Below are 144,179 nucleotides of genomic sequence, written 5' to 3' on the forward strand. Positions count from 1 at the left end.
GTACACAGTACAATCTTATTTTCTTTCAAAAATATATTGTTTAATTGACCCTATAGGTCAAACTTATAAACGTCATAGAAAATCATTTAAATAACAAAGGAATAGTAAAAAGATAGTGTTATTGTAAATCACGTTGAGTAGTCAATTTGCAATGTTACGGCATACTGCTGAAATTTAGAGTATTAGTATATTGGGGATATAGGGATGATATAGGTCAATCTGTACACCTGTGACATAAAGTCGTTTTGTGTGTTTTCTTTACTTCTAATAGTCTTTTGCAAAATTGCATATGTAAGCGTTCTACAGCCTTGCCTTGATTAAAACCCCATACTTCACTTCCATGATTTAAAAAAGGTAATATCATTTTATCGAAAAGATCATATTTATGCCTGAAAGATATATCTGTGAATTTATACAAATATTTATCCATTTTGAAAATACCCTTAAGTGCTTGCCCAGCAATTGTATTTTGGGCTTCAGAAAAGGAACCACCTATTGTGAAAACAATACCAAGATAAACAAATTTACTGACAATTTCAACTATATTACTATTATAATAAAAAGTGATATTTGCGGCTAAACCTCCGCCTTTTCTTAACACCATTACTTTGGTTTTGGAATTATTAACTATCATTTTCGATTTCTTACAATAATCTAGTAATAGATCTAAACCATTTTGTAATTCTAAACTATTATTTGCAAATATAACAATATCATCAGTATACAGTATCAAAAACTTTTAAACATATTAACATCAATACCTTTTAGACCCTTTTCAATAACAACCAAATGTGATTAACCTTTGCCATCAGCGTAGTGCCAGGCCAGCCTGCATACCAGGCTCAAGTTTTGATTTGGCAATGAAAACCCCAAAAATTTAAAAATACTGTTCCAAAGTCCTACCATGGCAAGTCCATAACACCATAATTATAATAATATAAATTCGGAAGATAAAAGTCTTGCCTTTGCTTCTCCGAGTCATCAATTTTTTATGGCAGGTGTCAATGCCAGTAGTGACTTTATCTCTTATGAATAGACTAACAGGCTAAATAAAACCGAGTCTGCAATTGTTATTTGCATTGTTTTCAAAACTCTCGAGGGACTTCCCCCTGTGTGTCAAGTGTTGTGTGGCAGTCGTAAATAGTTTTCAAATACTTCATCATACTGATTCCATTTCTTTCAGTTTTGATGATTGAATTCCACTCAATTAAGGCGGTGCTAGGGAGTGCATTACATTATGATTATCTTTCATGCACATCTCTAAATAAAAACGAGTCTGCAATTATATCAACTATTTGCTTTATTTTCGTTTGACCTTAAGGACCTCTTTTTAAGATTCTTTTTATAGATTAACTGGATTAAGATCTTTATAGACAATATTTGTTTGTTTTGCATGTAAGATTGAAATATATTACGAGTGGCGTAGCCACAAGTGAAAATAGAATAGCTGTTGTTCATGAATGAAATATATTTCAATCTTATATGTAAAACAAATAGATCTATTTCATGCTTTTAAGTGATTTTAACTATTTTTACTGGATGCCACGTAGTGTCGCACATATATCCTCTGTGACGTCATCACATCATGATGTCACATCATCAATTTTGAAATATTGTTCTGTTAAATTTCTCTAATTGTGTTACATTTTAAACATGATGTATGATGACTTTTGTTCCTATAGAAGCAAAATTTTCGTATGAAGACATTTATTTCTGCATGTTATTCCATTTAGTTATGATAGTTATTAGTCCGGCTAAAGAGAAAATTATATCTTATAAATTTCACTAGTGGTTTATTAGCATATAATCATCGGAACACCGGAAAGCATGAAATAAAGAACTGTTATTACCTTAGCAAGTTTAAATGTTCATTATAAAAATATAATTATTATGAAGGTATTACAGAACATGTCTCGTTCTGTTTTGATTGTTTTTGTTGCATAGATGTGATAGCGTGATAGTGATTATTTTCATTGGATTTACCTATCCTCTTCGCCCCGAGCGGAGCATAAGGTCAATATATAGTCATTGGATTTATTAGCTGTTAAATGTAAGAACATTTCAAGATCTTATAAAATTGCAATATTGAGAATGTTATCATGGATGTTCCTTTTTTGTTGAATGACTTCTTCCACAACAAGTTGTTAAATGGCAATTACTCAGACTCACCAGGTCATAAAATAACAGCTTGTTCAGTTTTGTCAGCTAGGGGCTCTGTCCATAGACTCTCTAGAAAACTGTTTTGCATCTTATAAACAAACATTGTTTATTTAGACTTCCTTGCTTTGATTTTCACAAAAATTCAATGTCTGTTTATTTGGACTTGTTTGTTTTGCTGTTCATAAACTACATCTGTTTTATTTTGTATATTAAGGTATTAGGACCCTAATGGGCACTATCAGGAACTCATAGGTCAGATGTATACCTTAAAGTACACCTGTATGCAAAATTTAAACAAAGTTTACCGTACGGAAATCAAGTTATGGCCACTTTTCTGAATTCAAGCTAGGATGTTATGAGGGCCCTTTTTTAGAAATGAGGAACCTTTAAATAATCTGCAATAACATTCTAATGAAAAATGTTTTCCCATGAATTTTTGGCAAGAAACAAATAGTACCATTCAGATAACAATCCACATAAGCAAAATTATGGTTTCTACTTAAAATTTATGAAATCTGTATAAAAATGTTACCCTACCCCACCCATTTTTACCACATGTCTGACCATTTTTCTACTTAGGGAGGCTAATTAAAAAAATTCTTAAAATTTACCCAAATGAGTGCCTGTTTTAAAAGTTTCCCTAAATTTTTAAAAAAGTATATTGGTTGATCTTGTAAAATATGAAATACTTTTACCGTCTAGTTTTGATTATATTACACTTTGAAAATATCAGGTACCATATTTATTACTAGATTTAGCATAATTTAGCCAATAAATGCCTATATAAATTAAAAATTCAAAATTAAACACTTTTTTCTTTCCATATGGGACATGAGAGATACATAAATAATGTTAAAAGAAAAAAAGAAAGAAAAAGAAAGTTGACCCTTCTGGGGATTGAACCCATTGCCCTCATTTTCAATGTACTTAACAGTAATTCTAGCATTCGGAACTGCCTCGGCTATTATCAATAATATTAACCTCGGAAACAATACGGATTGAAAGTAGTTCTACCACGTGGTTTACAAATGTAAACAGAAACAGAGATAATGTAAAACAAATGTAAATATTTGACATCTGATGTCTGTTCCGGTACTCTAATGCTTGAAAATATGTCTGACAACAATTTGTACTTTAAATATGCCCACTGATGTTCAATTTAAAACAAATCCGACTAAATGTCAAAAGGTTGGTTTTTTGTACTTTCGGTTTCTGCAGTCATGTTAATAAATGTAGAAATAATGTTTTGTTTGCTTTTGTACCTATGAATTCACTTATTTTAGGTGGACTTTAACTACATATATATTGGAAATAAACTTGTCAACAACTCCCAGCATTAAATTACTATTTGTTTACATGTTTAGTTTCTTAGCGTAGGTTAGACCGGAATACCGCATCCGTTCTGTGTATTCATACTATTGTGTTCGAGGTCCTTATCCGAAGACTGACGGAAAGGGCCGAGTAGTTGCGATTGTAATTCTAGCCTATTAGAATACTCTTCAAAGCGGAGGTAATGCATTAGGGTGCTAATACCTTAATAAATGGAATATACACTTTTGATGCATGTTGTATATCTTTTATAAAACGTGATCCACTCAGTTTTTGTCACATTATTTGTCTTTCTTGATCAGATATTTCAATTTTTAAGTATTTAGAATTGAATATCACGTAAACTTGTCCTAGGGTCGTGAAAGATGTTGCCCTTCTCGATAAAGTAACTGAAACAAACGGAGACTGCGATAATCTGCCTGTTTAAGTTTTTGACTTCGTTGCTCTTTACGAATATCATATTCTCAGAATATGCGACAAATTCGTAAATCATTGTAATTCCGTTGAAAATGACGTTCATTTTTTTTAATTAATGACTGACATGAATAATAGTAAAATACATTGTAAATAAACATTTTTCTAACTTTATTTTCGACTTTGTTCGTTTGTTCGGATTTTTTCGTCGTTGTTGTTTTATCATTAGTACGAGGGTTGTTCAAAAAGTAATAGGACTAAGCGTCTTGCACTTTTATATTTAATTCAATTAATTATATTTTATATGTACAACGATCGAAAAATCTTTTCTTCAATTTAAGCATACAATTATTGAATTCTTGTGCTTAACGAGTTTTCCCTGTGTTATTGAATAACCATGGTAACACGCACCCGGCGCAGCACATAAAAAGTTACTGAAGCTTAGTTGAACTTTTATTTTATTCATAATTTATTATATTTTTTCCCCTATTTATTCCACCAACACAATTAATTGTATTTATTATATAATAAGTGACATCATGCCCAAATTTGACGTCATTCAGACATGAGATAGCTGAATTATCAAGTTTTGAACTGCAGTGGTCATAACTTTAAATTTAGAAATTTGACGTTCGTGAAAAAACTTAAAATGCCTGCGATCGTTAAACTTTGCCAACAAATTGGCGATACTCCTTCAGATACATATGAAAACATAAAATTAACATAGAACTAATCGGCTATCAGGATACTCGTTCTCAGTTTGCGCAAGCAATTCAAAAACTGCACAGACGAGATCACAAACCGGAAATGATGATAATGATAGCTGGAAATTGACGGGACGTAAGTGACGTCAAATGAAAAAGCGCTACAAAATGATCTACGGTCGACGAATTCTCCGGCATGTTTGATTTCTGCACTGCCTGTTCAGTTCTGCCCAAACAATTTGTTATAAACAAAATTCTATTTCATTTAATAGATTTATGTGTTATCAATACATTAATGTAATAATTATTAATGGTAATTATTAATATTTTTCCCCGATTTTCTTTTTAAAATGATACGCTGTTCCTAGTAGGAAAATATACTTTTCAGTTAATTACTATTTTTATTTTACTAACCTAATCATATTGTTTTAAGAACGTACGATGATATGTGTAAAATAATTGTATTAAGCGCTTTTTCATTAACATCATATGTTCATGCCTGTTTAATCTGTATTGATTCAAGAATACGAGAAAAAGCGGAGAGTGGCTGGCTATTCGGAGTTTTTTTTCGAAGAGTGGAACGAGAATTTGGTCGTTTTCTTTCTCGCTTCATCTCCTCACATGAGGTCTGGTCAAAGTTACATGATTTAGATACCTAGAACACTAGGGAGAATTCTTTCAGAAGGGATGACGCTTGATATTTTCTTTTTATTTGACGACGTCATAAACGTCATTTATTGTGTTGTTAGCGTGCGCCGGGTCGCGAACCCCTTGTCATTTAAAATTTTCACAGACTCGTTATTTTTATACATATTTTATTGATTTTTTCACTGTATATAGAGGAAATGTTCCGATATTATTATCTTGTAAAATTAAGCACGTAAATTAAAAAATGTGAACAGCAGAACTGCAGTCCTATTACTTTTTGAACAACCCTCGTAGTATGCATTCGCATTTGCACTTGCACTTGCATTTAGCCTATTTGCATGTCATTGCTGGCAGAAACTTAACAATGCGACAACATAAAAAGTGTCAAATCTAGTCATTTAATATACTCGCAATTCTCTGGGTGCTTACAAAGTGTCTTGCATATGCTTTAGTCCCATTCACTATCGTTTCTTGTTGTTGATTGTATTTGTTATATCAGTAGGAACTACTCTTTGGACAGACACTCACTGGCCCATACGGTATTTTCCGTTGTCTAGGGTACAGACATTCGTATTTTCTCTTGCATGTGGGTTTTCCAAAGATAGAAATGTATATCACTGGTCTTCAACTTAACCTCTTTTGGTTATATTTTCAAAACCTCGTGCATTTAATGTATATATACATTTAACATATAGATAAACACATCTGTGTATGATAGTGATAAAAAAATAAAAGTAACAAGTCAATTATGACAAGACAACGGCATTTTTACTACAATTTTATTTCTCCAAATGTAATAGTATAGCCCTCGAAATGTACAGAAGAAAGAAAAAAGAAACACCTACTAACACATGTCTATGCAGCACACGAAATCAAAAGAGCATACATTTAAGAACTTAAAGACAATACACAAAATTTGATATTTTCACTATTTGCCCTATAAACTCACTGTAGAGGTATTTCGTGGTGTTTCGTTTTAAAGATTGTTTTCGGTATTATGTGCTGCAATAGACGTATGTGGCATTTAACATCCAATTAATAATTAATTCCCAACAATAAATATAATGAATTATTTGATAAATGAGTGAATGCGTTGATTTGTGACATGATTTTTACCAATATGAATTAAAAACAGTCGATATAAATGTGTCAATGAAGTTTTCATGAATGCATACACATGAGAAATGTCGATTTTGAAAATAGTCATTTTCATTTCATATTATGTAAGCTAAAATGGAAATGTTACGTAATGGGTCGCAAAAAGCAAATTAAAAATTTGATCAAGCGAAAGTACGGGATGGGTAATTATACATCGCGCTGAAAAAAAATAAGATGAAACGAAGAATAAAGAATAACAATGACTTCATAAATGGATAAATAATGGTACAACATGAATAAAAAAATAATAGTGACACATTTATTAATGGTTGTGTTTAGAGAAGAGAGGTACTTTATATGTATATATAATTGACAAAAAATGAAAAGCAACATATATGTCAGTATAACAGAGAAAATTCAAGCTTGATGGTCACGAATAATTTTGAGACAGTTACCATAAACTTCAAAACAACCAAATCACTTAAGTCGGCTTATTTAGTTATGAAATTAATACAAATAGTGTTGAATTGATGTACAAATATTTAACTAGTTTTCCTATATACCGTCGTAAATAATGGAATGCTGAATGTGAATACACGATATGATGACATGTGTGTGAAAAATATACACTAACAAATGGTTATTCAGTAACCCAGTCTGTTGAAATATATAAAGATAAATGGTTTATAGAGTTTGTGAGATTTATACCTTATGAAACCCTTTTGCTTTCACTGACTTACACTGTGAAAAGCAAATTGTGCGTTGACTATGCAGCATTTTCACATTTGGGATATAAAACCAACGTGAATATCATGAAATAAAACTAAAATGTTTGATTTTTTACATTACAAGCATACACATGACAGAAGCGCGAAATACATGATAAAGAACGTTTTTACTATATGATAAGGTGACTCATGCTCTGACTTAGTTTGGTTTGGTATATATTGTAGGATATTCTGAAATAAAGAAGAAAATATGAATAATTATAAGCTATGAAAAACACATGCCATTGATTTAAAAAACAGCAAATACTCTTGCAGAATGTCATAAATATATATTTTTGTTGTCTATGATGTGAAATTTAAAAGTCTTTAAGAAACAAATAAAACCTATTTCTTATGTGTTATATGTTAGAAAATTATTCTTCATTTCTGAAGTAACAATTGATCCTAATTTTTACTTACATCTCATTTACCATGTGATTCTACCCATTTTCCATTTCACATAATCTCCGCAGCATAATGCAAGTTTAGGTGTATACACATATTCTCCGCAACAATAGCTTTCTTCTCCATATGTCTTTGGTTTAATAACGCCATTGCAACAAATTTGAAGTTCTGGGTCATAGCTCTCTTTATCACAACATTTCGTCCCGGCACCACCGCATTTACCTTTAATAAATAAGAAATAAATTTAAATATACAGTGAACACTGATAGCATGCTTTCTTTTTAATCGAATTTCATTGATCTCAAGATAATAATAATTGAGAGGAATATTTTATGTTAGTTGGCAGATATGTTATATTCTACTTATTTTTTAATGCACAAATAGGGTAAATATCAATGAAAAATTTCATTAAATAAAATGTTTACCGTTAACTTCACAATTGCAGCAAATTTGTTTAGCACTGAAGAACGTCTTTCCACAACAACAACAATCATCCCAAGGCAATGTTTTCTCAATCATAGTATTGTTGCAGCATAAACCTCTTTCTGGATTGTAACTTCTTTGTCCACAACAGCGTGTTCTGGTTCCGAGCCATGCGTGTTGTATAACACCTTCACAACATATATCCATTGAGGCATCGTAGCTTTCACCAGCGCAACAACGTGTATTTGAGCCTTTCAAAGGCGCTGATACATAGGATGGTTTGTTTGGACAACACACTTCAGTGCCAGGATTATACGTTCCCTGTCCACAACACCACATGTCCCCTGGTTTATCCTTCTTTCTTAGTTTACCGTCACAGCAAACCATTAGTGTAATATCGTAAGCAATATCTTTGCAGCAGCGCGTGTTTTTCACTCCTCCAATAGCAACCTGTAAAACGTCTCCTTCGCAACAAATAGATTTATCAACGCTGTAAGCTTTCTTTCCGCAACATTTAGTTTCCCTTACGTCCCTTGTTTGTGCAGCACTTGCAACACCATCACAACAAACCTCAGAAGCAGTATTGAAGGTCATATTTCCACAACAGCAGTTATCGTCTTTGCTTTTCTTCTTCAAAATTCTTAGATCATCGCAACATACTTCGCTGGCTGGATTAAACTCCTTGTCATCACAACACATGGACTCTGCACCGGCAGTTCTGTCTCTAACCTCGTTCTGACAGCAAATCTGTGAACTTGGATTTAGTGGTTTCTTACCACAACAAGCGTTGTCTGAATTTTTAGACTTTTTAACAACCTCGTCGTCACAGCAGATACTTTCATCCTCATCGTAACTCGTTTTAACACAACATTTTGTATTACCCTTATACAAAGGTTGTGGGTTTCCAAGACAACATACTTGTTTATTTGTATTAAATGTTGTTTTACCACATATCCAGTCATCATCTGGATTAGCCTTTGTAACAAGTGTGTTATCCTCTGAACAAATAGCCTTATCAGCATCATAGCTAACTGTATCACAACATTTAGTATTATCTCCCTTCCTTGGTTGAGGTTTGTCGTTACAGCAAATTTCAGTTTTAGTATTGAAAGTGGAATCGCCACAGCAACAGTTATCATCATTGCTTTGCTTCTTTCGCACATCATTCTTACAGCAAATTTCTTTTTCTGGATCAAAGCTCTTTTTCAAACAGCACATAGTCTTGTCACCAGCTGTTCTTGGTTGAGGCATGTCATCGCAGCATATTTCTTTCTCTGCATTAAAGGTAAACTTACCACAACAGCTATCGTCGTTTGCCTTGTCCTTCTTACGGACTTCTTCCCCGCAACATACTTCAAGTTCTGTATTAAAGCTGTTTGTTCCACAACATGAGCCAAATTTAATGTCACCTTTTGGTTTACTTGGAACACCATCACAGCACATTTCTGTCGCTGTATTATAAGTCGTTTCTCCGCATCTGCAGTCATCGTCCTTGTTTCTTTTATCGTATAGTTTATTATCGGAGCAAAGTTGTTTTCTTGTATCATAACTAACTACATCACAACAATCGGCAAAACTTCCACCTACAGCCGGCTGTGGTACACCATTACAACAAAGTTCATTGTCCGTATTGTATGTTGCGTCCTTCCCACAACACCAATTATCATCCATACTAGATTTTGTAAAGATCTTCATATCGCTGCAGCATACTTGAGTGTCTGTGGCATAACTATCTTTCCCACAACATAAAGTTGGTCCTTTTAGAATATTAGCAGGATTGTCATTGCAACATATTTGTTTATTTGTGTTAATAGTTGTCTTTCCACAGAACATATTATCTCCAGCACTAGCCATTTTTCTTAATTCGCCATCTTGACATAGGAATTTATTCGAGTCGTAGCTTTCACTACCACAACATTTTGTAAATTCATTACCAACAAGATCTCTTGCGTTTCCTTCGCAGCAAATTTGTTTTCTAGCATTTAAAGTTGAGCTTCCACAACAGCAATCATCATCATTATTACGCTTTTTGGTCACCTTCCCGTCGCAACAGTGAGACTTACGAGTATCAAAACTTACTTTGTTACAGCATGACGTGAATTCGAAATCACCAACAACTGGTTGTGGAGTATCTTCGCAACAAATTTGTGTCTTTGAATCGATTGATTTATTGCCACAACAACAGTCGTCGTTTTTATTTGCCTTTTCTATAAGCTTACCCTCACAACAAACATGCTTTGAAGGATCAAAACTCTTCCCATTACAGCATTCAGTGTCTTTTCCATATGATTGCTGTGGTACCATGCCATCACAACATACTTGTGAGCTTGAATCGAATGTTGTCTTTCCACAACACCAGTCATCGTTTTTATTTGCCTTATTTCTTATCTGGCCATCGCAACATACCTGTGATGACGTATCGAAAGATTTTCTTCCACAGCATTGAGTGTTCGATCCATATGACTTATCAATTGCGTCGCCAGCACAACATACCTCAGAGTTTGTATCATATGGTTTTGAGTCACAGCACCAGTTATCACTATCTTTCTTCTTCTTAACTATCTTTCCGTCGCAACAAATTTCTGTAACCGAGTCATAACTTTCAGAAAGGCAACATTTTGTTAATTCTTTATTTTTACCCTTAAGGGGTTGTGGAGTTCCCATACAGCAAATTTCTTTATTTGTATCATAGGACGTCTTACCGCAACAGCAATTGTCGGATTTATCTTTCTTTTTTCTTGGCTCATCGTCACAGCATAATGCTTCTCTAGTATCGAAGCTCTTATCCTTACAACATGTCATGTATTGACCTCCAGGCTGTGTTACCTCTAAACAGCAAATTTCTCTTGTAGAAGTTATCGTTTTCTTGCCACAACATGCATCATCATTGGGGTTTGTTTTGTCTCTTATTATTCCGTCACAGCATACTTGTGATTTAGAATTATAACTTTCTTTTCCACAGCATTTAGCATTTTCTCCGCCTTTCATTTCTTGAGGTTCGCCATCGCAACATATCTCAATATTAACATTCATCGTTGTTTTTCCGCAATACCAATTATCATCTGGCTTTCGTTTTTTCCTTAATGACCCATCTTGCATACAAAACATAACACTAGGGTCATAACTTTTATCAACACAACACATTGTTTCAGAACCTGCAACAGCATCTTGTGGGTTACCATCACAGCATATTTCCGTTCTTGAATCCATTGTTGTTCTTCCGCAGCATTTATTGCTGTTTCCTTTGCGTTTTTCTACGAGAGCACCATCGCAACAAACATATTTTCTTGTGTCATAGCTCACATTTCCGCAGCAATCAGTGAATTCATCGCCAACAAGAGGTTGTGGGGTACTATCACAACATATTTCAGATTGAGCGTCCATTGTTGTTTTACCACAACAACAATCATCCTTTTTAGATTTTTTATCCCTGACCTTTTTATCGCAGCATACTTGTGTGTCTGTATCAAAGCTTATATCACCACAACAAGAAGTTTTCTCGCCAAATGACTGTCTTGGGTTTCCATCACAGCAAATTTGATTTGCAAGGTTAATCGTTGTTTTCCCACAAACTCCGTCGTCAGCAGGGTTATTCTTATCCATTAATTTACCTTCATTACATAACTGTTTACGAGGATCATAGCTTTTAGGTCCACAACATTTTGTATTATCACCTGCTACTGCTGGTTGTGGGAATAAACCTTGACAACAGACTTCCGATTTAGTATTAAAAGTTTTATCCTTTCCGCAGCAACAGTTATCGTCATTATTAGATTTCTTCACAATTTTCATGTCGCAGCAGATTTCTGTTTTAGAGTTGAAACTTGACTCACCACAACATCTTGTTTCAGGGCCAAAAGATTTCTGAGGTTCACCATTACAACATACTTGAGATCGTGTATTCATTGTAACTTTGCCACAACAACAATCATCATCAGCATTCACTTTTGGTCTTAATTTTCCATCGCAACACATTTCTTTTCTTGGATCGTAGCTTACTTGTCCACAACATCTTGTAAATGGTCCTTTCTGATCTTGCGGCATGCCGTCACAACAAATTTCGGTGGCTGTATCAAATGTTGTTTTACCACAACACGAATCATCCTTCTTATTTCTCTTTTCCCTAATTTTTTTTTCGCAGCATACTTGTGTGTTTCTATTATAGCTCTTGTCTTCGCAGCAATCTGTTGTATCTCCGTATTTTGGTTGAGGTTTTCCTTGACAACATACCTCTGTATTTGTATTCATTGTTGTGTTTCCACAAGCACAGTCATCGTCTTTGCTTCTCTTCGTAATAAGGTGATCACCATCATCACAAAATTCACTATCTGGATTATAGCTTACAGTACCACAACATTTTGAGTTCTTTCCTCCTTTACGTTCTTGAGGTACACCATCACAACATATTTCTGATTTTGTATTGAAAGTTGACTTACCACAGCAGCAGTTATCACTAGGATCAGCTTTCTTTCTGAGACTGTCACCATCACAACATATTTCTTTCGATGGGTCAAAGCTTGCCTCACCACAGCACTGTGTCTCTTTGCCAGCTACAGCATCAGCAGGTTTTCCATTGCAGCATACCTCCTTCTTTGTATTAATTGTTGTATCACCACAACAACAATTATCTCCATTATCTCTCTTTTTCCTCATTTCTTTGTCACAGCACATTGTATTTCTGGTATCATAACTCTTGTCACCACAGCAATCAGAAAACTCTACACCCCCTACCATAGGTTGCGGTATCCCTTCACAGCATAGTTCAGATTTAGCATTGATAGTTGTTTTACCACAACACCCATCATCTTTTTCATTCTTTTTCTTTCTAATTTCGCCATTACAGCATACTTGTGTTTTTGTATCAAAGCTAACAGACCCACAGCAAGATGTAAACTCTTTACCGACAAGTTTCTGAACACTGTCCTTACAACAAATATCTTTGGCAGCATTCATTGAATGGTCGCCACAACAACAGTCATCATCTGGGTTGTCTTTCTTCATCAGTTTATTTTCACAGCAAAGCTGTTCTTTAGGATCAAAACTGTCGTCACCACAGCATAATGTTTGATCACCTCCTTTCCTTGGTCTTGGATACATGCCTATACAACAGACTTGAGTTTTTGAGTCCATCGTAGTATTTCCACAGCAAACGTTGTCATTTTTATCTTTCTTCTTTGTTATAACCATATCACAGCACATAAAATTTTGAGAATCATAGCTTTCCTTACCACAACATCTTGCTTTGTCACCTCCTTTCGCTTCTTGTGGCACGGAACCATCACAACATACCATGTTATTTGTATTAAACGTGGTATCACCACAACAACAGTTATCATCTTTATTCTTCAATTTTCGAACACCATCGTCACAGCAGATATGAGAGGATGGATCAAAGCTAATATCAGCACAACAACGTGTAGCAGCACCAGCAACGGCATCTTGTGGGTTTCTATCACAGCATACCTGTGTGTTTGTGTTCATTGTTGATTTTCCACAGAATGCATCGTCTCCTGGATTGTTCATTTTCCTTATTTCGTTATTGTAACAAACTTCTTCTTCGATTGAATAACTTTGATTTCCGCAGCAAGCAGTTAAAGAACCTCCTACAAGTTTTCTAGGGATTCCTTCGCAGCAAATTTCTGTTACAGTATTAAATGTAGTTTCACCACATACACAATTGTCATCCTTGCTCCTCTTCTTCATCAGATTTTTAAAATCACATAAAAATATATTTGGATCATATGGCTCTGTATGACAACAACGCGTTCTCTCACCGCCTACCTTTTCTTTGACTTCTCCTTCACAACAAATTTGTTTGTCTGAGTCCAGCGTTGCTTTACCACAACATAAATCATCCCGTCTTGTTGCCTTTTCCGTAATATCAGTTCCATTACAGCATTTAGCCTTCACTGGATCATAACTCTCTCTGACACAACACCTTGTACCTTGTCCAAAGGACGGTTGAGGTGTATCTATACAGCATACCATGGTATCTGTATTGTAAGTTGTATCACCACAAATCCAGTCGTCTCCTTCATTTGCCATTTCGACTATTCTGAAATCTCGTTGAGAACAAATGTGGGTCTTTGAGTTATAACTTTTCTTTCCACAACACTTTGAGAAACGACCTCCAAGCGCGGGCTGTGCATTTCCATCACAGCATATTTCATTTGCTGTGTCAAGAGTTGATTCACCACAACAGTAGTTGTCACCCTTGTCACGTTTGCGTCTAATGCTTCCATCACAACATACCTCATTTTCAAAACTGTAACTTGTATTCATACAACATCCATTATTGTCCATTGTACCAGGTTGGGGGGTTTCATCACAACAAATTTGTTTTTCTGAATTAATTGTTGTTTTTCCACAACAGCAATCATCATTTTTGGTGACTTTGTCAACAAGGTTTCCGTCACAGCATAACTGCTTGTCTGCATCATAACTTACTTTTCCACAACATTTTGAATTCGAGCCGTAACTTTTCTGTGGCATAACGCCATCACAGCACAACTCATTTTCAGTGTTAAATGTTGTTTTGCCGCAACACCAGTTATCATTTTTATCTTTCTTTTTTGTAATTTCCATATCGCAACAAAGCTCATTTTCGGAATCATAACTTTCTTTTCCGCAACATCGTGCATTTTTGCCACCCTTTGCTGGTTCAACATACAAACCATCACAGCAAATTTCAGTGTTTGTATTTAGTGATTTATTTCCACAGCATCCATTGTCTCCTTTATCAGACTTTTTAAATACAGCATTTCCGCAGCAAATAGATTTTTCTGGATCGTAGCTTTCCCGAACACAGCATTGTGTATCGTCTCCAAATGATGGCTGTGGTGTGTCTATGCAGCATACTTCTTTCCTGTTGTCAAATGTTGTCTTTCCACAGCAGCAATTATCAGTTTTGCCGCGTTTCTTTGTTATTGTCAAGTCACAACATAAAAAGTTTTCCTCGTCATAACTTGTTTTCCCACAACATTTCCACATATCACTTTTTGCTGGTTGAGGAACACCATCACAACAGATTTCGTTCTTAGCATTTACTGTCGTGTTTCCACAACATGTGTCATCTTGTGAATCTTTCTTTGGTCTGATCTTGCCATCACAACACACCTCATCCTTAAGCGAATAAGACTGATCTTCACAACAATCTGAAGTTGCTAAAGTTCCAGGCCTAGGTTTTCCAATGCAACATACTTCTTTCTGTGTATTTAATGTTGTAGACCCACATCTTCCATCGTCGTTTTTATCCCGTTTGTCATACAATTTTCCATCAGAGCATAACTGTTCATCCGGGTTATAACTTACAAGATCGCAGCATTGTGTATTTGGGCCTTTCTTTGGCTGTGGCATAATACCACCACAACAAACTTCAGTTTCAGTATTAAAAGTTGTATTTCCACAACAACAATTATCTTTATTTCCTGCTTTTGGTATAATGTTGTTATCACAGCACATCTCAGTTTCAGAATCGTAACTTTCTTTATCACAACATCTTGCATTCTTACCACCTTTAGCTGGCTGAACAAACTTACCATCGCAACATATCTCATTATTTGTGTTCATTGATGTTTTTCCACAACACCAATCATCACTGTCATCAGATTTGTCAATCACTTTGTTATCGCAGCAAACCTGTTTATTTGGATCAAAACTCACATCAAGACAGCAATCTGTTAATTCTCCGTAAGATTTTTGTGGAACACCAAGGCAGCAATACTCTTTTCTTGCATTAAGGGTGGTTTCCCCACAGCAAACATCATCTTCATTCTTTCTCTTTTGCCTTACTTCGCCATCACAACAAAGTTCTTTAGCCATATTAAAGCTTTCTTTTTTACAACAAGAAGTCATTTCTTCACCACCTACGAGATTTTGAGGCGTTTCATCGCAGCATATTTGTTTCCTTGCATTAATTGTTGAGTTTCCACAACACTCATCGTCCATTTTGGATTGTTTAGGGATTAGTGCCATCTGTCCATATGGACAGCAGAGGAATTTGTCAGAATCATAGCTCTGCTTATGGCAACATCTTGTACTTTCTCCAAAACTTGGCTGAGGTACACCCTCGCAACAAATTTCTGTTTCTGTATTCATTGTTGTTTTCCCACAACAGCAATTATCATTTTTGCTTCTTTTGCTTACAAGCTGATCTCCGTCACAACACATAAACACATCGGAGTCGTAACTAACCTCAAGGCAACATCTAGTCTTTTTGCCATATGATTTATTCGGAACACCACTGCAGCAAACTTCTTCTTTTGTGTTCATAGTCGTATCACCGCAGCACCAATCATCATTTTTGTCTTTTTTCTTATTGATTTCCATATCACAACAGACTTCCTCATCATTGTTGTAGGCCTTTGTTCCACAGCAATTCCAGTTTCCTTTCTTTGTTATTGGTTGAGGAACTCCATCACAGCAAATGTCTGTATTTGCATTCATCGTTGTATCTCCACAGCAGCAGTCATCATTTTCGTTCTTCTTTTTACGTATTTGTCCATCGCAACATATTTCGGATACTAAATCGAAACTCTTGTCCTCACAACAGTCGGATTGGTCTCCGCCCGTCCTTTTTCTTGGGTTACCTAAGCAACAAATATCTTCTGAATTTTCCATTGTAGTATTTCCACAAACAGAATCGTCTCCGGGTTTTCTTTTCTTAATTAATTTACCGTCAACACAAAGAAATTCAGCGGGGTCATAGCTTACAGTGTCACAACATTTAGTGTTGCTTCCCTTTAGAGGTTGTGGTGTTGTTCCTTCACAACAAATTTCTTTGTCGGGATTAAATGTCATATCCGTTCCACAACAGCATGTGTCGTCTTTAGACTTCTTCCCTCTGACGCCATTGTCACAACATAACTGTGTATCTGCGTCATAGCTATCTTTCTTGCAGCATCTTGTAATTTTACCTAGTATTGGTACAGGTGTATCAATACAGCATATTTCAGTATTTGTGTTCATAGTTGTTTTACCACAACTCCAATTGTCATTTGGATTTCGTTTTTCTAAAAGAACATCATTGTCTACACAAACCATTTTAGCTGGATCAAAACTAATATCACCACAGCATTTTGTATCAGCTCCGCCAAAACGTGGTTGCGGGTTTATCCCATTACAGCAAATGCTATTGACCGCGTCAACGGTTGTGCTTCCGCAGCAACAGTCATCACTTGGTTTAGCCTTTGGAATAACTTTACCGTTGCAACAAAGTTCTTTTATTGTATTGACGCTCTGTTTACCACAACACGTTGTGTATTGTGCACCTCCTGATAAAGGTTGCGGTGTTCCGTCACAGCATGTTTCCGATGAAGCATCCATGGTTGTTTTTCCGCAACAGCAATCATCAGATGGATTTCTTTTTTTAACAATTTGACCCTCGCAACAAATAAACTTATCACCATCATAGCTCTCTTCACCGCAACAAAGTGTGCTTGGGCCATAGTTTTTACCAGGTTTTCCATTGCAACAAAATTCCATAACTGTGTTATATGTTGTTTTTCCACAACAGCAATTGTCATCTTTGTTTCTTTTCTTTACCAGATTATCCCCATCGCAACAGACAAATTTACTGGGATCATACCCGTTTTGACCACAACAACGAGTGTCTTCACCCGCTACAGCATCTTGAGGATTTCCATTGCAGCATATCTCTTTTGTTGTATCCATAGTCGTTTCGCCACATACCCAATTATCATTTTTGTTTCTCTTCTTCCTAATTTCATTTTCATAGCATATTTCAGTAACTGAATCGTAGCTAACATTTCCGCAGCATTTAGTTAATCCACCATTTTTCAGCTTTTGTGGAACATCATTGCAGCATAATTCTGTTTTTGCTTGAATTGTTGTGTCACCACAACAACAGTCATCAGCTTCGTTCTTCTTTGCCCGTACACTTCCTCCGCAGCATATCTCCTTTTTGACATCAAAGCTTTCATTTCCACAGCAGTCGGAATTGGCTCCTCCGGGCTGTGGTTTTCCAGCGCAACATATTTCTTTTTGTGTGTTTATTGTTGTGTCACCACAACAGCAGTCATCTTTGGAATCGCGCTTCTTAACTATTTCGCCGTCACAGCAAAGTGCCTCGTCAGGATTGTAGCTTTCTAGGCCACAACACTTAGTATTTTCTCCGCGCATAGGTTGTGGTGTTGTGCCCTGGCAACATACTTCTTTAAAAGAATTGAATGTAGTTTCCCCGCAACACCAATTATCTTTATTGTCTCGTTTTTTCTGTGGTTTATCAGTTTCACAGCAAACAAAGTTATCTGGATTATAACTTGTCTTTCCACAGCATCTATGGAACGCACCTCCGGGTGCAGGCTGAGGTGTATCAAGACAACAAACTTCAGATGTGGAACTCATAGTTGTATTTCCACAACAGCAATCATCGGTTTTACCTTTCTTCTCCCTTATTTGTCCATCACAACAAATTTCATTGTCAGCATCGTATGACATATCATTGCAACATTTTGGCATTTTTCCTTTCTTATCACTTGGTTTTCCATCACAGCACATTTGTGTTACTGCATTAAACGTTGTTTTCCCGCAGCACGAATTGTCATCATTGTTAGCCTTGTCCCTTACGTTACCGTCACAACAAACAGATTTTCTTGTATCGAAGCTTTCATCGCCACAACACGCAGTGTATTTACTTCCACCAAATCGTTCTCTAGGCTTCCCTTCACAGCAAATTTCAGCGTTTACATTTAATGTTGTAGTGCCACAACATCCGTCGTCATTTCCATTTCTCTTTTTAACTATATTACTGTCACAGCATACACTTTTTGATTGGTCGTAACTGGCATTTCCACAGCATGCAGCGGAGTCTCCTCCCTTCTTTTCGTCTGGATTGCCCTCGCAACAGATTTCTTTTGTCATATCTATTGTGCTACTTCCGCAACACCAATTATCATTTTTGTTTCTCTTCTTAGTCAGCGTGGTTCCATCACAGCAAACAAAATCGTCAGGATTAAAACTTTTAGGACCACAACACTTTGTCTCAAGACCCTTTTCCAATGGCTGAGGTATACCATTACAGCACACCTGTTCTGCAGTATTTATTGTTAATTTGCCACAACAGCAGTTGTCTCCTTTACGTTCTTTCTTCCTGACAAGTCCGTCACAACATATAGATGTTTCAGAGTCATATGACTCTTTACCACAACACTGTGAAAAATCTCCATTTTTGATTGGCTGTGATACCCCTTCGCAACACATATCCTTCTTTGAGTTTCCAGTCATCTTTCCGCAACAGAAGTCGTCCCCATTGCTTGATTTCTTTCTAATTTCTTGGTTTTCGCAACAAACTTGTTCGTCTGTATTGTAGCTTTTGCTTCCGCAACAATCAGTGTTTTTGAAAAGTTGGCTTGGGTTCCCATCACAGCATATTTCTTTCTGTGAGTTAAATGTTGTTTCTCCGCAATATCTATCGTCATCGGCTGATCTTTTTTTAAAAAGTTTACCTTCTATACATAAAAACTTTGTTGTATCATAACTGACGTCGCCGCAGCAAAGTGTTGGTCCCTCATATAACTTTTGCGGAATTGCTCCTTGACAGCAAACTTCTTTTTCTGTATTAAATGATGTTTTGCCACAACAACAGTCATCATCATTGCTACCCTTCTTTGTGACTGCCCCATCGCAACACATTTCTGTTTCTGGATTATAACTTACCTTACCACAGCATTTTGTTTTCTGTGGTCCTGCTGGGGCAGGCTGGACAGTATTTTCGCAGCAGATTTCCTTTTCTGTATTCATTGGCTTATCATCACAACAACAGTTGTCGTTATTGTCTTTCTTCTTTATTATTTTTTCTCCATCACAACAAAGCTCTTTTGTTGGATCATAACTCTCTTTACCGCAGCAACGAGTAAGCGGACCATATGATTTCATTGGACCGCCCTCACAACAAATTTGATTCTGAGAATTCATAGTTGTATCACCACAACAGCTATCATCATTTTTGTTGTTTTTCTTTACAATCTTTCCATCACAGCATATATGCGTCGTGGTATCGTAGCTTGCATTTCCACAACAGGATGTCATATCTCCAAAGCTTTTGTTAGGAACGCCTTGGCAGCATATTTGTGATTTCGAGTTGATTGTCGTTTTACCGCAGCAAGTATCATCTCCTTTATTGTTCTTAGCAAATACAGTATTATCAGGACAACAGACCTGTTTTTCAGCATCATAACTTTCCTCACCACAGCATTTTGTTGTTTCTTTACCATAAAGTTTCTGTGGTTTACCCAGGCAACATATTTGAGTATTCGTATTAAAAGTGGTTTTTCCGCAACAACAGTTATCGTCTTTGTTTGCCTTCTTGACTAAAGTGTCTCCATCGCAGCAAACAAACTGAGAACCATCATAACTCTGATCCTTGCAGCATTTTGTGTCTGCACCCTTCTTATCCCTAGGCTGTCCCATACAACAAACTTCAGTTACTGTGTTCATTGTAGTATCACCGCAAATCCAGTTGTCATCCTTATTTCTCTTCTTTCTCAATTCGCCATAGACGCATAAGAATTTTGTAGAATCAAAACTGACAGGGCCACAACATAATGTGAATGCTCCAGCAACAAGTTTTTGAGGAATTCCTTCACAGCATATTTGTGTCTCTGTGTTCATAGTTGTATTTCCACAGCAACAGTTATCATCCTTATCAACTTTAGGTATTGGTTTCTTGTCACAACACATTTCTTTTCTCGAGTCATAACCTTGTTTACCACAGCATCTGCCGAATTTTGGATCGGGCACGGGTTGTGGAACACCCTCGCAACAAATTTCTGATTCGAGATCAAAAGATGTCTTTCCACAGCAGAAGTCATCCTTAGGATCTTTCTTGTCTTGGATTGTACCATCATCACAACAAACTTGTTTTGTGGTATCATAGCTTTTATCTTTACAACAGGCCGTTTCTCCTTTGTAAAGTGGTTCAGGGTTTCCAGAACAGCATATCATTTTATTTGTGTCCATTGTTGTTTTGCCACAACACCAGTTGTCACCTTCAGATGCTTTTTTAGATACTTTCCCGTTGCAACAGACACTTGTGTCTGGGTCATAGCTAGTCTGAGCACAACACTGTGTATTCTCTCCTGCTACACGTTTTTGGGCTTTACCGTCACAGCAGATCTCAGATACTGCGTTGAAAGTTCCTTTGTCTCCACAACAACAGTCATCTCCTGGTTTATTAAGTGATCTTACTTTGTTATCGCAACAAATTTCGGATTTTGAATCGAACGGAACATTGTCACAACATTTATCTACTCCTTTATTTCCTTCAGAGCTGTACACTTTTCCTCCACAGCAAATTGAAGTTTCCACGTCATAAGATTTCGTACCACAGAACCGAGTTCCGGAACCATATAACTTTCCTGGAACACCAAGGTAACACACTTCTGTTTTGGAATCAAATGTTGTATTACCACAACATGAATCATCTGCCCCGTTTCTTTTGTTTACAATTTTGCCATCACAACACATTTGTCCTTTTGCATCATAGCTTTTCTGACCACAGCATCTGGTCTCCAATTTTCCTACTATTTTTTGTACTGACCCTTCACAACAGATGAAATTTGAAGAATCAAAGCTGGTAGTACCACAACACTGACTACCTCTCTTGTATAAGGTATTTCTTTTACCTCCACAACAAATCATTTGTGAAGTTGTGTAACTTGTATTTCCACAGCAGCATGTATCTGTTGGCTTATCTCTGTTAACAACAGATTTATCGTCACAACATAGCTCTGCCTTTGGATCGTAACTCTTTCGTCCACAACAGCTTGTCGCTTTTCCAGCTTTCAGTGGTTGCACATTGTCATCACAGCACATGTCTTTTGATGGGTTGAAATTGTCAGACCCACAGCATGTCGCAATTTCGCCACCATTTCTGTCTTGTATTCTTCCTCCGCAGCAAATCTGTTTATCAGAGTTAAACGGTTTTTGCCCACAGCAGCATGTCAAGTTGCCGTTTACAGCAGGAAATAATTTACCACCGCAACAAACTTTCTTATCCTCGTCAAAATTTGGCACGGCGTACATATCTTTACAATCATAGCAGTCCGGGTGGTAATTTGGCGGGAAAAGAGTATCTGAATATTAGAACATGGGTGCTGCTATCAGAATTTAAACCATATAAATTCACAAATACAACATTATATTATCATGTGTTCTGTGATTATCTTATCAGTGTAAGATATAGTCAAACTCTTGGTGATTATATGCCAGTAACACTAAGAACTGATCTAAAAATATGGGATTTTCAGCCCCTATTAAAACATTTTAGGCAATTTATCAAAATATGTTTAAAATATATATAAATTTCTGAGACTATACTATTCTTTGAGGGGAATAGAGATGGGTATAGGGTAGAATTGCTTTGATTTTTGTAATTTATACCCTACAAACTAATCTTTCTTACCTGCACAGCAGAAACGTTCCTTCTGGTTATAACTTATGTTGCCACAGCATGCAGTGTCTTCCCCGGCAATTAATGGCTGTACCTTTATAATAGATATGTATTTATATAAAGAGTAGTAACAATAACAACTTTGCATTGAATGTACTAGATATTGTTTCGTTCTAAATAAGATACCATCGCTAATATTCTTGTTAAGCTTTTTATACATAAACTACAATAGATTTGATGTGACACTTTAGTACTCAGGCAGACCATTCATTCTGATAATACGTATATGGTAATTCAGTGTATTGTTTTGTATTTTCCAGTCAAAGAAAATAAGTGTAAACACGCATAAACGATTTAGTTTAAATTATGTATTTTGCTACTTTTTCTACAGATGTTAAAGATATATCTCATTTTCTGCTGAATACATAGGTATTTGATTAATGGGTTCTTTTTTTCCCTTCTTTACCAATTGTAAAGCGTTTTGAAATTATTACGGTGACGATAAAAGTTTACATACGAGAGTGTCACAACAGACAGAATCCCGGCTATCATATGATTCATAACAACAACATTCAGTAAATCTTCCAGCAAATCTTGGTTGAAGCTTTTCTTTGCAACAAATGAAGGAATTATCATCATACACATCATCACCACAACAACGGGTATTCTTTCCTCCAACAAGCGGGAAAATGTTCGTTCCGCAGCACAACTCTGTATCTGGATCGTATGTTTCTCTGCCGCAAAGGTTTTCTAAATATACAAATCAAAAATATAATTAATGATATGTCAAAGTAATTTGCGAATTTCATATAAAATAACATAGGCTTTCATATGGGAAATAAAATTTCGACATATAAAATTACAGTGCGCAGATTGATTTCTGAGCTTCCACATCATTATAATAACGACATAGGGGAATACAGAATCCGTAAAGAACGTCGAAAACAACAATATTGAAAATGTTGCAGGCTCGGTTTGATTAAACATGTTCATGGGCGGTACTCGTAGGTTGAAATTACCGTGCACACCCTCTAGCACCGGCTAAAGCAGATTTCAACATTTAAACACGAAAATTGTGAACTTTTGAATTTAGAAACATCCACATACGGCGTTTTCATGGAATCTTCAATGTGACACTTCCGTGCCATTCCATGAAAAGCGGTGTATGGTCCCCATGTAAAAAGTAATAACGGGTAAACAATGGGCGGAACTAAACAAAATGGAATTTTGAAAGGGGATCAGAGGCTAGAAGCCTGCGTATCACAGATATGACTTCAAAAGATTAATTTAAAAAGTAGGCAACATATTCTAAGGGTGATTATACATACAGTATTCAAGTTTGAATACTGGAACCATCTTGTTTGAAAATGTCAAATAGAAGAAACTAATAACACCAAAAGCATGTACACACAACAATAATGTTGTGCTGAACGAAATGTATGTGAAAAAATATAAATATATTTTACGGGAACAAAAACAAGTGAATAACTTATTGTTAATTAAAAGGTGAAAAGACAGCCGATACTAGATAGAGCTTTAAAGTATAATCCTAAGTCATTGATATTTGCTTAACATATAGAAAGAAATCTTACGTGGAGGTCCAATAGGTACGTCTGAAAAATAATATGATGAAATAAATAATTTATGCATATTACATAAAAGAAATATAACAATTTTCGTAAACTGTACTAAATACTTCGTACTTGAGATGTACTCTTCAAGATGCTAATATCAGAATGATAAAATATTTATTCATGCCATTTGTGCCCTTAAACTTAGATGTATGTACTAGTATTATCTTTTCTGGAACATAACCGAAGATCATTAAATGGTATGGATAAAATATTTCATTTATAAGAAGTTTTCTTTACAAACAGGCAGAAGATAATTACCTGTGCAGGTACTTGCAAAGAGGCTGGATTCGATATTCGAGAGAGCAACATCAAAGTTCTTTGCGAGGTAAACGTTCTGGTCAGTAGGTGGTGATGCCATTAGATTTAATTCTGTTTTATTAACATTTGCACCAATACCTATAACCACCACCCTAAAAAGTAAAATTAAATTTTGTTCAGCTTTGTTTATTCTTCAAATGGACACAAAAAACTTTTATAATGTTCATTTAAACAAACGAGATATAAGAACAAACTTGTTTGATGAAGTAATATTTGTTTCTTCGTAGCGAGAAAAACCTTTAATATCAGCTTCTTTCCCAAAAAGACCTCACATGTACACAGTTAAGAAATTATTAAACATTGTCTTAGATTTCACAAATGACTTATTAATAATACAAAAATAAATAATGGACTGTAACAAGTAAATGTAACGGGATTTTTATTACATGGACATTTATAAGATATAACTACATATACAATCTTCAAAATGTTTTATATGTTTTTTACCTTATTCCAGCATCTCTAGCAAGTTGAGCCTCTTTTGCTGTATCGGCTGGGCTGTCAGAAGCACCATCTGTCATCACAATCAAAATGTTAGCAACATCCGGTCTATCTCCCTTCTTTTGTACGAACACATCCTCTCTACAACGCTTGATTCCCGCAGCGGTATCTGTACTTCCACGACGGTAAGGAATCTTTGCAATGGCTTCAACGAGTCCCTTTGCCTATGAATAACAGAAGACTTGTATAGATTGAGGGACTAAAACACATTTTATGCGGAGGAACACAAAGGTCAGTTACAGAAAATAAAAGATAAAAATGTATGTTTTAATGATTGAGCAACAAATCTGCATCTCATTGAGAACTAAAGCTTATTGTCAACTCGAAAAGGGATTTTTTTAAAACTCAATGTTAAAAAGGACATATACCATTAGCATATGTCTTTTATACACATAACAAAATGTGTATTTAAAGTCAATGCCAGAAATATTCTGTTGATTCAACGTAATAAAAGTAATAATAACTGAACGTACCGTTTTAAACTGATCCAGGTAAAAATTGATGTAAGTAAAATGGTTGTAAGTCACGCTGCCAATGCGTACGGTGTCGCTGTCATCAACTGAACTTACAATGTCTGTCATGAATTTCATCATTTTTACAAAGTTTTCTTCGGACAGACTCTCTGATGCATCTGTGAGAAACACGATGTCTGCCTTGGAGAAACCGCAGGCTGAAGGAAAATTAAAACTTGGTATATAAGTATCAAATGCGTTTATATTATATGACTCGTTTAAAGTGTTTGCATGATTCACTTATATTATACTAATACATATGTTTTGCAATGTTGACTGGTGATTGAGTACAATCTCCGAAATATTAATCGTTAGCTTCCGTAATTTCTAGAGCCCACATACAAATGTATTTGTTTGTCGATTCTATTAAAAATAGTTCATACTTAATAGTTCATAGTAAGGCCTGATGCCTGATATTTTCGCTGTTTTTATATTCATGAAGTTTGAATTCAACGTTATTTTATTCAAATATCTGTTTAAATTCAAAACTCGTTTCAATTATCTTTTTCTCATTTGTCTGCATGTGATTTAAGCATTATTTCTTTAATTTTGCAAAACTTTGTTTCATGAATTCAACAATAATTCAGATTAAATATTTAATGTGTTTTTTACATGTACATCATTGACAACAGACTAGCTATGGTAAAGTTTCATGAAATAAGTATTAAAACATGCCTCTGACCTCATTCCTATTCGAATTAAAACTCTTCAACTTCGATTTCTAGAATTTCATTACTTAAGCTAGCATAAAGACAATATATTTTACTTCGGAAACCGAAATATTGTCACCGAAAATTCAAAATGGTACTAGTTAATATTGACAAACAACATGTATAAGTAAAGAAACAAAGTGACTTTTTCTATCAAGATATGACTCATTATCGCCGAACTATTATTAGCAAGCTATATTTTAATGACCAATACGTTTCTCTCTTTTTTCATTTTTATTATAAGTATAAAGTATGACGTACTACAACAGTCGACACCCATGAGCTCTGGTGGTCTGTCGACTATTTTCCCTTTACAGCAGTAAAGTTTCTCTGCAGGAAATGTCCCTTCTTTCCCGCAGCAGCACGTGGCGTTGCCAGCACGAGGGGCCGGTTTTCCATCACAGCATACTTCCGTCTTAGGGTTTTGACCGCAAACTAGAAATAAATCCAATGCTTTATGTATTATTTAATGGAACACGGAAGACCTATCGATAAAAGTTTATGATAACAAAGATATTGGTCAGATTATTCAAGATACCGACTAACTGATTAATTAATTTACGTTGGACGCTAAGGTACGAAAAATGATTACTCCGATATTTTGCGACAACACTTTGATTTGAAATATATTAAGATAATTTCAAGTTACTGTTCATGAAAATTCACGCCTTTCAACATTGTCTATATTTCATTTCTTTATCCTGTGTTTTAATTTTTTTATCAATCAATACCCAAATAGCTCAAGCGATATTAACAGCACATTCTGAGAGAATGCACAAATACAATTTAAATAAAATGAAGATCAATAGTATTCAAATAAAAATTAATATGGAAAAGAATTAATATATACCAAATTTTAAATTTTTTGACAGAAAAAAATACTCACACAAATTGTCATTACCACCACCTGCAAATGACAGTAATTAAAGATGTAAAGATATAATCATAAATAAATTACAAACTAAGAGAGTTTGATAAGCGCGTGTGCGATACATTAAAAAATGGCAACATGTCTATCCAAATTTAAAAGTACATTTAATCGTAGGAATGAATTTTCATCCAAATTCTAGTATTTTGTTTTACCTTTTTCAGATTTTAGAGCACAAAAGACATTTAAAAATACATAGACTGGTTTTTTAAATAATGATTGACTTAAATAGGAATTAACTTTTAAATATATGTTACAATGGCGGTGAATGAATTAAAAGCAATACTTACCCATTTGTGCCACCACGTCTCCTGCGAAAAGATAAAAAAAATGAATTAAATTAAATGGAAATCCTATCATTACAAGCTCATAACACTTATATCACAAATTTAGCTCAAGACAAGAAAATGTTGTATTAACATTTATGTCTTACCAGTCGTGACAAAAATGATGAGCAGTAACCCAAACAACGGGTTTAGTTGAAGAGCCATGGTGCCAAAAAGCAACCGGTAAAACTGTGTCTACCCGTTCAAAACTCTAACTGCCGCTGTCTATCTTAGTTTACCGGACCGAAAAAACAGGAACGGGTAAAAAAGAATATATTCACGTCCGGGGCGGCTCCTGCGTTCAGACCGTCTGGACTTCAAGTGAACACCACTTTAACAGTATACCTACCTACAAGCTTGGTTGTTTTTTATTTGTAAACTCGTTTCTGATTGGTCAGGAAAAGTGGATATAGGCTTAGAGATTAGCATAGTGTATGATTAAATGTCAACGTTTTAGGTACAGCTGCTGACAAAACATAATATATTTGTTGTTAAATGGTTAAGTCGGAAATCGTATTATCTCAATAATATATACTCTAATCGGATAATAATACCACATTGCCGAATGCCTACGTCTTAATAATATCTACTTTTTCATGAAAATTAAAAAAGCATTGAGAAGTGAACAATGTAATATCTGCAAATCAGTTAGAATGTTTTGCTTAGACAACATATGAATGCAAGTATTTTAAAGCATTATTTCTGCACATATTTGTTTGTAATGAGAATTGGAGGGGATGAAATAATATTATTTCCACTTAAACTTAAAGAATCAGTTTCCTTACTTAACTAATTTGATATAAGCCTATATAATGCGTTTCCGTTTTCATTATTCAAAGGAATAATTGTCAGTCTCCGAAAAACAACATTTATTACATTTGGAATCCCTGACAAGTTGGCCTTTGATGATGATCCAGAATTTATCATAAGACAATATATTAAAACATGATGTGTAAACAAACCATCGACTCTCTTCTCTTGCCTTCCCCAACAGATGTGGACGTAAAAACAATCAAGCGTCTAATCACTGAAAACAAAGAAGCAAATGGAAAACTAAACACAAAAAACCATTCAACGTGCTATCCTACTATACAGGAATACTCCTGGTAGATGTTACAAACTCCATGGAGGATGGCTAGACACCCTAGACACTTCCCTCTTAGGGAAAATGCTCGTCGTAACCAACATGTCATATGTACCATACGTAACTCAATACGCTCTTCACTTACTCCTGAACTGCTTCCCACAGCATACAAGATACAAGTCTTATCAGGAACAATCACCTACTCAGTTGGTGAAACAACAGTCTATACTGTCAACCCTTACCACACTGAGGCGTTCAACAAGACCTTCTGCTAAATTCAGCTGGTGACGTGAGTGTGCCTTATCTATATTGGGCAGAATAATCCCCAGGCTTGAGGGCAGTCTTACCCTGTGACGGTCATTTGTTTATAACAAATTACAATGTTCCTCTTTCATACCATTATTTCTACGAATATAATATGTTTGATTCTGTTTATGCTGTACTCGCACTTTATCATCAAGAAATGTTATAAAGAATGTTTAAATTATGATTTATCTATATCAGACGATCTAAATTCTTTAACAGAACTTTTTAATCACTTAGAAAGAGATAAAAGGAGTGTCTATATTCAGCCTACAGAAATGTGTCTTATTAATATTATGATTTTATAATACATCTTTTAATACAAAACTGAATTCTATTTGACGTGTTCAAAGCTATCAAAACTATATTGGACGACGCCCTAAACGATATGCATTTGGTATGTACTATTTGGACTATTGGAATAAAAACGAGGCTATCAGGGGTAAGATATTCATTTGATATGAACATTTTGACTCTGGAAATGAAAAAAAAAGGCAAAATCAATAAGATTAGATCAAATGAGCCGCGTCATGACAAAACCAACATAGTGCGTTTGCGACCAGCATGGATCCAGACCAGCCTGCGCATCCGCGCAGTCTGATCAGGACCCATGCTGTTCGCTTACCAACTCTATTACAAGTAAAGAAACTGATAGCGAACAGCATGGATCCTGATCAGACTGCGCGGATGTGCAGGCTGGTCTGGATCCATGCTGGTCGCAAACCCATTATGTTGGTTTTGTCATGACACGGCTCAAATGATGATTTCTATTGGATCATGACATGATGCACATGTTGAAGACGTATTGATTATATTTTATAAGATGTGAAATAAAAATGACTTACTTGTATTGTATTTTAGGATCTCTATAATTAGCATTGTAAAAATAAAGAAGACGTCGCCACAGTATTGTCATACTCATTTTAATAATGAGAGGTAATGCATACTTAATAATTATACAGGCGAATCCACATGAAATATGATAATTCTAGGCCAAGATAATGTTAACATGTATAGAAAAATTAAGAAAACTGTGTTACAAAATAAAGACAAGTGTTTTAGATTTAAAAGCATTGCATCTTATCATCATTAGCCTTTAATTATGATAAAGATTAAGGCGTATGCAAAGTATTTGAATTAAATTTCATATAAAAGTAAATTTATTGAATTTCATATATGAGCAAGTGAAACATATACAAGTATAGAGTAAAATTGAAATTCAAAACATTTGTGTAAGAATATCTTGATTAAAAAGCCTTTACAAAAAATGGAATTCTATGTTGAGGTTTATACTAACTTTCTAATAAACTTAAAACCTGGAACATTTATAAATAGTATGTCGTCTTGCGAAGATTCCCGGTTAAGTGTTGTTTTTTTCTGTTTTTGATTTTTTTCCAGTTTTTTTTTTCAAAATAATACACACGTTTAAGCATCACATACAAATACAAATGGTATTTGTCTTCCGTGTCATTTCCTTAGCACACTTGACAGTTTCGATAATCTCTTATAATGTAATACGCCTCCAATAATTAGATTTTGAGATAATATAAATGACTTCGTGGGAGCTTTACTGTGTTTATGTTTAAGGTCTCTAAGGTTAATAATTGTTGAGACAATTGAAAATTATAACGGGCAAGCTATTGATATGTTTGTGTTTGTCAATCTAACAACATTATGGTTGGATGAAAACATGTTGTGAATTTTGCGTAAAATTTTAAGGTCTGTTGTGGGAAATGAAATTAATGGAACGGGAATAATAACTACAATACTCATACTTCTGTCATGCATTAACAAAAAGAAAATATTTGTTGGGGGAAAAATGCAATTCGCTTTCTGCCACAAATGCACATATTTATGTATCATTATGTTTTCGCAGCATTCCATCACGTGTTCGCTTATGAAGGATTATAACACGTAAGACGACCCAGAGAAAATGTATTCAAGACTTTGCAAATTACGAGATTATGACAATACAATCTCAAGAAAAATGGTGTACAATGCAAATTACTAAATCAGATTAGGTTTACAAACAGACTTACAGTTATCTTCTTATACCACGAGCTGATTTTACTTCAAAAAATTTATATTCTTGGCAAATATACCATATGTGTAAAGTACATTTTTACTTCTGTTGACAGGATTCGTGTCAAAGTAGTTCTAATAAGGCATCAACGACAACTCGACTTGTAATCTGCAACTCGCAAGGGATTGGGTATTTGTGGTCTCCTACCAAGACAGAAAAAATACAATTTTAATGCTCAGATTTGGGAAATAACATTGCATATTGTTTATTATAACTGTAGAAAATTTCATTCCAATACTAGTAACTTGACAGAATATTTGGATGTTTCAAGACAGGCTTTTATATAGTAACATTTCAACGATGTTTTATAAATACGTGACAAAGCGTTATCACACAACTCAACTATAATCACGCAAGAGCAGTCGAGTTTCGGTTATATTATGCATGTTGTTATCAAAACCAGAAAAAGGTATGCCCGAAATCTCATTATAATGAATTTCACAATGTTATGTGAATTATTCAATACGACAACGAATAGGCCAAAGAACTAAGAAAAAGATCCGGATTGTGTGGACAAATTGTCACATTTATAAACGGCATTATTATAGAAGACCCAATTAATTCATTGCAATATACTAGTATCGTTAGAAGCACAATTTCTAGGCTCATTTGTGCGACATTTTAACGGTGTGAGAAAATTAATAACATTGTGCCTATTAATACATCTTACTTAAACAGGCAGGTAATAAACAATGTTATATCATTTTAAATAGTGTGAAAATTGTTTCCCTTCGTAATATATAAATAATTATAAAATGCAGAAGTTACATTACAGAAAACAAGACAGTCTTAACTGTCGACAGGAGGTCGAATCGGAGTAAAACCACAATTTTACGCCTAAAAAAGTTGAGTGTTTTTGTTGTTGTTGTTGTTGTTTTTTGGTGGAGGTGCTGCTATTGTTGTTGTTATCTTAATGAGCGCGTCATATGGATGGTTAATAAAGGTGGTTAAAATTCACCGGTCAAGATGTCCCTAATGTACTTATGCGTTTTCATACGCACACAACTTCTTTTTTAATATAACAATTGTTTAACCTTGCAAACGTGGGAAATAACAAATGTTTATTACACTACTTTTATGACATATATCGTTGTAGACTGAACAACGCAATGGTAATCGGATTTGCTGCAACTAAAAGTGCACGATCATAAACCGAAATCTTAGCTTCCGCGACATATTTGTTGTCTTAAACCAGCCAATAATGCGTTTTTATGCGCAGATTTGACGTACAATTCATGCTTTCAATTGTGCAATTAGGTAACAACAGTTTTCCGCCATTCCTATTCTATTTTCTTTGGACCTCTGTTTTCTTGTAGGATTTTTGACATTGTATGACCTTAGAATGTTGACATTTGACACCGAAACCCGTTTATCTGATAATTTATGGTGATATCAGGAATGGAATGATTATCATACTAATGAATGAGAAGTCTTATTTCCGATAATCTAAGTTGTACGTGAAAATACGTACTCGATGATAAAAATCTGCCTATACAATAAAAAATAATACCATATTATGATACTGTATCACCATTTACGACGATATTTTATGTCATTTTGCTGGTTTTACGATTTGGTGTCCTCATTCTACTTGCGTCACCCAACAACGTGTCTTTAGTAATGTGTATGCTTTCATACTTAAGGTGTATTTTATATATTTTCCCGAGAAATATGAAAATTAAATTACGCACGGACCATGACAACTCATTTTATAGGCTTCATAACTCTTGTATTGTAGGAGACTTATATAGATAATCAGACTGTGTGCAAACAGTGTTCGTTCAACAGATGTTGTAAAGACCATTTAAAATAATCACCTTCCTTCTCGAGCAGAGTGACAGTGCACACAAAAGAAATCAAACTGGATATGTAAGGATTCACATTTAACTTTTTAACTGTAAACGACACACAGAAAGTTCAGCTTTTCTCAAAATGAGGACAATGTTCTGTTCCGCAGTGCATTAGATTCACAAGTTTGCTCGAACTTGCTTGACAGCTGGTCATATGAAAAGTTTGCAATGTTCGAACCTGGATCAGTGATTATTTGATGCAATTTAAAAGATGATTTTGAAGATTTGACGTATTTTCAATAACAATTCGATTACTTTTCGGAGTTATATAAACAAATGTGTTAAACAAGAGCGATCAGTAATCACATGTGTCGCCTCATGATGGCCAATTTCATGTTGGGACAAATTTTGTGACAGACGGACAGACAGACGGACAGTGCACAACTAGACTTGGTACTGATCATTCCTGTAAAGTTTGGATGAAATTGCACAAGTAGTTTATGAGGAGTAGTCCAGACAAGCTTTTGCGTATCTGGCAACACACAGAAAAAAACACCTTTTTATCAAAGGGCCATAACTCGGCCAAAAATCATTCAACCAGAAAACCCGTGCAATATGCGCAAGGACTTGAGCTACAGATCAATCCTGTAAAGTTTCATTGAAATTGCATTAGTGGTATAAGAGAAGTAGTCCGGACAAACTTTAAAATTAAAAATTATTAAAGGGCCATAACTCTGACAAAAATCATTGAACCGGAAAATGCTGACAATATGCACAACTAGACTTGGTACTGATCATTCCTGTAAAGTTTGGATGAAATTGCACCAGTAGTTTATGAGGAGTAGTCCGGACAAGTTTTGTGACGGACGGACGGACAGACAGACGACGGAGAAGTGATCCCTATATGTCGCCACTACTCCGTAGAGGCGACACAAAAAATCCCCGTCAGCGTGAAAACTAGTTGTATTGGTGGTATCACAGAGGTATCCTCATTACATAAAAATTTAAAAAACATGTATTTCATAAGTCAATTGTAGCTACAGTCCCTCCCTAGCACCGTAGAATATTGAGAAATTTGACTTTTTATATTCAAACGCCTGGTTAAGGCCTCTACCTGAGGAGACAGTCAAATGGTGAAAATCTGCTAAAAACCCCGCGACTTAGATTTATACATGTCCCCAAACATTTTGCCGCTGTAACTACGTAAAACCACGGTACTGACCTGGAAGTGGAGAACAAACAAATATGTCAAAATTGAGGCTCGGCTCTTCTGCTATCACCTTCCTTTCCCCGAGGGTGGATGAGTTGTAAGGTGATACAAAATGAAGGAGATCTAGAATATTTTATCAATATTTTATTTCATGACTATCATCTGTAAACAAAGTAACAATCAAGAAGCGCACAACCTGAATTCACATATATACATATAAATATCTAATGTAGCTAATAATGTTTATAACCAGACAATAATTACATCACTGATGATTTCAAATGAGAACAAGTCAAGCAAGATATGTGCAAAATAAACTTCTCCAAAAACCGGATATCCGGTTATGTTTTGTCCATTAAAAAATAAGAAAATTTCATCTCCGTGTACAAAAATTAAGTAGGAAAGAACATAAAATTATGCTCGAACAGATCTTAACATGTAAAACACAAGTTCAGACTTACCATGTAACATGTAAAAATCTGAATTTAAGGTGAATTTAACATGTGAATACAAGAGCTCATACTGAACTTTACAATGGAAAAACAAAAACTCAGACAGAACTTAACGGCTGAACTATGGGATACCATATATCATCATATTGTAGTTAAAAGTTAAAGACAACTTTTCAAACTACACAATTAAGAATGTAAAAAATGTGTTCCAAAAACAAATAACTATATAATGATGGTAGACAGACGGCAGTCACCCTAACTATGGCATGTACAGAAAACATATCACAAAGCACAAAGAGACCATTTTGATCATTTGTTATATGACTATATAATCCTGCTTGACACGATTTTATGAAGACCAATATTAAAATATCCCAATCTATGGCCTAATTGAATAACGATACATGTATTATAAAACATGCCTAATGGAAAACTTGAAAACTTAAAAATCATTCTCTCAAAGTAAAAATGAACAAACATAAATGAAATTGGAAGATACATAAATCTTTGACCTAGTTTTTGCATCCAACAATTTTAAAAATCATGCCTGTCTATTTCTTACTAACTGTCGTCAACAGCATCTTTCAACCAATCATTAATTTAAACTGTGCATCTATTTGGCACACCTACAAAAAGTAGGTCAAAGACTAAGCTACTAGAACAAAATTAAACACTTTAAAACAGCTACAATCAGTCATTCTGCTCCTTTCTTTCAACTGTTTAAATTGTTTATTTTTTTCTGTTCAACTTAAAAAATTTGATGTAGGTACAAAAATAACAATACAAAGTGCATTATATGCTATAGAATAGAAAGCAACATAAAATTGGCAGCTTAAAAATAAATACAATGAAACAGACTCTAAAAAAATGAGACATCTAAATTTCATATATAATATGGGTGATATTAATATCGAGTGTCTAAATAAGGTATGGTAATTTCACTGTCAGTCATGATTATCACCTAAGTAGAAAGCTCAGCACAACACTCTTCAATTAGGCCGAAATAATCAGGTTTCCAAGTCACTCATATAAAAACAGCAAAAAATGGGGTTGGTAGTTGGCTATTTTATTTCATGTTATATGTGAAAAACACCTTTATTCTTGGTATTTTAGGCTTACTTTTACAATGCATGTCATGTACAATAAAGGTGTTTAAAATAAGAAACCAAATTTATATATTAATGAGAGATTTTTATACAAATTGATGTTAAAGTGTTGGTCAGACAAGATATCAAGATCACAGGTACATGTAAAATTAATGGAGAGTCACAAGAAGAAACAGTAACAGATTATAAAATTGTGTGTATCCAGAGTTGTTTTTTTTCCAAATACAATGGCATCTTAATTTTTAACACTGTGGTGTGACACTAAAAACAGTATCAAAGTTTTCGCTGGAAACAATTGCTGGAAACAGCATGCATTATATTTGGTTGTAGTGACCAACTGAATCAATATCAGCATTAAAACAAGCATTTTTATCTACCTTATGTTAAGCACAATAAAAAGAGAGAGAATGAGAAATGGCCATCATTTAATGCAATAATGTAGTTACTGTACTGACTAAAGGAACGAGTTGTGACAGTTGTGAAAGCTTTATCAGATAAAATATTGTGTAAAATCACAATGTTAGCTACAGTATTATAAATACATTCATTATAAATCTATCCAGCAATATGTAACAGTACTGCTGGATTTATCTACCTTTATAACACTACCAGAAATTTCCTGACCACATAAAAAAAGCAAGATTACTGCATATAACACCTTGATTTGAAAAGATTATAACAAACATGCATGGTTACAAATAACACACGTTATTCATTTTACCTTGATGTTACATATAATACCTTAAACTTTTACCTAGATTTGAACATGCTATAATGAACAGGCATGGTTACATATAATACCTGATATTTTGCCTTAATTTTAACAGTTTATGTTTTGTTTGTTTGTTTGATTTGGGTTTTACGTCACATCGACACAGTATAGGTCATTTGGTGATGTTCCAGCTTTACTGGTGGAGGAAGACCTCAGGTGCCCCTCCGTGCATTTTTTCAGGCACGAACAGACATCTGAGTAGAACCATCGACGTTAGCTGGATAGCTTCCTCACATGAAAGAATCCAAAGTCCCTGTCGGGATTCGAACCCACAGCAGTTAGGGGCAAGTGGTTTGAAGTCAACGACCTTAACCACTCGGCCACGGACGCCCCCGAACAGTTTATGATAAAAAGGTATGGTTACATATAACACCATAACATTTTGTTACCTTCTTAAAGGACAAGTAATACTAAACATACATCAAATCTGTGAATTAATACATAAACTTCTTGGTTATCATACAAGTGTCTACATGCTCTGTAAAAAACATGTAAATTTTATCTACTGGAGACAAATGAAGCGTCGACAAATTATAATAAGCTCACTGCATGATCTGTATTAATCTTGCCATGTTAAATATTTGTAATAACTTGTTTAAAAACTGTAAATGTGGTCAATGACAACTCTTTGGTGAATAAATACAACGAAAATGGAAAAAAGTTTAAAATAATGGTTTTGTTATTACGCAAATAAAAATATACTTAAATTTATAATTTATATAAAATTAGCATTATTAAATTTAAATATTAAAATAAATTTTGTGTGAATGTTTCTTTACTGTGATAAAATCTGTTTCACAGATAAATATGTATATACCTAATGTCTGGCCATAAATTTGACCTTCTTTGATGCCTCAACCTTAACTTTAAGCTGATAAATAAATTAAGCTTTAGTAAAAAAAAAATAAGAATTAAATCACTACCAAGTTTAAATTAATATTTTTACATAATAAAAAACCTTGTACAATAAAAATATTACAGCCTTACAGCAAAATATGTTTAACTTAATAAAGACTTTGTCAAAAAGTTTTTAAAAACAATTTATTGTAAAATAAAATATTTGCCATATAAATTATCACAACCAATAAAAAAAATACATCAGATCCTTAAAAACTCAGTATTATATTGTTCAAATATATATAAATCATTAACAACTTTTAAAATACTCAAAACAAATTAAAAAACAATTATTAAATCACAAACAATTGATCTTAATAAGTCATTTTAACTTCCTTTTGTCAACTTAACATTTTTTAAGATATAAAATTTTAATAAAATCAGAACAAACTAAGTACATTTGTATTGTTTTGTGTATACATGCAGGAACACAAATATTGGCAGCTTTGAATTATTGTTTTTCTGCCATTTAATGGCAGAAATAAAACCAGATACACCACATACATCAGTCAAATACTTCAATGACACACTAATTATTACAATACATTGCAGACTTACACTAATCTAACAATTGTCTGACAAAAGTTAATACTGACAAAGAATTCAATTTCAAAACTCTATTTCATCAATATTTTAAGTAACTCTTTTATATAATTTTTTACAAAAATTATCAAGTAAAACAATTACACCAATTCAACTTATTCAAAAGCATTTTTTCTAAATGATTATAAAAACAAATCTGGTTCAAGCTATTAGCATTAAATATGTTGTAATAAAAACATCACTGGAAGATGTACTATACTGTAACAATAATTTCAAAACAATTCCAAAATTAAAACAATGAAAGCCCTTGCAATAAACAATATGAATTCTATGGAAATATTGTACTGTGATGTAAACTTATTAATAATCAGCATTCTAGGCTTGTCACACGACATTAGATGTATGCAAACATTTTTTTATATATTTTATTACCAGTAATAAACCTTGACACTAGACGAAAATTGTGACAGTTTATCAATGCCTAACACTAGCACATGACAAAGACAACAATTTTATTTTTTACCTTGGTTTACACATCTTTACACATTACAACATCTTTCTTTTTTTTGTTGGTTTATGTATGTCTGGAAAACAAAAAAAAAAGCTCTTTCTTTGTCTATATGTTAACATATGACCTAGGATACAACACAATAACTCTATTTTGGCTTACAGAAAAGGTTCTATATAACAATGCGGCAAGATCTAACAACAAAAAAAGCATTACACAGTAATTACGCTCATGACAAACAACTATCCTCTAGCGAAACCCTGACAAAGCATTATCTTTTTTACTCCCCCATATTAGCACATTTTTGCATATACATTAACAATAAAAGAGAACATACATATCACATGATAAATTACATTATGAGGTAAACTATTGTTGAACGACGTGATAACAAGCAGGAATCGTTTGTATATGGCAAGATTAAACACGGTGAAAAGTCCTAATGTCATAGATATTTACGTACAACTAAGTTCTGTGATTTCCTGATATAGATATGACATGATAAACCCTATGTGAAAACCCTAACATGACATAAATGTTTCTACCACAATTATATAAGGTCATATATGACAACTTCCCAGCTTTACTGGTGGAGTAAACACTCAGGTAACTCTCCATGCATTACATGCGCTACCTAGTACCGGAGTAGAACCACTGACCCTCTGTCAAGCTACCTGGATACCTACCACACCATGAAAGATTTCAATGTCCCTGAAAGGATTCGAACCAACAATAATGAACGGCGAGACATTGGAGGTCAACAACTTCAATCACACAGCTACTGAGATAAACTCAACACTGTTACTATTTGTAAAATCAATCAAGTTAGCAACTTACGAAGATGTTTTCTTTATACACAAATAAGAAACTGATGGAATTAAATGCCTTAATTGGTTTGCTGCCATTGAATCTTAAACAATGAGAATTTCATAGTTCAGAAATTTGACATACACATATACACAAGATCATGCAAAGGCAATCTTATTAAAACATTCCAAAATATAACAGTAAAATCAGTAAAATGAACTTCACTCGCCAATCACTATTTAACATCATAGAAAAATTTAAAATACTAAATTCACATTTTTAAAACTCACAATATGCTCAAATACTAATTATCAAATTGCTGGATATTTTTAAGAACTTTTATCATGAAATTCACACAGTGAATGTCAAAAAAGACAAATACAAAGTTCACAAATGAGCTGGCCATGACAAAACCAAAATAATGGGTTTTGCGACCAGCATGGATCCAGACCAGCCTGCACATCCGCGCAGTCTGATCAGGATCCATGCTGTTTGCTTACAAACCCTATAACAAGTAGAGAAAGTGATAGCAAACAGCATGGATCCTGATCAGACTTTGGGAAGTGCAGGCTGGTCTGGATTCATGCTGATCGCAAACCCATTATGTCGGTTTTGTCATGGCGCGGCTCAAATGTTACCAAATGTTAACAATCAAACTGCTGAATTTTTTTAGAACTTTTATCATCGTAAAATTTAAATGAAAACAAAGACGGTGTAGGCGTAGCAAGAGAAAAAGAGAAAGGACTAGTAGGTCGGAACTGGTTATTTCCGTGTAACGTTGAAGCACTTAAGTTTTCCGATGATCTTGATCGTTTGGATGCTGGCTGAGGAATACGAGTGTGGTTATGCGAAGAAAAAGTCGATCTCCTATGACTAGCACCATGACTCCCAGAATTAACCGACAATGAACCAAGGGGGCTGGCTCGACTCGACGATGGTAAAGCACCATGTATAGGGATATTTAAGCCTAGAACTGGGGAGCGTATTTCTAGCTTTGGCACTTTGGCTTGTATGTCATTCGGTTGCTGGTTTCGAGTATCGTGTATTACGGGAATTTCTATCTGGTGTGTACGCATAAGAGAATCTTCCGAAAGACTGCGACGTTTATATGTATTGTTGTTGTTGTTATTATTGTTCACTACAGTGTTAGTAAACTGAAAATTGCCATCTGTAGAATTTCTGAGGAGAAAAACAATATATATAATCTTTTTTTACTCTACTTCAAGTTTAATTATTAGTTAACAAATCAGTAAGGCAAAGCATACCATAAATCAAGAGGCCCAACTTGAGTTACTACAGACTGTATTAAACAAACCATTACATTGAAATATTTCAGCTCATAGCTGATCACCATTGATTTAACTAGATACATTTTTATTATATATATATATCTATATATTTTAGCTTGTAATGTTTGAAAAGGTAATTTGATCACTCTTCTTATCTGTCATTAATTAAAGCATAACTATATACATAGCTAAATAGCTTGTAATTCTTGAAAATGAAATTAGATGGCTTGACCTAAAAACAACTGTAGTTTTTCAGTAATTACAACATTAAGTTAAATACAAACCTATGTTTTGACCTTGATGTATTTATGTCAAGGTTGTTTCTATGGTTACCATTATGTAGTGACCTTCTCTGACTGACAGTAGATGATGATACAGGACTTTGTTTATCAATTTTAAGTGGAACATCTAACTCATTGCTACCACAGAATGTAGCTAAATAATCATCTTTCTCTGAAAATAAATATACAGATGTTGTATAACAAGTTAGGCCTAACAAATTCCACATAACTCCGTAATAACTCAAAACATAAAAAAAAAATCTATATGCCAACAAGTTGTATTCATAAAGTGAATGCACACCATATGTTTCACTAGCTTGAAAATTTAAAATTCTGAGGTGAAAAAAAATCACTTCTTTGCAATGAAATACCATGATTACAAGCTAAAGAGAGATATATGATAAAAAAAAGGACCACACTGCAATTTACCAAGTAAGCCATCGACAATCTCACAATTTTAGTTTGTCTTTCCAAAGCTTTTTAATCGTATGTAAAGTTCTAATAATCATGTTTTCACTTTATGAAAGTTATCTGACTTACAAAAATGCTTAAGTATCAATGAGGGCTCCAATATATATACTATTCAATATAAAATATCCAATTTTCCTAATTACTCAAAAAAAAAACATGTTCTTACTAGAATAGGAACTCCTGTCTTGATGTGTGTTTTTATCTGATGTTGGATCCATGTTTAGAAAATAGTAGTAAAACAAACACCTTTTTGCAATAAGTTAAAGTTTAATGAAAGTACCTTGACCATTGAGTGGACATCCAGGCACTATAGCTCTCTGCATAAGTACATATAGTGCAGTGTTAGCCACTTTCTGCTGACCATCTTTAGCACCAGTACCCTTCAATACAGCACTCTTCACTGCTGGTGATATTGTCTCATTCCATAACTTCTGCATCCAACTGTATAAACAAATGAAAAATGTCTTTAAAATATAAAATACATATACTGACATGAAAACCGATACATATTATATAATGTACCTATGTATTTAACTTGGAGCAAATGTTGGTAAAATAACGTGTTGATATATTTTTTGACAGATTAAATATTATGAAAGAATAAAACATAATTATAACTAAATAAATTTAGGAACAAGTAAGTATACAATGTCTTCTAGCCCAATGTAGTCATATAACCTAGCAACTTTTACAGTCATAACCAAAGATTTCATAATATGTAACCATGTAGACAAGTAGTTTTACTCTGGTAGCAGTGACCTCCACTTACTTTTCTCCAGCTTCTTCTACTCGGGTGTCTGCTTGTGCTAGAATTAATGGGCAACTAAGGTGTTCCTCCACCAGTAAAGCTAAAAAGTCACTGTATGAGTTTTACCAATCGAACAAACAAACAAACAAAAAACCAAACTTACTCTAGTACAATTTTAGCATTTTGTGACTCAACTGGACAAGGCATAAACATATCGGGACCAAATACAACATCAGGAAGGCCAAGTTTGCTCACACCATCGTTTAATCTTTGCCACACACAAAGTAACCATTCCACTACCTGAAAATGTTTCATAAATTAATAAACCAGTCTGTTAAATCTATACTGCACACTGATGCACATGTTTGTTTTTTTGCTGGTTAAAGCACCTTTCTAACAATATTTTAATCACAAACTGGTGCCTGATAATGATCAAAAGAAACTGGATTCTGTACTATAACAAACCTGTTCACCCGAAGTAACTTTTCTGAAATACCACTGTTTGAATAATACGTTTTTACTTTAAACTTTGCATTTGTTTGGTGAGATTTTTTATTCTCGTTGTGTCCAAAGTTTATAACAAGAAATTAAATATGTATGCAGAGTAGCAGACCTGTGGAAAATATCATTTAGCCTGCAGTTAAAACTATGTGTGCATTAGTATAGGTAAAGTGGATTTTGTTGACAGGTTATCTTAGGATCATGTCATTTTCACTATAGTTAACAAAACAGAGGAAAACAAAGCAATGGCTGTCACAGCCTTGTTTTTTCTATTTATAGTCTTTAACTCTGCATACAATTTCATTTTATTTTTTAAGTTCATAAAATACTGAATTGAATTAAAATCAATGTCACTCAATGTTTAAAACCAACTACAAAAAAGAGCATAATAAAGATTTAGTATAATCACCTACTCTTGGCATGAGAATTTTCAAATTTTCATTCAAACACAAATCAACATTGCACAAGCATAGTACATATATGGAGTTTAGTTTACAAAAATGAAATGGTCAATTATTTATAATTTCAAAGATAAGATCTGAATATCTCCATACCTTGAATACACTATCATCAGCAGATGGCAAATTTCCGCCATATGTGTGCAACAATCGACGCAGCAAATGACGTCCTAGTAAATTTTTTATCGGTTCGACCTTCACACGAAAATGAACCCACCGAAATCTTTGCTGCAGTCCAAGGTCAAGTCCAGTGGATCTGTCATGAGTAAAATTAATGTAATGACTCTACACATAAACTAGAACTGCCACTGTCATGGCGTGAATACCCCCGCATACCACTTTGTCAGAATCAACAGTGGCCATTTAGTGCTTAAGGACAAGTCCCTGCCAAATCTGAGGTTACTAAGCCAGTGCTATTTATTCTACATGCTTCAAATGTGAAAATGTCAAAATCAATAAACTGCGGACAGGCATTCTTAAGCAATTGAGGGGAAAAGCTTTTTTTAGTCGACCTTTGACCCAGTGTCCCTCAAAATCAATAGGGGTCACCTTATAGTCATGATCAACCTCCATGCCAAATATGAAGACTGTTTTTAAGTTAATGGGTGGACAATCTTTTTGAAGTCAAAGTCCATGTGACCTTAATCTTTGACCCAGTGACCTTAAAATAAATAGGGGTCACCTACTAATCATGACTAACCTCCATGCCAAATATGAAGACTGTGGGTCAAAGGAATCTTAAGTTATTGAGCGGACAAGCTTTTTTAGTCAAGGCCCCTGTGACCTTGACCTTTGACCCAGTGTAATAAAAATAAATAGTGGTCATCTACTTATCATGACTAACCTCCATGCCATATATGAAGACTATGGGTCAAAGGTTTCTTAAGTTATTGGGCCGACAAACTATTTGAAATCAAGGCCCCTGTGACCTTGACCTTTGACCCAGTGACCTCAAAATCAAAAGGGGTCATCTACTAATCATGACTAACCTCCATGCCAAATATGAAGACTGTGGGTCAAAAGAATCTTAAGTTTTTGGGCAGACAAGCTTTTTATAGTCAAGGCCCCTGTGACCTTGACTTTTGACCCAGTCAACTTAAAATCAATAGGGGTAATCTACTAATCATGACTAACCTCCATGCCAAATATGAAGACTGTTGATCAAAGGTTTCTTAATTTATTGGGCGGACAAACTTTTTAAAGTCAAAGTCCCTGTGACCTTGACCATTCACCTGGTGACCTCAAAATCAATAGGGGTCATCTACTAATCAAGATAAACCTCTATGCAAAATATGAAGACTGTGGGTCCAAGGAATCTTAAGTTATTGGACGGACAAGCTTTTTGAAGTCAAGGCCCCTGTGACCTTGACCTTTGACCTGGTGGCCTCAAAATCAATAGGGGTCATTTACTAATCATGACTAACCTCCATGCCAAATATGAATAGTGTGGGTCAAAGGAATCTAAAGTTATTGGGCGGACAAGCTTTTTGAAGTCAAGGCCCCTGTGACCTTGACCTTTGACCTGGTGACCTCAAAATCAATAGGGGTCATCTACTCGTCATGACTAACCTCCATGCCAAATATGAAGACTGTTGGTCAAGGAATCTTAAGTTATTGGGCGGACAAACTTTTTGAAGTCAAGGCCCCTGTGACCTTGACCTTTGACCTGGCGACCTCAAAATCAATAGGGGTCATCTACTCGTCATGACTAACCTCCATGCCAAATATGAAGACTGTGGGTCAAAGGAATCTTAAGTTATTGGGTGGACAAGAAAAAACCGACGGACGCCCGACGGCCGGACAGACAAGCTGATTCCAGTATACCCCCCTTACAACTTTGTTGTGCAGGGGTATAAAAACATATTTCTTTCTTTACAGTAAAAATTTAATTAAAAACTTATTTTGAAAAAATGAAGAAACTGTTACTGATTAAAGCTGGTCTTCAATCTGATAACACTCCAAATGTTTAAATGGAAAATGTCACTGGCTTCTATTTCTAAGCTTTTATCCTTGAAAAGGATTTACCTCTGTCTAAGAGATAACTGTCGTGCGCCCCTTTTGATTTTCAGTGTCATTTTAAGAGGTAGCTTTTTTATGCCAGAATGCTAGAAATGCAAACTTTCAAAATGTTAAATAGTTCTTAACAAAAGGATGAAGAAACCCAAGAGTGAATGGCTGTGCACCAGTAACCTGCATAGACAACATTTAACCATAGTGTGTTGATTCCTTTAAAATCATAGAGGATATATATACAAAATTTGTCAATTACAACAATGGTGAAGAGAATATTACTATCGATGACAAGGTGTTGTCAAAGTAACAATTACAATATTTGTTCAACACTTGAAAAAAAAACTGTAAAAATGAACAAGTACCTTGGTTTATCCATTGTGGCAATAAGATAGAAATTCTGTGGAAAGTAGTAAAGATCCTTCACATCTCCAATACCTGTAATGGTGGAGGAAAAAAGGTAATTTTATAAATGTCACTAGCACAGTAATGTAAATTATCATGTATTAAATTCAAATTCAAATAAAAATAATGAGGTAGAAGATAAATGGAAATAATTTAATTTGCAATACAATTCCTAAGAGCTGGCTCATGTGTTACCTAGTTTAAAACTTTCCTAGTCAATAAGAATCATTGAGTTTGATAAATTGAAGGCTGCCTCAGCTACATTCATGAGGCAGGGGAAAACGTTTTTCAAGTTCTTTTTCTTTCATTACTAGTATATAAGTTTGGTTTAAATATACTTATTTAAGCTTGATTGTGAAACAAGTGCTTGCAACTTTCATTAATCCATTTTGAGTCCGTTTCCTGGAATTAATAAGTACTGGTGTCATATGAAGAAACATGGTCGTGACTCAATTAGGGCTCGAACCCATGATCCCTGGGTTGAGAGTTTATAAGTTTATGAAATGAAATGCGTGCAACTTTTTCAATTTCTCCAGGCAGAATTTGTTCACAATAAAACCAAATGGCCTGACTTACCTGGAAGAGTAAATGTATATTGCGGTCCTCTATGTTCTATGTGTTCTAGTAGACTACCTAACATCTCAGCTAGCTGAACCTTCTCCAGGTGAAACAATGTTAATATACATGTCCTTACGCTGTTCATACCCACTGGCAGAATACAACCTGCACAACACAAATATCATAGACATTATTGTGTATAATATCAAAGTCCTAACAAAATAGACAATGTGCTCTTAAATGACAAGTATCAGTCTAAAGGACATAAGAATTTAGGCTTTACTAACCTTTGGTCTTTTAATTCTGACCAAATGGGAAATATGATATTGTATTATATTTCATGACAGAGTTTCTAATTACTGTCTTTATTTAGAGGGGATCTTAAACAAATGCTTTACAGTTATTGTTTTTTTTCCAAATAATGGTCATTTCTTAAGAAGTGCACTAAAAGTTTAAATCCATACAAATATACAAAAGATACAGTTGGGTTTTGAACAAAATCAAACCATTATCAAGTTAACAACTTTTTAAAACTTATTCTGCATATACATGTAGGTATAGTGCCAGTTCTAACAGTATGTAAGTATTATATTGGTGGCCAATTATTAAAAAAGTGTTCCTAGATTCTATACTAGTACTACCCTGTTTTACCTCAAGGAACTGTAAATCTCTAAATGTTCATCATAAATAACAGTGGCTGAGGTCAAATATAGGTGTGGCCTAGCTTTTCAGGTATTTGCCTCTCAATCTTAGGACACAGGCTAAAGCCCTACTGGGGTCAAAAGCATGTCATATGACTCCAATACAAGTTAGTTAGGAAGGGGGTTTCAAGGACAATTCAAATAACTTACAAGCTTTTTCATTCAATATTGTTTTAACTAAATGGAAAAAATGGAATATTGTTGTGAATCCAAACTGCCATGGAAATTATTTTTTTTACCCACATTTCAAACTCTATAACCTGTTCAATAATCTCTAATATGAAACCACTTTTTTACACATAATTTTACATATCATTACTTACCCATTTTACATGTCATTATTTCTTGTTAAAACACTTATATTATTATGGTGCCTTATTATAATTGTGAACTGCATTTTATTGGACATTATTTGCACTATACATGGTAGTAAAACAAACCTTCTGAGTTAAGAAGACGAAGTAAATCTCTATGTCTGAAATCTCGATGAAGATAGACTTGAGACGATCTTGCTTCCACACCTTGTGCATACTCCTTATCCTACAACAGTAGAATCTTATTATACAATGACATGTTACCCTTAATTTATACAATCATTTACATACATATTACTGTCAAGTTTCTTTGCAGTTTTAAGTTACATCCACACTGTTTAAAGTGTATAAAGCTATTTTTCTGCTGCAAAAATTATTATTTGAATTTTTTTAAAAACAATACTTCCAAAATGCTTATATGAAGTAAATATGGTAGCATGCCTTAAAAGTGAATGGTGTACGCACGGAATCATTGCTAAACAGTTAAAACCGTACCTGAAATAGCAACATAATATTTTGTTTTGAAACATTTAAGTAAAATATCCATATGTGTTAATTTACATAGACATTTTATGTTGCGGCTGTTTCATGAATCGACCTTCAGATTATGGAAAAAACATTATTTTACTGTTATAAATTTTATAAAAATATTTCATATGATATAGTGTAATACGCCTTAAAGCCCTACATACGACAACTTTCCAGCTTTACTTGAAAAAAACTATCTCAGGTCCACTATTGTGCATCAATATTTTTATAATGAGAATGCACCAGGGTATAAACCATCCACCTTCTGTTTGCTTCATAAGAGGATTCAATTCTATTGGACATTGATTCAATTGTTGTAATAAGCAAATTAATATACCAAAGATACTTTACTAACTAGTGACAGAGATTTCACAACAACATTTTACTAATAACTTTCCAGAGATAGTATCACAATGTTTGTCTATGCTTGATACTTATAAACACATACTATTTCAAAAACTTCTGTTATTCATTTGGTTTTTGTGCTGATTTTAACACATTTTTTAGTCATACTTTTTTAGTTAACTATCTAGTTAATTACCAATGTCTGCACAAGGCCACATAATTTCTGAATTAGCCGCCAGAGACAAATGAGCAGCGTCATGACAAAACCAACAAAATGGGTTTGCGACCAGCATGGATCCAGACTAGCCTGCGCATCCGCACAGTCTGATCAGGATCCATGCTGTTCGCTATTAGTTTCTCTACTTGTTATAGAGTTGGTAATGCACAGGCTGGTCTGGATCCATGCTGGTCGCAAACGCACTATGTTGGTTTTGTCGTGACGCGGCTCAAATGACTATGTCTGAGATCAACTGTCAGGATAAATTTCACCTCACACAAGGATCAAACCCAAGATTACAAATCCAATGAGCTAAGCAGGCTAGTCGTAAGAACTAATTCAAAATGTAGTTGCCATATGAGCACCAAATTAAGGTTCTTCAATAGGTAATGACACATAAAAATAGTGTGAGAACTTACAGCTATATGCCTTGCTAGTCTTTTAACAAGCTGTTTCTTCCTCGTCCCCTCTGGTCCATAAAATACAACACTTTTATACTGATCAAGCTGAAAGATGGAAAATAAACAATAACTAAAATAAATGTTCACTACTAGACAAAATGTTCTGCTCTTTACCATCAATCTAAAATTAATGTACTTCAACAAAATTTAAGGATATAATTTAGTTCTCTCATTGTATAATTTCAGCATTCTCTTACCAAGCTAACTATCTTAAATGGACTTGTCACCATCTGGTATAGAACATTCATAATTTTAAGGGAAATTATCAAAGTTAGTGCAGTTCATGATCATATATACCTAATAAAAAAAAACAACAAAAAAAAAAAAAAAAAAAAAAACTGATCATTATTTTCTTACCAATCTTGTATAGTTGTTGATTGCTGAGACAGGAAGTAGAAGGTCAAAGGCCAATGAGTCAATGTCATTTGATGAACCTACAACACATAATAAAGTTGTTATATTAAATCTTTTAATGTTCAATCATAATGAACAGTAAATGTTACATAACTTCTTATCTGTCGATGATCAACTATGAATGAATGCCATTTTTGTATAAAAACCATTCAACACTTTTTTTTTATTTTTGCCAAGTTTTTGTTAAATTTAAACATCATCTACATAATTACTGTGTACAATAACTGACAAACCAATTCATAAGTTACTATCAAACCAAAAATTTCCACTTCATAAAAAGCAACTTATTACATCATTTATTCTTATTTAATTAGCTAAAGAAACCATGCACATTATCCAATAATTAATGAAACTTCTTGAAATATTCTATTTTTTAATATATCAGTAAACCATTTATGTAGAATAAAAACTTATTACATCATGTTTTTCTAATGTAATTAGCTAAAGAAATCATGCACATTATGCAATAATTAATCAAACTAAATTTCTTTTTTTTCTCCCAATATATCAATAAAGAGCCTAACCAGAACTTACAACCAACTTAAGTAACTTTCAATCTTTCAAAACCAATTGAATTTTCCCTATACATTTTTATTAAAATAACAAAAAAAAGAGTAAATAATACAGCTTGTGACCTTTTAGTTGAACATCAGAGTTAAATGGTATACATATACATGCACATGCGTTAACTGGAGTGCGATATTAGTTACCCGCACTCCAGATCATACCCAATGATAGGCTCATTTTTCCTGGGGTTTACTTATTGTGACGGAAGAGAAAGATAAAGCAATAGAAATATTATATTTAGATGTTCGTTCATTGGTTATTTCATTTCTTTTTTCTGGGGTTTCATATTTTGACAACAGGGCTATGACACTAAAGAGAATGAACATCAAAACACTCGGCAATCTGATTAAAACTCAGGGGCTACGCCCCCTTGTACAAATCAGATAGCCTCGTGTTTCGATGCTCTTTCTATTATTTGTATTGGTGACTACTGGTATCTCCTTTCTAAAACAAATGAATGGTAAAGGTTGGAACATAATGATCTTTACTTGCACTTAACTTTAAGATTAAATAGTATACCTTTAATTGCACTTATCTTTAAGGTTAACTAGTATAACTTTACTTGCACAAGTTTACCTTTAAGGTTATTTGTATTACTTTACTTGAACTTACCTTTAAGGTTACATAGTACACCTTTAATTACACTTACCTTTAAGGTTAACTAGTATGGACGGCTGATCTAGAATACCAACTACCTGTTGTACAGGTATATTTGGGAACTGGCCATATCTATTCCATGTTAGAGATCCTGTTATAAATAAGTTTACACATTATCTCTAAAGTAAATAGGTTTTTATTGTTTCGGATACTTTATAAGCAATTCTTTTATATGTTTAGAATTAAAGCATTCATCAACAGTACCTGTCTGCAGTCCGACAGGAGTCCCTACAGTAAGTTGCTTAATTCTAGCGTCTTCATATCGAAATCCCTTATGCTAGCCCATATAGCTCAATCAATTAGACCACAAGACTTGTAATCTAGACATTGTGGGTTCGATTCTCAGGCTGGCAATCAGTCATTCGGATGAGACTTTAAATTGAGGGGCATCTTTCTGTATCAGTATCTTGCACTATCCTCCAAAATATTAAATGACTTTTACTCTTCTGGAGGCAAGTATATATGAACTCAGATACACATGCACATGAAAATGCCTCATAGTAATAAGTGACAGTTCTTATTTCAAAAATATCCATTTAATATAGCCTTATACACTTTAAAGACTACAATTGTGAGTGGTGGTGTTGGTAGTTTTCACTCCGGATCACGGCAGTAAGCCACATTGAATTTGCCAGAACTCAATTCAACCACGGCATCGTTCCTGGGCTGGCTGTCAAGCAGTTTACTTCACTTTCGCAAGGAACCTAAACTTCTGTACATACCAGAGCACAGGTACAGTGTGAATGACTGTAAAAAGGATTTCATGATCAATCACAACGAAAGTGACCTGAGCAGTCCGGGTGACCTGAGCAGTCCGGGAATCGAACCTGAGTAGCCCGATTCACAGTCCAACACTCTACCTATTGAGCTAACCAGACGGCTTACTACAATTTAGACCAAGTATAACAAAGCATACATGTGACATGTACCTATTGTATAACCACATATACTATCGGCATTAAGTCCAAGAGTAAAGTCGCCATCCTCCACATTGTTCTCAGGATCCAAACGTGAGATTTTCTTCGTTCTTAATCCATGATCAATCTGCTCTAAATAGGTCTCCACACAGTTGGCAAGAATTAAATCTACGTCATTCCACGTCATGATAGGTAAAATATTGATATGACCAATTATAAAAGGTTCCTGCTGCGAGTATAGATGTCCTGTACATTGTAACTCCACCCTAACATTCTTTAACCTGCCTTTGTTTACTGAAAATATGTAAGTTATGCAAAAGTTATGCACATTCAAGTTTGTGGGTATAAATAAAGATAAATATGTTTTGCTTATCAATACGTGAATTCAGTTTATCACACAGCCGTGCCGATTTTGCGACTCCGTAAATATGGTATTGCACGGCTGTGCTTATATTTTGACGTGACATCATTAGCGTTATACAAATATAGTGTAAAGACGTGCTAAATATTAGCGTTATACTATTGGCACGTCAATGAAAAATGACTCTTATTTCACTTTAAACAGTCTTTATTTTGGGTATGTGATAAATAGAATATTAAATTTGTGTAAGTTCATTACTGAATATATTGCACTCGTTGAATAAAATAATATAATTTTATTCAACTTGTGCAATAAATTCAGTATTGTACTTACACTCATTCAATATCCTCTATATAGTTTTTAACTTTAATCTTTTATCAATGTTAGTAGAATGCAAGAAAAACATATTCAACAATACATGTATATAAACTTTATAATATTATGCAGTTTTGCTTACTAAATCATATTTTAAAGAAACTATTGATTTTTCCAAGAGCTGTATAATTTTGTTTTATTTCACAGTTTCTGTTTTGTATACTTTTTAATAAGTAATCACCAAGCAATTTTTTTTCAACTAGGATCTGTTACCTTCTATTCATGCAATTAAGCATTCTACATTAAACCTGATTATCAATGTGCAGTAGGGAATTGTGATCTAGTGAAACATGTCTCTTTTAACTTACCATAAGGTAGGAGAATGGCCCTACATGCAGGTGAACTGACGTCTAATACTGTCCTACCCCATTTATCTCCCCTGTCTAGATCTATATCACAACATGTTAGTATCCCAGCTAAACATTCCTGAAAATAAATGTAGTATGAGGTAGTTATAAAAGCCAGTGTAACATTATTTCAACCTTGTCAATGAAAAGAGGATTCTACAGTTCTTATTTTGGATATGCAATAAATAGAATATTTATATCTGAGTAGCTTAATTGATAAATTTATTGAACTAGTTGAATAAAATAATATGCTAGCAAGAGGCGTGCATATTTATATAATTTAATTCAACTTAATTAATAAATTCAGTGTAAAATCTACACTTAACATTCTCTATAACAAAAAGTTGTGTAAAAAAACCCACAAATATACAAGGGAGAATGTTATGGTGAAATTTAATTATTTACATCTGTAGAAATGCCTTTTCTTGCATATCAGACTCGCGTTTCCGTTAGTTTTACCCATGCCGGAAATTTCATCTGGCATGGGGGGTTCCAGATGAGTCGCGTGCTGTACGATAAAGATGACGTCATTTTACCGTTATGAATGATTTTGTAATTCATACGCTGTTGAATGAAAGTAGTTACGGTTGTAATGATATAAATTTTCATTGAAAATAAAGATAAAGAATTTAAAATAAAATGGAATATGGTAGAATATGCAAGAAAAAATATCTGACATATGTTTGCGGTTCGGATCGGAATATCCGTCCCTCGGTCACCCGCCCATGGGCAGTAACTCGGCAAGCCTTGTTACCGCCCAATGGGCGGGTCACCTCGGGACGGATATTCCGATCCGAACCGCAAAATATGACAGATATTATTATTCCAAGTATAAAAAGACTAGCTGAAAGAACAGGAAAAAATACACAAAACCCCCAACAAGGAACATCGCAATGCGATGCAACCAGGTTTTCAGCAAAATATTTCACAGAAGCTTTGTCATGAAGGGGCATTTGTTTTTAATTGAACTTTTAGGAGGAATTTTGGCTTTTTTAATATTCCTCAAACAAAAATGATTGAGAAATTTTATGTTGTCTATTCGCCTTTTTTTCCCAAATGTTTTAGAAAGGTAAACAGTACTTTATTTTTGCTTAATTTTTGCATTTTTGCGTCTCTTGTCATTTTCTTTTGTCAACAATATTGGCGTGTGGTGTTTTGTGCGATATCAAAAAAAGTATGTTCACAATTTTACAAAAATACTTGAATGATGTCTTGGAAGAAACATGGGAATTTTGTGAGCGCCAGGGCACTTGATGACAAAGCTTCTGTGAAAGTTTGGTCAAAATCCATTGAGAAATGTAGGAGAAGTTGCGCACTGTAGAAATTGTTCACTATATATTCTGTATAAGTAAAAAATATACAAAGGGCCATAATTCGGTCAAATATTATCCAATCACAAAACCCCGACAATATGTGCCAGGCACTTGATAACAAAGCTTCTAAGAAAGTTTGGTCAAAATCCGTTGAGAAATGTAGGAGGAGTTGAGCACAGAAGAAATTGTTCTCTATATATTCTGTATAAGGAAAAAATATACAAAGGGCCATAATGCGGTCAAATATTATCCAATCACAAAACCCCGACAATATGTGCCAGGCACTTGATAACAAAGCTTCTAAGAAAGTTTGGTCAAAATCCGTTGAGAAATGTAGGAGGAGTTGCACACAGAAGAAATTGTTCACTATATATTCTATATCAGGAAAAAAAACAAAGGGCCATAGTTAGGTCAAATATATAACAATTGCAAAACCCTGGCAATATGTGTCAGGGCACTTGATAACAAAGCTTCTGAGAAAGTTTGGTCAAAATCCGTTGAGAAATGTAGGAGGAGTTGCGCACAGAAGAAATTGTTCACTATATATTTTATATAAGGAAAAAAAAACAAAGGGCCATAATTAGGTCAAATATTATCTAATCGCAAAACCCCGACAATATGCACCAGGGCACTTGATGACAAAGCTTCTGTGAAAGTTTGGTCAAAATCCGTTGAGAAATGTAGGAGGAGTTGCGCACAGAATAAATTGTTTACGCCCGACAGCCCGCCCGCCCATCCGCCCGCCGACAGACCTCAATCTAATAACCAGTTTTTTCCTTCGGAAAACCTGGTTAAAAAGCATATGGCACCAATGCAAGGGCTTAAAAAGATTTTGTTTAACTTATTTTGAAAAACTTACATGAGATTCTTTGCCAGCCGCCAGATGTCCCAGGTGACCTCCATCCTTGTCTAGTATGTTAAACAATGACCTTTTGACCTCTGCTAGACTTTCAAGTTTCTCCATTTCAAAAGTCAGTAATAATTCAAGTATATGAGGAAAACCAGAATGTACAGCCATATGAAACGGAGTCCAAAATGTCTGTAATAAACAGCACACTTATAATGCAACAATCACATATAGGTGTAAGTCTCAGGTCAAATTATTTAAAATTCTTTTATAATTTTGTAAGCAAATGGCATATAATTACAATTTACATATTTTTGTTTGGTCTATGTCATACCAACACTGTAAAAGTCATATGGCGACTTTTCAGCTTAACTGTTAGATCAAGACCGTACGTGCCCCTTGTGCATTATTTCAGGCATGACTAGAACTATCAATGAGCTAGCTTCTTTCTCACATGAATTCATCTAAAATCATAGGCGGGGTTCAAACCCACAGAGGTATGGAATAAAGTGGTTTAAACTTGTTTGTATAATTTAAAAGGAATGTAACCTACTATTACGAGCATCAAATGTCAAGGTATAGATGACTTTAAATCAATTGTCTATCGTTTCCGTGTGTTCCTAACCCTATAAGGGATGCTGAAATTATCATGAGGATGCCCTTTATATGAAATAATGCACACACAAAAAAAAAACACAACAAAAACAAACAGCAGCTTACATTTGTACAGGCTAATCTTGAGGCACCATGTGAGAGAAGACGTCTACAACATTCAAGATGGCCACTTAATGCAGCCCAGTGTAGAGGAGTCCAGCCAGAGTGATCACCAAGATTAGGATTGCCTCCATTTGTTAGTAATAACCGTAAACAACTGAAAAAGAAGAATACTGAAATTTGTAAATATTGGTTTAACACAATTCATTTTTTAGTTCAATTGTGTTGGAAGCTATAAGCTTATTGAAACACTCTTGAATCTATTTGTGGAAGGCAATGAGTGTTAAGTTTTTTGCTCAAGGAAATAATGGCTTGCCCCAGACAGGGTTTAAGTCTTATCCGAAGTAATGGGCAACAGTGAACCAGTGAGTAGTGTCTGCCATTCAACCAGGTAGTCAAAAGTTCAAGTCCTGCTGGGTTTATGAACTAACTTTGTCATATAACACCAGTACTAGTGTTTACTGGTAACTTTGTATAGCAATATCAAGTACACTTCACTCAAGCTTCTCATTCCTTAAATTTACAGTAAATAAATTTTGTTGATAAATATCATTGGTGAACAACCTTATAATAAGACATTGTTTTATTCTGATATTCAACTTTCATCCTTAACTTTTAAAACTGACAGAAAAACTCGCCACTACCGTTTTTACTTGGTCCAAATAAAGTTTTTTCAAACTTTAAATCTATTCAAAAGCATTGTCAAAGAAATTATTCCTTTTATCGCAAGATTAAAATTCCATGCATTGGGTTTATAAGATTCTAAAGTTTTATCCTTATCATGAAAATATGTTGACAAACTCATTATTATTCAAAGTAAATTGTATTATGCAATTTTTTTCGATAAATTGTAATCATGTGTACTAATAACATATTTTTTTACTGAAATAAAAAATGTTTTTACCCGACATGTCCCGTTGAAGCAGCACAATGTACTGGTGTTTGTTGATCATCTCTCAGGCTGTTCACATGACAACCACGCTGGATTAACAGGGACAGGCATTCTAAAAATATACATTACATGACGCTACAGTGCAACCTCAACAGAGCAGACCTTCAGTAGAGCAATGACCTTTTGGAACAAGTTTTCTCCAAGCAAACTTACTGCAATATACCTAATGCAAAAGTTAAAGACTTACAAAATAAAGTTATGTTCATTTGACAAATCAATCTTTTCAATTTTTTTCCAAAATGGAAACTAGGGATGTCTTGTTTATCCGTTTAAACGAGGAAGGTCAGATTTTAGCTAAAACGGGCTAGAAAATTCAATAACCCGCAAATGAGGTTAGAACTTCACTACTTGACAAAGGGGCAAAAGAGTTTAAATTGATTGTAAATATTACCTTAGTTTATTTTTTTAAACAAGATATGACAATTGTTTGTATTTTAGTTGTTCTCAACAATGTAAATTTCTGATCTGGTCGTATGCAGTACGATCTTAGTGGAAAATAGTTACATATTCAGGTATGTATTGTAATCATTTTGACAAAATACAAACAAAATGGCATTTTTTGTAATAAAGAAACAAAGTTAATCTTGAAAATCTAAGGATTTTATAAGAACAGTCGGTAAAAGGTTTAACACGATTATTATGTCCCAGTTTAAACGGTTAGCATTTTCTCCTACTGTGACACCCCAAAATAAAACTTCACAAATAAATGCAACCTCTGTACAGCATGACCTCTAAGTAACAAAACAAAATCCTAAACTCCTAAATGGTGTTGCTTAGCAAAGATTGTACTGTATTTCCATACCTTCTTGTCCATTCTCAGCAGCACAATGAGCAGGTGTTGTTCCATCTTTCATTGGTAAATTAACATCAGCTTCCAAATCTACAATCAGTTTACGTAACGCTTCAACGTTTCCCATAGCAGCATATCTGTCCACACAAAAAGTATGCATGTCATTTTTGTTTTCTCAGTACAAACTCCTGCAATATATCTTATATAGAAGTTTAGCACTTTGGTAAAGAAAATTCAGGGATTTTTTTGGGCTTATTTTATAGTCGTTATTGGGTCATATTCCCAATTGAAAATAGTATACTGTATGTGTAGCAATATTCGCGGGCTTCAAATTTTCGCGATCTTCGCGGTGACATTCGATCCGCGAATTCATGTTTAGCGCGAATATTTCTACACCAATAGTCATATTTTCGCGCTTCTATAGAATAATAATATCTGTTCATATTTTGCGGTTCGGAAATAGGAATATTCGTCCCGAAAGGTGACCCGCCCTTGGGCGGTAACGAGGCTTGCCGATTTAGGCTCATGGGCGGGTCACCGAAGGGGACGGATATTCCGAATCCGAACCGCAAACAATATTGTCAGATTTTTTTCTTGCATATTCTATTATAATTTTTAAATTCTTTAAATCTTATTTTTTCAATGAAAAAATTTATATCATTACAACCGTAACTACTTTCTTACAACAGCGTATTAAATTACAACTAACATTCATAACGGTAAAATGCGTCATCCTAAGCGTGCCATTGTAACAGCACCGACCATTCCTGGAACCCCCCAATGGCCAGATGAAATTTCCCCGGCATAGGGTAAAACTCACGGAAACGCCAAATACTGAATATGCAAGAACAATGTGTCAGAGTGTGATATGCTTTTCACACTTATTATTTAAATTTTTACTGAGTAATTGTGTTTTTGTTTCTAAGTTATTCATTATTTAAAATCGTTTATGTTTGTTGGGTTTTTTTTTTTGTATTGTTATTTTAGAAAAACGCCAAAAACAGATCCTGATCAGATGCCGTTTATAACGCAAACTGTGAAAAATTTGCACGTTTACAGGCAATTCTTTTGTTTGCTAAAATTTATTCGCTAGGACCACTGTCCTTTTTCTTTACACATAGCGTATTAATTGACACGATGGTATTGCAAAATAAAATGTGAAATCCCACGATAATAACACAGTTATTTTCTCTAATTTTTAAACCTGAGTGGTCACTAAGCGATTCAATGATTTTCCGGCAGTCAGACCCTCCGCGAAATTCAAAAATAAGCGGCGAAAATTTGTATAGAGACCCCCAAAGTGGACCTTTCCGCGAAAATTTGCTTCCGCGAATTTAAATACACATACAGTATTATTTTCCCAATCCACAGGAAAAAATTCCCAAAAGAAAGTTACAAAATAGAAATATTGAATAAAAGTTCTAAAATCTTTGCAAATAAGGGCTTTCTCACTGTATTAGTGCTTAAATCTTTGAAGATGCCATCATAGACAGTAATTGTTTGCAACCATTTAATCACTGCAAAATTTTAGTCATGCATTTTTTCCAAAAAATTAACAAAACACCACTGAAATTCCCAATTCCATGGTTATGTGTCCTGTTCCCTTAATCCTTTAAAAAAATCCCTGGAAATTATGTAATAAATTGAGGAATCAAAGCAATTGACAACTGTGGAAACTTAAATGTTAAATTGGATAATATATTGAGGCCATTCATGTGATTTGTAAATGAACTATGCCTAAAACAGGAAAAACCAATATGGCATCTAAAAATATGGTCATTATTAAATGAATGCATAATACAAGTTACAATTTTTAGCTATCAATGTTCAATACTATGTGTTTGTACCAAAAAATACTGTTTGTATGCAATTGGAAGGAAAAGATAAAACATATTTCAAACCTATGTATTGGAGAAGATGGTACATCTTTTGTTTGAGAAGGTGTTTTTGAAGGCAAGGTAGAAGCCGTCATAACATCAGTGAATTGTGCGCTGTCCAGTGATCTCCTTCCAGCATTACTAGATGATAATGATGCTTTTACATTAGCAAACTGCATGGTATCTAAGGATCTCCTTCCAGCATTAACTTCTTCTGTTGCTATTGGTAACGAAGAAGTTCTGGACTGTGATGCAGATGTAACTGTGACATTTGTTAATCGTACTGGCAGCTTAGAGGCTTGTGAAACAGATCTATAATTTGATGATGCTATTGATGGATTAGGTATCTTTGACGATGTCATGGGACTGTTATCTGAGGTTACTGTTAAATTTGATGAAGAAATTGGAAATGTTAATGGTGATGTCAAAGAAGTTGCTGCAGAAGAAACTGATGAGGAAGTTGAAAAAGTTTGTTGCTTTGAGCTGGAAGATTCTGAAGGTGCATAAGACACTTTAACTTGTGGTGTCATCAATGATGTCATTGGAGAAGTTATTGATGATGTCGTTTGTGATGTCATAGTTGAAGTCATCAATGATTCTATTGTAGAACTTGTTGATGATGTCATATGAGATGCCATTGTTGAAGTCATCGATGATGTCATATTTGAAGTTGTTGGTGATGTCAAACTTGAATGCATCGATGATGTCATTGGTGAAGCCATTGATGATGTCATTAGTGAAATTATTGATGTCATAGGTGTCTCTTCAGAAGATGAAACATAAGGTTTTGATGATGTTGATGATGATGACAATAATATTGCAGATGATGACTGAACTTCACTAATCACTCCAGGCGAATCTGAAGGTACTGAAAGAAAAAAATCAAAGGTATACTTATGATTACGTGTAAATCAAGACATTATATATATTTTAAATAATATATATATATATATTAATATTTAATTACGCACAAGTACATTGATGTCACTAAAATATACATCATTATAAATGACAATCTTTTTAAAAGATTTTATAAATAAATATATGTTACAATTAAAAAAATCAATCTACAGTCATTTATAAACAATAAATTTATCAGCCTTTTTACAACATACATTTTTATCATCCTTTCATATCCATGCTATATATATGTTCATCTTCATATTATTTACATTCATTTTTATATGTTCACAATACATTGTATAGCATATTTCTAAGGTCATGCAAATTCTAAAGTCATAAAGGGAGAAAAATGCTTTTAAATGTCAACATATTATGTGTTCTCGTTTAAAACATGATAATAACCATTTTTCCTTATCTCAGATTCAAAGCTTTTAAGTCTTTGCCTTAATTAATATATTACTGCATGAAAAAATTTCTTTTTCTGGTTTTCAAACCATAACTAAGATTTTTATTTTTTTTTTTTGCAAATAACCTTTTCCAATTTCATTTTATATAAAAGAGTCTTTTCGTGTCTTTTTGTTAAACCATCAGCAAAGAGTACAGAACTAGACCAATTTGACTCTACTTTAAACTGATAGCTGCTTAATTCACTAAACAATCAGCAGTTCCAAAGTCAAAGCTAGTCATTTAAATTTCACAAATTTAGCAAAGATTTAATTTAAAATATTATGGAAGTAAACAATATTTTTTCTGTAAAACACTGACATTTCTTTTATGCAGAAAGGAACATCAGAAACAGTGACCTTTCTGCACCAGCAACAAAGAAGATATGGTTCAGAAATGTGGGGTTCTGAGACAAAAAAGGTTAATGCTATCAAGTATATTACTCTATACAAAGCTCTCTTCTTTCTGAAAACATCTTGGCCATTTGATTGCTTTAAAACTTATGTTTTCATTTTCTTGAACAAACAATTGTGAGAATTCAACATTTTTTAACTGTTTGTTCAAAACAATTTGAAATTAAAACATTTTAATGTAATTGTTTATGAAGGAGATCTATGAAATATAATTCCTACTGTACTATCTCTAGTATGTGAATCATCTAAATGCTAATCTGTAAAAATAATGCATGAATGTACTGTGAAACCATTCTGATTCCTCTTGGAAAGTAACAAAATTCTCGTTTGTAAAAATCACAAATTCATGTACTAAAACCCTTTTTTCTTACATTTTATTTTTTTGCTTTCTGTTTTTGAATATGAAACTTTTAATATTCAATTTTATGGTCAAAACTTTTCAGCCTATGGCTGTTACTGAGGCAGGGTTTTCATATCTATCTGAGCCTACAGATGTGCCAATGAGAACAATCAATTTGAACAAGGGTCAAGGGGATATTTTAATCTACAAACTGAAAATACAACCAATTTTAACATAATTTCAACCATTGAAATGGATCGCCAATCTGTTAATAATGAAAACCCTGAGGTAGTTGGTATTAATGCAATGATTTCACAGTATCTTATCAAAGTAATATAACAAGATGCAATGCTCCATGCAAGCGGTCATTTCCATACATATCCTAATATCATCTTAACATATCATGTAACAATAATCTCATCAAACACTTTAAATACTAACAACAATACAAAGCTTGAACAAAATAAATGTTAACGTCTTCAATTGTATGAGGAATACTGAAAAGCAGATCCATGGTTCATTGGCATTTAACTAGTTTATTTCACGGTTCATTGATATAACTATTTTACCTCAGGAACTTGAGTCATTAATTTGTTGCACTAAGGACTAATGTACTTATAATAACCCTTTGATTAATGGCAGTCATTATTATGGGAATGTCAATTCTACCATTACAATACAGTGCCAACATTGTACATCCCTGCAGTTTGATCAAGATACACTTGGCTATTCAATTGTTTATACTTTAACATTTACCCTACTCAAACTGAAAGTAATTAGCCTGTGCCATCATTAAATATATAGAGTCAGGCTGGCCTGAATACTGTATGTGTATTTAAATTCGCGGAAGCAAATTTTCGCGGAAAGGTCCACTTTGGGGGTCTATACAAATATTCGCGCTATTTTGAATTCGCGGAGGTGACTGCCGAAAATCATAAATTCGCGTTGACCACTCAGGTTAAAAAATAAGGAAAATTACTGTGATCATCACGGGAGTTCACAGTTATTTTCAATACCAGGTGTCAAACAATACGCTATTGTACAAAAAAAAAAGACATTGTCTAGCGGACAGATTATAGCAAAACAAAAGAATGCCCGTTAACTTGCATAATTTTTCACAGTTTGCGTCATAAACGTCTTGACATCTGATCAGATCATGTTTTGTTTTTTTCTGAACAAACGATACAAAAAAAACACAAACATAAACGATTTTAAATGATAAATAACTTAGAAAACAAACACAATTACTCAGTAAACATTTAAATAAAAAGTGTGAAAGCATATCACACACTGATATACATTGTTCTATAGAAGCGCGAAAATATGACTATTAAGAAATTATTGGTGTAGAAATATTCGCGCTAAACATGAATTCGCGGATCGAATGTCACCGCGAAGATCGCGAAAATTTGAAGCCCGCGAATATTTCTACACATACAGTATCCATGCAGTCTGACCAGGCTTTATACTGCTGCCTGACAAATTTAGAAAATTTTCATATTGATATCCCTTTAAAGCAGCACGCCTGCAGATTCATCCTAATTTTCATGAAAATTTTGAAAATGTATTTAAAGGTAAAATACTGTGAAATGAACAAAGAAAGTACTTGACACATTACAATAGGCACATAAAATCAACGTAAATTACCAAAAAAAGGTCAAAATAGCATAGCAAAATGCATAAATAGCCCCTACTGCGTTAGTAACGCAGTAGAAATATGGTGATAAATACTACAAATCACAGTCATTAATTGCACATAACATATGAAATATAACTTGAATCTTTAATTTGTTTACTTTTTTCAAAGTTTTAGTATGGTTTTTCAAAGTTTAATTTTCTTGAAATATTTTGGGTCATCTGGAGGCATGCAGCTTTAAACAATAATGTACAGTTCCAAAATGGAAGCAGGTCAAGTCCATTTAAGAAAAATTCAGCAGTATCAGGGTTAAAACAAATGATACAAGGTCCGTTATCAGTTATTTTGATAAAATTTTCAGTTTGTGACTGAATAAAATATACATACATTTATATAAAACATGCTGCTGCTTTTCAGAATTCCTACATACAAAATGTTAATAGAATAAGTCAGTAAAGTAAAGCGGGATAAATTTGGGGATAAATCAAACACAAGGCTCTGTTATAAAATTTAATGCACTCATGCTAAGCCCTTTATGAAGAAAACTGGGAAATTTTTGTTGTAAATTATAATTTTGACTGTTTGTTTTTAATGTTTATATCTTTTATAAAATATATTAAATTTAGGTTGCCGTGTTTACCTTTTTAACCATTTTTTAGTCACTAGGTTTTAAGTATTAGTAATTTCAATGTATTCTGTGACTTTATAACTAAGAATAACAGTCAAAGGAAGTATTTGAGAACAAATCAATTTTACAGAACTAGTCAATCACTAATAAATTTATGTAGGTTACTGGTACAACATAAAGTTATCTTTGCCACCCATTTTCTTTTCTTTTATAAACTGCATGTTTTCATCAATATCTACACTGCATATAAGGCTATTTCAATGAATAAATGTAGAAATTTTACAATTTCATAAATTTCCCAGTTTCCTTAAAACACAACTTCTTGTGACAAGTGATTCTTTTTCTCTCCTCCATTTTAAAAGAAAAAAGAAAGGAATTTGCTACCTTTGTATCCTAAAAATTTCAAAAGAAGCCAAAAAAAACATTATTTTGTTTTAGAAACAAGTCTACAATTAATATTAGATTTTTTTTTTTTTTTACTAACTACAAACCAAAATGGCCTTGACTTGAGCTTAGAGATAATTAGAGACATCCGTGTTAAATATTCTGCAGCAAATTTAATTATCAAATTTCAAAAAAATATATTTTCTAATGATATACATGTATAAGTAGATACAATTACTTAAAGGCCATATTTAGGCAGATAACACATGTCACAGAGAAAGTACACAATACAAGGGCAGTAACTGCTTTAAACTGGTGTTACAATTCAACATTAGTAGTTTACCTTTACTCCCAGTTTACTTTAATTAAATTTCAATTAACATTGTTAATGTTATAATTTGTACACATTTTAAAATAGTGTTATTTTATTTGCTATTTGTTATTGTTTAACTATGTTATAAGAGTTAAGTACAGTACCAATCATTTGGGTTTTTTCTATAGCAAATGGTAAAAAAATATGTTGCTTATTTCTTTAAACCCGATTATTTTCAATTAATAAAATTTCAATTCTAAGAATATTTTTTCAACAGAAATTGCAGTAGTTATTCTGTTCTGCAAAGAATTTAATAAATACAAATACATGATACTTCATATCTACAGTTAAAGACGTTTTCGGGAGTTTTCATATAGACATAAACTGTTCAACAGAATTTCTTTAAACTTGGCATGGTGTTAGAATATGATAACAGAAACATTTTAAGCGAAAAACAAATTGGGGTCACCGTTCTCGTTTTTGAGTTATCTGCCCTTGAATTGGACTTTTTTTGTTAAATTCAAGGGCAGATAATTTATAATTATAAAACAATACATTTCTTTTTTCTTATTTTCATGAAGCTTATTTTCGTGTTAGTTGATATACAAAATTTCAAGAACAAATTTAGAGTGGGTAGTTTTTATTCCCACTTCTTCTTTTAACCTGTGCATTTTTTCTTAAAAAATGGCCTATTTTTTAAGAATTTAAAGTACCTTTATTTTCATTTAAAAGAATTAACAGAAACGATGTAAGGAATTGCATGTTATTATGTATTGTACTAAACAATGAAAAGAAAAACATAATCCAGAAGTAAAAACAAGAATTCATTTAAGTATGTATATTTATTAAGTTATCTGCCCTTGAAATGATATCAAATAAGTAGAAAAGTCTGATTCAGGGGCAGATAACTCATAAACGAGAACGGTAACCACAATTTTTTTTTCGCTTAAAATGTTTTTGTTATCATATTCTAACAACATGCCAAGTTTAAAGAAATTCTATTGAACAGTTTTAATTTTGCCTATATATCTATATGAAAACTCCCGAAAACGTCCTTAAAGTAACTCAAAATAAGGTAAATATCTTACTAAATGGGTATAGGATATTCCCGAATATAAATTTATAATAAAAGGGTGAATTATTTAATACAAATATTATATTTTTATGATTATAACAACTAACCCATTCTACTAGTAAAACAATTCAAAGGAGGAAAGCAGATTATAATGTAAATAAAGGTCATCCTTCAATATAGACTTATTTTAAACATGTCTAGAAAAGTGTTATTAAGTCTGTGGTGATTTTAAACCTTACACCTCTAATTATCTTAAATGGACTAGTCTATCTTTCAGCCTGGACAAATCCATTCATAATTGTTTTGGAAATATTTCAAAGTATTACAATGTAATAACTAAATAGTGAACAGTGCAGACCATAATCAGACAGTGCAGATCACAGTCTGTACTGGTCACATGGGTAAATTCAGTCACCAGATCTTGGTCTGCACTGGTCACATGGGTAGACTCAGTCACCGGAGATCTCAGTTTGCGAAGATCACATGGGTAAATTCAGTCACCAGATCTTGGTCAGCACTGGTCACATGGGTAGACTCAGTCACCTGAGATCTCGGTTTGCGAAGATCACATGGGTAAATTCAGTCACCAGATCTTGGTCTGCACTGGTCACATGGGTAGACTCAGTCACCTGAGATCTCGGTTTGCGAAGATCACATGGGTAAATTCAGTCACCAGATCTTGGTCTGCACTGGTCACATGGGTAGACTCAGTCACCTGAGATCTCGGTTTGCGAAGATCACATGGGTAAATTCAGTCACCAGATCTTGGTCTGCACTGGTCACATGGGTAGACTCAGTCACCTGAGATCTTGGTTTGCGAAGATCACATGGGTAAATTCAGTCACCAGATCTGAATCTGCACTGGTCACATGGGTAGACTCAGTCACCTGAGATCTCGGTTTGCAATTATTGCATGGGTCAATTCAGTCACCAGATCTTGATGGCACTATTCGCTTATGCACAAGCAGGCTAAGAGTTAGTAACACTTCTCGGACATGTTGAATTTAAGTCTACATGTAATGACAATGACTGTAAAAAAAATTTTTATCAAAAGATATTTTATGAGTAGAAAAACACTGAGAAACAGCAAAATCCCAATTTTACCAGCCACTTTTATATAAAACATGTATAATAATAGGAAAGTAATATTAAATGATTGTATTTCATTGAAAAGCAGGAAGGTTATGTGTGATAAAAGTATAATTATAGTCCTAAAATATTTTCAACTAAAGAAGTTTTTATATAATATATAAGAGGAAAATGTATTAACTATCATTTTGAAAAGGGATGGTATTACCTGTTACCATAGAAACTAAAAGTTGCTGAAGGTCAGCCATCTCTTCACCAAGAAAATCAAACGAGTCAGAGGTGGGCGGGGTTTGACTGGCACCATGTGAAATGTATGGGATGGGGTCATCAGCAAGGTTAAGGTCAGGGTCATCAGTAAACTGAAAACAACAAGGCATGCAACAACATCAAAACACATGCGGTTAGGTTAACTAAACAGAACATAAGGGTAATGAGCTGTAAAACTTAAACTGATGCAAAATAAATAAGTCCATCTTATTTCACTGAGCAAAACAACTTAGAATTATACTTATTATACTGAGTTATCTTCTTTATATAATGTCCTAGAACTACACTGAATACATCTACAATGTCTAGAGGCATTAAAAATGGTTACATTATTTAGTATTTATGTCTATGTAACTGTTTACTAAAGCTTGATAATCCCTCTATGGTAAACAAATTCTAAACTTGAGACCATTTGCTTATAGTTAACATACTCTATATGACTTATTTTAGTGTTTTGATGTTGCATGTTTGTGTGACTAAGAAGTCATAATGAGAATATAGAAATATGAGGTAAGAGAACATACTTTTCACAATTAATCCCCTACTACTACTGTATGGTAATAATGAAAATATTTATTAATGAAAAAAAAAAAAAGGTTTATGACACCAATTTAATGTATAAATGATCTATTTGCATACACTAGCCGATTTAATAAGTTGGCTGTGTCATCAGTATAGAACCAGGCCAGCCTGCACATCTGTGTATTATGTACAATGACAATGCGCATCCATGTGGTCAGACCACGCCAGCCGGCAAATCTATGTGGTCTAACCTAATCAGCCTGCACATTCATGTGGTCCAACTAGGCCAGCATGATCAGGCTCTATACTGCCGATTTTCAATTTATAAACCTAATACATTGTATTTTGCTGTAAGATTTTATGATGTATAATGTCTTATGACAAAATAACGAAATGAAAAATACAATAAGAAGTAAGCTAAAACAATCATGAAACCTGATGGGCACTTCTTTGTTTTTAGACAAAACACTAATCTTTGCATACAAAAATTGTTTAAACTTTCTCATTCTAGTGCATTACCTTAGACTTTTATCGTCTAAACAACCTTTTAAGCTTGAAATAAAAGTCAAAAGAGCAGTCTTATTAATATTTAGAAAATCAAATTAAAGCCGGGGCAAAAATTATATGTCCTGTAAACTCGTCCACATAAATATGTTGTAAGGCATTTGTTTCGTCTTTTCAAAAATGACAATGTTATGAACTGTACATGCAATTAGTACAATAAGAAGACAATATTATTAGCCTTACCCTGCTGAATTTGTATACTGGATAAATCTATTTTATATATGGGAACAGTCCATTGTTCATGCAAGGGATTCCAATATAAAAATGCCAAAATAAAGCAGCTTTGTGTCAGACTGACTTGATGTTATGTACAGACTGGTCTTAATGTGTCGGACTGAATTTATGTTATGTACAGACTGGTCTTAATTAATGTGTATAATGGCTGCACAATATCTTCCCTAGTATTCTGTTTATAACAAAATGTTTGAATAAATGATTCTTGCAGTTTGACTATGCTTTATACATGTACAGTTATTAAATTTAACCTTCAGCCTGCTGGCAGCAATCAAATCTACCTATTCTGCACTGGTCGCTATTCAGTCAGTACATATTTTGACATTTTTCCTAAAAATGATGACTCATAATTGAAAGTCCATTGCACAAATTCAAAAAGATAAGGGGTAAAAGCTACAAGTTCACATATCTTAGACCACAAATTTTCTCCAAATTTTTATAAATATATATTAGTCTGAGCCCTTCTTACAGAATCTAATAAAGGTTAAATATAATGCCAGAAAATTCGTCATTATTAAACCTACTCTTCCTGTTATATCCTAGAATCTTACACACAGTCACTGCTTTTATCCTTAAATAACTCTTCATAGACAAAACTAAATAAACATATTGAAAAGATTGCATTGTGAACAGTTAGTTTTAGAGCTCCTTTTATAGTATGTAACATGCACAAATTGGCTTTTATTTCAACAGTTAATCTTGTCTAGAAAAGTCAAAATGCATAGTAATGCAACTAAAAGGCTCACACTTTGCCATGAGGAAAGATGCACAGTGAGTGTGGTGTTAGAAAATTAAAATTGTAAGTGACAAACTTATATTACAAAAAAAGGTTATAATATAAATCAAAACTTTCACCCCTCCAGCTATTGAATAAATCATTCCACTCAAAATCATAGATTTGTCCATTATAAAAGCATAGGGGTGAAAGAGATGAACCATGCAGCTAAAAGAACATAAAATCACTATGACAACAATATTATTTAAACTCACCCATGGTTTAGATGATGATAAAATGATGTCTACAATGAAGAGTTGTCTCCCTTTTTCTCACTTAACTTTGAAATAAATAAAGCTGACAAAAATTTACTTTTCTGGACTTGAAGAATGTTCAAAATATTCCCGGGACATTTTTTCATTTCTTTTAACATCTCACACATGTTCACAGTTTCTTACATGTACCAGTCACACATTATATGTATATTCTCTTTAGAAGCTACTTCAGTACAGGTAATGGGATTAATATCGAAATGAAGAAAGAAAATGATTACATTCAAACTGTCAATCAGGAAGTTTGACATCAATGCAAGCGAACAAGGCCATCATGTTGGAGGTCACTGTAAACTGGTTGTATCTAAAGACAGGTAGTTTGAACAAAAGGAATGGAACAGGTTTCACATAATAATATCGTCTCTCTTGGAAAATGTTCTTGTTTTTTTTTAAGTAATAGTATGTTTTATTGTTAACTTAAAAAATTAATAATACTAGGCTATCTGCAGGAGTTGTTATAAAGCCATTTAATAAAAACGATACTACACTGAAAAATTACTCTTTTTAACAGTTTACTGTTCTTATTTTAGGTATGTGATAAATAGAATATTATATTCGTGTAGATTCAATACTAAATTTATTGAACGAGTTGAATAAAACAATATTATGCTTGCCAGAGGCTCACATAATATGATTTTATTAAACTCGTTCAATAAATTCAGTATTAAACCTACACTCATTCAATATCCTCTATGTAGAGAATTGTATCAAAAGAGTGGTATTAATTGTTATGCAGAATTGTATCAATGGTTTGACATTATATGGAACAGTTGAAATCCTGACCTTGCTTATTTCCATTCCTGATTTTGTTCTATTCTTTTCCATACAAAATAAAGTTCCAATTTTAATTTCTCATTCTAATTTCAGAAATACATTTTTCAATCCCTAATTATTAAACATGTATTTATGTATCTTGTACATCCTACCTATACCCTACCGGATCAAGTAAATATGAAAACTTAATATCATTTTTACCCTAGGCAGTAATGGCAACATTCTATGTGGAATGTTGTGCACCCATAACCCATTTATCTCATGTTATAACACAAAAAAAAATCTTTATACAAAATGTATGATCAAAATATCAATTATCAGCAAAAAGCTGCAACACTATCACTGTAATATGGACTTTCCCTTGTTTTATTTTGGAACCATTCACAACATTTTAATCCTTAACATACTGAAATAAATAAATAGACTTGTCCACTTTACATTTTTGGAACAGTCCAGGAGATAATTTGGATGAAGTCAAGACAAAAAATTGTAGTTAAGTCAATCAACAGTAAAGATTATGAGTATTGTGATTGGGATAATAAGTCAATGTAATGGTCACAGCTGTAGGAGGAACTTCTGTGACTCCAGGAATTAAGTTGATTAACTTGACACAGGAGTAGAACCACAGACCTTCTTTTAAGATAGCCAGAAACTTTTTATTACATAGTTCAGGGTTCACTTATTTCCACGACAAATACAAACTAATAGTATCATCTTTATAAGCAACACATGTAAACGTGAACAAGTGTGAGATGGGATATTGGTGTAATGATTATGACAAAAAGATACAAACTGGTACACATGTGAAGGCTACACAAATGTTTTATTTGCATGTTTCTTTCTTTTTTTTGTATGATCTTAAAAATAATTATACAATGTATTGCATCATTGCCCAATTACAGAGTGATAAGACTAGCATATATTACGAATCCTTTCATTAAAGATATTCTGTTAAAAATGCATGCATTACATAAAAACAACTAAGTTTTACATGATATAAACAAAAACACAACTTTAAAAATAGTTCACAAAACCATTATTGTTGGTGTATCACTTAAAAAAAAATTTACATATAAAAAATTTTGGCATCTGATCATTTGAAAAAAATATTAAAGAAATCTATATAAAAAAAAATACTAAAAATAAAAACACAATCATTGCTGGATTTGATATGAAACATATCTATGTGCATTTTTTCAAACGTATTTATCTATTGTACAACCTGTTTTATTCAAAACAACCAAAAATGTTTAAAATTCAATAAAAACACATATATATTACATGTTTATATATTATGTAAACTAAGTAAGTATAAATTTTTGTTACTTATAAAGCAACAAATTATGTAAAGTCCATTAATCCATGTAAATTTGATTAATTGTCCATTTACAAATATATATTTTAAGATATTTTGGATAAAATCACTATGTAAGGCAAATAAAAGCAAAAAGCTGCACACATTTTTAAGAGTCTTTATCTTAAATTTGGATTTCTTCATAAAAACAAAAAGTTGATTTAACATCAACTCTTGACACTATCTGAACTGTCAATAATATCTCATATATAGAAAATCACTTGATATACAAAAAGTTTACTGTGTTAAAAAGTAATCTATTTGCTGGAGCTATCTATCTGCCTCAGTGACCAAATGATATAAAGCTTGTATTATCAAGTCATATGTCATCATTTGATACCCTACTCCTAGAAATATGTATTGTCACATGGTACCAACAAATGGTGTTTTAATTTGATATCAAAATATCATGTCTCATTACTTTTACACTGAACAATTTCATGATTTTACCTATGGTAAGATTATTTGATATCAATAACGTGACATCTGTAATCACTGGATATTAATCTTTGGTGTTATTGATCTTCTACGGTATGTATGTCCTGTGTGATCCCATGATATCAATAAATAGACATCTGTAATCACTGGATATTAATATTTGGTGTTATTGATATACTTCTGTATATATGTCCTGTGTGATCCCATGATATCAATAAATAGACATCTGTAATCACTGGATATTAATATTTGGTGTTATTGATATACTTCTGTATTTATGTCCTGTGTGATCCCATGATATCAATAAATAGACATCTGTAATCACTGGATATTAATATTTGGTGTTATTGATATACTTCTGTATTTATGTCCTGTGTGATCCCATGATATCAATAAATAGACATCTGTAATCACTGGATATTAATATTTGGTGTTATTGATATACTTCTGTATATATGTCCTGTGTGATCCCATGATATCAATAGACATCTGTAATCACTGGATATTAATATTTGGTGTTATTGATATACTTCTGTATATATGTCCTGTGTGATCCCATGATATCAATAAATAGACATCTGTAATCACTGGATATTAATATTTGGTGTTATTGATATACTTCTGTATTTATGTCCTGTGTGATCCCATGATATCAATAAATAGACATCTGTAATCACTGGATATTAATATTTGGTGTTATTGATATACTTCTGTATATATGTCCTGTGTGATCCCATGATATCAATAAATAGACATCTGTAATCACTGGATATTAATATTTGGTGTTATTGATATACTTCTGTATATATGTCCTGTGTGATCCCATGATATCAATAGACATCTGTAATCACTGGATATTAATATTTGGTGTTATCGATATACTTCTGTATGTCCTGTGTGATTATTTGATATATCAATAATGTAGCATCTGTAATCACTGAATATTATTCTTTGGTGTTATTGATATACCATTTATGTCCTGGGTGATTATTTGATATCAATAATGTATTATAATGTAACATCTGTAATCACTTGTCTTTGGTGTTATTGATATACAATGTAATGGTCATGTGTGATCACTTGATATCAATAATGACTTGCATGATCACTAGATATCACACAAAGAATAAAATAGTGATGGCTTATTATTAAATACAGTATGTGTGATCATTTGGTTTCACACATATGCATAGAAATCAATGATAAGTTAGCAAAGTTAAAAATTTAAGATGTGATCACTTGATATCAAACATGTGTTATCAAGCAATATCTTACATTTGATCATGTGATATCAAACCTTATTCTTAGTTAATCAATGAATATTTGAATAAGTATGCCATAGCATAGAAATAATTGGTCACTGCTTGGCATCAAAACATGCAAAAGCTGTTCATATAAATTAAACATGTACTTCTGTGTGACCATTTATATTAAAGGAGTGATGACTTATCACTGGATACCAAAAATGGCATCTGTGATTTCTTTGTATTTGAAAATGACACGCCTGGTCACTTGATAACAAACATGCAATACAATTTATTCATATATCGATGTAGGAGACTCAGCAAAAGGCATACTTAAATGTACAATATGTAAGTTCCTGGATTGACTTTAAACATTTAAACAATAATTACTAATACTATAATAATCATGATGAGTAAATGACTCCCCATGTAAGTTCAATGTCCATAGATTCAACACCTAACTGTTAAACAGCAAATATTTAGTCATATGGTCATTCTGAATCATATCAAAGTTCAAGGTTGTTTGTTAAAAGGTCAAATCAAGGGTTTATTGCAACATAACTAAATGTGTCAATACTGTATGTTGCAATGAACTCTCAAAATGGTGACAATAAAATAATGTGTCCTTGACATTCAAGGTCAAATGTCAAGGTCTTTTATCAAGTGAGTAGGTGCAACCAATGGCCAATGATCTTGATCAGTGCTTTTTTGTGTTCGAAGTTTATGTAAGAAAAGCTTTAATTCTTTTCATATGCAATGAACCTACAATGTAGTTTTGATCTAACACTACTAAAGCTGTAAGTGTATGTCACTGTCTAATGTGATGGAATCTATCTAGTTACCCTGGAAGCTTGTACAGACATAATCATGATGTAAGTTAAGAAGCCTGACACATCAATATAATGTTAATAATAGACTATACACAAGATTTACATCAATATCACTGTTGTAAATCTCCTCGAGGAAACTCATTACTAAATCAATGTTATATAATAAAATCAAAGTTCTAAAATGACTTGTTGACAAAATTGCTGTGAAATATGAAATATATCTCATTTTACGTAGACATGTTCAGACACAGGGGATTTCCTAATATGACATAAAATGGCAATAATCTTCTCTTTTTTAAGCAAGCTTTGATAAATAATGTGGCATCTACAACTATGACATTTTTTTTGCAAACTAAATTACATGTGTGAACAATACTAAACCTAAACAGCTACATAAATAGAATTACGAATAAACAAATGAACATCAACTAAATGTGTAGACATGTGGGAAGAACTTGAATGAATTATATCCTTTCATTTAGCATTAACACAAACCTGCGCAGGTTTACGTAGGGTAGATGGAGATTCTTCACGCTTTGGTGTTCGACTCCCTGGCGATGATGTGACAGTTGATGTATGAACAACACTAACTGGTATATGAACTGGTTTTGAGGCTGGTGCTCTCCCATCCTTTGAAACTAAAGTTGCAGTCTTTTGTGACATAACGGTTTTGTTTGCGGTAGTGGTTGTAGGTAACACAGGTTTGTTTGGTGGTATCGGAGGAGGGGTGCCACGTCCAACACTCGTAGCTCGCCTTGGTGACAACTGACCGGAAGTTGGTGTGATGTTACCAGTCTGAACAGTAATTCGTCCGCCACTGCTTACGACAGCTGGTCCACCAACATTTAACTTCTGGACGCCGTGTGTATCCAACAATAATTTATTTTCTGAAACGGCACCTACTGGAGCTACACGCTGTTCTATATTGTCTGTGTAGTGGATATGCCCTCTGTCTACAGACATTGCAGGAGGACTTGCATACCTAATATTATCACGTTTACGAACATTTAATTCTGAAGAACTAGTTCTAGGTGAAAGACCAGCTTCCCTTTCTACTATACCAGTACCACCTTTCCCTGTGACTGTCACTGCAGGCCATGTTCTCTCACTAGATAACCTATTCTGTGGAGCAGATACATTAGATTTAATCTCAACACTATGCACAGCTTCTTTTTGCTGATACTTCCCAGGTAATTGCTTTTGCAAATTTTCTAATTGCCATGTTAATGAATCAATTTGAACTTGAAAATCTTTATTACGATTCTCTTCACGCTGTAACTTATTCTTTAATTGTTCTCGTTCTAAATCAAATTCGCTCGCTTGACGTTCCATCGTAGCTTCCATTTTTAATGATTTTTTACTTTCCTGTACAAGACCCTCTGCCATGTTCATGGATTTATTTCTTTCTTCCTGCAGAATTCTCTCAGCTTGATCAGCACGAAACTTTTCCTGCATTAGTTTCTCTACAAGTTTTTTACGCTCTTTTATAAGCATGAGGGCAACTTGTTTATGTTTAGCTGAACTTGCTCTTTCATCCTCTAGACTTGCTAATGTTTTCTTCATATCCTTTTCCATTTTCTTTTGATTTGCCTTTTCAAAGTCAATCTGAAAAACAGTCGTACACAGCTATTATCAGTCATCATACAACCTGCAATACAAAATCTGAGCAGATATAATCATTAACAAAGTGCCCCCAAGACCAAACCATTCATACAATGCAAATGTAAGTATAACTAAGAAAGGTCATTGTCATACAGAGGTCAAGGTCATATTTCAATATATGACAAGAACTGTCAGCAGGACAAGCATTTGAAGACTCTTCCTTAATGATATATCTTTTTGATAATGTCTGATTTTAATTTGCCTTAAAGACTAAATGATATTGTCAAAAGGAAATGAAAATTTATAAAAAAAATTTAATTCTTTTTTTTAAGGTCTAATACAGTACTAATGACCAGCTGTACAAAACCATTTACCATATATTTTCACATTGGAAAATGATATTCTAGAAAGAAACATGATATGGTATAACAAATAACCACAAATACTGAACAATGGAAGTATACAAGCATTGTCACATATTTTTTGTTTTACACTTAGATCTACAATGTAATAGAATTGTATGTATGACTTCTAATGTAATGGCATTTTCTGTTATCTACTTTTTTTTAAAGTCATTTTTTATGCAAATTTTCAGCTAAACCATTACAGGATGAACAAGATGCCACTCCATGTTTACTTTCAATCGATGATAGGAATAAACTTATTGTAACTGTTTAATAAGTTTTGGCAGCCACAATATAATAATATATTCTTTCATAAAAACTGTGCACAAAGGTATACATTAACAAAGAAGAAAACATGCATTAATGGATAGATTCACATGGCCACAAACCATTGTTACATTTTTTTTATTAAGCATGACTCAGGGAGCAATGTAAAATACAGCTTAATGCAATAACAGCCCCTGTCGTTATGCTATGTAAAACATAACTGCTAAGTGACACTGTCCTTGCACATGGAAAGCATGGCACAGTAAATGTTTTCTAAATATCAAATACAGATAACAAACCCTGGAATTACTGATTTATGTACTTTTATGCAAGAATAGCGCTAATGCACCCTTTTGTGAAACCCTCATAGTTAGACTGACTTGATCCCTGGGCTTTAAATGTGTCCTGGTGCTTCTGCAGATGTTTATGCACACAAAAAAGTGCATTAACCCTCTACTATATGCAATCCAAATTAAAAATTTATAATATCACTGAATTCAGCAAGCATATATAAATGGATAATTAAGTATTATTTCTAACATAAGCAATTTATTATTATTAGGACAAATGGGGAAATTTATAGGTAATTTATATATTTAAAATAAAAGCAATTTCAATTCCGGGCAATAAAATAATTATCACTTTGTAAAAATCAATTGCTCATCCACAGCTACTTTCTGACAGCCATAGCAGGCTTAACATTATCCTAGGGTTATACATAACAATATCACCTAGTGTATATATAATGAATCAGTGACAATAACTCTATTATCAACAGCTTTTTTTTTGTCTACCACTGTCATGTACTTGGTTCAATAAGGCTGCTACAATGCTGCATTCTCACATGTATTGATCTCTGGGAAGTTCTCCAAACAAAAAAAACCAGACTAATTGTCACAAAATACTCTGTTATTGTCTCCTCTACTTATATAAATAATGATTAGAGGCTATTTTTGCTGTTATGCTTACAAATTAGTAGGTTTCTTAACTGAATTATTTATGTAATTTATTTCCCTATATATCACCATATTACTCCCACGACACTTGACAGTATTCTGAAATTTGCTTCAATGTAACAATCTTTCTCTGTTGTTTAACTTGCATGGGAATTATGTAAATGCCCTTAGTAACTGACAACAAATCACGCTCTTTAATAAACATAAATTATCATTCATTAAGCTACAAAAAAAAAGACTTGGTAATTGTCAATAATGTTTGTTTGGTTGGTTGGTTTTATGCCACATCAACACAGTAATAGGACATGCCAAAAGTGTAACATGATATCCAATTTCATGTTAATCCTTTTATCATTTAAACAAGAAAATAATTTTTCTTTTTCTTCGTCTTTTTTATTCCATTATATTTTTAACAGAAATTGGAACAGAATAAATTTATTTCAACATCATAATTTCCCATCTAAATTTCAATCTGAAGTTAGACACATTGTACATTAACTTGCCCTGGGTCAATGCAGTGGTTTCATTTTTAACACCTAAACAAAGTGTACAGGGATGCCAATGTTATTTTTTAAAGGCAGACAATTTTCCTCATTTTTTTTCAACATCGGAAAAATCCCCCTCCCGTAATTTTGATTGGGATGACAATTACACACCCAAGTAGTTTTACACCTAAGTTTTCATAGAGATGTTGCTATCAAAAATCATTATTTTTCATATGTCACAAGGCTACTATCAAGTGTTGTAAAGGGAAAAAGACCAAAAATTATCCCCCTTTGCCTCCTTTCTGGTGTGAACAGACACTTTGCTGGTCAACTCTCACCATATTGTTTAAATAGTCTTCAGTTCATATGAAATTTAGACTGCTGACTAGGTCATTAAGAATTTGTGTTGAAGAAATTTCACATATTATGCAATATCTTTTATTTTAAGGACGAACCCAAGGCTTAGAATGACCCAACAAGTACAAAATGATCAATTTATATAAATTAATAAATGCAGTTCCACAGAGTTAACATCCTCCCCCTTTTTTGACATAGTAAAAGAAAACTAAATTACCAAAACAATAGCAGTTATCATAAATTCAAGAAAATTAGAACATATTTTAGTATTTTAGCACAATTAGTGCTTTGAGTACAAAAAATCCAGCAAAAAGTAACAGTATAACAATCAGCTTTTATTTTATTTTGACTATATTTCACCTTTAATTGACACCCTGCCACCAACATTTTGCAAAATGTAATGGCCCCGGAGGCGTTCATTATAGAATATACAGTCTAACTACTACCAAGAGGACAGTGCAGGTAATAGCTTACCTCTTTAGTTAATCTTTCCCTCTCTTTTTCTAGCATGTATGTGACATCATCGCCCTGAGCTGTATCTTGAGCATGTTTACGTTTTTCATCCTCCAACTCACTGTGAACCTACAACATTACAAGTTGAAATATCTTACATGAATGTCTCTGTATTACAGTGTTGCCTCATATACAAACAATGACCTGGTCAATGTCATCATTCCATTAATGTGCATGTTATTATGTTGTACAAACAAAGCTGTGGCAACTTGGTCAATGTCTCATTCAAAGAATTAATTTTTTATCTTTGTATTTTTTTTCAATACATGTATAAATAGGCATCACATATATTATCATGATTGTATTAAAATTTAATGTACAGTACGCTATTTGATTCTAATGATGCTCTACTAATGATATATTCCTACTTGATTTTTTTGATGATGGTAATAAAACAAAAAACTTGTCAAAAAAACTTTGCACTTTGAGGGAAAACGTTCCGATTTACCAACTTTAGTCACTCACATTTTCAAAAGTGTAACAATGTTATGTTGTTCTTGAAGAAAAACAAAAAACCCACAAGATTACATGTAAATTTAAAGTAAAATAACATGCAAAGAGCATAAGCACCATATACTTGATGTATCAATCAGCATCATAAATTAAAGGTGCCATCTCTTTCTCTCATTGAATACAATACAATGTAGGTAAAATCTGCAATCCAAATATACTTTATATACATGTACAAAGAAATATTCTAAACATTCAATAAACATAATAAAACAGCCAATTATTAATTTAAGTTTTCCCCACTTCTAACTCCTTTTTTATGGGGTATTTCATTTGATTTTCAAAAAGTACGAGCATTTATTTACCTTATGATATCGCTTTTCTCCAATTATCATCTGCTCTCTCATCTTCATCTGTGCCTTTCTCTGGGTAGCAATCAAGTTTTCAAGCTGAGCTAACTGGTTATCGTACATTGACTTTATTGCTGACTCATCAAACGTGTTGTCCTTCATGTTATCTGAGTCCCGCTGCATTGCTGAGAACGGATCGCCGAGTCCAAATCTACCATATTTTGCCTGGTATAAAAGCTGCTTCGCTTTTTCAGCCTAAAGTACAAAAGAGAATACGATTAACATTAAGCCAGTTCAAACCTGGGAGATTTCGCCATACATGTACCAAATTTTGTTGTAATTTAATACACCTTAACCTGCTGGTGTAAACTGTTTCTAACCACATGCCAATGATCAGCCAGTAGATCCTTGATCTAGGTTTGCATTTTTCGCTATTTGGCTTGAATCAGCTAGTAAAAGTTTTTTAAAGATCCTATAAAAATGATGTATGGTTTTGTCAAGATTTAATGGAAAAGTCTATATCAGATAATTTAGCATGGTCTTAAAGGGTTAAATATTCAGTGTTACATACATTGCTGATCAAGAATATACCATCAATTAGTCATATAAAACTTTTGTCTGGACAACGATAACATTTGCTCTACATACATCATGTATACAGATTGCAGTTTTAAATAAAAGATTTCAAGGCCATAGCATTAACACAACACACTATAGTCTTTTATTTAACATTACAAAAATTTAGATGCAATATCCCGAAAAGATGGATGATTGATGAAAACATATCTTCCAAGAATTTTCTTTTAAGGGCAGTTTTTCGAAGCATTTAAAACTTATAATAATAATACATAATAAACTGTAATACAAGTGTTTCTTGGTCCAACACTAAATTCCTTGTTTATCTTAGTATAAAATGTATCTGTAATTTGGCATTAAGGGGAGCGGTGACCTAGTGGTTAAAGTGTCTGCCTCTCAACCTAGGGATCATGGGTTCAAGCCCTACTTGGGTCACGACCATGTTTCTTCATATGACACCAGTACTGGTTGGTTCCAGGAAGCGGACTTGAAAGTGATTAATATAGGTTGCAAAAACTTGTTTCGCAATCAAGCTAAAAATAAATATGTTTCAAGCAATTTGGCATTGCAGGAAAAAATGATTTCAAACACATATATATTTGAATTTTTGACATATCAATATGTAAGACTCTTTTTGACTAACAAGTTACTGTTACATGATACTATCATATACAATATGTATATGCTCAGTCATTATTTCTAAACAATCTAAAAATCATCAATATTTATTTGTTTTTAAGTATGTTTGAAGACAAAACAATCAGTAATCCAATCTGTTGAATAAACTTACCTAAATATAATAAATATATTATAATTAATTACACAAAACTCATCTTAGACATTATACTACTTGATATTACTTGATCTAGATTTTTTTTCCAGGAAAAAAATGCACAGGTAGCACTGTTATGTGCCACACAAAGTTCAGAGGGGCATTCGTTTATTACTGATGATAAAATAGTTTATCTGTAGATTATCTCAACAGAAGTTTATAATGATAACATAAATCACAGCTGATTTATTCTCATCAACAGTTTAACCCTTAACCAACTCAACTAATCACTGTATGGTAATGTTTTCTGTCAGGCAAACAAAACAACACCCTCCTTATTGTCTATACCATACTATATGAAAAGTTGAAGGAAGAGAGAGATAGGAGAAAAAATACAATGATAATTGGAAAAAAATTAACAGTCTATGCCATCTTTTAAGTACAGGCAGTAAAAGAGATGAGCCTTAGTAACCTACATATCTAAAATATATAACAGGAAATAAAATACAATAAAAACTTCTTTTTGGAAAAAAATAATATTCAAAAGAATTTTAGTTTTACAAACTACACTGGATATGTGAAAATGTTGTGTTTTTTTAAAGATAAATCACACTTTTTAAAGTTTTTTTTTACTTTTTATGTGGGGGGGGGGGGGGGGGGAGGGGCAGGTGGTCAGTTGGGGGCTAAACAACTTTAATATATCACATTTTTTTAATCAACTATTTGTTGTCTGAACTAATTTTAGAGCTCTAATAGGGCATTTATGTCAACAACAATAAATGAGTGCTTTTTAACCATTTAATAGTTACACTAGTTAACATTCTGAAATACCAGTATAATATTATTCTTCACATACTAGGTCTCACATCTTAAAATCATTCAAGCTGTAACCATTTATATATTATCATATAAATCTATTTTGTCAAAGTTTCTGAATCCAAATAACTTACAGAGCATTTCTTTAAAATAACCCGATATAAAATTGGAAAAGCCTCAGTAAGTTTGATATATATACAGACTGTATGATATATATACAGACTGTATACCCTCAAAATGCCTTTTATTAGTGGAATATGCCACATATAATATACATCACTCTCAAAATGCTTTATATTAGTGGGATATGCCACATCATATTACATAAATTATTTTGAATAGCTCACAGATCTACATGTATATTCAATAAAAAACTGTACAAATAAAATTTTATGGAAAATTTGATTCAAATTTGGCAAATTATAGTATGTAATTAATCATTGACCACAAAGATTATGTTTAAGTTTGATTTCAAGTCAAACAGAAACTTTTTAAAAACAGTATAATAGTGAGTTCAGTATTATTACATTTAATATAAATTTCCATTATTAGATATAAGTGTATCAAACAAATCATTTCAAGGTATGTAAATCACTCTTGTCAGCAAATAGGTGTTTAAATTATGTGAGTGGGACAAGTAATCCTGTTATAAAGGCAGCAAAAGAGTTCAAAACAATTCTTTCATGTCTGTCTTCAAGAAACTGCAGACCCTCACATTTGTAGTAATGTAAATGATTACAACCCGATCCACCTTTAAACAATAACACCATAGTCTACCAAGATTGCTCACCAGAGATCCAATGCTAGAAAAAGTCGCAAGTCTTCAAGTAATTTGATCACGATGAGTGTGACATTTTTTAACCCTAATTGTATGATTTATTAACCCTTTACCTCATATATACGCGAAACAACGCACTTTCGACCCCCCCCCTCCTCTTTTAGGTCTCAAATGGTGAAAAAATGTCCTATTTGGGGCCCAAACACATGCTTTTGTTTGAGAAATGTTGGTTAAAAAAAGTGAGCACTTTTTCGGCGGCGCCCCCCATCGTAAAGATACATAAGGGGGTTGCCAGAAGGGGGATTGCCCCCTTCTGTTTCGGGGGTTTGAATCGTCGCCAAGAAAATTTTGGTCTTGTGAGAGGCTAAAAATGACCTCAGATTGATCATAAGGTAATGTGTAACCAACGCTGAAAAGCCTTTGACTCTATCTCAATCCCTTGAGCAGTTGCAGCACTTTGAAATAAATTTTGATGGAAAAAATCAAGGCAAAATAGTGATTTTTTGCAATTTTGAGATATCCCCTTGTTGCCATGGTAACAGGAAATTTAAGACTGAGCATGTCGTTACAAAGGCAATGGTCCAGTCAACATTTGTGCCAAGATTGATTAGTATTGAAGCATTTTTCATAGTTTCATAGCAGTTTTAACTTGTAACAGGAGGCTTTTCAGTGAAAACGGCCATTTTTCACAATATGCTCATGAGGGAAAGGGTTAAATACATGTATGTACTTGTACCAGTCTTACTAGTCAAAGCTACAAGTCAAATATCTAAGCTCTGGGAATTGTAATTTTGTTAAGATTTTAACGTGTTTTCAAATAAAAATTAAAAGTCTACATTAACCAATTGACCCATTGGGTGTGGCCAATTTGACTTTAGGGACATGATTTATATATCTTTTATAGATGAACACAATATAATTATTTAATGAGGCTTTATTATGCTACAACTGAAATGAATTGTAGTTTTACCAACAAGTAGATTTGAATGTGTTTTCAATAACAAGACAATACAAACTACATTTGTAAGTGGAACCGGAGGCAGGGTGCCAATTTTGACCCTGGATCAAAAATTATATTAACTTCTAAAGAGGGCCACATGTTGACACTACACGACAAATGTGACTGCTATTTGTCATTGCAGTTTTTGAGGAATAGACTGTTCAGATAAGTTTACTTTACAAGTCAACTATATGTAAGTGACACTAATTCTGGGCTTCTTTTGACTCCATGGGTAGAGGTATTTGAAGCGACGCTACAAGACTTAAACACGTTTTTAATTGCAAGTCTACAGTCATGATCTAACTTTTTATTCTAAGTGCCCCTCAGACAGAGCAAATTGACCCCTAAGGGCATAGTTCATATATAATACCTTTTATAGTGAACTTCAAGCTCATGCTAAATATCTATACTCAGAGCATTGTTGTTTCAGAGAATAGTTTTAAGATATAGTCACAATCAATAGAAGTCTTTGTGAAGTAAGTGGCCCCAGAGCTGGACTATTTAACCACAGGAGCATGATTTATATAAGAAGGTCCTCAAAGCAAATGTGTAAAGTTCAAATTTTTTTATATTTTATCTAATCTAATATTCTATATAAACTAAATGACCCCCAGGACCTAATAATGCATCAAACTGGAACCATATTCATGTAACTTCTGTAGCGGGCTGCATTTTGATAAGAATCATTCCTATAAAGTTCACCTTTGGGGACTGGATTAAGGAATATGTTGTTTTAAGAAATTGTGGACACCAAAGGGCTACCAATAATGGAAATAATGCCATCACAAAAGCTCCTCCCTGAGCACATTTGGCACTCTTTCTGAGCATTTTGTGCTCTGCCAGGTTACCTGTAAGCTAAAAATCCTTAACTGATCTATTTGATTACACAAGTAGTCACTGCAGTTACAAAACAAATTAAATCTTTAAAAATATTGTAGCGGAACTATGCACTCAAGAAGACAAGAAGTTTAACTTACCTTAAGTGTTGCTATGGCAATATCTCTAGCTTGAAGTTCCCCTTCAAGATAACTTAGCAACTGTAAAAGATCATTCCTTGACAGGTCCATCTTAGGATGACGCTAAAATTCAAAAGAAACTGAACATTAAAATAAAGCCATTATTAAGGGATAAACAATCTGGCTTATTAAGAACAAAAGACTAAAACCTAAGTACTAACAAAATAAACTAGCAAAAGCATTTGAATTTTTCTAACAATTTTCCAATGTGTAAATTCCTTTTTAAACATTTTCACTTTGCGAGTATTGAAATAGGAAGAGTAGGGATAAAAATAGTTTGAGACAGATTACAAGAGAACATCTTTTGACTGAGGCAACATTCATCTAAGACGAAATAATTCACATGTATATCTTTTTAGTTTTTACAATTATTAAGACAATTTGGGAAGGACCAGCTCTCTTAACGGTTGTTAACATTTGTGGCCAACCCTTTTGCTTTTTATGAACAACTACAGCATCCATGTAAAAACTGTAAATTTATTCATTAATTTCTTTGTCTTTTATTTGCATGTGACATTGTATCTTTTGATATTGAAAGTAAAAAAAAGCAATAAAATATGATGAAACTAACAATGAAATAATTTGATTGTGGAAGAATAGATCTATATTGACCTTTCTAAGACCTAGCTTAACACTGTTTTTTCCAGTACGTTACAGATTTAACTCTCAGAAATTACACCAAATATAGTACAACATATCACTGTTACATGATATTTCTATTTTTCTATCATTGCTTTACCTTTTCAGGTGAAAAAACTTGACAAGTTTAAAAATTATCAATGTTCCTTTAAAATCTTACTGCAAATTTTTCAGAAAATAAATTTTGGCATCTTCCATAATTATTAGAGCTGTCATTTATTCATAGCAAAGCATATTGACAGGGTTCTCAATAAGAGCCGGCCGCCGGCCGAAATGACCGTTTAAAAACACTTTTTGGCCGGCTGAAATTTGTAAAATTTTCAAGTAATACCAAAAACTGAGAACATAATTTGACTGTCAAATACTGATGTTCCGTGATAATTATTAATTTTTCAGTAGAAACACAATAAATGATTGGAATAAATCTGAAAACAGACTTTTATTAGCAAATAAATCTTAATTAAACTTGCATAAAGTGAAACCGGAAGTCCAACTCCATTGCCGATTTTTCCAGCCTATTGCAATGAAAATACTTGCTAAAACTGGACACTATTCAAGGGATTAAACTTTAAAACACATGATTTGTTTGCTATAAATCGTAAAATCAATTGTTGATAGTTGTCATATACTTTGATAATGTGTACTAAAATACATTCATGTGTTGTCGAAAATAGATCTGATTTCGGATGTAACTTATTCGGACATGCAATTACGGATTGGGAAATTTTCATGAAAGAAAAAAAGAAATGTTTTAAATAAAATATCTTTCTTTGACTGAACTTCATACACTGATATATACAATGCTTATTTATGAATAAGCAATTTTAATGCAAGTAATATAATATGAATAACAAGCTTGTTATCAAAGTTTTGATACCCTAGGTATAAAAATTAAGGGCAATATACTTTGATCAAAATGACTTAAAATCTATTATTTGTTGTTCAAATCAGGGACAAAAGATGTAAATCCAATGTTCCTTCTCAAATCTTACACCAAATAACTGATACATTTTTAGTGAATTACATGTACTGAGTCAGATTTGTTGGCATAAATAGTAAAAGTTTTTGTGACATTTGCTCTGTTCCATGTCTGACAAATAAGTTTATAGAATTTATGACTAACACATTTAGGTCCTGTTCAAGCTTTTAACTTCAAAATAAGAATCAATTTTAGGATCAGGATCAATATTTGGATAAACTGTAAAATTCCCTTTTCTTACAAAAATAACAATAAATTTATCTAAAATTTCATAAACTTACCATCGCAAACCAAACTTCATCAAATTAATATTTGATATATAATCTATGAGTATAAACAATGAAGAATATTAGTTTTCAATTTAATCCTGATCCTTAAATTTTTGTGAACACTCAGCCTGTTTTGATTTTGTATACATGAACTGTACATTGATGTATATATGTACATGTGAAACGGTAAGCTCTATTGAAATCTTGTTAGTGCCATGTCTGCAGCTTGACAGGCAACACATAATTTGCTTATTTTTATTTAATCATTTAATGCCAGGTGAGTATTCACATAATTGGCAAGTCATTTTAAATGCCATTCTGTTCAATGAAAGCGTTAATCCCTAAAAAATGAAACACAATTATTGGCATCTGGCACATGATATTTTATTATTGAATAAGAGTGATTTTTATGCAGTAATTTTCTAATATTTTTCTCCTGTCATCAATTAATGCCCGACATAACTGTTTTGGTCCAGTATTTTAAATGAATTGCCGGATATGGTGTTTCATTAAGTTTATAATGAATTAAAAAACAGTATTTAAGGCAAAACTGTACTTTTTTTCCCAATTGATCAGAATTTAATAGTGTGAGAAATTTTATGTTTTTTTTTTCAAATTATGCCTTTACATTTGGTCTTCTGTAATAGTTTTAAACTGCAAAATATGGCCTAGAATGCAGGAAATCAAGTGCTTAATTTCAAAATTTTTCGGGGGAGCATGCCCCCGGACCCCCCTAGGAGTCCTGCTAGAATTCAAATTTGGCCTGCTGAGCTGAAAGTTATTGAGAACCCTGTATTGACGATACATCGATATCAGATGACAAATATCAACAATACACTGATATATCGATATATACATGTATATATATTCATGTACTCCTAATTTCTTGTATATATTTCACTTTCATACCTGTTTAAATGATTTTAGTAAAATATATGTCCTGTTGTGCATACAAATATGTTGTGTCCTGTTTATAAATGTCCTTTGCATGATTTTTACCTAATCAATTTTAGTCATCACTGCTACGAAATGTGTTCATAATGTCAGAACAGCTCTGTGTTAGACATGGCCACCTGCTTTTGTATATGTTTTGGGTGAATCTTCATAATTTATAGACAATAAAATAATTAATCAAAATAATCGATTTTTTAAAATGTGTATCCATTATTGATTGACGGAAAAATATCAACGATACATCAACGATGACAGCTCTAATAATAATACTGGACAAGGACCACCAACCGGACACTTTTTGAACATTTTTCCATACAGATTTTATAATTTTAAAGCTAGAGGTCTGAAAATTTTACACAGTACAGCTAGGTACGTAGGTTCTTCTTGGAACCAACAGACTAGTTTATTTATTTCTGATTATGTTGACACTTATATCTGAGGCCTGTCAAGGAAGGTATCAAAATTACCTGAATTGTCCACACTACAGTACCATGTGTCCGGACAGGTATGTCCATGATGCTGACTTAATTCAATAAAAGCTTTGGTGTTTTAATTTTTTAACATAATATAAAATATTTCAGCAGCAAATGCTGAAGTTTTGGATATTCTATTATTTACTCTACAAATGATAACAGCTAATATAGTCTTGACGTCCAAATTTTCAATGTCAACTTTCTTGAAAAAGACATTAAAATATTACCGTTTACAAAAATTGAAATAAATTTAATCACTTAATTATAGAACAAACATGCAGTTATTATTGATATAAAAGCAACTGATAGATCAACAACCAATGAACAAATAAAAAGGCATTTTGGGCCGTCCGGCTTTGGTGGTTGTCCAACCAGTAGATATTTTCTGCATAACCTTGGATATTTACTTTATTTTTTGTATGTTTTTTCACACAATGATATTTAATTATTTTCTTACAAAGAAATAACTCTTTAATTTCACAGATACAGGCATTAAAAATTTTGTCTAAAAAATTTGGTTCCTGTAATCACCGCTATGCATAGTACCAGTGTTGGCTTGCATCTAGGCCGCGCGATTTGCACATATTTTATGCACATCGCGCATTTTAATGAAGTCAATGTTCGCCAAGTCGCGCATCTGATGATCTTTTCAATTTAATTCAGTTTATCTTCATCGTATCTTGAACGTTTCAGTCATGTTTGTTTTCACCTGGGTTATGACTAAAATACATACTAAATCGTGTGTAGCAGCCGACTGGGTCATCTCGCATGTGTTTTGTAATATTCGTCAATATTTTATTTTTCTATTTCCTTTTTTGAGCAGACGACAGCTGTCAAAAATGCCTGAACGTAAAATAAATGAATTCTTTTTGGTATGTCATATTGTTAGGTAAATGTATGTCCCCCACATTTTTTCCAATTCCCCAACATTTTTGAATTGAGTGGGGGACAATCCCCCATAATTTTGAAATTCTAGATGCAACACTGAGTACACACTAATATGGAGGCTGTTGACATAATTTTTACAAGGGATTCAGTAAAATTGTTAAAAAGTTGTTTTTTTGAGAAGGAAAATACACATTTGTGGTAGGTTTATGATTATTTATAAGTCTATAACATTTTTTTACATGGGAAGTTTGAATGATTGTGCATGTTTATTGTTTTTCATTTTGCTATGGACTTTTAAATAGATATCTTTAGACGTTTAAGCGGATTTGACCGGTCACCCATGTAAAAAATAGCTTCAAATCCGTGGTTATGTCTAAATATTTGGACTACAGCAGTCCTGTCACAGGTCATAAAATATTCGACAATATTAAATTCAAGTGAGGCTCTGTACAGTAATCAAGAAACAAATATATTATTACAAACACTGAATGTTTATCAAAACCATGCTGGCATGCAAATTATTATGTGCCAAAAGAATCGTCAAAAGCTCCGAGTAATTTTCTAGAGTGGGTGGACCAACGCTCGGCGTAAAAATACTATATTTGATATGGCCAATTCAAATCAACGTCAACAAACCTCAATGTTATATGTCCATTTTCAAGACCGATGATATTTTTTTAAATAGCCATTGTGTAAATTTCGCTAATCACATAATGATGTGCATGGCTGGAGCTATAGATAGTCCGGAGAAACAAGAGTGGTTTGCGTGAAACTGTACCATAGCTCGGCGTACAATACTACATGATGCAGGATTGTTTTTCGAATAAAATCTCTTTTTGATCTTATGAAGAAAACATATTGAATAAATTGTAACAACCAAATTAGGTTCAAAAATTTACAAGTACCCAACTTTTAGTTTAAATTTCATAGCCCCAGAACTCTAGTGTTAAAAGATTTTAATAATTTATATGTTGGGGATTACATACGGTTGTTCGTCTGCTATTAGCATTGTCACGTGACTTTACCAGCAGTAAACCACACCAGGATAAAATGGTGAAGGATGTAAATAAAAGCACCAGTGACCTTAATCGGAGATAACTCGAGACATTTTCAGATATTCTAAAAAAATTATTTTTTACGCCGAGCATTGGTATGCGCCGAGCATTGGTCCAACCACTCTAAACATAGTCGTTCTTCTCTCTCGCTCTGACAACAAGTGAATTTGTCTTGCAAATTAAAACAATATCACTAGATCTCTTCCAACTAAAATTATAAGAAAAACTTTACCTTCAACGTATTAGAATTCACTTTATCAGGGGAATCGAATCCACCCGTATTTGGCTTCATATTTCTACCCGCCATCTTTGTTTTTTACTCCAGTTCCCCTAAACACGACCAAGAATCGTCAAGTTTTGTCTCGATTACAGATCATTGCGAATTAACACCATTTCAAAATGAGAAATAATTATACATTATTTCATAAAACATCGGTTTTAGCTTCAATAAGTTTTTATTAATCGTTAAATCATTCCATATTTACTGGAAACATATCAACAAAGTAAAATAAAAAAAATTCAAGTCACGTGACCAATGTGAATCGGAAATAATTTTATACGTAAGGATCGCTCATTCATGGTAACAGACTACTAAATATGCTTGTTAATGTCAGAGACAAACAAAATCATATAGATCTATTACTCATTATATTTATAAACATTTTAAAATACCTGAAATTCAATATGTAATGACGAAGGATTTAAATGTTACTGTAAAAAAACAATTGTTGAATAATTTTAGAATATACTGTACTGTACAATTTACAGTACGTTGAAAAATGCTATACTGTACTGTATAAAAATTATAATAATGATGGAAAACTACGTACTTATGCACTGTTTGCCGGGAACCTTATTTAGCAGTAATCGAATATATTGATATTATATAAAATATTATATAATATATTGTTTAAAAAAAGATAAGGATAAGTCCTCACAAATTACGATATTGGGAGATATAAAAATCAAGTCTGAAAGAAGATTCTGCGAGATATGCAACTCAAAATCAAAAGAAGTTGAAGACGAACTTCACTTTGTAACTTTTTGTACACAATGCTTTTACTAGACAACGCAGTATTTTATAGAATGAAATAAAGGATAGGAATTTGAACTTTGAAAAAATGTCTGAGATAAGCAAACTCATTTGGTTAATGAGCAATGAAGATGAAATAATCGTAAAACTATTTGCAGTTTTTTTTTACTTGATGCTAACTCAGAAATAATACTGAGAAAATGTTGTTTAATTCAGTACTTGTGTATTTTTCCTTGAATTTATATTATTACCATCTACTGTATATTTTGGTTAGTTTAGTTTGAGAATGCTTTATCTACAGTATAATGATAAACAACAGGTTTAATCTTTGAACAAAGACTTGAGTATAATTTAAAAGCAAACTTAAAATAAGATACAACAACACAGAAGGGTTTAAATTGTAACGTTAGTCGATCTCTGAAAAAATCTACAAATAAAATGGAAGTTTATGGAAGGTTATTTTTGTACACAATTTAAATTTCATGTTTTAACAATTTTCCAGAAATTTTCAGTCTTAACCCTTTACCTCATATAGACGTGTTTTGAAGGTTTTTCGACCACCCCCCTTTTTGAGGCCTCAAACAGTGAAAAATTACCCTATTTGGGCCCCAAAACACTGTTTTTCGTTTGGAAAATGTTGTTAAAAAAGTGATCACTTTTTCGGCGCTGCCTCTATCAAAAAGGTACACCAGGGGGTTGCCAGAAGGGGGATGTGACCCCTTCTGTTTCGGGGGTTTGAATCGTCGCCAAGAAAATTTTGGACATGTGACAGGCTAAAAATGGCCTCAGGTCGATCATAAGGTAACGTGTAACCAACGCTGAAAAGCCTTTTACTCCATCTCAATCCATTGAGAAGTTGCAGCACTTTGAAATCAGTTTTGGTGGAAAAAAAACCTATCCAAACTAGTTATTTTTGGCAATTTTGAGACGTCCACCCGTTGCCATGGTAACAGGAAATTTAAGATTGAGCATGCTGTTACAGAGGCTATGGTCCAGTTAACATTTGTGCCAAGTTTCACCAGTATTGAAGCGTTTTCCATAGTTTCATAACAGTTTGAACTTGTAACAGGAGGCTTTTCGGTGAAGACAGCCATTTTTCACAATATGCTCATGAGGTAAAGGGTTAAGCGTGTTAGAGCGTAAAATGCAGTTTTCTTTGAATCTTAAATGAGGACTTTTGGTGCATTTTCGATACCGCCCCACCCCCTAGACTGAAATTTGTTGTTAGTTCCTAACAATTTCAACATACATATGAATACGGATATGGTTTGTCTCATTAAGAATTATAAGTAGTTTTATGAAAATGACTCGTTTTGAAATTTCCACCGGATTTAATTACATTGCTATTAATGGCTTTGATAAGTCATTGCACGGATTTATATTACATATAGTACCAGTTCGACTTAACTTTTTTGTTGTTACGAGCTAGACCTTATAGATGTTTAGCATGACACATTTTCTAATGGTTGTCTATAAAGTTTGTTCAAATAAAAGCCCCGGGCTTTAAACTGGCCCTGCTCCGGGGGCCTATGTACAGGTGAGCGACTTCAGGGCCATCATGGCCCTCTTGTTAATTTATTTACGAATTATAAGTAGCTTTCTGTGTGTGTACAACAAAAAACATGGTTAATTGCACCCATTTTCTAAAAACGCGCGACTGTATCGAATAAATGAAAATGTTTATTGATCTAAATTATATAAAAAATACAAATTACCAACATGTTTTCAAATGTTCACACTTTTTTATTTTCCATTTTAACAAATTTTATAGAATAATTAATGGTGAAAAAGTAAAATTCTTTCATTTTACATGGGGCCTGTGTTTATGACATGTTTTCTAACTGGCCTTTAGGAATGAAATACAAAAAGAGAACATATAATGGTAATCCACCTTGAAAAAAAAAGTAAAGTGATATCATGTATCATATTTCTGATAGTTTGATGACAAGAATTTGCCGTTAAGTAGTCCAAAAAGACAAATATGCTAGAGAAATTTAGACTTTGGTGTCGCTTCAATTTAATTGTCGCGTGGTAGGTCATGAATATGATAGGTCACTTATCTATAAAAGAGGTTTGTAAACAATAGTGCATGTCACATAGCAAGTCTTTATCAAATCTTTTATAATAAAAACAATAATGTCCATAAAATATCACAAACATCTATTATGATTGTCAGAAATATCATTTTTGGGTATGTCTGGGCAATTGGTTATAAGGTATTAAGCTGGAATTCAAGCAAGGATGATCATTTCCTATTGCGGTACACTTCAATATAAAATCTTAAAAGAATTAGCGGCTGATAAAGCCTATAGAAATAAACTGGAAGTGAGCTCTGGTGTTTTTTTTTTCTGGTGACAAGAAGAATAAAAGCAAACAAAATGAAATACACTAACGTGCACTCATGTCCACATAAAATACATGTACTGTAGATGACCGAATTATAATTATTTGAATTTTTAATGTATGTCCTTTGACATTGACTTTAAGAAAGGGCGATAAATCTAGTTCGACTATTTTTATTCTTGTTTTAATGAATTATCTTTCATACTACATTTATTAGATACTATTGTTACATTATGTATTACATTTGTCGATGATGTAGCAAACTGTGCAGAGAATCAAATGTAATTTACACTCTTATAATACTGGAATGGAAATCAATCTTGATAAAACAGAAGTAATTGTTTTCCTTAATGATCGTCCTTAACGTAATTATGAGATATAGTACTATAATATCAATGTACCAGTTTACTGTGCAGCTATGATAATGTGAGAGTGACGTTGCATTTTTTGTGTACACAAAAGTTTACAATCTTTGTCTGAATAGGTAAAACAGGGTATTTAGAAGTGAATATGATTCAAAATCAGAAATAAAATTTGAAAAGTCTCGATGGCAAAGTTGGTTAAGTCACTAGGATGCCATACAAATTAAATTGTATCATGAGTTCGAGCCATACAAGTTGTCAAACCTTTTTTCCCTTTTCTTTCCCAATTTTTATTTTTACATCAGATGCAAATTAATTGGAATATAAAGGCAGTTTTGTTATAATTTCGAATAATTTATATATACCGGAAATAATAATTTTTATTCTGTGTAGTGTGTAATATATATTAGTAGTACTTTTGCAGTGCATAAGTTTTTCGTGCCAACTTAACTATAGTTGAAACAATTTATGTACATGTATGCATTCCGAATCAGGTTGCACCAACTTGCTAGATATAGCAACATTTAAAAACAAAAGTGAAATGAGAAGTTAATAGAAAATAACACAGCGCTAATAATCTTTACAAGAAAAAAAGAAATTCTTAATCGATTGATTATTATACAAAAAATTTGGGACCGAACCTGGCTGTCTTGCATTGACATGTAACTAAAAATTTACCACACAACTTTACCTACTGCGTTACGTCGACAGTTGGTAAATTTGTCGATATTTTAATTTATATGGAAAGCCTGCTTGACTTAATATGATAACTGTTTTACACCGTTAAAGTGGACTTGACCACCGCGTCACTAAATAATTATCCTAAACGCACAGTACTGGACTCATTTTCAGTCCTCAATTATCATATCATTATCATTTTCCAAGTAATTAATTGTTCAAATTTTGCTCATATGAATAAACCGATTTTATGCTTTGGGGCACAAATATGGGATTTTGAAGATAGTTAAAACATTGAATATGTGCATAACAATTTTTGTACTTTTTTTATCTGTAAAAAAGCTACACCTACAGCTATGGTTTTAGGAGTATCTTAAGTATTTCGTTTATGACAAACTGCATAAGATATTTTTGTAAACTTCTGATTAAGCCTTTATCTAGATATCCTGAACAGTGTTTTTTAATGTTGAAGTCACCGGACGAAGTAGGTCGGATATGTTGTGTCACCAAAGTAAAACATGTACTGTTTAGGTATGGTTTTGGTTAAGTCTGGATATCTCAGGAAATTGGTGACATTAACATGTTTCTTAATTTATTTTTAAACAAAGATAACTGGTTGTTGTGCTCAACAATGGCATGAAAATATAATGAATTCTATTCGATGTTTTCACTATAATAAATGCAAATCACTTTTGAACGTTGAACGCTAACTATTAATACCATTTAAACATATAAAGGCGTTTTGTAATTTTCGTTGTTCTAAACGTAAAAAAGGTATAGAAATAGGGAGACACAATGATATCCCAAAGGGCACTACTTGTAATGATAACATAGATGTGAGTTCCATTACTCACTAAACCGTGAGTAAATCAAGTATTTTCTATTCTCAAATACTTCTAAACAACAAAAACAACAACAAACATTATAGGTTTAGGTCGTTGTATTTGACAGAATTATCGAGCAAACAAAGAGAGAAAAAAAATATAGAAAAACAGCTCCATAAAGAAAACACTATTGAAGAAAATAACAAAACATTACAACCATTAAATTTAAAAATTTCAAAAATTTATAACTACATTAATTTAAAGACCAACAAAAGAAAAACAGAATAAACTATACTCGCCTTAATGAAAATTCTTTGTCTTAACTTTAATCACCTTGACCAGATCCAATCATCCACCAAAATCAATCATCATGGCTTTAACAGCAGTCATCTTGACTAGATTCTGTCATCTTGGCCCAAACACAAGTCATCCTAACCCAAATTCAGCAATCCTGTTCCTTTACAACGGTCATCCTGACCAAACAAAAACATTCAGCCATCCTGGCCTATACAACGGTCATCCTGACCAAATTCAGCCATCCTGGCCTATACAACGGTCATCCTGACCAAATTCAGCCATCCTGGCCTATACAACAGTCATCCTGACCAAAAGTCTACAAAAGTAATCTTGACAAATATTTTAGTCATTCTGACTACATTCAGATATGCTGGCCTCTGAATGTAACACACTGACTTAACTACCCTGACCTTATCCTGTGTTGTTGTTGTGTTTTTTTTAAGTTTGTGATTTCATTTTAACAGTTTTCTAGATAAATTAACAAGACTCTTAAACGTAATAAAATATTCATCTGAATATATTTAATAGCAAATATCTCTTAAAAATATTAAAAATATGTAATTGCTTAACTTCTAGTATTGTACATAATAGAAACTAAATCAGAAATAATAACATAAATAACTGTTAGCATGTAATCACAAATTCTAAAGTAAGAGTCTAGGTTCGAACCCTAACTACTATCGTCTCCACAATTGCAAGATTGCAGTATAATTGCATATAAAAGATAAAAAAAAGTAGGGCTTTTATCTCAAAATAAAAAGTGATGTATTATTTTTGTATAAAACAAATTAAAATAAATTGATTACTATTTAATAAGATTTGCACTATGAATGTTTTAAATCATCAAATTTCAATACAATCATATATTATAAATCTAAATTTAAAGATACTGATAATGTGTTTTCGATGAATCATTCACAATACCATCTTTAGCAGTCGCACTTTTCCATCTACCATGTCTTTGCCAAAGTCTATCACTTGTGTTAATAATTACACAATAATGCGACTTAAACTATCTACCGTCTTATTCAGCGACCTGTTAATCCAAATAACATTTAAAGATCATTTTCTGCACATGACATAAACATTTTAAATGCGAAATTATGCAACACTAAATCTGTGCTACCTTTTTCTATTGTGCTTACGCAGTTCTTACTATCTGTATGTCATTGAACTGTTTTACCTTTAAATTTTGAAATAAAACTATCCAGACAAAATTGAATTGCTAACAGTTCCCTTATACATCGAACTCTGACAACGTTCATAATCTGACCATACTTCGTGTGCCACAGAACCATCATAGTCAATATATGCAGCACAAGCCACCGCAGACGCATCAGCATATAATTATGAACACCTCCGGAACATAATCTTTAAATAAAGATTTCTGAAAAGGAGAACTTAATATGTTTCTCCAGAATTCAAGAAATGATTTGGCATCATTTGCACGTTGAAATTTCAAACAGTTAATAAATAATAGCTGATTCAACAAAATCCGAATGATCTATAGCTGACTTGTTATTTTTCATAATATAACTCGGAGGTTTAACTAAAAATGGTATTACATAACCATATATAATAACAGACAATATATCTCTATCTACTTGAATAATATCAGTCCAATATTGCAATAAACTTTTTAATCTTCCTTGAACAGATAAGTCAGAAATTGAGCAAGAGATTTCAAATTGATTTGCAATAAAAGAATGATAATTAATGCTAGAGAAAAAGTTACTTTTAGCAAAGTCCAATACTTATCAGAATCACTTTCTATTTGCTGTTTGTTGTTGTTGCATGCCTTAGTCCACAATGAATTGTTGTTGTTGTTGTTGCTGCGGGCTGAACTGAGAAGAGAGTGTGGCGACTGGTCCCAATGCTCCATGACCACGAGATCCGATTCCAGATGTTGCAACTCCGTATTCGGTGGCACAACCTGATGCGAGGTGTCCAATTTCTCCACATTTATAGCATACTACCTCCCCCAATTGCACGAAGCGCCGCCCCATTGGTCCCCTCGAATAGGGGGTGCTATTTCCTCTACAGCTGCGAAAAGAAGAATGCCCAATAGGGCTGAAAATATCAGAAAACACAGCTTTCTTTCGTTTTTCAATCTTATTAATAGCTCTTTCCTCTGCTTTTCTAATACGCCTATCATCATTCGAATCAGAGGCAAAGTCACACAACTCATACTCATTAACTGTACCCCACCCAGCTGAGGAACTATCAGCAATACGAATAATTTTATTTCTATGCTCTAATTTTTCTCTTGCTTCCTTCAAAACTTGCTTAGCTTTTGAAGCATCTCTTTTTCTAACTGCTCTATCACAAATGTCTAACACCTCTAAAATTTCACAGTTAAAATCAAATTGATTCTTATTTCCAGCATTGGAGAAAGAAATTAAATTGTTAAGTCTGACCTTCTTTCTTGAAGTTTCAGCTGTCCACTCTACTTCTGCTTTCAAATAGTGTTTCAATTCTGAAAACTTCTGGTCGAAAATTTCTTGCATTTCTCCAATAAGAGTCCTCTTTAAATCTGAACTGCTTTCTTCTGTCATTTTACGAATTGTATTCTGTCAAATACAGACCTCGAGTGACGCTTTTACACATTATACTCCCTTATATACAGTACAAGCACGTGAAAATCGTTCAAAATGATAAAGGAATGTGCAACAAAGTAAATCGAATTAACGTAAAATCATAAATATTTGCTATAGATATAACAGAAACCATAAACTGCGTATTGCTCGAAACGAAAATAATTTCATTTATTTCTTGATATGTATAAAATACAATCATATTCGTGATGATTATTTATTCAATTGGTATTTTGACATCATTGCAAAAAATATTGCGCAGCGAAATAATTTATCAATAGTTTAAAGATCAATTATGTATACGTTAAAGTTTATTACATGTGTGATATTCCCGTAAATGTATGGATGATTAATAATCAATGATGATTGTACAAATAAAAAAATCATATTAATAAATGAATAGTCTGGAAAATATCTTATCAACCCTTCCACATTCGGGCAGTCTGGAGAGGTTCTAAACAGATAGCTGATTGGTTTAAAACATTCATCTTGACATTCCCAAAATTGATAATGGACGGTCCCAAAATGGAAACTGGACAAATCCATTTTCAGAAATTCAGTAGTTTAAGGGTTAATTGTTTTAATATAGACATCAATGAAAGAACAAAAAGAGGTTTAAAAATATCTGTTCATAAAAGTAATGACTTTTTAAACGTTGAATTTCACATTTTACACGTAGACAAAGGAAAGCGATTGCCAATCGGCAATCAATAAAGGCTTCTTGTTCATTTTCACATTGCATTATGTGCATCAATAGTTTTTACAATACATTCATAAATAGACAATGTTTAATGGAATTTCGAAACTAGAAAATTGAAGGGTAAACAATATTGAAATGAGCTTTATTTCCTTATATGAATGAATCATGAATCTGCATGTGGTGATAAATTGGTTTATTGCCCTTGACAAAAAAGTTATGGCATTGCTTTTATTCCATTCCGGAATTTGTTATTTACTTTTAAAATACCAAACTATGACATTGTTTTAAAATTTACGTTAACATTAATTAAAGCGTTTGATATCAACGAATAAAGATTTTGTTTTCAAAATAAAAGTTTTCAAGAACCATCTATCTCGGTTCAAAGTTTCATCTCCTGGGACAGTTAATCATATTTTGAAACAAGTTCTGAAATTCGCGTTGGGGTCTTGACCTTGAACCAGGGTAAACTATAGAGAAAACGATTCCGGCTGGGTGTCATAAGGCCTCAAACTTGACGATAAATCTCTAGTGTATGTAAATAATTCTTGCACGAGACGGTATTGCCTCAAACTTGACGACGATAAATCTCTAATGTATGTAAATAATTCTTGCACGAGACGGTATTGCCTCAAACTTGACGATAAATCTGTAGTGTATGTAAATAATTTTTGCACGAGACGGTATTGCCTCAAACTTGACGATAAATCTCTAGTGTATGTAAATAATTCTTGCACGAGACGGTATTGCCTCAAACGGAGCACACGGCGAGGAATTATATGCGTTTTACAAATAATAAGACGAATTACACAGAAATAATGTACGAACATGCGCATACGACAGTCCACGACGATTAAGACCCCTTTTTTATATCTGACATACAAAATATTCGTGTTTTTTAATAATGTGTGCTCGCCAAAGAACACATTTTTCACGTGTTATAGATATTTCATAAAAGACCTGTTATTACACGTTGAAAAAAACAACAACAACCTGTTTTAAGCGGCCATGCTCTGGAGTAAAAACCACCCACTATTTCATGATTTAAATGCGATTTTTCAACAATGAAGCCAATAATGATTTGACTATAAAATGTATTACAAAATATTTTGCAGTTCAAGATTCAGTTTATTAGAAACATACATGTATTTAAAAATTTGAGGACATTGAACATTTGTTAAGTGTATGTACCATAACGTAATGAGGATAAAATGATAATTAGAGACATTGCCAGACTCCGAAAAAGAAATACATTAAGTTTTTTTTTTGTAAATACCATACCATTTACTTGTAGAGTCTACGCTTAACATTGTCAGTTAATCTATAAATTATCATATTCGCTAAAATTATTCATTTTATGGCGCATCCCGAGCATGAATTGAATGTGTTTACAAGCGGGTACATCAAAGAACAATTATCGAATCTAATAGCCGGGCTCAAAGTGCTATTGTTACACTGTGCGGTTGGTTGTCATACATTGATAGTGGTTGGAACATTAATTTAAAATGTGCTTTAGGTAAGAATTTCTATTTCATCATTTAAATTTTTTGTCAATAAAGAATTTCAACATTTTAAGAGAAGAATCATTTACTGTATTCCATTTTAGTAAAAATAAAAAAATAGTGAGTATTTAATTACGACAAAAAAACTGTAATACGTATATCGCAATTACAAGATAAGTTTCTTATGATTACGATTCAGTATTTACGATTTAATTTGATTTTGTACGCAAAACTTGGCACGCAGAAATTTGCTAAGTGTACAAAAAGTCAAAATTCATTCAAACTCCCTACCAGATTTACCGGATTGGAAAGTGAACAATTATGATCAAGAAGACATGTATAAGTCTTAAGTGAATACTTTCAGTAGTTTTGAAGACTGATCTTGCACCAGGCATTTACAAAGTTATCAAAGAGCCATTCATCCAGTTATGATCCAAAAAAAGGCAAATATCTTAAGTTATTTATATGAACTTGTTACAGGAAGTTTGATTTTATCAATGAAAATTAGTGGGGGAAAAACCCACACACTACGCCATTAAAACAGCCCAATGTAACTTTACAACTGTCCAATGGTTTCAAATGTGTCACGTGCATGCTTTGCTCACTGAATGTTCATCTGCACTTTGAAGTCAACATGAAATAACTGGAAAAACTGATGCCGTCTCTTACGGCCAATTCAAGATCATTTGAGCCGCGTCACGACAAAACCAACATAATGGGTTTGCGACCAGCATGGATCCAGACCAGCCTGCGCATCCGCGCAGTCTGATCAGGATCCATGCTGTTCGCTGTCAGTTTCTTTACTTGTTATAGGGTCTGTAAGCGAACAGCATGGATCCTGATCAGACTGCACGGATGCGCAGGCTGGTCTGGATCCATGCTGGTCGCAAACCCATTATGTTGGTTTTGTCGTGACGTGGCTCATTTGTGTTTCATTAGGACACTATTTTGGTATTTTAGAAAACGTAACCTGCTCACTTTGAAACCAGCAAGAAATAGGTGATGAATATCACTATGCTTTTAAATGAAGTTATTTTACTCATGGACTCATGGAACACAAGTATATCAGTTATTACTATTCAAGGTTTCCTAGTATTTTAAATTTTCAGGCTTTAATGTGTTGTTATAGCAGAAATACTTTATTTAATCTAGCAATGTTTGTTAAAACAATTATGCTGAAATTTCACTTACTTATCTTCCTTATTCTATGCCATATTTGTATTATCATTTGTTGTATTGTTTGTTTGTTCACTCTTATGCCCTTAATGACCATGAGATTTTGTTAATAAATAAAATCATTCCTTTTTAGTAAATTCTTATAAACAATCTACAGACATAACAATCAGTCGAGGCATAATACATGATTAAATTTTGAAATTACAGAAGTGCATACATCCAAGTAAGATGTCAGCGTATCTTCTCTTTGTCGTGATAAGTTTAACATGTTTTCGCGAGTCTGAGTCATCGGCAGAATATAAGATAACAGATTGGCGTCGTTGTCCGGATTCAAAGACACGGTATTTAGCAATACCACAAATATCTATTGAGCAGTGTGTACATGAATGTAAAGTTAGACCAGTTTGCAAGGCCATCAGTTATCAACGCCTTTTACGATTATGTGAAATATATTCGACAGAAGTTGACCTAGGTTTGAAACCATCCGCAGGTAGAACTCCATGTGTGTTTATCGCAAGAAAAGACATTAAACAGGTATTTTAGATATAGTATTTTCTATATTATTGTTATTTATCGTATAATCAAGCGGACTATGAAATAGTCCGGATTTGCACTGACTCTTCAATGGCATATATAATGGCATTGTGTATTTGTGTTAAATCAACCATTGACGGCTTTAATTGTAGAAGACAAGGGACCAATTCTTCATGTTACATAAACTAATTTTTTGTAATTTTGTAAAGATCAGAAAGGTTGTTAACATGGTCTCTGTGATCTAGATCTGTACTCTTTGTAATGCGTTAATGACTGTAAGCGCAATTTTCTTTCCTAAATACGTGTAAAAGGTCTTCTTCGTCTATAATTAAAACACATTTAATAAGAAAAATACCTTTTTTGGCAAAGGTAAGTGTGACCTTGAAAAGAGATTAACTAACCTCAGAATCAGTAGGGGTCATCAAACCTCGTTGGGAAATCTTATTAACGTTCGGACACTCTTTTAGTGGTAAGGCCACGATGACAATGACACTTGACCGCCTGACCTCAATTAATACACAGTAATGACAAGACTGAAGACCAAATCTAAGGGCTGTAGGCTTACGCAGTCTCTGGTTATTGATCAGACACGCTTTAAGTAATCAAAGTCTCGATGACCTTAAACTTTGACTAATTGACCTCAAAATCAAAATGTGTCATCTTCAAATAATGCTACGCCATGTCGTAAACAGTAGGTCAAAGCGTTTTCCAGTGATTGCTAGGACATACCTTTAATGGCCAAGTCAACGATGACATTGACCTTAAACTTTAAAACCAGTAGGGGTCATATACGAGTCATAAACATACTGCACACCAAAGACATATGCCACGGTCACCTTGACCTTTTAACAGCTGACCTTGTAAGGATTCTTTTACAAGCCATGATCGTACAGCATTCACAGACTGCATCCAGTTAGTTATTTAAGGCCACGGTGACCTTGATTTCTGACCGACTGACCACACAATCATTTAGGGTTATGTACTAGACAGTCACGACCAGTCTTCACAACAAATCTTAGGACAGACTCTGTGCAAAGCAGATTACCCACGCTTCTATGGAAGGGGAATAAATATGAATAAAAGACAATATATAATGCAGCGTGACAACGACGTTAAAACTTATTTCAAAGGAAAACTGTGGCAGACATTAGGCAAACACACATTTAACAATGTAATTTTATCGGTCTACCTGGATCAGTGTAAAAACGTTGATGTACAGTTATTAGAAATTAATTAATTCATGTGGATTTTCAATTCATTCATAAATATGCAATAATGAAAACATTTCCTGCTTATTGTTCTAAGTTGTAACTTCCCGCAACAGACGAGGGGTAACAATTGTTCTTTTCAATGACATAACATTTGATATTTTTGTATTTCCATCATGTAAGGATTGACATCAAATGTGTTTGGGTTTCTTTCTGAATTGAATGATAGTTATGTTCCATGACAAAACAGGTTACAACCCCAAACGAGTCTATGGGAAAATATTATGGTTTAAGCAATCTTTAGATATTGATCGGACGAGCACATGATAAAGCGTCACCTTTAAATGGATGGGCATCTACTTGTTATGATATACTACACAAACTCTTAAGGCTACACGACAAAGCGTTCTTTAGTCATAGAAGAAGGAATAAAGTGATGGTCAGGCCTCAAACGTAATCTCAATCAATCCCTTCATCAAATATGATGGCTTGTAATTAGTAGGACTTCAAGGACACGTGTGGCCTTGACTTTTGACCATCAGGCTTGAAAATTAATATGCGCTTCTAGCATTTATCAACATATCAACATATTGGTCGGACCAAAAGTGTTCTTTGACTTCCATACAAAATACTAAACCGCTTCTTTTTTTACAATGGTGAAAATGCAAAAGAAGCAAAACATGGCAATGTGTACCAGTTTAGAAACTGTGACAGTGTACTGATAAGAAAACGCTTTTGAAAGAAATAATGACAAAGCATTCTGGGGTTGTAATGGGCCTAACAGGATGTGTTGACTTTTAGCCCTTTAAAGAATTTTCTCCTTTTAAATAACATAGGGCTTAACCTGCTACTGCACTAAGTTGACGATATGTCAGTAGCATTAATTAAGAATTTAAGAGCATGTTTGAAACAAATTTTCGTTTGTTTGTTTGTACTGATGTTGTTGAATTTTATTTTATTTTAAGGACACTATCACCTGCAACTGTACAGATGGACAAGTCTGTAACACTTCGAGTGGTTCATGTAGCATAAAAGGTGATGTATATATTCACTGTAATTTGTTTTGCAATGAAAAAGTTATCATTTTAATGTCTTTGTCGTTTTCGCTATGCTTTTCTCTATTTAACTGTCTACAATAACGCTCCGTTAGTGCTTTACCATTGTGTACTCTCCTGTTTTTGTTTGGTGCCGTGCTAGGCCTTTTGCAGGTGATCCCGTGTTGCTCGTTTTTAATGTGGTATGTGTTCATTTAATGCCCATTTCTTTTGTATACAATTGTATTTGTTTTCACATTTTTCGGACATCGCATTACATCGACCATTCCCAGAATTGCAGCTTATATTTATCACAATGTGATTAACTCTTCACATCAAACCGAGATATTTGGGTGTCAAATGCAGACACTACTAGTTAGTCGGCCTGATGGAAAGTTCTGCCCATATATGCAAAAATACATGACATGGTAACACAAATCTGCTGGAAAGTGTGTTTATGATCTTTGTGTGTGACTTTAAAGAGAAACAAGCGTAAAATATGAACAAAAGATAATATCAATGTGCAAAGACATATGCGGCCGCTGCAATAGAAACTTTTGTAACTAAATGTTTCAACTAAATCAATAATCCATTCATTTATTAACTGCCATAAAGAACTCGGAAGAGTTTATATGCAATTTTATGTGTACATTTTTGCATTTGAATTCCCCTCTTTGCCTGTAGACAACTCTTTCTAATTTGTGTTTTATCTGGGGGGAAAAGGCGCTCTTTCATACAAAACGATATTTAGCATCGTTGACAAAATACTAATACATAATAATGTTAATGAATATGAAAAAAAAAAATTATGCAGAAAATTAGACTACGTATAGATCAACCTGGTTGTTTGTCGGTAAAGAGAATAAAATTTGATAAACAAGAGGGACAGGCGGCGTTCAATGAACGCAACCCCTACACAACCCAGCAACAAAAACCAGTGGCAAGGAGCTCAGGAGGACCCAACACAAAAACAGGACAGGGTTCCAGGCAAAGCACAGACAGCTTATCACTAAAATGATACATAAGAAGAAATAATAAGGTTGCTCAGGTCTTCTTTCTCCTATAAAGTGAATTGAACTTTTAGAAATGTCTTACGAATAATTCTTTGCCTGCTATATTTACATAATAGATTTCTCCGAATAGTACGGTCAAATTTTAAAAAATGTCAATATCTAAATATAGAATACGAATACTATATACTGACGACAATGGCTAGTCAGTTTTGGTTTTCCAACAGATGAAGTATTACCCGTAATACGGATATCATTCATTATCATTATTTACAGAATGTAGCCCCTATGATAATGGCGGTGGTAGTGTAACCGTTCACGGCAATAGAAACGAGGTCAAGTCGAAGATAAAATTGTCGTGTCAATCAAATGGTGGAAATTTAAAACAGACCTCCATCTGTAACTCTTATGGAAATTGGAGTCAACGACTGGAATGTCCACATCAAGGTGTGTTGTTTTCTATTTCTTGTACCATTAAGTCAATGTTATATTCATATTGTTACATCTGGATATCCGGTAAAATATCCGGTAATATGGATGCATGTTTGCCATCAACACCCTGTAGCACCGTCTTGGCAGGGCATAGTTAATGGAATAGAAACATCCACTGATATGTTTATTATGGTATTGTCCACGTGATCTTGTAGCCCGTGAACCTACCGCCATTATATGATTCTCTGGAATGGTGAACAACAACATATTACATTGATTTAGGAAAGTAGAACTAAAAGTAACTTCCATAAAGAGATAATACAATACTTTTGTAGTTTGTATGATTATATATTTTTGTTTATGTACAGTGATAATACAGCTTCCTTTTTAAATTTGATTCTGAAGACCGGTGCTTTATAGTGAAATTTTTTCTCCGTACTAGAATGTCCGGACGGAGACGAATGGCTTCAACAAGACATAATGCCCAATTTTGAACTGCAGTTTAACATGCAAAAAATGACTCATCCAAAGGCAAAACAAAGTTGTGAAAATTCAGGCAACCGGCTTGTCCGGATAGACAGTATAGTAAAGCGTGAATACATCAAAGGGATAGGTACATTATGTGAAGGTATCCCTTTAATATGTTTACTGCCTTTTATATATTAGTTATATAAGTAAACAAAAAAGCACTGAAGTTTGTTTTCTCTAAAACAGCAATCACATATATGTACTTTATATAAAAATGTTTTAGAATAGAAGTACATGTATAATCACCATTAACCCGCTAGACTTGCCCAGCTTGTATTTATGGAACTGTCTGTCATCAATTTTGATGATATCAAGATGAAAAAAATGAAGCTGGTCAGTCAATACTGTTGAGCCTTGTCAGTCTGCACGAATTAATCTGACTCAGTACTGGTGGCAAAAGTTTCCATAGGTTAAGGGCTAATGCGTTTATGTTCGTACAAGGCGTTCTAGCCTTTTTGAATACTCTTCAAAGTTGAGATAGTGCATTAGGGGTGTACTAGCTTAAAAGCCCATTACTCTCTAGAAATGCTATTTCTTATTTGCTATTTATTTCTCAAAAGTTTTTATTTTATTTTTGGCTGTAGTTGTCTAAAAGTTATTGTTCATATACTTGTGCCATCTTTTCCGTCACATATGTAGTTTTGTTTTTGTAAAAGATTTGGCACAAACTGTTAAAAACAACTTTAAATGAGTATAGTTTGTTTTAAAACAACGACAACAATAACAACAGCAACAAAAGAAAACCACACAAGAAAAAGCAAGCTACAATTATATTTTTATTTTTATCCACATTGTAGGACTTAATACAGATTTCTGGACTGACGGATCAAACTTTTTGGGTGATGCAGCAATGCGATTCTCAGATAAAAATGCAATGCCATTAGGTGGCACGTTCTGGGAGAAAGGCCGGCCAGATAATTCTGACACAAGAGACAGGTGCGCTAGGTCGCAGCCAAATATCGGTTACCGTTGGCGAGATGCTTACTGCGAGGAACCTTTTCCATTTATTTGTGAAAAACCATAAACAGTACCTATATTATTGACTTGTACCTATTCAAATTTGGAAACGTCCGTGGATAATTTTGGTAATGTTGATACCAAAATGCTTGAGTCTAGCAACAAACTGTACAAAAGTCTAAACATAGTGCATTTCGTGCAATTAGCGGCAAGTTATTATTGTGAGTTATAAATTGTAAATAATTTTGTATCCACATTCCCTTCTACCCAACTTCCTTTGGAAAGCTCTTAAAGGCGATATAACTTTGAGGTATCTTGGTTTTTTTGTGTGACTATTAAAATATTTCTCTCAACGTTTTTGCCTGTCAATCCTGCACCAATTTGGTAACTTTGTTTAGTTTCATAATATTTTATTGCATATATAACTATGTTGATTTACGTCAATTCTTTTACATCAACATAATTACACAATATACAAAAGGGTTTGACCAAAAGCTTTTGCAACATTATTGAGGGCCTTCCTATTTCTCCTGTTTATGCGGGTGTCCATTCCTAGGCATATGCTATGAAAAAAGACATTGCCATGAATGTGTTCCATTTCAAAGACCAGAGCATAGTCTCAGTTATTACCAAAGTGTATCTCAACGTGTAGCACCTTTGTTAAAGAAAAACAGTCATTGTAAAACAACAAATATAGAAGAAGCACATATCTAGTTTTATGTGAATATAAACATATACATGTACTAATTTTATGAAGACTTAAACATGTTATATGAACAAGCAAACAACTTTCCGCATTATTCAATACCCGTATAACAAGAATTACAGGATAGAAGATGTCCTATCTTGTAAATCTAGTATTAAAGAAGTCAAGAAATAGTAGCCTTCACGCGTTACGATTGTACTTTTAACTGGCGTTGTATTTCAAAATCCTACCGTCCGTATAGGCCTTTACCATGTAAGTATCAGATATAGAAATCACATACCATTATATAGTTCTAGATAAAGTCTGTCAGTTGACTTTAATTTTAAATCATTAATGAATAACATACATATTCATTAACTACATGAATAAATAATTGATGACTCTACTGAACTAATTGCTTCAGTCAGTTTTTTATTGGCTTACACGTGTTTGATATAAAACCACTTGAAATATGTATACACTTCAATCATAAACTTGTACGTTAAACACTTTCGGAAAGTGCGGAGTTGAATAATTCAGATACTTTCATCAAATTACATTTAAATTAGTTCATTTTTGTTATTTAAGTTGAGTAATTTAACAATTAACTTACATGTAAAAATCATTTTGCTGAGTTTCTATCATCAGATATTAATAAAAAATGGATCGGGTCCTTAGTCGTCAATTTTTGTCTAAGTGTTGAGAACTTGCACGCTTCTTAATAAAACATATGAAAAGCTGATGTTATTTATTCATTGAAACTCTCTCCATTTTGTCTAAAGGGACACTACTTTTTCATAATCTATGTAAACAGAGTTACAGTGTACAGTTATTTCAAATATGATTTTGAAATAGTCAAAACTGTTGACCCGAGGTGGAGGGTATAGTGTTTTGAACTGTTGCCCAAGGCCGTACAAATACCAAATTACATTTATATAAGGTATAAGGTAATACAAGTAACAAATGTATGTTCCCGAAACACGTCACTTAGCTAGGATACAATAAAGCCAAACAATTAAAACAAATAGTTTAAAGTTAATCATTTTAATTACATAATTACAAGAACATAAGCAGAAACAATAAATTGAAATACTGTACGAGCTAGGAAACAACATGTAGAGAGTGAACTTCAAAAGTAACTTTCCGTCATATCATAAACATTACCATGTTCAAGGTATAAATTAAGTGTTAACTTCCAAATGTTTTTAATACATAAAGGTTTGTCATTTTAAAAGATATGTTATATTTTTTACCACCCCGTCTGTGTCTATACAGTATTGTCTATTCAGTTCTGTCAAAAGGACGGCACTTTCTTGCCTGTTCTGCCAGAATGTTCTGGATATGTTCTTGGATATATTATTATGCCGTCAAGTACTGATGATGGTGAGGAAGACATGATGATAATGATCATTATCACCATCATATAATTATCAACAGTATTCTGTTATGATCATCATCGTTATTATCAGTGCATTATCATCGTGATCATCACCATTGGAACATTAGCATTACAATATCATTATCATCTTCATTATCATCATCATCTTCATTATCATTATCATCTTCTTCATCAGCCTCATTGTAAGCTTTATCATCCTGATCATAATCATCATCGGTACATCATCCTAATGAGAATATTATCATCAACAACAAAACAATGCCTTTCTCATCAGTAAATCATCGGAATATTTCGAAATAATGAAAACAGGTGATGATAATGTTTTTGATGATGATGATGCTGCTGCTGATGATGATGATGATGATAATGACGATAAAGATAACGATGGTTTTAATGATGATGGACGACATGATTGGTGGCAGTAACACCAAATAATGAAAGTTGCAAGTCAAAATTTTCTTGGTGACTACGTTATTTATTTTCAAGCAACTTCATGGTGGAAGCTTTATTCGTGGAAGCGAGGAATAACTTTTTTATCAAATACACCGATGTTTTCTTGTTGACTAACCTGGGAGCTTTTATAGTATGTACTTTACAATGTAGCTCATATGCACGCGCGGCTAACTTACGCTCGTGTTGTAGCGAACGGCATATACTAAGATACTTTAACAGTTTATTGTTTATGATTTGGTCCTCTAACTCATTGTATTTTACTATATGCATAACAGATTTAAGTTGTATTTTACTATATGCATAACAGATTAAAGTTGTATTTTACTATATGCATAACATATTAAAGTTGTATAACAGCTCACTGAATAATTAAAGCTTTTTGGAGAGCTATATGCGTTACAGTCCAACAAATAAAGCTCCCCGGACAGTAAAATTCACTGAGATTTATAAATATGCAGCGTGACAACGCATATTTAATAGTACATTTTTGTATTTTAGATGGATGTCAAATTAATTATTACGTAACTTACATAATTGAGACTTAGATAATAAATAGATACATAATTGAGACTTAGATAATAAATAAATAGATAAATAAATAAATAAATAAATGTTCTTCTTTTCTGTACTGTAAAATTGGCCGCAAGGCTAAGCATTCAGAACAATCATATGCATTTGTTAAAAATTAGTCAGAGAAATGTTTTACTTTTATTCGGTGTTTATATGGGCAATGTTTTTATATGACTCTCCGGTGAATGTATTTGCACGAGGAACTCATGTAAATGAAACAATGAGAATAATTTTCAAAAATATCAAAGTTCGCACAATCCTTGGTTTTGCGGCGATTAATATTAAATTTTATTTTGACAAACTTTTGGGGATCTCACACTTTCATGATGCATATGGTTGAATAGTCAGGAAAATAAAGATAAGCCCCGATCTGGCCACCCGCAACAAAGTCCGTAGGGCAAGAGTGTCATTGGAGTTTTATACTCAGCAATCGAAAAGCATGGTGCTACAGTCAGTCTGCCTACCAGCCATTGCGGAATCAAGCTATCCTTGCTAACACATCTGTCTATAAATTAGCCGTGGTGTTTTATTACCTTAACGAAAACAGGATTACCTCATCGCCATACATCCCTACCGATACATTAAGAACTATATGAGAAGTCCATCAGGTCGTCAACAGCGGACTTTTCAAGTGTCTAAACTCTTGACTCAAGAAGAAGAGCGCCGCAATGCATTTTAGGAGTATATATGGCGACTTAAAGTGCATATGACTAAATGAGGAAGACTTTGAAGAGATGGACAATGTATTCCTGTTGAATATCCCGTTTGCAACTACAAGGCAAGTATTATAGTTATATCTAATATTCCGTAGCTTAAATCTTTTTACAGAATGTGTATGTTGCTGAGAAAAAAGAGGTCTGTAATGTCATCTTCTATGTCTTGATAAACATTTGAACGCGTCCATAAACCAAATCATAGCAGTTCCATAGTATATAAAACTATAGCTTAAAGATTTAAAAAAAATATCTCTGTATGTGCAGCGTCCAGAGTTAGGAATACATTGTATGACCTTAAATCTACACTTGAATTTCCAAATGATATCTGGGGTATGGACATACGAAACAACCGTGTTTTTATCATTATCGCACGCAATTTAATCATTAATATAATTACAATGGTCCAAATTAATCTTGAAACAAACATAAAATGTTTCTTTTTTAAAAATAAATAGTCTCATACTGGATACTCGTCTTTAGAGAAATTCACAAATATAGCCCAGTAACGCATTGCATGACTTCCCTCGGAATCTATGATGAATCCTGAGACACATCCCATTGTTGTGGAAATACCTATTCCAGTACGTGTCATTCTGTGGTACAACGTGGTCATCGGAATATATCCAGACATCGTCAATTTTTTTACCATCCGTCCATAACTGTTTATCTGAAATGTTAAAAATAATGTTGATATAAATATTTTTACAACCAATTCATACTATCTAGTCTAATGCTTCGATCGATCTAATTTGGTAATCAGAACACATTGACGGTTAATCCTAGGCCTGAATGTTGCGATTGCATAAATAAGTCGTTTATAGCAGCAATACATGTGAAGTTTTACATGTCGTGTTTTATGTGCATCTGTTTATAGAGAAGCAATGACCCTGTGGACTGTGTATGGGGAAATTCATAAGCAAAATCATGATTGATTGAAAACGGACAAATTTATTTTGCCGAAAAGAACATAATAACATACATATAAAATAATTTTCCCATATCTGCGTGAACAAATACCGCCTAACAATAATATACAGAAACAACAACAACAATTACAAACTTATCTAAGTTAATGAAGGAACAGTAATCTGTCAAAAATTATTTTAAGACTCTAGTTAATGAAGGAACAGCATAACTGTCAAAAAATATTTTAAAATTATTGGTAACTCTTGATAAAAAAACATAGAGGAGGAGGAAAACGGGAGGTGGTGGTAAAATTATAGCAGAGCAGATGTAGCGTGCTTTTCCCTTCTAAAATTTTTTTCCAGAAAGGCTGATGCCGTTAATTAATTGGTTGTTAATCAGATTGGCCAATGCCAAATAACATTGAGAGTCAGTTTGATTTACTGAATGTTCAAAAATGACATAAAATATTTTATCGATCTTTAAAATACATTTATGTGCATCTGTTTATAGTGAAGCAATGACCCTGTGGACTGTGTATGGGGAAATACATAAGCAAAATCATGATTGATTGAAAACGGGCAAATTTATTTTGCCGAAAACATATATCTATAGTTTCAACATGATGGAACAGCAGCTTTTATCCTGTTAAACCACACCTATACAATGAACACAAACACAATTATCACTGGTCATTGGTGATTCGTGTTCAACCGGAAGCGAAGGTACACAGTGTAAATCTTAACTCTGACTTTCTCTCAGTTGATTTCATAAAAGAGGCAGTTGGGTGTCATAAGTTCAACAAACCGTTGTGTAAGCAATGGAAGAGATCAGAACTGTTCCGAAAATGATATGAAATGATTAACAAGTATTAGCATCTCCAAAACTGTCGCTCAGTCGTTTATTCGCAAAATATTTCTTTAGGTGAAACAGATTCCTCCTGAACAATAGAGCTCATGTTTCTACTTATAAAAGAAATAATCCGAATAGTGTTTACCCCGCAGGAGCCTATACATTAGTTTGGTTTAGAGCTTCGTACATGTAAACAATTCCCGAGGCGTACCCGTAGGCGATTTTTTTGTGGTCTTTTGTCGTCGAACATTTTATCAGGTGCTATTAAATTCTCCATTTCAACTGGTTCAGGGCAAGCGTGGTACGTTCTTAATCGTACATGTCAGGAACGGCGATAAAAACGCAAATTTCCGATAATAAGCCGGGACTGACACTCAGAATTATGAACACTAGAGGTAAATTACAAGTCAAAATTTTTTTCTTTGACTTGATTTAAAAAAAGGTCCCTTTTTAGCCTTTGTCCTACTTGTATATTTGAATATTAAGGGCGTATTAGTAAAACTTACAATTGCATGTTTTTATTATACTCCTGATGTACATAAACTTCCCGGTTTCTCTGATTTTAACAAGGGAAGCATTTCGTTTAGAACAAAACATGCTTGCACGTTGGTGTGTCATCTTTTTGCTGAAAAACTGAAATCCTCTGATGACTTCTCCATCTTTCGGGCATTCTGTAAGTAAAACAATATGTATATTTAGTGATGCACATTTTAATATATGTATCAGAGGTTTATATAAAACATTATAATACTGCGTGTTTGTAACGTCGCTTTTCATTGGATAATCGTGACGTTAATATTATTAGTTATAAAGATTTTTGACCCTATATAAACGGTTGTTTGTAAAATATAAACCAAGCCGCTAGGCCATATAACCTGTAAGAAATATTTATAACGAACTTATAATACAGCAAGCATCATTTTTATAGGAATAAAGCGAGATTTTTTTATAAATCGACAGCAGCCGTGTATATAAAACTTTATAATACTGCACGTTTGTAAAGTCACTTTTCATTGGATAATCGTGATAATTTGCTCTTCTAAATAGAAAACTATTACTAAAGGATATTGTCATAGTTGCCTTTTTAATTGTCGCATTTCCTTTAACGGTTTTTATTCGGTTTGTTAAAATTTCAAAGCAAGAAGTGTAAAATAGAAACACGGCTTTTACACAAATTCCATAAAACACATGGTTGGTCAAAGTATGTAGGACATGTGTGTGTGTGTGTGTGTGTGTGTGTGTGCGTGTGCGTGTGCGTGTGCGTGTGCGTGTGTGTGTGTGTGTGTGTGTGTGTGTGACAGAAAACAATTATTCATTTTTTATTTCACATCTGCAGCAGACATTAAAAAATATCCGTCATGTTACCTGGACAAGCGGAAATAATTTCATATGTATACGAAACCAGATGAACATATGGGTCATGAAAACGTATATTTTAACATTCTAAGACTATTTCGACGACCAAACATGTTCTAAAATAAAACTTTGAACAGTACCTTCACATTGTGGGACAAAACTCCAACGTCCAAACTGTGAACACGTTGCATATTTTTCAGAATTTTTATCAGTTACCTCGAAAAACCCATCTTGACATTTCACCGACTTATTTGCATTAACCTCATTCATGTTTCCACGGAAGGTAACGTTGAAGAAGTGTTGTTCAGGCGGGCATTCTATACAACGAAACAAGAAATAAGTACGAAAATTAGATGTTACAATCGAAGCACAATCAAAGCAATATCATAATAAAAACAGCACAGCTAACTTACGTTAAATTACAACCTGCTGGAACCGTAAGTGTTTAGCCTTTACTACAAGAAAAAATATAGTATGACCAGGCTCTATACCACGGTATGGGACCGTACACCGGATAATATCGTGTTTCGAGTCAAAATAGAATCGGAAAAAAATACCAGATGAAAGAAAAATAATATGATTTCACAGCTTACCCTTATTTGACCTGGGTTTGATTTTATGTTTCTCTTAATGTCAAGTAAATGAAAAAAGATTTGACGTACTTTTTGTAAAAAATCACGTGTATACTGTTGACTGCCCAGTCTGTGTACATTGTGGCATTGTGTACTCCATTTTACTTTGATAAGGACTTAAATTCAAAGTAAATCCATTACATAATTTCAGCGGGGTGCTAATGGTTAATGTCCTTATTGGTAATTTAAGTTCAAATTTTATCCCTGTTTAGCCCTTTTTCAATAAGCCTTTATTATTCACTCAGTCCTAAATGTAAATATGACGAAAATTCACGAAATAAACACAGCTAGCGTCGAAAACTGATACGAAATACCGGAAAACGGGTTTTAGCCCTTACTTCTAGCGCATTTTATTGCACGAGGCATATTTCATGCATAAGCGAATTTAGTCCTTTGATATTTTAAGCAATTGTAAATTTAGGTAATGGTCGATATATAGTGTGTCGGACCTGATTCATAGTTTCTATAATAACGTGGTATCGGTCTGAGAGACACCGTAAAGGTGATATGGCGACTTTTGAACTTCACAGCGTAGAGTGATAAGCAGTTCTAAGAAGGCGACTCTAACCACTTTTTCTGTTGTTTTCCTTATTAAAGATTATCACCTCGTCTGAAGTAATAAAGTGTATTCAGTGGACAGCGAAAGAAGCTTAATCCTTACCTAATTGTTAATACTTTGTTTACAAAACTGAGTATTTATCTGTCCTCTCAAAGCTCGACTTTCATTTAGGAATTTGAAATATTTCATGTGAGTTATCCAGTTAGCGTACGGAATGTCGCTGGTTCTTCACAATAAGCATGGAACAAGAATAGTTTGGAACTAGCAAACACGACAGAAAACACGATCATTCAAACCTTGACCCAATAAAGAAAAAGCAAAATGAAATCGCTACCTTTTTGGGTGCATCGTCCTGTTTCCTCTTCGCATACACTTGTTTCATTGCAGTTGCACTGTTGTTTTTATTTTCGAATAAGAAGAAGATAACATTTAAACTGAACATAATTTTATATTTAAATATATTATATATTTTACATTTTACAAATAGTTCTTATATACATGTAATACAATAGTCGAGGTTTAATCTAATGTAGAACTGAACAAGAGACTCAAGTTAATTAAAGAAATAGCAACTTTTGTCAATGGCTAGATGATTACTTCTTTTGATTTACATTATACCGTGCCCTACCACATATATGCTTATCAATGCGGAAATTGAACATAAAATCTAAACAATGTCTAATATAAATTGCCAGACATTTTTTTTCTCAATTTTGAACACTTAGTCACACATATGCAGACCAATGTGTATAATATCTCTATGTCACGTATATTAACCATCTAATTTACTCATACGTATTTAAAAATGAATTTAAGATACTTTTAACTGTGTGTAAACCTCCGAATGATGTTCTTCATTAACGATATTATACAGAAAAAAAACTAAAACATAAAGCATACATATTACCCGTATTTCTACACCAATTTCACGTACCGAATGTTTTTTGTTTTGTTTATTTGTTTTAACATACACATAATAAATATCCATAGTGTATGCTTAAATATAGAGACACTTAAAACACATATTGCTTTATTTGACATAAAAACACTAAATACCTGTACCCGTATAACTTTATTTAACAGAAATACACTAAAATACCCGTTATTACTTTAACAGAAACTCACTAAAATACCCGTATTACTTCATTTAACAGAAACACACTAAAATAGTCGTATTTCTTATACAGAAACTCACTAAAATAACCGTATTACTTTATCTAACAAAAACTGACTAAAATACCCGTATTACTTTATTTAACAGAAACACACTAAAATTACCGTATTACATTATTTAACAGAAACACACTGAAATATCCGTATTACTTTATTTAACAGAAACTCACTAAAGTACACGTTTTACTTTATTTAACAGAAACACACTTAAATACCCGTATTACTTTATTTAATAGAAACACACTAAAATACCCGTATTACTTTATTTGACATAAAACACATTAAAAACCAATATTACTTTATTTGACAAAACTCACTTAAATGTCATTAATTCTTTATTTGACAACTTTATTTGACTGAAACATACATTTACCCTTATTTGACATAAACACAATACCCGCATATCTTTATTTGACAGATCACACTTATACTCGTTGTTTCCGCATTTGACAAAAATACGCCTATTTACACGAATTCATTATCCAATATAAAATGACAAATATCTAGTCAAAAATGTTCAATTTAGGTAAAATTGTCCACCGTTCAATCACTGAAGGGCAGTTTTCATACAGCAACCTTTTCAGATATGCTAAGTAAATGCTTTAATAGTCAAGAACAGTACAGTATCCACTGAACCAAGTGCACTGAAATTGTCTATAGCACAAAATTGAGCGCTAGTATGTGAAATAAACATAATATTTTCTGATTTCCAAATTTCATCATTTTGAATGATCACGAGGAAATACTTATTTCAGAGAAAAATATACATATGCAACCCTATGTTGGATTAATATATTTATATAGAAAAGTAATTTAAAAATAAGCTTAGTAAATTCATTCATGTTTAAAATTGATTTATTACGAAAAAAGCTTACCAAAGAGGGTCGTTCATCCATGTCATTCCGTAATACCATCACACAGTGTTTGTCTGTAAACGCTGGAGACGTTCCGTGCGCGTGAAGCTCGCAAAGTCGAAACAAACGCTTAAACCCTATAGCCTTACAGCTCGTTCTTCGCGTGCACTCACCGACGCACTGTTCCAGTGAATGGTCAACTATCGTAAGAAACTTTGAATTCTTTGCCGGGCACGTGTGAAACTTACTTATACGAAAAGAATATTTACATAAAACACTCATTTTAGACAAAACATATATAGTACAACATATAACTAGTAGGAAACGATAATATTTATTCTGATTTATCATATCTGCCTATGTTGAACTAAATCAACGTGTAACAAGCGCGTTCCCTGAGCCACTAGTTTGATTGACTTTGTCCCACCGTCCTCATGTAACTTATTAGTTATTTATCTTTTCAGCTGAATGGAGCTTTTATAATTAAAATGTTCGTGTGTCAGATAAGTCTTTTTTACCAATTTGACATGCATATTTAAATTGGTGTGTTAGATGAAGCATACGCGTTCACTAGATGTAACTTATAAAATAATCAAACCTTATTTCAAAACTATTTATTTATTAATTACATAGTGGTTAAGTGTTAGTTTTGTGTATTCTCATGAGTGGTGTATCATTTTGCATATGGAATGTGATTATGTCACACACACACAAGCAGCAACGAACACATTCAAAACAAAATACATGTATGTTACACATGTGTTTTAATATTTCCACTGCACATTTATAACACCTGCATGTTACACATTGGTTCCATTCGTTACAGATGTTCCTTTAATAATCTTACACCGGCTGCCGGTGGTAACGGGCCTCTACAGATGTTCTACTCAACACTTATCCGAAAGCTAGATATTCCTGCCTGTGACGACAGCCAGTGTAGATTCATCTTCTTTCATATTTCAGTAGCATATGAATTTACTTTATTCATAACGGGGTAAAGGACGTCATCCTAAGAACGGGATGCAACCTGATTCATGACTAGAGAGGGATGGCGAGGCTAAGGAAATACTAGAATTTTTAAATGATCATAATCTTAATTATTTTAATAATGGTCAAGTAACAAGAACCAGTAGTTACGATGCCCATAAAGACTCCGCGATCGATCTTTCCATAGTCACATCAAATGAATATATTTTATCAGAATACTTAGTATTAGATGATACTTTGGGCAGTGATCATTTTGCCTACCAATACTCTGGACAATACCGATATCTAAACAAAAAATTCTGTAAAATAGAAGGCCCCTTAATTATGGTGGAATGAGGTATGCCCTCAAGTCATCAAAGAAAGGGGACAAAAAAGAAGAAATCATCAGTGTTCAGGTTTTATTAAACCAAAGCGTATAATATGCAACTAGTTTTATTACCCTTCACTTTTTTCGTAATGTTTATTTCCCATAGGCCTCTTGGAGTTATTCTTACTGTCAATGCAAGTGTACTACGTGACTAAGAATTTTGTATTATTACCCCTCACTTTTTTCGTAATGTTAAATTCCCGAGTTATTTTTACTGTTAATGCAAGTGTACCACGTGACTAAGAATTTTGTACTGTTACATAGGTAACAGTATTTTTTATAACAGTATAAAATCTGGTCACGTGGTCTATTTTCAAAATAAAATGACCGCCATTTTTTTTCTCGATTCATTCCTATTTTCGACGTTAAACCCCGATCGGACATCAATTTCTTCTCTGGAGTAACTATGACACCTATAAAATTTAGTAGTTTGCTTCGCGTTTAAAATATCTTTTTGTTGAATCGTCAAAAAGTAAACATCCGTTTTCAACGGAAGTAATTGCAATGTAAATAATTATGTGTCAATTAAACTGGAACATGCAGACTATTTAAGCATGCAACAAAGGATTATTTAACAATTTTAATCAGTGAAACGTTACAGACATGGTAACCAGACATAGGATATCATCGTTATTTTGTCAAAAACCATGCGAAGAATATTCTGGAAACAGAAGGATCAGATTTCACAGATCATAACCGTATAATTTCACAGTGAAAATTATCAAAATATAATTTCACACTTTTCAATGACGAAACTACTTTTTTAAAGATTTTCCCCATGTAGTACCTCAATTTTATTTTTGCTGACAATTCTGACAATGTCAGGCTGTTTAAAGAAAAAGCAAAGCTGAAATTGATAAATAACTTAACTGTCAAAAGAAATAAAAAGAAGAAAACTTACTTCTATTCATTCAAATTCCAATCACCAAATTTCGTCTCTAAATTTTTTTTTCATTTTTACAGTCTGAAAAATACATTCCTTCCCCATGCAAAACTGCTCTTGATGACATTTGGGCATATTAAAGTATCCTACGAGCAATAACTGCCGTATGTTTTATGAAAAATTGAAAAGCAATGACAGCCATCACTTGAAGAATAAGTAAAACAATCCAGCATTCCTGAGCAAGCTTCCAAGTTTTCCATTTCCTAGCTCCTTTTTTGAATGTTGTCACAACTGTCAACACTTATTTTTTTTCTGTTACAATCCTTAAATAGGGTTTCTTTCTTTAAAAAAGGTGTATGACTTACAAATCCAAATTATATCCCTCTGAATCTTATACAATTATTTTCCTCCCATGAAAAACACAACTTTAAAAAATGGCTGCCGCTTACATTTTACAAAGCCAGGTCATATATAAATTCGCAGTAAGTAACAGAAGTATGGATGGATGGTTGGACTTTTTCTCATACAAGAATTGTTTGTTTTTATTATTAAAACAAGCGATCATTCATATTTTTTTAATAAAATGAATAAATATCACCGCCATTTAACATTGATTGGCGGACTTATTTTTCAGCTCAAGACTTCTTGTTTTTAATGAGAAATTCCGACTAAATGGGGCTCTCAATGGGGGAAACGGATTTTAATATTAACGTTAAAATTATGGAAATTTCGTTTTAACTTGTTTTTAAGCATAAAAGAAAAAGAAAATTTGTTTGTTTGTTTTGGAAGATGTAATTTTATTTCATCTCGTGAAGTTTAAAAACAGTATTCTCACTCGTGGCTACGCAACTCGTGGGAATACTGTTTTTTTAAAGCCCACTCGATGAAATAAAATTTCATCTTACACAAACAAACAAATATCCTCTATGTTTTCTAAATAAAACACAGCTTATTGTATGTTTAAGACTAGCAGATATCATCACTTGCTTAAAGAATAAAAGAAAAAGAAAACTTCTCAAGTACACTTAAAACTTAAAAGGTAAGGACAGTTTAGTTATTGTTACTCTTGGTTTATTTTTGTTACAGTTAGTTTTGTCGACAATTTCAGGTTATCACAGTATTTTTTGTTCGGGGTAAAAAAATAAATAACACATGAGTTTGTGAGTAACAGTAAGAATATCATCCCTCGTAAAAATACTGTTACCCTCGGCTACGCCTCGGGTAATAGTATTTTCCTCGGGATGATATTTTTACTGTTACCCACAAACCCATGTGTTATTTATATACTGTTACATAGGTAACAGTACTTTTGAACAATATAAAATCTGGTCACGTGGTCTATTTTTTAATAAAATAAAATAAAATGGCCGTCATTTTTTCTCTCGATTCATTCTTATTTTCGACGTTCACCACGATAGGACATCACTAGAGTAGCTATGACACCCATAAAATTTAGTTGTTTGCACCCTGGAGTGCTTTTCGCGTATAAAATATCCTTTTGTTGAATAGTTAAAAAGTAAACGGAAGTAATTTTCAACGGAAGTAATTGCAATGTCAATAATTATGTGACAAACTGGAACATGCAGACGATTAAAGCAGGCACCACAGGATTATTTAACAATTTCAATCAGTGAAACGTTACAGATATGGTGGACAGACATAGGATATTTTGTCAAAACCATGCGAAGAATATTCTAGATACAGAAGGATCAGATTTCACAGATCATAACCGTATAAATGGGTTAGTGTTTTGTTTCCTTAATAAAACAAAGCTTATTGTATGTCTAAGACTAGCAGATATCATCACTTGAAGAATAAATGAAACAGAAAACTTCTGAAGTAGTACAACTTGAAAGGAAAAGACAGTTTAGCTATTGTAACTCTTGGTTTAATTTTTTTACCGTTAGATTTAGTTGACAGTTTCAGATCATCATAGTATTTTTGTTCGGGGTAATAAAATAAGTAACACATAAAAATACTGAGCGTAACAGTATTTAACTCGGGAGGATATTTTTGTACTGTGACCCACAAATCCATGTGTTATTTATATAATAACAAACAAACGAGCATAAAAATAAGTCAAACATCAACTAATATCACAATAAAGAACGTAAAGCTACGTAAATAAACAAAAAAGGAGATCATATTGTTCATTTCAACTCCTGAATTCAATACTACATGTATTTTACATTGTAACAAATGGGAACGGGATTGAGAAGTATTAATTATGTGAATTTTAACATAATATTTTTACAAAAAAGGATAGTTTTAGTAGAATCTTTTTATCACAACTCTTCATTATCTGTCAAGGGATGAATATAAAAACATTAACTAGAAGCGAAAAATACCACTTTAATATGAACTATGGAAAATTGTGAGATCGGCGACAAAAGATACCATAAAAAACTTAACGCAATACCTGGGAACAATTCTGTGGTAAAGTTACATATAAAGCAAATTCCAAGGAATTATGGGAATAAAAGATAAAGAACCAACTAAAAGAAAAAGCTAACGCTCTTGTGAAACAAAAAAAAATGAAAAAAGCTAGCAGGATTACATAGAAAATATAAGAAACACATCAAGCAAAATTAATGACAGAAGCTGAACCGGATTTTGATAATTTTTATTTATAATAAAGAATTTACTTTATATGAGCTAAAAGAGCCTTACAAAACTATAAATCAGATGCTCCATGTGAAGATAAAATTCACTTTGATTATAAAGTAATGCCCTGAAAGAAGAAATAACACCATCAAGTAGGAGCCAAGCTATAATTAATAACATAAAAATGATCGAGCATCCTATACATCCAAATCTTTAATACCTACATTTACCAAATTAATGCAAAAATGGTCACAAAATCTGGAAACAAAGTGTACCTTCGGAAGCATTAATTACTTTCATTAGCAACATTCTGAAAACAAATATGTTGGCCATTTTCTGTACTGAAATAAATGAAATGCCCATTTCTTTATTGCATAAAAATATTGATCAATCGACTATGTCAATGATAATAATCAATCTCCTGTATATTCACCTACAGAAAATAATGGATTATGTGTTTTTTCGCATAAATTTTACTTGATATGCAAACACAAGTTTGCTTTCTCGCATTCTAAAGCAATTTTTCTATTTGAATTATGTCCCCTTTTTAGCTGTCTCTTAAAGCTACCTGTGATATAGCATTGTCCAACCTCATCAAAGCTTTTCTTGATTTTTATTAATAAGTCAATTTACTAATTTGGGAGATGAAATATGAATTTGAAAAATTATCATATTAACTAAATGATGATAATTGATCTTCAAATGTATTTTGATCATGTACAACACCCTCAAAATCATCACCCAAAGCGTCAACATTTTGAAATCGATGATCACCTCTATCAACATAAAATATCGTCCTATATCAAAAATTGCTGTAGTTCTTGGTGTATAGGCGAAAGACTTATTTTATGAAATATATCGTGTTTATGGGAATAATAAACTTTCTTTTTCATCTGTCATAGGATGGTGTAAGAAACTTTAAATAGGTGTGGATTCAGTAAAAGATGCACCTCATGTACGCCGTCCAAAAACTGCAACTTCGCTAAAAATGGTTGACAAATTAAGAATTTTATTGCTACTGATTCAAGATTTACAACTAGGTATATATGGAGGACGTTCGTTGCCAAAATTCCAGACATGTTAATTGTTCCTTTTGAAAATGCGAACGTGCATGTCTAGCATTTTTTATTGTATTCGTGCACAGCAAATAATTTGACTCTCAATCCAATATTTTAATTGAAGACACCGCTTTCAAATATCAAGTTTACATGTAGATCTTAACAACTGACCAAACATTGAAAACATCAACAAATTTTCAAGTTCGTATCTTCCATGGCATACAATACATAAGCAAGTTTGCACACTTATAGATATCTATCTGTACCTGAGATATACAAATTAAATGTAAAAGATAACTCGATTACAGAAAATAGAGTTTAAGAAAACTTGTTTGCAGTTATAGAACTACAATCTTGAGCACGTTTATACAGTTACATGTTTAATATGACAAAAATAGATTTACAAGTTAAACGGTTTTAAGTCATGCATGACGCCCCGTCCCTCTTTGAGTATTTACGAAATTTTATTGTGGAAATGTACGGACAGGTATAATACATATTTCTCAATAAAGTGAAGAAAAACACGGCGTCCCTTCTAACTTTTTATATATTTTTTTAATTTGAATAATTTTGGTATCAAATGAAAGATTCCTCCATAAGCTTTCTATGAATGCCTCAGAAATTAAAAATGAATTAAATAAATGTTTTAAAATGTTTCTTTCAAAATATATCATTAATTCCTATGTTATTTTTTCAAAATATATCATTACTTCCTGTGATTTTGAAAATCACACTCTCATATTCGGTAAGGAAAACACGGCGTCGTCTCCAAACTTTTTTTAAACCTCTTAATGAATTTTCATTGTTTTGGATTGAAATAAAGGAGTGCTTCATAAGTTTGATAGTCTTTCATTATAAAACGCCTTAAAAATATGAATTAAGGAGAAGTATTAAAATATTCATTTCAAAGTTTATCATGTTACCTTCTGAAAACCATATTCTGAAATTCAGTAAGAAAAACACGGCGCTCCTACTTACTTTTTCTATTTTTTTGCTCAATTTTAATAATTTGGTGTCAAATGAAAGAATCCTTCATGAAATTTCTAGTGAAGTCTTAAAATAAAAATTAATTAAGTAGAAGTATATTATGTTTCAATCTTATCGTTGTTTATTTTCTCTCTCTCTTTTAAAACCTTTAGATACTTTATATAACAATCACTTTTTAAAATGAAAAATGAATATAGAATGAAAGTTAAGACCATAAAGGCGCCGGGTTTTTACCTGTTCCGCAATAGAAGTTCGTAAATACTCAAAGAGGGACGTGGCGTCATGCATGACTTAAAATCGTTTATCTTTATGAATCTCCTTTTGTCATATTTAACATGTTACTGTGTAAACGCACTCTTACAGTTCTACGTTTTTTTTAACACTATATTCTGTATTCGATTTTTACATTTCATTTGAATATCTCAGGTACAGATAGATATATAGATACGCTGTATAAGTGTGCAAACATGCATATGTATTGTTTGCAATTGAAGATTTGTTGTTGTTTTCAATGTTAGGTAAGTTGTAACGATCTATATGTTAACTTGTTGTTTAAAGGCGGGAACCTCCAATTAAAAGATTTGATTAAGAGGCTTATTAATATATGCTATGCACAAATACAAAAAAAAATACTAGGCATGCAAGTTCGCATTTTTTAAAGTAAATTTTAAAGGGAACAATTTACATATCTAGAATTTTGGCAACGAACGCCTTCCATGGGTATATAGCAAAATGCATTGGTATCTCTGTAGCTCATATAGACATTAAAACATGAGGAGATAAGTGCCAGATGGATATTCCCTCTCCATACAAAAGAACAAATCCTTACTCGGGAAAGAATTTCCAGACAATTGTTTTACCCCCACCACAAAATGTGGGGGGGAGCTATAATGGATTCGCTTTGTCGCGTCGGTCGGTCGGTCCGTCTCCATTTTCGTGTCCGCTCTATAAGTCCTATACCAATTGAAGGATTTTCTTCAAACTTGGCTCAAATGTGCACCTAAACAAGGGGATGTGCAGAACCCATGTTGCCTATGTGTCAGCTCAAGGTCAAGGTCACAATTGAAGGTCAAATATCAAACACAATCAAATATTACACAGTATGTCGTGTCCGCTCTGTAAGTCCTAAAATAATTGAAAGATTTTCTTCAAACTTGGCTCAAATGTTCACCTCAACAAGGGAATGTGTAGAACCCATGTTGCCCATGTGTCAGCTTAAGGTCAAAGTCACAATTAAAGGTCAAATATCAAAAAAAAAAACCAAATATTAAACAGTATGTCGTGTCCGCTCTGTAAGTCCTCCACGAATTGAAAGATTTTCTTCAAATTTGGCTCAAATGTTCACCTCAACAAGTGGATGTGCAGAACCCATGCTGCCCATGTGTCACCTCAAGGTGAAGGTCACAATCAAACAATCGACTATTACACAATATGTTGTGTCAGCTCTGTAAGTCCTACACTAATTGAAGGATTTTCTTTAAACTTTGCTCAAATGTTCACCTCAACAAGGGGATGTGCAGAACCCATGTCACCCTTTTGCCAGCTTAAGGTCAAGGTCACACTTGAAGGTCAAAAATTGACATAAAAATATTCTTAAATTTTAACATTTAACATTTTAACATTTATTTGAATATTTTTGAATCTAGAAAAGGTATTTGCTTACTTAAAATATATATGAAGTGTCACAATTAAGATATGCTGGTGAAGTTTCATAACTCTGTACTGCATTTTAACAAAGTTATGCCCCATTTTAAGTCTTCAAATTTACATACACTCAAATATTAGACAATATGTCGTGTCCGCTCTATAAATCCTATACTTATGGAAGAATTTTCTCCAAACTTTACTCAAATGTTAACCTCAACAAGGTTATGTGCAGAATCCATGTCACCTTTGTGCCGGCTTAAGGTCAAGGTCACACTTGAAGGTCAAAAATTGACCTTGAAAATGTTCTTAAATGTTTACATGTACTTGAATATTTCTGAAACTAGCACAGGTATTTGCTTGAAACTTAAAAAATATATGAAGTGTCACAATTTAGATATGCAGGTCAAGTTTCATAACTCTATATTGCATTTTAACAAAGTTATGTCCCTTTTTAAGTCTTTTAATTTACATGCAATCAATACTAGACAATATGTTGTGTCCGTTTTATAAATTCAATACTTATGGAAGGATTTACTTCAACTTTTACTCAAATGTTCAACCCAACTGGGCAATGTGCAGAACCCATCTTACCCCTGTGCCAGATTAGGTCAAGGCCACACTTGAAGGTCAAAAATTGACTCATAAAATGTTTAGTACATTGGGAAAATGAAAGGTTAGTTGTGACTGTTTCGAACATGATTTGATTATATATATTTATACTATTTCCTGTACAATTTGTCTTTTTTCACCAGAGATAATTTCTTTTTATTTAATTTTGCCACTAAAGTTATTCCCTTAACCACCTTTCCAAGTCGTCTTATGTCAAGGACATTGGTGGGGGTATGAATCTCATTCAGCGATGGTTCTAGTTGAAACAGTTCCCTAAATACAACAATCGATCTTTCGCAAATATCTTCACTGGCGATGAGACCTGGGTTCTCTTTTATGAGCCCAAGCGAAAGATACATAATAAAATATGGGAATACAAAGGAAGTCAAAGACCTGGCCTAGCAAAAAAGGTCATGTATTTAATTTTCTTTACCATTCAAGGTCCTGTTATTCAAATTGTCGAACCATGGGTAAATCTATAAATGCCAAGTTTTACAAAGGCAAGGTCCTTGATAAATTAAAGAAATATTTCAATTACCTGAAACTGGTCTCCGTGGTGTCAGTTTGTTACATGACAATGCTTCGTCACACAAAGCGGTCATTGTACGAGAATATCTGAACCAAGAAAAGGTTGTCGAGCTTCTTCACACTCCTTATCCGCCGAATCTTGCCCCTTGTGATTTTGACTTATATCCGAGGCTCAAAAAATACCTTGCTGGAAAAAATATCAAAGTTAACGCAAAAAATGTCGGTTCGGCTATTTTCCAGTGTCTGAACTGTTTACCTCGAAAAGATTATGAAAACGCATTTAAAAACTGGATTAAAATACTAAAACGTTGTATTTCACATGGTGGTGAGTGTTTTTGAAAGAATGAGGTAATTATTTTGGTACTGTTTGTTAAGCACTTCTGAAAATTGTATTTATAATAATAATAATAATAATAATAATAATCTTTTATTATAGTGACATGTGTTTTCGTACATGAAAATTACATATATACAATGTAAATAAAGAACACCCGGCCTTATAGGCCTATAGGTCACCTTAACAACAGTGTAAAATGCACGTGAATATATACAAATGGACAATTGAAATAATAAGAGTCTGTGTAACATAATTACATATAATAGCTGTTTAGAGGCAAAATTAACGTTTAAACATAAATAACAAATGACTACTTTAAACATTAGGAATAATGGTTCTGTATTAAACTTAATTTGTATAGAGTCAGTATAAACGCTTAATATCATAAGTGTTGTCGTGATACCGTAACATTTAGTTGAAATTTGTCATAGCTGTTTCTCAAATTACAATATAATCCGTATTAAATAATTAAATAAAAGTTAATACAAATGGCCTTTTCAAGAAAATGTGGGTAATAATCGATAATGTTACATGAGGTTCATATATATGTACAACTTTACACAGACAAAATAAAGGATGAAAATCTAAGGTATTTACTGATGAAAATCACCGCATACTAGTATATAACATACTACTTCTGATATAATAAGCATTAACAATAAATTTTGCACATTTTCTAGGGTGAGTTTGAACCAAGAAAACAAGTTTGTCTTTGTTTGATTTGCGTATAAATTCATCACAGTTTAAAATGTTTCCAAATATAACAGATCTTGTGTTACTATAAAGAGCACATTCAACAAGAAAGTGAGTCTCGTCTTCAACTAATCCGCTATTGCACAACTTACACAGTCTTTGTTCAGGGGATTCACCCACATACCGTCCGGTTTCAACCCTAAGTGGAAGTATTCCGGTTCTGAATTGAGCAAATAAAGCCCGTTCATTTCTTTTTAAGTTCAACTTAACATATTCCTCACAAGTAAACTCAGTTTTAAATGTTCTATATGTTCTCAACTTTGATACTCGTTCGTAATCTCTAGACCAAAGGGTTGAATAAAACTGGTTCATGTTTTCTTTGGCTAAGTCCATTGAGACGGCGAGTTTCCTATTGTAATACTCCGTTAGGTGAAGTCTAGACATAACGGTTTTAATATCACTGCACCAGTTACTGTTATTTGGCGAGCTGTAATCTCTATTGAATGCACGCTTGGTTAGTCTATTCTCATCAAGTTTTACCAGTCTATTCCAATACCTGATCATTGCGAGCCATCTACGGTACATGCTGGGTAGCCATCCAATTTCACCGAGTAACGCTAATATAGGTGTAAATCGATGTACACCTAAAAAGTACCGTATCGCCCTGTGGTGAATATTTTCCGCTGATTGGTAGTGTTTATATCCCCAAATGGAAGCACAGTAATCCGATATTGGTATCACACAGGAATTGTATAGTTTTTCGTAAGTTTTAAATCCAGTTTGTTTCAGATTATGAATTTTATTTATAATAGATCCGAGAGCTCTCCCGGCACTTTTTGAAAGTATTTCACAATGAAAACTATAGTCGCGTTTCTCATGCATGATAACACCGAGATACTTATATTTGTCTACAATTTCCAGCACATTCAATCCAATTTTAAATTCATATTCTGTCCGTTGTGTGCGGCCTTTTCGAAAGTGTACGACTTTAGACTTTTCTGTGTTTACGAGAACCCGCCATCGTTTGCACCAGTCATGCATTTGGTTAAGCATTATCTGTAGATCTGCTTCCGACTTTGCGATAAGGACTATATCGTCGGCATATAGCAACATTGATACCGAAGTGTCATCGATTTTGACCCCAAGGTCAAGGTTGTTGATTTCGGTCACAAGGTCATTCACGAAGACCGAGAAGAGCGTCGGTGAAAGGTTGTCTCCCTGTTTTACCCCGTTGACACACTGGAACCACTCCGTTAATCGTCCATTAATACGCACACATGACACTGTATGATTGTATATGCTTTTTATAGAATTGTATAATTTTCCATCGACACCATTTAGCAAAAGTTTATACATAAGCATCTCACGGTCGACAAAGTCAAAGCATTTGCGTAGGTCTATGAAAGCAGTAAATACAGAGTTATGGTCCCTTATAATACTATCTAATGTGAAGACATGATCCTCACATGAACGGCCACGTCTAAATCCATTCTGCTCTTCGGCTAGAATATCGTTGTCGTCTAAATACTTGGTTAGTCTTTTGTTAATGAAAGAGCTGTACAGTTTGCTAACGCAGGATAACAAACTTATACCCCTGTAGTTCATTGGTAGACGGGCGTCGCTAGTTGGGTCCTTTAAGATCGGGCAAATAATCGATTTCCGCCATAAAGTCGGTATAATACTGGTATCCATTATCAGTTGGAAAAGTTGCTGTAGCACCACTATAATGTCAGGAAATTTTAGGACATCGTATGGAATTTGGTCGTATCCACAGGTTGACCTTGACTTTGCCGTCATAACGATATTTGTTATTTCATCGATTGTTATGTTACTGTTCAACTGTTCATTTTCAGAGTATAACGGATCTAACATGTTTAGTTCCAATAATTGTTTATGCACTTTGTTACGGTCGAAAAAATCTTCGTCAAAGTCAGTATTATCGCTCGTATGGTATAAATTCTCAAAATCCGACCTCCATCGCTCGAATACAGAACTTTCATCGTGACACACTCGGCCGTTGCTGTCTATGATTTCAATAGGAATGTCTTTACATTTTCTAGGCCCAAGTTTATTTATTTTATTCCAAAAGTCTTTTGGATTATTTGTTGACGTGTCCTCAATGTCAAGGGCAATCGCCGCCCGGTATTGACGCTCCGCGGTCCGTAATTCCTTGTCAAAAGTATTTCTTACAGCTATATACTCTCTTCTAGTCGCGATTCTCGCCGTGCGAGTACCATTACACTTGGAATAAAGTTTTTCTTTGGCGCTCAAATCACTCCATAGTTCCGTTAAACGATCATTCCAAAATGGCTTTTTATTTTTGTATCTTTTTCTTACATGTTTTGAGTCACTGAATTTTGGCACCGAGTTATTCATTTCAGTTCTGATACAGGAGCACAGTTTCTCATAAATAATATCTACCTGAGTTTGTGTTTCCCTGCTACTCTCAATACTTGATATAATATCCAACAGAGCCAGACGGGATAAATCGCTTGACATGAAGTCCACGGGAATTCGTTGCAAGTTATAGCGGGGACAGTTAATCCGTTCATGATTGTCACAACTTTGGCCTACATTTTCACTACTCAAAGTGTTAAATTCCGTGATAAGTATGTTATGGTCTGGTAGCCTTGATCTTTCGCCCAGTAATCCGTGAAGTCCGTGCGCGTCAACAATAGACTGTACCGTAATAACTTTAAAGCCTTCGAATAGGTGAAGATTGTTTATATTTGAACACATACTGTTTGAACACCTTTCGTATTTTTCAGTATGAAATCGAACAATATTTGATATTACAAGGTCATTATATTATGAAAATGTGCTTTTTAATATTTCAAAACCAAATTAGTTATAAGAACTGTTGATGATTATAATGATGATGATTTACTAGTAATGATTATTTTAATGATGGTACCGATTATGATGAAGATAATTGTGATGGTTTACTGATGATGATGGTTATTTTGATAACGTACTCGAGGTGGTAATAATGATGATGATGATGATGATGATGTACTGATAATAATGATGATGGTGTACTGATAATAGATGATAATGATATTGTTGATGATGATAATGATGATTTACTAATGATATTGATGATGAATATAATGAACTATGTATGTACTGGTGATGATAATGCTGCTGATGATGATGATGCGTAAGCATAGCCGACATGCCAGATCATCTTCTACGAATTTTAAATGAAATTTTAGCACAAAAAAAAGTGTGGCTGTTTTTCATTTTTGTATTCATGAAGAGAAAAAACGAAACCGGTGAAATATGAATTACATTACTATTCATATAATAGTAATATTCAGTAAATAATTTAGAAAAGATCACTTTATTTTAGGGTAGTTTAAGTCAAAGAAAGGGTGTTGACACCATTCTATATCAGTCTTCGTAGACAAATTGATGTTAGCTGATATGGCTGTTTAAGTTTGTGGTCAAGCATTGTCCATGTTCTAAAGAATATCACTCATATGGGGTTGTGATAAAAACAGACTATGACCTTAACTTGTCCAACTTTTTGTGAAGTTGGCTTATACGGTACAGGGCTCTAGCTAACTTGGTCTACATACTTACTAAAGGGAATGAAAGTGTCATATAACCCAATAGCTTCCTTTTACAAAATGAAAAGTTCAGTCTATGATACAGAAAAAAAAAACTTATCAGTTACAAAACTAGGTATACTTGACCATAATAAAACATATTTATATTAACTGGTTCTGTTGTATTACTAGTTTTTATTTTTCTTTATATAAACTGCTTTATAATGTTCGTAATATTTTGTTCGATTTATTAACATGGGTAGTTATACTGTAATTACATATGCATAATTTACAATATAACTGTATTACAAAAGCAATACAAATCATGTGATAACAATTCTATGAACATTTCAACCCCCAGCCAACCCACACCTAAATTTACACTAAAAATGGATTTTGTTTGTACAGATATTAATGGCTATGCATTTACATAGTATTTAAGACACATCATACCTCAGAAATAAGTAAATTTTTCCTAAGGTTAGTCATGAGTTTTATAACGTTTAAAACTGGCTTCAGATCATATGTCTGAAGAGAGAAGCAATGAATAAAAATTGACTTTGTTCATAATAAAAGTAACAAAATATAAATACAATTTTATATTGACTTCCATACAAAGTACAAGTGAATGTTATTTTATCAACTGCAAAAAGCAAAAATAGTAACAGATTGCAATAGCTTTGAGAACGAAAAAGCCTGTCTGAGGCATATTGGGTACAGAATGAATAATGGGTGCGCAATGCGCCGTACTCCTCATACAGTGCGGCATCACGAGGTCGTATCAATCACGTATGTGATATCATGTGCACACTGATAAGGGGACTCCTTCATTTTTAATATTTTTCTTATATTGAGAACTAACGAGTACCAACAAATAAAATCATTTTAAATAAGACAAGGATTATATAGCAATTTAGTAAATGAATGAGAACACTGAAAAGTATTACCTTCATAGAAAAATTAAATCAATCATTTTCCAATTAAAACTTATAACATAAACAATTGTTTATCAAATAGGTGAAATGGAAGACACGATATCATATTATGTTTTTCATTTTGAGTGGTAGAAATGAACAAAAGCAACCTGATTTACTAAGTAGGATTAGAGTTTTTTTTCTTGAAATTAATAATCTTTTAAAATTTATGTCAGTTGCGCATATTTATAGGTTTCGTTAAATTCACCAAATCAAAGTATGACAGTAAACCGATACTAAATTATGTATTTTTAAAGGCATAAAACATTTTTAATAAGTAACAATATGCCTTTGGCTGTTATAATACTAGCAGTGAACGCTAAGTTTAACACTTTTTAATAAATCAAAATTAAACCTGAGTTTTGTTTAAGAAATTCATAAAAAAACAAACATTTATTTATTCCCTTTTTATGGACTTGATTCTGACGAAATGAAAAACTTACTTCTAACATAAATATAAACACTCCGGACTTTTATTGACAACACACCTAAAAGCTAATGCGAAAAAGAAAGTTGAAGAAAAAAAACAAGCTGAGAATGAATTCCACTTGACTATTTTTTAGCCTTTGTACAATTTTACAGACGGGAAAATGGAAGAGAAAAAAAGGGAAGCTTTATTATTAAGGTATCGATCAAATCATTGGTTATTCACATAACTAGGTAAAAGTTCCGACTGCATTTATTTATTTTGCGTTCATATTTCGGAATCTTGAAAATACACAACTTTCTCGTGAATAAAATATTTCAAAACCTTTTGATTTAATGATCATGCCCTTTTGTCAAATTTGCTTTGGCTGCTTAATAAACTAAACGGCATTGAAACAATAGGTAACATATGGTACGATAGTATTTGATTTCGCAACTGGGTGTAAATTTGTATTATAAAAGAAATGAATTGCCTATATTTCATTTTGGTTCTTTTTAAGTGCATTTTGCTACACACGCTTTCTTCCCAGTTTGTTATTTAAGTTAAACAGCGTCATTTAAATGGGGTACGTGTATTTTGTGAAATAAAGATTTTTTATTTCAGGTATTTATAAACATAAATTGGTCTTCAATTTTTCTTTAATAACTTTTTCTGTAATAAATTTGTTATTGTTACAAGTTTGTTGCTGGCTTTTCCTTCTCGTTACGCCTGCTTCGTAACACTTTACATAAAAAGGGAGATAAAATGATGTAAACAATAATAGAGGTTTTACTTTATTGAGTTGTTTATCTAAGATTTTGAATAATAGAACTTAATTTTTTTCCGAAAAGAACTAGGGTTTATCTAATTAACAATTTGGCTATAAAAAGGGTAGTTCAACAATTGATGCAACTTTTGCTTTAAATACCTTAGCTTAACACAATCTTAAAGATCATGTAACACAATTTTTTCATGGTTCTATTTCATAAATATCATGCTCAAATTAATATTTGTCAATATTGTACGTTCCCATAAGCATTGTTTATAAAGATATTACCCAATTTAACATTTCATGTTAAAAAGGGATGCAATTAGAAATTTATTTTCTATAAATTCTAAGTCAAATTTTTCAATAAGAAATGAATGCATGTAATTTATTGATTAAATATAATGTGCACAAATATTTGCAGTACACATTTTACATATTCTTCAATGTTTGAAAATTGTTTCATTTGCATAATTATATACATATATAATTTTCTGCAAGTGTGGTATACACACAGTAACAATATCAATCACAAAACATACATGATCTTTAACCATATTAAGTCTTTTCATGTAGTTGTCAAGGTGAATTATGGTTTAATTTTTATAGTTCAGGATAGGGAAAGTTGTTAGAATTATAAGAAAAATGTATGACGTTGTAACGACCTGCGTTGAACATTGAAATTCTTTTTCTGCGATATGTCTAAGAAAAGGGGCAATAATGCCACCAGTTTCTTTGGTTTTAGAAGACACAGAATTGTTCAAACAAGATAATCAAGATAATATAAAAAGTGAACTACTCATAGATGCTATTGTTATTATCTTATTGCTTTTGCTAATGACATGGCAATGTTTGAAAAAACACCAGATGAATTACAACACAATCTTGATCTTTTGCATATGTATTGTTGTCAATGGAAAATTGAAGTTTAATTCAAATTTGAAAGACGCTGAATGATGCATTCGGTTCTGACATAAGAACCTTTGTGTACAAAAATATATATTTATAACCATCTGTTGCATGTAAATGTACTAAAAGGCGTCACTTAGATATATTTTCCTTTAAGGTGACTCAGCCTTTTCAGCCATGTTTGTTTTTACTAAGTGGGTCCAAAGTGAACGTTTAAAGAACAAAGCTCACAATGTAAAATGACGAACAATTTGCAATTACACTTCCAGGTCTATGTTTTTATAGAAATAAAAACAAAAACGATATACAATAAGAATATTTAACTTGAATGAGCTTAACTTCTGAAGGCCACGTAAAATTTGTTGCAAAGTTTTATGCATATTTCATGAATGGTAAAATGCAGTTTAAAGTTTGTTTTATTGCAGAGGAATGCTATTTTTTGCAACAAGCAAAAAAATGCAAAACTTAATTCCAAACAAAGCAATATCTCGTATCCTTCTAAGCACATATCCTCCATTATCGTTTGTTAAAAAGTAGTGCCAGAAGGTTATAACTATTTATAGCCTCAAGAACTACAATTAAAATGAAAACAGCATTAAAATTTTGCAATTTATCCTTTCTATTGTGCAACAGTGAAGTGTGTCTATCTGTCTGTCATGTATACAAGAAATAGCTAAAAAAATGTTTATTTACCTGGTACTAATTTTTTACACACATCATGAAGGCCATGTTTTTATCAAGTTTAGATCAACTTCTTACCTAAGATTTTAGTTTTTGCAAGTTTTTTTGTGGTTATTGCAAGAGTAGTATTCCTTTGCACTACAACAAACTTTAAACTAGATTTCGCCACTCATGAAATATGCATAAATCTTTGCAACATATTTTATTTTACTTTTTCTTTAAAAAATTAACACATTCAATGTTAATAGGTCATTTTAAAATGATTAATGAAGATTCTTCGAATATTCAGTCTTTCCCTTTTAATTTTACAGGAAGTCAAACCGGTAAAAGATGGACTTCGTCCGCAAAAGTACTTAATGAGAATATCAGTTTTCGTAATATCTGTTCTGAAAATAATTGATTTGTAATATGCAAGAAAAAGAATCAAACACCGGCTATCGGTACATACGAGAATATTTAGCTCCCGGGTAACTATTAAGCGGAAACTCGACAGAGCCTCGTTACTGTTGTAAAGAGTTACCCTCGAGCTAGATATTCCGTCCGTGTTAGATTTTTAATATCCCCTGTTTCAGTAAATGTCTATTTTATTGTATGTCATTAAACAACTAATACGAGTGGTTAAAATCTTATTGATTAAGAGAATGGATTGATAACGACCAATTAGCAAGCATAACCTTTATCAAAAACATTTTGCTTGAAAATATAGTCCAGCCTACCTAGCAGCTACTTTTTCATCTTTGGCTAAAGCATGTGTCATATGTTTTAAGACTTTTTTCGAACAAAGGAAAACACAAAGATTGAAAAAAATATTTTTTTTTAAAATTAGATTCTACAATGAACTAACTTCCAGTCGTCTGAAACTTTAAGTTTAATCGACCATTTCTTAATTTCTGTAACATTTAACGCCGGGTGTACTCAAAATCGCAATCAACGCGAAATACTGACGAGAAAGAGAAGAGTTGTGTCAAGGCATTTGGTTTATTAAAACTAGAAGTAAGCGGATCTTCTTTGCAAAAGAAATTAAATTCCAGTCTATTCTTGTTGTTTTAGACTAGTTGAAACATATTTAATTTCAAACATTTTCACACAAACATATATTACATACAATCTTTAGTTACGTGCTATACAATGCTGAAAAAGGATTAGATCCGAAAGCATACAATGCTTCTAGAGGTCTTTTCCTAACATAAAATGCATTTCTGTAAATTTGGCGGTAAATTTTATGTTCGAAATCTTATATCATGAAGAACATTTTATTGATAATGAATAAAGAAAGTGAGGACGGCAAAAGGGTCAATTCAGAGCTAAAAGTAAAAAAATATAGAGTTGAAATAAGTTGGATAGGAAATCATGCTATATGTTTTAGAATCAACATAAAATGCTAATACTATCACCTAGTAAAATGACACAGAAAAAAAGCGTATTGAGATTATTGGTGAAAAAGAGTTGATATAGATTCATATTAATTCATACATAATGGAGTAGAAATGGTGCAAATGCACTGTATTAAAAAAATCTATTATTATAGGATCTATTCGGTATGTCAACGGAGTGAGCAGAGTTTGAAACTATGGAAAACGCTTGCTTTCTCGGATATATATTTGAACTGCCTGGAATATACTGGTGTTTATGACGTCACTTAAATTGTTGTCACCTCTTAGTAGTATGGGGAGAGTATCATTACAATTAGCCGATAGAGTGTGAAAGAGGCTATTTCGGATAGTATTGTATTGTTGACATTCAAAGACAAAATGGTAGTTTGCTTCCGGAAGACCACAATGACACAGTGGTGAATTTGTTATATTTTTATCTAAACAAGTGATAGTTGAGAGGACTACACTCAGTTCGTAGACGTGCATGGTATATTTGCTATTTTCTGATACCTGTATAAAAATATTTTGGACATTGTGATAGGTCACTATTTAGAAGACACTTAAAGGATGATAGTGAAGGTGCATTTTGTAAATCAGCAGGGAGGTCGTTCCTGTCTTTTAGAGATGAAGAAAGAAAAGTATTATAATACACAGAAGTTCTTGGTCGTATACCGTTAATATCGTTTGAGTTGCGGAAATTGTATCTTGATGTCACACCTACTGAAGGAGGGACAAGAGATGAAAGGTAGTTTGGGGAGTGTCCACTTTTCTTTTTGTAAAAATGTATTAGTTTGTGTTTCCTTCTTCTATACTCTAAAGATTCCCAAGGGACTTCTAGTTTGAGTTCATGCAGAGAAACAAGTATACTGGCGCCAGAAACAATTCTAGAAGCTTCGTATTGGATTTTATCAAGTTTATTTTTTCATATTGAGTACAATTTTTAAAAACAACATCGGCGTATTCTAAAAAAAGGTCTGATGTAAGACAGATAAAGAATTTCTAGAGATCTGCGATCAAGTTGAAATTGATGTTTACGCATGATATTTAAACGTTTCCAAGCTCTTTCTTTATATAGTTAATATGAGTATGTCAAAAACCAGCATCAGAATAATGTAAACTGAGGTGTTTGTGAGAAGTAACTGCAGATATTAGAGGCGAGTGAAAAGGTTACGTGTGATTGTCATGGCTTCAGATTTAGAAGGATTGAAATTTACCGGCCATTTATCAGCCCATAAGGATTTTTTTATTTCACTTTGAAGAGTCTCAGCTGCATGTATTGGACGATCGACGATTAAGTAAAGGCTGGTATCATCAGTGAAAAGATTTACACAAGACCTTAGAACTATAACAATATTATTTATATAAAATAAATAAGGAAGTGGACACAAAATCTAACCTTGAGGGAGACCTGCTTTGATACAAGTTAAATCTGATGTAGCACCAAGCAGAACCACAGATTGACGTCTATTTGACAGATAGTTTGAAAACCAATCAAAAAGAGGTCCTTGAATACCAGCTCCTGGTAACTTAAGTAGGAGACCTTTGTGCCATACTTTACCGAAAGCCTTGCTTATATCGAACATCACAAGGCGTATCTATAGACCATCATCAAGTGCTTTACAAAAAGATTTTCTAACAAACGTTAGTTAGTTCACAGTTGAATCCAGATTGAAGGGGAGAGATAAAGTCATTTTCATGAAGAAAGTTAAAGATATACTTTAAAGACCTTTTCAATACAACAAAGAAGTGATATAGGACAATAGTTGTTTGGCAGAGAAGGGTCACCTTTCTTTAAAATTTGGCAAATATTAGCATCTTTCCAAGATTGTTTGAATTTACAGTAGCAAAGTAAATGATTGAACAGGGAGCAAAATGGATATTTAATTACGGACGCTTATTAACATAAGATCCGATTGCTTATTTCATAAGGCCCTGACGCTTTATTGATATTGAGAGGATTGATAACATCATTGACATCTTGAGGTGTAACCGTGATTGAAGTGAGTGTGCGAGCAGGCTGTACGTAGAAATCTTCCGGAGTTTCTTTATTAGAATTATCAAGAGAATACTGACTGCAGAAAAAGTTATTTAATATATCAGACTTAGATTAATTGTCAAATATCAGTCTGTTAGAGTCTGGACATGTCAGTGCGAGAATGATTTAATGATTTGTTTTGTTGTTGTTTTTTTTCAGTCGGAGATATAAATGATTTGATGACTCTCCACCAGTCTTTTTGTATAGTGTTATCAGATGGTAATGAATCTGCCAGTTTCGCTTGGCAGTATGGGTAAGTGAAACAATTTATGTACGAAGTTGTTTAATTTTGTGCCAGTGCATAGGGTTTTAGTTCGTTTTGCTCTGTGGTAACGTTTCTTTCGTTTACGAATAAGTTGTTCAATTTGTGACGTGATCCACAGAGCATCATTTGGTTTCTTGTTGGAATACACTGCTTTGAGAGTTCAAGAATCTTGTTGGTTATTGTTGTTGTGTAAATATTTATATTATTGTTACTATATTCTTCCCAGTCTGTTTTCATAATGTGGTGTTTAAGGTTGTTGTAATTACATCGATTATATAACCATACAAAACATTTGAGAATGCTTAATTTTGGTCTAGAAAATCAAAAGATAGCAAAAATAGGATAATGGTAGCGTATGTTCTGGTCTAGGAGGACTGGTTCTGCAACATCTGAAGTAATAACACGATGACTACAAGATACAAGAAAAAGATCTAAAACCGAGGCTGATGTTTCGGTGAAATGAGTAGGTTCATTAATTTGCTGTTCAATGTGACATTGTTGACATAAAGAAAGAAGTTTGCGTCAAAGAGTAGAATTTACTGGATTGAAATAAAAGTCTCCAGTGACGATAACGTCTGTTTTATTTGTGTCTAATGCCATGTTAAGAGAATCCTCGATAAAAGTTGTGTAAAGTGCATCTGCATGGGGTTGTCGATAGAAGACACCGAACAGAATATGTTTTGTTTGGGAAAATATAATCTTAACCCATAGACAATCAACATTTCTTTGTTCGAGATCCAAACGGCGTTTGTAGAATAGCGAATCTCTGATGTATAAGATTACTCTACCGTGACGGTCATCAATTCTATCCTTTCTTTAAGGGGTGTGAAAGCATGGTATAGAGACATCAGAATTGGAGATATTTGGATTAAGCCATGTTTCGGAAAAGGCAAGGCCATTAAACATACTAAATTCAGTGGTAAGAACGTCTGTTTTGGTCAACAGACTACGTACATTGTAGTTTATGACAGATAAACAAGAATTTGATGACATGAGGCCTGTGAAGTCCTGGGACATAGACGATGAAGTGGATAGAGATGAAGTTGAAGAATTAGGTTACAACGGACCAGGATTTGGATGAATATATCCCGACAGAATAAGAAGAACAAACAACCATTGGATAATTATAATATTTGTTAGAGTTTTGACAAACAGATAAGTGAAAACAAAGTTTTGAATATAACGCTCATGACATGGAAGGCATCGTCTGTATGGATATTTTATGTTGTTTTCGGCTTGATTTCTTATATGTAAAGAAAATTAGTAAAATGAAGAAAAAAGTCGTACTGATTTTCAGATAAATATAAAGAAAATAAGATAAACTTACTAGATCTCTGATATACCTATAAACTTACTGTTATCGCATCAATAAACAAAAGTAATATTTAATTTAATGTCTCCCAGAGTATATACATATATACATCTATTGAGCACAATACTTTTCATATTAACCCTTAACAGGCGATTATACAGTATTAACTGTGTTAACTATTGCATGCATTGATGGCATAAGTCAACAGGCCAGGGCGCTATACAGTAAACAAATTCTCTTTCCAGCGCAATCCTTACAATCAACAAACGAAATAATGATAGAGCATGTGCTTTCACGTTAAAAAATAATGACTTCATTACCAACAAATGACGTCTATACAGATTGTTTAGAATATATAAACCGCACAATCATGTATTAAAAGAAAGTCAAATTTTACAAACACGCATCATAAAGAGTTTATAAGTTAATGTGAAATTTATTCATAAACTTTCTGATTTATTTGGAGAGTAGTGCTGAATTGTATGGAAACAGGTCAAAAGTATCTTCATGTATACTGACTATGATAATTAATTGTTACTTCAAAATTTATTAAGATCTAGTGATCATTAGGACGCTTGGTTGTTTCACATGACTCGTTTTTGTTCAAAATACCGGTTGATAAAGTGTTCGCGGTATCAGAATTTTGAGGATGCGCGCGCATCGTATGCCCCCCTTGTGAATAGACCTATTGTAAGTCGGATTTTTGTTTCTTTTTTATTGATGTTTTGAAGGTTATTTTTTATCTAACTTTCAGATTCGGAACTGTTAACTCGTATATAGAACATAAACTAAATGCTTGTAATTTTGACAGATACCCTGTTTGTAACACAGACACCTTTGGAGGTAGATCGGGTGTGTATGGAACATTATTTTGACCCCAATCCGAACCTAGTACGGTCTTGCCTTTAAAAACCAAATAACGAGTGCACACACGGTTTCATACTATACGACGAATACGATTCAAGTACGAATCATACATGGCAGACACGATATAGTACGGATAAACACGGTCCCACACTGCCTCGTATGGTCTTACACGGACTCTACGTCAGCACGAACTGTACAACATAAAGCACAACTACCTGCTGCCACCCTCAACTGCTGGATCCACCCAGAGTCTTTGCTGCATCACACTAGAATGCATTCTAAGAAGACGGTTCCCATGCACAGAAGGAATACAACAAGGGCCATCTATGCCCGCCGACCACTTCAACCTGCTGACCCTACCGAGCCTAATTAGCTGGGGGACCCACTAATGTCTATCAGTCTTATCATGATTTCCAATTCCCTTATCTTGTCATCTGTTGCATCTGGCATTGTTTTATATAACTATTATTCATATATTGGTGTTTTTACGTTGAAAGTTTATGAAGCCAGGCCATCAAAATGGGTCAATTTATATCAAAACATTCACGAATGTGTGAAAATTCGAGCATAACTTGAACAAAAGTCGGCGGAAACCTATGTTAACCCTGTGAAAGTCTGGTAAATCGTGTAAAAGTCGTGTTAAAGACGTTTTCGGTAGTTTTTTGTGCGCATCGTTTTGCGCTTCCAAGAAAGATAATCACGGATAATTACTCTTCAAAAAGAAGGTCAAGTTGAATAGTACTCGGATAAGTGTTTAAATTTGGCTATATAAGCAAATAATGAGTAAATAATACAGAATAGATATTTCTAAATGTTCAGGAGGAGATCATTTCAAAAGAATAAGAAGTCGTTTAGACAACATAAGATAAAAGATTTCTCCTAGCATTAGTATGACAGCATTGATGATGATTCGGCGATCGTTACCCCATCCACTTATGGTATAGTGACGAAAGTGCGTCGCCACTTGATTACTGGTAGACAACTGGGCAAAGAAGTTTAAAATAATATATTTTAAAAGTGTTGAATGAAAAACAAAAATAATATCTAAGAAATGTTCCGTATTTCATTATTTTCTTTATAAATTTCTAAATACTTGTTTACTGTTCGGGTATGTTAGTCGAGTGAAAAATAATATGGCCTAAATAACCTGTTTTAAAAACAAATTCAGTATCATTTACTTAATATAACATCAAAAGAAAAAGAAATTTTTATTACAACATGTTTTTGTTGTATATATGACAATACATTTAGTATAACACTGACATTTCTTAAAGAAAGCGTGGTAATTTTGACAGTTGGCATATGCGGGTAACCATGGAAACTGTCCGTTTACAAAAAAAACTAACACGTCAACATATATTTTTATTTCTATTTTTTAATCTACCATACAATTTTACTTGATATATCAAAAATGTAGAAAATTCTATGACAGAAATTTCTTGATAGCTTTAATTTTTTACAGAATTCATGTTTATTTTTCTCATGAAAAACTCTTTTTTTAAAGAAATATGTTCCAAATATCGTTTTTTTTTTATACAGAACCCTGAAATAAAGCAAGATTTGTATAAAATTATGTTTATTGTGTGTGTAATAAGCTGTCTTATACATTTTATAACACAGTTTGGCTATTTTGAACAATTTTGAGGTATACGCGGTTTACCATGGAAACTGCCATTTTTTTAAAAAAAATCCAACACGTCAACATTTATTTTTCTTTTTATTTTGAATTCGTCATTAAATTTTACACAACATACAAAAAAATTAGAAATCCTATGAAAGAAATTTTTCAATATCTTTAATTATTCACATAATTCATGTTTATTTTTCTCATTTTTTGTTCGGTTAAGGAACATGGAGAAACTCATTTTTTAAAGAATATATTCAGATTATCATTTGTTTCATACAGAATCATTAGATAAAGGTTTATTGTTGCATAAAAACAATGCTTGTTGTGTGTATTAAGCTATCTTATACATTTTCTATTTGTTATAACACAGTTTGGCTATTTTGACAGTTTTGAGATATACGGTTACCACAGAAACTGCCATTTTTCAAGAAATCCAACACGTCAACATATATTTTTCTTTTTATTTTTGAATTCGCCACTAAATTTTACTTATCATACAAAAAATTTAGAAAATTCTATGAAAGGATTAAATTTTCATAAAACTGTAGAACATGTCTTTAAATCGTACCAGACAGTACTAAACCTTACTTGGAACCGTACAACAATCGTATGTATTCGTATGCAAATCGTGTTCAAACTTTGCTTGACCAATAACCGTGCTTTATTCGTATACAAATAATTCATAAAAATTCTGGCCTGCTTCGAGTTGCAAGTTCTCTATAGCTTTTGTTTCACAAAATAGTTGTGCAAGCAACATAAGCCGAACGGAGCGGATAATTATGGTGGCTGATTTGGAACGCTTTTGTGCGTCTTGTTGGCGCTAGCAACAACAGGACAAAGCGCCAAACGGCGCGTTGTCGGACTTTCGTAGTGGCGTCTTGTCGCTAACGATGTACGACGCGCCGTACGACAACGCGCCGTTAGGCGTGCTTCGCTTGAGACAGGACGACAGTGCGACAACCCGTTTGGCGCTTTGGCGTGTTGTCGCTAGCGACAAGACGAAACGGCGATAACAATATAGGTTGCGTTGCCGCTATCGACAACGCAACGCGCAATGTACCAAATCAGCTACTATAGAAAATGGTTTGCAGTCATTTCCAACAAAAAGAGTTATAAACAAAAATATACATTTTTAGTTCCAAGATGGAACGGTGTTTGTTTACATTTTGTAGGATACGACACAGTTTTGATTCCTAGCCCTGTCTTCCATTAAAATATTTTTTGAAGTCATGATACATACTCAGCTCCGGTTGTAAGACACCGTTTGATTAGACGGTACTGTGGCCCAGAGGTCAGCTTCGTATTTTAATCAACTAATGAAGTAATCCGTTTCAAAAAGGTAGATTTTATTACATGTACACAGTGACGGTAGAGAAAACTTATTTAAAGCTTTAATATTTTTTAATTAATTAGACATGCTATATTTTAATGAATTTGTTTTAAATTGATGATATACAATGATAATAATGATATTTCATTTTTATATTCTTAATTTATTCTTCAAATTAGTATTACCCAGTAAGATAAGCTCATATCATTTCAACCAATCAAATGTGACAGGTTAGTATTTCAACACATAAATACACACAGATATGAAGTTCATTAGTGACGGTTCTCTCACTAGTGAGACGAAGATGTTGTTGTTATGCCGCTTATTCATATCTTTGCGGATCATTGCTATTGCGGGAATTCACTTTTCTCAGTCATCTGAATTAAAAAGTTTCTCGGATATCATGGGATTTTCTTTAGAGAAATATGAAAAGCAAGTATTTGATGCCTGCCCATTTGTAGACTTTTGTACAAAACCTGCGGAAGCCAATTATAGTTTCTCTGTATTAGATCGGCCGTGTTGTTCACAGTGCTCATGTAGTCCCAACTGCTTCGTAAGGCAAAACTGCTGCATCGATGCACTGATATCGACAGAAACTTATAACTTAAACATACCGGACTATATTACATGTCACTACCAGGATATAAAAAAAAGAAAACGATCCGCTCGCATGTATAATATGATAGTATCTTGTCCAGGTGATGATGGTGAAAAACAATTGTGTGAAAAACCTATTGACACGACACGACCCGAAGATATTGTGATAGTTTCAAGTATAGACGGTCTCGTTATTTTCTGGAATGAAGATTGTGCCAGATGTCATGGAATTACTGATATAATAAGGCAAGTAATATTTCTTAATATTGTGTCTTAATATATCAATTTTTTACCTTTATTACCTTGATGCGAACTTAGAAGACACGTTACATCCTCGAATGGGTAATAATTATTTTGCCTCTCAACACTTAAGGTTCCAATCTTTTGTTATTTTTCACTTTGTATAATGTCACATCATGCTTATTGTTCTGCAAAAATTGAATTAACTTTAAGTCCTTTAACATTAGGTACAATGATTAAAAACAAGCTGAAAAAAGAAGAAAAATAAGCAAACATAAAAACAACAACACGGAACCAACAAACAAGTTTCGCTGGTATTTGAAATTGTTATATCTCAATTAATCAGTAGACTGACTATTTGCCAAGAAGAACCTAAAATGTGTGTTATCATGCAATAAAATCACTGTTGACGTTCTATATTTTGAAATGTGACGTAATCATAATACGACAGTTGATCAATATATTCGTGCACACACTCCATGACCACTCCATGACCATAGCTTTCGCAGAAGCGTTGGGTCCATCGCAGCGTCGGTGGAATATTCGTCGCAGAAGCGGTGGATAAAATGTGGCCGTTTGCTGTTGTCGGAATATGATTGAATTTTGTATTGTTTTAATACTTTACTGGTAACACTTATTGAGACTGGCGCCCACACACTCTTTCAACTTAATACACATACACGGTGCAATTCATTGTCGTTTATGCAGACACTTCTGTACAGTTTGACGAGGGGGCACCACTTTTGCCTAATTTTGGTTAAAACACGTACAAATGTGTGTAAAACGACCCAATTATACAATGGCATCACATCGTATGAATGATACTT

At 33.2% G+C, this 144,179-nt stretch overlaps 4 protein-coding genes across 4 annotated transcripts; 1 reads left to right on the plus strand and 3 right to left on the minus strand.

Annotated features, from left to right (window-relative positions):
* Positions 1 to 6,017: 6,017 nt before the first annotated feature.
* LOC132718457 (uncharacterized) lies at positions 6,018 to 28,203 on the minus strand. Its single transcript, XM_060702154.1, has 13 exons — positions 27,395 to 28,203; positions 27,252 to 27,272; positions 26,920 to 26,940; positions 26,295 to 26,468; positions 25,285 to 25,481; positions 24,758 to 24,975; positions 24,251 to 24,402; positions 23,951 to 23,971; positions 22,876 to 23,108; positions 22,371 to 22,452; positions 7,951 to 22,041; positions 7,541 to 7,747; positions 6,018 to 7,312 (listed from the first exon to the last, which is right to left on the minus strand). The coding sequence occupies exons 1-12, from the start codon at positions 27,450 to 27,452 to the stop codon at positions 7,548 to 7,550; spliced, it is 15,468 nt and encodes a 5,155-aa protein (XP_060558137.1). The 5' UTR covers positions 27,453 to 28,203; the 3' UTR covers positions 6,018 to 7,312; positions 7,541 to 7,547.
* A 10,235-nt stretch (positions 28,204 to 38,438) lies between these two features.
* LOC132718459 (cortactin-binding protein 2-like) lies at positions 38,439 to 88,903 on the minus strand. The gene is made up of 24 exons (XM_060702157.1): positions 88,591 to 88,903; positions 83,063 to 83,164; positions 78,159 to 78,398; positions 77,305 to 77,412; positions 73,255 to 74,364; positions 65,694 to 65,844; positions 58,285 to 59,128; positions 56,396 to 56,520; positions 55,546 to 55,645; positions 54,648 to 54,798; positions 53,940 to 54,119; positions 51,729 to 51,846; positions 50,697 to 50,978; positions 49,760 to 49,858; positions 48,487 to 48,563; positions 48,088 to 48,174; positions 46,705 to 46,804; positions 45,582 to 45,728; positions 44,966 to 45,038; positions 42,687 to 42,846; positions 41,795 to 41,931; positions 41,164 to 41,324; positions 40,416 to 40,584; positions 38,439 to 40,021 (listed from the first exon to the last, which is right to left on the minus strand). Exons 1-24 carry the CDS (start codon positions 88,663 to 88,665, stop codon positions 39,487 to 39,489), a joined length of 5,331 nt encoding a protein of 1,776 aa, XP_060558140.1. The 5' UTR covers positions 88,666 to 88,903; the 3' UTR covers positions 38,439 to 39,486.
* Positions 88,904 to 98,552: 9,649 nt separating this feature from the next.
* On the plus strand, positions 98,553 to 107,015 carry LOC132718460 (uncharacterized). The gene is made up of 6 exons (XM_060702158.1): positions 98,553 to 98,702; positions 100,072 to 100,398; positions 102,572 to 102,641; positions 103,927 to 104,097; positions 104,525 to 104,710; positions 105,408 to 107,015. Exons 2-6 carry the CDS (start codon positions 100,093 to 100,095, stop codon positions 105,632 to 105,634), a joined length of 960 nt encoding a protein of 319 aa, XP_060558141.1. The 5' UTR covers positions 98,553 to 98,702; positions 100,072 to 100,092; the 3' UTR covers positions 105,635 to 107,015.
* Positions 107,016 to 109,866: 2,851 nt separating this feature from the next.
* On the minus strand, positions 109,867 to 112,771 carry LOC132718445 (uncharacterized). Its single transcript, XM_060702145.1, has 3 exons — positions 112,642 to 112,771; positions 111,652 to 111,816; positions 109,867 to 110,057 (listed from the first exon to the last, which is right to left on the minus strand). The coding sequence occupies exons 1-3, from the start codon at positions 112,769 to 112,771 to the stop codon at positions 109,867 to 109,869; spliced, it is 486 nt and encodes a 161-aa protein (XP_060558128.1).
* Between the last annotated feature and the right edge of the window lie 31,408 nt (positions 112,772 to 144,179).

Source organism: Ruditapes philippinarum, unplaced genomic scaffold, assembly GCF_026571515.1.
Source record: "Ruditapes philippinarum isolate M1 unplaced genomic scaffold, ASM2657151v2 ctg1244_1_1_1_1, whole genome shotgun sequence".
NCBI classification, from domain to species: domain Eukaryota; kingdom Metazoa; phylum Mollusca; class Bivalvia; order Venerida; family Veneridae; genus Ruditapes; species Ruditapes philippinarum.

Excerpts from the sequence above, each read along its gene's own strand:
- LOC132718459 (XM_060702157.1), bottom strand. The coding sequence starts at position 88,665 with ATGGCGGGTAGAAATATGAAGCCAAATACGGGTGGATTCGATTCCCCT. Across the intron at positions 83,165-88,590 it reads TGAATTCTAATACGTTGAAG|CGTCATCCTAAGATGGACCT; the intron begins GTAAAGTTTTTC and ends TTTGAATTTTAG. Across the intron at positions 54,799-55,545 it reads GCTTCAACGGGACATGTCGG|TTGTTTACGGTTATTACTAA; the intron begins GTAAAAACATTT and ends CTTCTTTTTCAG.
- LOC132718457 (XM_060702154.1), bottom strand. The coding sequence starts at position 27,452 with ATGGCTCTTCAACTAAACCCGTTGTTTGGGTTACTGCTCATCATTTTT. Across the intron at positions 26,941-27,251 it reads AGACGTGGTGGCACAAATGG|GTGGTGGTAATGACAATTTG; the intron begins GTAAGTATTGCT and ends TGTCATTTGCAG. Across the intron at positions 23,109-23,950 it reads CGTACCTATTGGACCTCCAC|AAAACCTTTGCGGCAGAGAA; the intron begins GTAAGATTTCTT and ends TTGTATATTTAG.
- LOC132718460 (XM_060702158.1), top strand. The coding sequence starts at position 100,093 with ATGTCAGCGTATCTTCTCTTTGTCGTGATAAGTTTAACATGTTTTCGC. Across the intron at positions 102,642-103,926 it reads TGGTTCATGTAGCATAAAAG|AATGTAGCCCCTATGATAAT; the intron begins GTGATGTATATA and ends CATTATTTACAG. Across the intron at positions 104,711-105,407 it reads GATAGGTACATTATGTGAAG|GACTTAATACAGATTTCTGG; the intron begins GTATCCCTTTAA and ends TCCACATTGTAG.
- LOC132718445 (XM_060702145.1), bottom strand. The coding sequence starts at position 112,771 with ATGAATGAGGTTAATGCAAATAAGTCGGTGAAATGTCAAGATGGGTTT. Across the intron at positions 111,817-112,641 it reads TTTTGTCCCACAATGTGAAG|AATGCCCGAAAGATGGAGAA; the intron begins GTACTGTTCAAA and ends TTTTACTTACAG. Across the intron at positions 110,058-111,651 it reads TATAATAAAAACATGCAATT|ATAAACAGTTATGGACGGAT; the intron begins GTAAGTTTTACT and ends TTAACATTTCAG.